General features: G+C 48.4%; 3 protein-coding genes, 1 non-coding gene and 1 pseudogene across 4 annotated transcripts; 4 read left to right on the top strand and 1 right to left on the bottom strand.

The window, feature by feature from the left end:
• Positions 1-5,386: 5,386 nt before the first annotated feature.
• Positions 5,387-46,512, top strand: Epha10 (EPH receptor A10). Its single transcript, XM_042681733.1, has 17 exons — positions 5,387-5,492; positions 7,048-7,112; positions 8,492-9,170; positions 15,937-16,092; positions 16,536-16,886; positions 30,084-30,217; positions 34,182-34,353; positions 38,224-38,332; positions 42,325-42,386; positions 42,475-42,600; positions 43,480-43,665; positions 43,964-44,025; positions 44,246-44,449; positions 44,747-44,896; positions 45,139-45,332; positions 45,864-46,019; positions 46,195-46,512. The coding sequence occupies exons 1-17, from the start codon at positions 5,387-5,389 to the stop codon at positions 46,307-46,309; spliced, it is 3,027 nt and encodes a 1,008-aa protein (XP_042537667.1). The 3' UTR covers positions 46,310-46,512.
• LOC122113220 lies at positions 8,039-8,144 on the top strand. Its single transcript, XR_006148399.1, has one exon. It is a non-coding gene; the product is annotated as a U6 spliceosomal RNA (small nuclear RNA).
• Positions 46,513-50,300: 3,788 nt separating the features above from the next.
• Cdca8 (cell division cycle associated 8) lies at positions 50,301-62,727 on the bottom strand. The gene is made up of 10 exons (XM_042680108.1): positions 62,435-62,727; positions 62,176-62,304; positions 60,257-60,297; positions 58,579-58,651; positions 57,130-57,209; positions 55,081-55,145; positions 54,194-54,289; positions 52,733-52,859; positions 52,049-52,135; positions 50,301-50,836 (listed from the first exon to the last, which is right to left on the bottom strand). The coding sequence occupies exons 1-10, from the start codon at positions 62,526-62,528 to the stop codon at positions 50,792-50,794; spliced, it is 837 nt and encodes a 278-aa protein (XP_042536042.1). The 5' UTR covers positions 62,529-62,727; the 3' UTR covers positions 50,301-50,791.
• LOC122112916 lies at positions 61,879-62,018 on the top strand (annotated as a pseudogene).
• A 182-nt stretch (positions 62,728-62,909) lies between the features above and the next one.
• CUNH1orf109 (chromosome unknown C1orf109 homolog) lies at positions 62,910-68,783 on the top strand. The gene is made up of 5 exons (XM_042680099.1): positions 62,910-63,137; positions 63,276-63,553; positions 66,144-66,323; positions 68,427-68,545; positions 68,647-68,783. Exons 2-5 carry the CDS (start codon positions 63,279-63,281, stop codon positions 68,682-68,684), a joined length of 612 nt encoding a protein of 203 aa, XP_042536033.1. The 5' UTR covers positions 62,910-63,137; positions 63,276-63,278; the 3' UTR covers positions 68,685-68,783.
• Positions 68,784-105,491: the final 36,708 nt, after the last annotated feature.

Here is a 105,491-nt window from a genome sequence, read left to right as displayed (position 1 = left end):
TCTGCCCTCACCCAAGCAGTTCCACAGTGCTATGAAATAAATCTAGGGTCTCAAGAGTGCTAGGTAAGTGTTGTACTACTGAGCTACATGCTCCACCTCCCCCCTCTTTTGTCTTTACTTTACGGTAGTCTTACTATGGAATAGTGACATATGATTTTCTTTGCCACCATGTGTAGCATCCATTAAATATTGAAAATGTCCAGCCTCCTTTCCTCCATTCTCAAAGCTGCCTTCAGCATCCTGAATTGGCTTCCTGCACATATTTTCAATAGGGGAATGCTGTGATGGACATGGTGATGTGTAGGTTCTGGATTCCTTGGTAATTCCATTTCACAGCAGAAATGAATGTAATGGGTCTTTGGCTCAGTTAGAAATGATCAACCTTTGCCAGGCGCTGGTGGCTCATGCCCGTAATCCTAGCTACTCAGGAGGCTGAGATCTGAGGATCGTGGTTCAAAGCCAACCTGGGCAGGAAAGTCCGTGAGACTTTTATCTCCAATAAATCACTTGAAAACCGGAAGTGGCGCTGTGGCTCAAGTGGTAGAGTGCTCACCTTGAGCTGAAGAGCTGAGGAACAGCCCCCAAGCCCAGAGTTCAAGCCCCAGGACAAAAAAAGAAATAGAAAGAAAGAAAAGAAAGAAAGAAAGAAAGAAAGGAAGGAAATGATCAACCTTCCAAACCCCCAGTATATAGATTCTCTGTGAGTGATGCTGGAGTTATATTTGTAGATCTGGACCATGATGATTTCACCAAGGTATAAGTCACCCTTGGTGATTTGCTGGCTGGTGAGCCTACCCTGATAATACTTTTGCCTCTCCAAATACATGTCTTCCAGACCACTGTGCCTGCTAGCCACATTAATCTAAGCCAGCTGTCTCCCTCATTCTATCTTTTCCCCTACAGATCTCTCCATAATTTTCTTTCTGTCTTTTCCTCTACAGATCTCTCCACAATTTTCTCTCCTCCTAACCAACACTAAACATTTTTTCTATTTCATTTTAACTTTGCTTAAACCACAGAGTTGAATAATAAGAGCTACATGTGAAGCATCATACTGGGTCATTTATTAAAACTATATTCTGACCTCACAATTGCTCTGAATAGCTTCTGTTCCTTACTTTGAAGAGGAGGAAATGGTGGTGCATAATAGCTAGGTAGTGTGTTCACACTTTTGAAGATTTTCTATGCCCATTTTTCAGTTAGCAAATCATATGTTTTATGTTTCCTTTACCTGATGAAATGTTAAAGTTTTGTATTTAACCTCCATCTCAGTTGTGCTTGTGAGTCAGTTATCTTGGAAAAGAATCTACCTCAAATATGGTTTTTTCCCTTAGGAAGAACATTTCTTTTCTTAATAAACTTACATTATTAACTGGAGGGGGATTTCACTGTTACATTTTTCACACATATTGACAATATGCTCCAAACAGTCTCACCCCCTATCACTTGTCTTTTCACCTTTCTTTCTTCCTCACTTCCCAAGACAAGTTCAACAGATTTCCCTGTCCACTTTTCATAGCTGCTAACAATCTATTTTGACTGTATACATCATCTTTCAAAATGCAGTTTATAATTGTTCACTCTCTATTATTCCTTTTCCCTTTCCGGTCCCTTCCTAAGTTAGATTTGTGTTCTGTAGTTATCCATAGAAAAGAGCATTTTTATTTTATTTTTTCTTTTCTTGACAGTACTAGAGTTTGAAGTCAAGGCTTTGTGCTTGCTAGGCAACTGCTCTAACACATTAGCAATGCCTTCAGTCATTTACTTTTTATATTAGAGGACAGAACATCCTTCTGAGTGAGACAAGAGGCCAATTGAAGGTGTCTCTTTGAGTAATAATGCACCATATAGCTCTTTTTTGTCTAAGACCAGATTCAGATTCATTGATGCTTTCATTCATTGGCTGGCACTACACCACCTAAGCCATGCTTCCAGTCCCCAAAATATTGGTTACTTTTCCTTACAGCTCTTTGCTGCTCTCTATTCACTTTCCTGAGAGCCTGGGTTGACCTTACCCTGCTTTCTCTGGTGTGATCTTATTGTACACCATGGAGGCCAGTGAGGCCACACACACTTTCAGCACCAGTGAGAATTGAGGAAATTAAAATGTCACCTGGATTTATAACTCTCAGTAACCTGGAGATTGAAATTGAAGTAAAGTTGCATGTGCATCCTGGAAGACCATGTGCTGTTGTTTTGTGTGTTGAATTAGGCTGCACAGCCCCAATATCCCCCAGTGGCACTAGAAGGTAGTGGGGCACCGGTGGCTCATGCCTGTAATCCTAGCTACTCAGAATGCTGAGATCTGAGGATCACAGTTCAAAGCCAGCCTGAGCAGGAAAGTCTGTAAGAGTTTTCTCTCCAATTAACCACCAGAATACTGGAAATGGGCACTGTGGCTCAAGTGGTAGAGTGCTACCCTTTAGCTGAAGAGCTGAAGAACAGCGCTCAGGCCTAGAGTTCAAGGCCCATGACAGACGAAGAAGAAGAAAGAAGGAAGAAGAAGAAGAAGAAGAAGAAGAAGAAGAAGAAGAAGAAGAAGAAGAAGAAGAAGAAGAAGAAGAAGAAGAAGAAGAAGAAGAAAGAAGAAGAAGAAAGAAGAAGAAGAAAGAAGAAGAAGAAGAAGAAAGTTAAATAGATGCAGCATCCATCTTGCTTCAGTAGTAGGTCTGGCAGGACAGTAAAACGGCTGTCTCCCAGTATGTCCTAGGCTCCTCTGATGAGAGGGCTGCAGCACTTCTGGTGACATAGATCTTAGGAACTTGGTTGTACATTTGGTGTAGTCAGTTTGCCCGGGGATGAGGATCACAGGGCTGCAGCAGCGGAGAAGTTTTGGAGGGTCCAAACTCTAGTGGGTTCAGCACCACGGACAGAAGCCAGAGCAGGAGAGCAACTGTGACTCTGAGGTTTCAGCACCATGGCCAGAGGCTCTCACTTTGCTTGCAAATCTTATCCCTCCGTATACCAGAGAGTTACCTAACCCATAAATGATGGCTTCGTTACCTTCTACGGAGCTGTCTGTTCTTACTAAGCTGTAGCCTCCTGATAGAGCGGGGTCCACCTTGGAGCAACTCTAAGAACCGGCTGATTTGCGTATATCTTCATACACTGGGGTTTCTCCACTCTGGTTTTATTATAAATATATTGATCACAGGAAGAAAGAGAAGGATTATATCGCTTCTTTTCATCCTCTTGCCTTACCTCTAATTCCTAAGGTTTCAGTCTGGCTGTTTTCCTCATGTATCTGACTACAATCATATTCCCAAGGGCTAGAGGTTGGGGGGCTGTGGGTATCCTACATAGCTTTCTTCAGTTAATTTACCCCATCTGTTTGGCTTCTGAGGTATTCTTGGCAAGGCTCACAGGTAGTTTTGCATTTTGTTTTCCACCTAAGGTCAGAAGCTTTAGGCTCCCTGGTAAGAAGCCATGGCTGGCACTTTAAAGACAGCTGCAGTGATAGGACCTGGCTTTGAAGAGAGAGGAGTGAGGGGTGGTGAAGTGAGGACTCATTTCGAAATGAAAGGAGTCCTGGGTCTCTAAGCAGCTTCTAAAAATACCATCTCCCAGAGCTGGGAGGAGGGGGAGAGGAAACCAAGCGTGAGCAGAATGAAGATGGGAAGGAGGTGGGGATTCAAGAGCCCTTCTTCAGGTAGATCTCATTTCAGAGGCCCCGCCTGCATCCTGGAACCTGGCAAATGCCACACCTCCTGCTTCCCCTGGGAGCTTGTCTCCAGTGATGTCCCAGACCCAGCCCTTCTGGATGACCTTCCTTTCTAAGAGCAAAGGAGAACACCCCCCTCCCCTCCCCCCCCCACACACTACTCCTCCTATGGCTACCATTCAGCAAGTACATCTGTGAGTGTGTACACAGGCACCGGCACACACAAGTGTGTGTGCACACCCAATGAAATAGTACATGCAAGTGGCTTGTCAATGGTCAGTGATTTATGATGCCACCAATTCTTTTTACACACAGTGCACTAGGAGGTATAGAATGCGGCGGAGATGGAGTGATTCAGAGCACAGCGCCCAGGACGTGTTGGTTGGTAAAGACTGCATAATGTACAGAATGCACAGACACTCAGACCACACAGACCAAGCATATGCAGGACTCACGCTTGCAATCCAAGCAGCTCCCTCTAAGCGTCCAAAGGGAGTAGGGGGTGGGGCAAGACAAGAGCGCTGCAAAGCCAAAAGGTGGGTGTGGTTTTCTCTCCTCAAGTTCAGCCCACATGGTGAAGCTCAGTAGCTGACGCCCTCCTCCTTCCCCCTGGAAGGCCCCAACTCTTCCTACTACCAAACGGTTAAACCTTCAGCTGGTACATAAATGACCTTCACTAAACAGAGGTCGCCTTCCACGTTTTCTTGCGGCTTTCCAGCTCTGCTGAACTCTGCGAGGATTGCTCCGCCTCACTCCCAGATTTCTTGGATTACCCAGCTTCTCACTAGTCTCCTGGGGATGAGAGGATTGGGGTGCTCAGAAGGAACCCCAGCCTGAGCAGACTGAAGGCAGAAGTGTGCTTGTATCTTGAAAGCAAGAGCAAAGATCCGCGGACCCAACCTTTCATCCCAAATGTACCACCGCCCCCAGCCCGGCGTCTGCAGGCTTTCTCAACCTGGGAAGGGATGCTGGTAGGGTGGGACCTTGTCTCTCGCTTGGCTGTCTTTTCTCGAACACCTCCTGGGGTCGGGCTCAGCCCCTCCCGTGTGTGTGTGTGTGTGTGTGTGTGTGTGTGTGTGTGTGTGTGTGTGTGTGTGATGTGGGTGGGGCTAAAAAGAGGAGGGATCAAGCCAAGACACACCAGGAGCCGCAGAGACAGGAAGAGAGCCAAGGGTTGGAAGAGGCAGAAGAGCTCCTCGGGGATTGGGGGTCAAGACATCAAGCTTGGGACCACCCCCCCGCCCCGAAAGTCCAGGAAACGGGAGCTACTGGGCCAGCTGACTGGGAGACTGCAAGTGTCTCTGCTTGCCTGTGGCCGCCCCCTGTAAGCCACGCCCACACCGGCTACTTCTGGAGAAAAATGAGGGGCTAAGGTTTAGCTGGGCCCACCCCCCAAAGCTTGTTCATCTCGCTCCCCAGCAGTCCCCCTAGTGCTTAGGTCTGCCCCACCCCCACGCGTCGAGATCTGCGGGACCCCTTCCATTCCTCCCTCCAGTTGGGTGTTCCGCCCCTGGCTTACAAAACTCCACCCCTCCCATCTTCTGCTGGCGAGGATTGGCGGGCCTCCCGCGGCGCTGCCTAATGATTGGTCCCCGTGGATGATGGTGACCGACGAGACCCCGCCCCCAGCCGGTGTTGGGGTCTGGGGGCGCTGCTCACGGTGCTGGGCTGGCGCGGCTCGAGCCGCCGCCGCCGCCGCCGCACTGACAGCTCGGGCTGCGGACCATGGAGCCTGGCGCCGGTCCACACCCGCTGCGTCCCCTCGCCTGCCTGGTGCCCCTCTGCCTGGCGGTGCTTTGGGGACCCGGGCGACCTGGGACCGCCGAAGAAGGTAAGGAGACGGACTGGTGGCTGAGCTTGCGGCCGGGGATGCCAAAAGACTGGGGGACTAGCGGGAGGGCAGGGGGGTTGGGGCAGGGGGAGAGGTGGCAGTTAATGGAGAGACTGGTCTGTATTGCGTTTTGAAGCCAGCGGGCACGGGAGGCGCAGAACTGGACAGAGAGGGAGAAAGATGGTAAGCGATGGGGAAAAGAGGGGCGTTGGAGAGCTTGGGGGCTAGAGACCCCTCCCCGAGGCTGGGGGAAGAAAGAGACCAGGAACCGCGGGAGCCAGAGGCGGAGGTTCAGGGGCCGGTGAGTGATGGGAGGTGGGAGGTGTGGGGGGCGGGGAGATGAAGGGAGCAGAGGGGGCGAGGAGATGCGGAGGTGAGGTCGGAGATGGGATGGACTGGAACAGTGAGGAGGAGCTGGGGGACCGCTGTGTGGCCAGCAGAACCAGCGGGAGATGGGATGCTGGTGGCCAAGACTGGGTCCAGACTCAGCCCGAAAGTGCTGACCGTGAACTGTCCGCAGTGCTGAATTGTGAGCTCGCCTACCCCGCTCCGTCCGTGTTGCAGGGAGGTTTTGGAAGGTTGTGGGCAACACCAAAGCCTGCGTCTTGCCTCTGATTTTGCAATGGGTGTGTGTGTGTGAGTGAGGTGAGGGGGCCGTATACTCGGTTGAATCCAGAGGTGTCATATCCAGGTACAGAATCCTGAGGCGATGACCACAGGGTTGGTCCAGGAATGGGATGGCAGATGCCTTCCAAATATGCAATTACAGTGTGCTGTCAGTGATGAGAAATCAACACACCGTCAGTGGTCCTGACCACTGTGGCAGTCGCCTCTGAAGCCAGCTTCTCTTAGAGGCCCTCACTTTGGCGGCCCAGACCCTTTCTTAAGATCCAGATGAGTAATCTGCCAAGATAAGATTTGGTGGTGGGGGTTGGGGAAGGGTGCCTGACTTCCTGTCTCCTGGCTGCTGGCACTGCAGTCCAAGCCCGTGCCTTCCTGTGACCAGTGCTGCTGATCTGCCACCTCCCAGAGGAATAGAGACTCCAAGCTTCTTTGGTTTACGTAGGGGCGGGGAGTGTCATGGATTATATATAAAAAGGCCCCCAATGTAAAGGTGTCAGCCCCTGGGAAAGGGGCTGGCTGGGGAGATGAGACATGTTTATATCTCCTGTTGCCAGCAGGATCTTTTCACTTTGTTTTCTCCAGAAGACCTGGGGTCAAACTAAATATTTAAGCCTCCATCCCTGGTGACTGAACATCAGGAGGGTTCCTGAATCTGAGTAGATTTGGGAATGAATGCAGAAATTACTTGATACCCCCCATTTTCTCTCTTGAACTGTCACTCATCTATAATTTGGGGAACCTGGTAAGGCTAGGGTCACTGGCACTCCACCCCCAGGTTGAGAACTGGCCTTCAGGCTGCTGTGGAGTCTGTGGAAGGGCGAATAATCACATTCCATAAACAAACAAAATATGTCCCAGTCTCCAGAGTGAGCCACTGGTGCCTGACTTTCCATTAAAATTTTCTGAGATATCTGTTCTTCCCTCTTCTCAGTTGTCCTCCTGGATTCCAAAGCCTCCCAGGCTGAGCTGGGCTGGACTGCACTGCCAAGTAATGGGGTAGGTGTTGAACTGTCTCTTCCTATCATGGGGATCCTCTAGGAGTCCAAGACTTATACCCTCTTAGTTCACATCAGTTCACAATCCCATGACCACATCAGGTCAAATGCACCTCTTAGTGTGTGGTCTCCAGCAGCCTTGTTGTACAGACTACTAGAAAATGTTGTGTTCAGTTAGACAGTCAAATGTATGTGTGTACAAATGAATGAATAAATAAGTAAAACAAGAAAACAGAAATTTGGCAGCTAGATGGAGCTAATCTGGACAGCACACACAGTAGATCCTACAAACAATGTTGTCCTTTGAATGATAGAGCAAGCAAGATTAGGGGTCCTAAAAGAGGACTGGGAACTTGAGGTGGGAATGGGCTTAAGCAGTGTGGTTTGTAGAAGGGGCACTAGGTAGAGGAAGAGTCAAACGATTCAAGCTATACCACTAACTCAGTGTACACACTGAGTCATCCCCCCTCTGGAACCTCAGGTTCCTCTTCCATAAAAATAAGAATAACTGCTTGTGGATGGGCACCAGTGGTTCAAACCTGTAATCCTAGCTACTCAGGAGCTGAGATCAGATAATTACAGTTCAAAGCCAGCCTAGGAAGGAAAAGTCCATGTGATTCTTATCTCTAGTTAACCATCAAAAAAAAACAAAAAAAACCCAGAAGTAAAGCTGGGCATTGGTGGCCTCCACCTATAATCCTAGCTACTCAGGTGGCTGAAAGCTGAGGATCACAGTTCAAAGCCAGCCTGGGCAGAAAAGTCTGTGAGACTCTTATCTCCAATAAGGTACTCAGAAAAAGCTAAAAGTGGTGCTGTGGTTCAAGTGGCAGAGCAATAGCCTTGAGAGGCTCAGGGACAGCTCCCAGGCCCTAAGTTCAAGCCCCAGGACTGTCCAAACAACAATAACAACACACACACACACACACATTGCTTGTTCTACAGCACATGTACTAAATCTGGAACAATATAGAGAAAATCTGTATGATGCATACTCAAGATTGACAGACAAATTCATAAAGTGTTCCATTTCCTTTTTATTTTCCCATCCCAAACATTCCATATTTTAAAAAGGAGAACCAGGTGTGGTGGCACACTCCTAGAATCCCAGTATATCAGGAGGCTGAGTGAGGATTGACAATCAGAGGCCCCCTGAGTTACCTACAGACCCTTTCTAAAAGAAAAACAAAAAAACCCACAGACTCATTTGTTTCCAGAGTTTCTCCTAGCGCTGCACGTTATCATTTTACGTGCGTGTGTGTGTGTGTGGTGGGAGCAATTAAGGAAAAGGTAAAAGTTGATGGAGCAGGGCTAGCACTTAACCTCTTGGAGTACGTGGGCTCTGAGCTGTCCCCGGCTTCTTTCCCCCTGCTTCTGTCCCAGTGGGAGGAGATCAGCGGGGTGGACGAACACGACCGTCCCATCCGCACATACCAAGTGTGCAACGTGCTGGAGCCCAACCAGGACAACTGGCTGCAGACGGGCTGGATCAGCCGCGGCCGCGGGCAGCGCATCTTCGTGGAGATGCAGTTCACACTGCGTGACTGCAGTAGCATCCCCGGAGCCGCAGGCACCTGCAAGGAGACCTTCAACGTCTACTACCTGGAAACCGAGGCCGACCTGGGTCGGGGGCGACCCCGCCTCGGGGGCAATCGGCCTCGAAAGATTGACACCATAGCCGCGGATGAGAGCTTCACGCAGGGTGACCTGGGTGAGCGCAAGATGAAGCTGAACACCGAGGTGCGTGAGATCGGCCCGCTCAGCCGGCGGGGCTTCCACCTGGCCTTCCAGGACGTGGGCGCGTGCGTGGCTCTGGTCTCGGTGCGCGTCTACTACAAGCAGTGCCGCGCCACGGTGCGGGGCCTGGCGGCCTTCCCCGCCACGGCGGCTGAGAGCGCCTTCTCCACGCTGGTGGAAGTGGCCGGAACGTGCGTGGCGCACTCGGAAGGGGAGTCTGGCAGCCCCCCGCGCATGCACTGCGGTGCCGACGGCGAGTGGCTGGTGCCCGTGGGCCGCTGCAGCTGCAGCGCAGGATTCCAGGAACGTGGTGACATCTGCGAAGGTATCCAGCGGCCAGGGAGGCACGTGTGGGAGTGGAGAACGCAGGAGACACTTGGGAGAGAAGCAGGGGGTGGGGGAGTGGATCATAGAGCTTCTAAGTGGGCCTAGTTAGGACCAGGGAGCAAAGCTCCTCAGACCGTGGAAGGAGGCATTAGGGACTTGTATGGAAGGCAAAATCGTCCGCATCTTACACTGGCTGTGGTGTCTTTCTTTTTATTTAGGAAGGTACTGGGAGTTCAACTCAGGGCCTGCCCACTGTCCTGTAGCTTTTTTTTCTCAAGACTGACACACTGCCACTTGAGCCATAGCTCCACTTCTGGCTTTTTTTTTTTTTTTTTTTTGGTGGTTAATTGGAGGAAAAAGTATCCTGAACTTTCTAGCCTGACCTGGGCTTTTTAACCTAGATCCTCAGATTTCAGACTCCTGAGTAAATAGCTAGGATTACAGGTGTGAGCCATTGGTGCCTGGCTTAAGCTTTCACTTATTTGTGCAGCAGTAAAGTAAGGCTTCGATGTCCCTACTTCATAGAGTGCTCAAAGAGATTAATACAGCAAAGTTAGGCAACTGGGAGCCAGGGCTTAACTCTGAATTTGCCATACTCTCAAGTTCTTTCTATTACACTAGGCTTCTGTCTCTGTATCTAAGAAAGACACCCATTCAACTCAACTCAAGCTTTTAAAGGAAGCCAGCCTCCAATCCCCTATCATAGAATACATACAAGCCCGCAACAGGCAGGGTGCACTTCAGAGGTCAAGAGAGAGCAAGAGGCAGATTGCAGTAGATTTGACTACTGAGATCCCACTCACCTCTCTGAATTAGACTCATCAGGTACCTCAGAGGAGATATCACATGATGGGGTGTTTGCCAGGTCCTGGGGTCTATGGGAGGCATTAGGAAATGGAGGGTAAGGAGGGGGCTAGGAACGTGTGTATTTAATGTAAAAAAAAAACAACTTCAAGGATCCATTTTCTAAACCAAGTCCTTTTCTGGGTGCCAGAGCATCAGAAATGAATCAAACATAATCCCAGCCTTCGCAAAGCTCATGTCTAGATGGAAAACAGCAAAGATTTCTTTTTTTTGGTGTGTGTGGGGGGTCTTTTCTTCTTTTTTCCTTTCTTCCTTCATTCCTCCCTCCCTCCCTTTCTTCCCTCCCTCCATTTCTTCCTTCCCTTTCTTTCTTGCTTTCTTTCTTTCTCTCTTTCTTTCTTCCTTTCTTTCTCTCTTTCTTTCTTTCTTTCTTTCTTCCTTTCTTCCTTCCTTTCTTTTTTTGTCATGTGGGACTTGAACTCAGGGCCTGGGCACTGACCCTGAGCTCTTCTGCTCAAGACTAGCACTCTACCACTTTAAGCCACAGCTCAACTTCTGGCTTTTTCTGTGATGAATTGGATAGAAGAGTTTTATAGTGACTTTTCTGCTTGGGCTGGCTTTGAGCCTCAGATCTCAGCCTCCTGAGTAGCTAGGATTACAGGTATGAGCCACTGGCATCTGGCTCAAAGGTTTTTTTTAAGTCACAAGAAGGTGATATATGTAGAGGGGCATGCTGAATTGTGGAAAGACAGAGGAGGAAGACAGTGGCTACACTTACTGTCATTCCTTTGTTCAATCATCCATTTAATATGAACTGAAAACACACCAGCTGATTTATTTAGGTCTTATTATATGTGTGTAGATGAATGCCACCACCTAGTCTCTGGGGGGAAATTGAGGTTTAGTCTTTCTGGTCTCTGAACAACTCAGTCATGGCTAGGATCTATGTCTGTGCTTTCCAGCACTCACAGCCAACTCTAATACTGCATTTACCCTACAGTATGCAGGAGTCCTCTTATGTGTACTTCCACCACTGGAGTGGCACTTCTTGAGCCCAGGCATTGGGTCTCATTACTCTCAGCAGCTGCAGTGTACACTGCAGGATACAGTATATGGCAGATGCTCAGTGGAAATGCCTTGGACAAGCAAGTAGTTAGTATGGGGGTGATACATGTCAACAGAGCACCGACGAAACATGGAGAAGGGAGAAGCCAATTCTAAGGATGGAGAGAATTTTCTGGAGGAAGTGAGAAGGCATCTCCTCCAGGTAGCAGAGAGAATTCTGAGCTTTGGGACTGGCTGCATGCCAGCAGGAAGGAAGGACCACAGCATGTGTGGTGTTATAAAAGTAATCATGTGTTTAGAGCAAAGGGAATGTGGGATATGAGGAATGATAAGGCTGGAGAGGGGTGGGAAAAATCATGAAAGGGCCTTGATGAGGTGGATTTTAAGGTGTGTGTGTATATGCGCGCGTGCGCTTGAACTCAGGGGCAGAGTGCTGCTCCTTAGTTTTTCTTGCTCAAGGCTGGTGCTCTGTCACTTGAGCCACACCATTTGGCTTCAAGCTGTGATCCTGAGATTTCAACTAGGATAACAGCTGTGAGCCACTAGTATCCAGCTTTAGTGTTTTTGATCAATAAATCATGTTCTGATTTATATCCTCCAAAGATCACCCAAGTGGTAGTAGTATAGCAAGGATGGGAGAAAAACACATTGGACACCAGAAGATGGAGAAGACAATCCAGTAGCCCAGGAGAGAGCACAAGCTCTGAACAGAAGCAATATGGAGATCACAGAGAGTTAATGTGTTTGGGAGACAGCCTCTGAATCGCCTAGTGACCATGTGACACAGGAAGCAAAGGAGCACTCTGGTCTTGTATTCTGCTGTTGACTGAGTGACCAGAGGGATCATCTGCTAGGTATGGAGCACAGGGTGCAGTTGGACAGGTACATTCAAGACAAAGTAGTTAGCTGGAGTCCAGCAGCATAGGTACTACTTGAAGCTCTGTATGTGTAACAAACCAGAAAAAAAAGATGGGGTAAGAAGCAAGAGGAGCTGGACACCGGTGGCTCATGTCTGTAATCCTAGCTACTCAGGAGGCTGAGATCTGAGGATCGTGGTTCAGAGCTAGCCTGGGCAGGAAAGTCCATGAGACTCTTATTTAACTGCCAGAAAACTAGAAGTGGTGCTGTGGCTCAAATGGTAGAGCTCTTGCCTTGAGCTGAAGTGCCCAGGCCCAAAGCTTAAGCCCCATTACCAACAATAACAACAACCAAAAAGAGAAAAAAGAAGAAAAAAAGAAGCAAGCGGACTAAATATGAAGACTCTCATAAAAACAATATATAAGGCAAAAAAAATCAGACTGGGGCTGGGAATGTGGCTTGGTGGTAGAGTCCTTGCCTAGCATGCATGAAGCCCTGGGTTCAATTCCTCAGTACCACATAAACAGAAAAAGCTAGAAGTGGCGCTGTGACCCAAGTGGTAGAGTGCTAGCCTTGAGCAAAAGAAGTTCAGGGAGAGTGCCCAGGCCCTGAGTACAGCACTAGGATTGGAGGAAGAAAGAAAGAAAGAAAGAGAGAGAGAGAAAGAAAAAGTGAGAAAGAGAAAGAGTGAGAAAGAGAGAGAGAGAGAAAGAGAGAGAGAAAGGAAGAAACCAGACTGATGGGAGACCGAGGGATGTAGCTCAGCAGTAGAACACTTGTCTGACATGCGTAAGGCCTGCTGGTTCAACCCCCAGTACTGCCAAACAAATTAAAAGCTGAAAAGAGAGAGTGGTAAGGAACTGGAGGACAGGGAGGAGAAGGTGACATCATGGAAGCCTGGGGGTGGGGGGCTAGTGGAGACTTCTGGGAAGGAGCAGCCTACAGTGTGGTCAGATTAGATGATGTCCTCTTGGTGGGTTTGGTAAGAGCAGTTTCAGCTGCTCTTGTCTGAGTTGCACTGGGCTGAGGGATAGCGGGCACTGAGGGGATGGAGTCAGAGAATCTCACAGCTTGGATGGGAATGGGAAGAAGACAAGAGGGCATTGTCAGGAGAACACTGAGTTGGGAGGATTTCTACTTGGACACAAAGGGGACTTTTACAGTATAAAGGAGACTTGCTTGTATGCTAAAGGGAGAGACCCAGTCGAATGCCCAGTGTGTAGAGCAGTATTCCACTCTAGGAGGAAGGATTATTTTCTTCACTGATGTGGGTTAGAATTACTAATGTATGTTGCTAATAAAGAATCAGGCCAATTTTAAGTCAGTTTTAGGATTATTTAAAAATAGAGTCAGGTACCAGTGGCTCACACTTAAAATCCTAGCTACCTGGGAGGCTGAGATCAGAGGATCACAGTTCAAAGCCAGCTCGAGCAGGAAAGTCTGCAAGACTCTTATCTCCAATGAACCACTAGAAAACCAGAAGTGGTGTTGTGTCTCAAGTGATAGAGCTCTCACCTTGAGCTGAAGAGCTCAGGGACAGCACTCAGGCCTAGAGTTCAAGCCCCATAACTACCACCACCAAAAGCTCAGGATAGCATGAATGAAGTGGCTGGCAAGTGGAGTTTTGGGAGACTTTTAGAAAGGGAAGGGAACTGGTTACTTGTATTTAGCAAGGCCATTCCTTCCAAATTCTTGCAGGATCTTCATACCCCTCTGTAAAAGTAGAGGGCTGTGGAGGAGGGAGGGGATAGAGCAGTCTTCTTTTACTTTTTCTGTCTTTAGTAACCTTGACTTGTTCCCCCTGTCCTAGCCACTAGAGAAATGACAAAGTAGGGTTTCCTTTTAGGGGAAAGATCAGGACATATAGCTTATATCTTCAAACTCATGGGTCATCCCTGGAACCCAGAGACCCAGGAAGATCTACTTTCTGAGGCTCTGCAAGGCATACTGATGCCTCATGATGGGGTAGCCTGGCCAGCATTGCATATAGAAGGGAGAGCGAGGGATAATCAGGCATCTTCCTAAGAAGCACTTTCTAAATGCCTGCACATTAAGAGCTATCTGAGCAAAGACCAGTGTGCTGGGAAAGCTGCCAGAGGACCAAGCCAGTGGGAGTTGAAGCAGATGACCTCTGAAATCCTGATTCTGACCTTGAGGAAGAGAGGGAGATGTTGGCTGCAAGGATTCCTTTCTGAGTCTGCCCTTCAACAAGCATCTCTTCTAGATAGACAGTCTCAGAAAAGAGATGCCCACAGCTGCCTCTGATAGAGCCACACAGATAGCAGCCAAGATGGCAGACATCCGTATACTCTTCCCCCTAATGCCTGCATCCCTGCCCACCACACAGGTGGGCAGGCAATGATCAGCATTCTCATTTACTTGATAGTTTCCTGGGGCTACAGAGGCATGAGTGGCCTGGCTAATATGATAACCCAGGCCCTCTGAGTCCCAGCACTGTGATGGCTGGACTTGGTGCTCTGTGTGAAGAGAGACCCACAGCCGGCTAGGGTGCTGAGACCCTCCCTTAAAGTGTGCTGGTCAGGCTCTGAACCCTTCTAAATCTAAGCCTTCTATACAATGGAGTAACTCAGCATCCCCCACCCCAGTTCTTCCCAAGGAGCAGTTTGCTTACCAGCTACTGCATTGCTTTCTTGGAGTCGAAGAGCTAGAATAGAGGGAAGGGAAGGGATAGGGAACAAGTTCATAACCACCTAGGTTAGAAAGGAGGAGCCAGGAACCACTACTCCTCTCCCTGGCCCATCTGGTGAGACAAAAAAAAAAAAAAAAATAGAGGACAGTGTAAGTTTTCTTTTCAGGCCTGTGAGGAGGAATACTAATCAATTCGATCGCTGTGAAAAAGTCCTGTACGCCGGTCTAATCGGTTTACATGTTTTATCTCAGTTAATCCTCCAGCAACTTTAAAGTAGCTCTTCCACACAAAGCTCAGAGAGGTCAAATGATAATGCTCAAGGCCACTCAGCAAATAAATGGTGCAACTTAGTTACAAACCAGGATGTTCAGACATAAGAGCCTGTGCATGTAGGTAAGTGCTATACTCTTGGTGAGGTGGGAGAAGAGAGAGAAGCAAAGTCACCCTGCAGGTGTCAACGTAAGAAGAGGTTAGCTCAAGGTCCAGGTAACTTTCTGGGTGCTTCTCCTCTTCTCCACAGTTATCATCTTACCAGCTCCACTGGAGTCTAGGATATGAGTTGGGGATTGATGACACTAACTCCAAAGGTGGGAGGATGAGGTTTGACAACAGTGTGTGTGTATGAAGAAGTGGGTGGAATGTGTCTGGCCCAGGGTAACTGAGGCCCAGCCCTGGGGCACACTTCCATTATCTCTCTAGAATCAGGACTCCCTAATTTGGCTCATTTTCTGTCTGGGAGCCTTAGAGCAGCCTGATGAGGTCTCTGAAAGTGATGTGCCTGGGTTGGCATCCCATTAACCTGGACAACTTACATAACTTTCCCAGCTCTTAATTTCCTCTTTTGGGTGTATGTGGGGGGCGGCTGTAAGGGGGGGAGGTGGGCAGTTCTGGGGCTTGAACTCAGGGTCTGGGGGCTGTCCCAGAGCTTTCCTGCTGCTCAAGGCTAATGCTCTACCACTTTTAAGTACAGCTCCAATTTTGGCCTTTTGTTGGTTAACTGAGATAAGAATCTCACAGATGTTGCTGCCCAGGCTGGCTCTGAACCTCCATCTCAGCCTCCTGGGTAGCTAAGATGATATATTATGATGCTTGGCAGTTTCCTCATTTTAATTTTTTTAATGAAGTCATACCTCATAGGTTGGCACTAGGATCAGAAGATTAATATAAGTGAAATATGACAAAGTCCCCCCCCCCTCAATGTTTGCCAAAAACCCTGGGTTGCTCAGGAGCTGCCATGCGCCAGCCACCCTGGTGGTGCGGGGTCCCTCAGTTTCCTTATCACTACTGGACAAGAGGAACCCCAGCCTCATGGGGGGCCAGGCAGGAAGGGGGGGGAAGAGAGGAGCTGTGGAGGAAGTCCCCCTCCTCACTGGCTCCCTCCTTGCAGCCTGCCCCCCAGGGTTTTACAAGGTGTCCCCACGGAGGCCTCTCTGCTCACCGTGCCCGGAGCACAGCCGCGCCCTGGAAAACGCCTCCACCTTCTGCGTGTGCCACGACAGCTACGCGCGCTCGCCCACCGACCCGCCCTCGGCCTCCTGCACCCGTGAGTGTCCTCGCTGCGCGCGCGGCCGAAGGGTAGGGGTAAGAACCCGGGGACCACCCCCCCCCCCCAACAATGGCAAGCCTGGGTGGGGCTGGGGACCAAGCCCGGAGTTGGAAGATCCCAGACCAGAGAGAGTCCGGATGCAGGAGGGATGAGGTTGGGACTCCCGGAGGGTCGCCCTCCCCTCATCCCCGCCCCCTCCAAGGCCTGGAGGGGGCACCGGTCTGTTCTCAGCCCTCACACCCCCATCTCCTCGTGCCCCTGCCCGCTCCTACACCGCCCCCCGCCCAGCCCCGTCTCTCCATCCCCTCCCCGTTCTGGGCCCCCACGTCCGCTCTCGCCACCTCATTGGGGTGAGGAGCGGATCTCCGCCCGCCCCGTCGGTTCCTCCCCTCCCTCCCGCTGAGCCTCCCCCCCCCCCCCCCCCGCCCCGTGCCGCCCAGGGCCGCCGTCGGCGCCGCGGGACCTGCAGTACAGCCTGAGCCGCTCGCCGCTGGCGCTGCGGCTGCGCTGGCTGCCGCCGGCCGACTCGGGCGGCCGCTCCGACGTCACCTACTCGCTGCTGTGCCTGCGCTGCGGCCGCGAGGGCCCGGCCGGCGCCTGCGAGCCGTGCGGGCCGCGCGTGGCCTTCGTGCCGCGCCAGGCCGGGCTGCGGGAGCGCGCCGCCACGCTGCTACACCTGCGGCCCGGAGCGCGCTACACCGTGCGCGTCACCGCGCTCAACGGCGTCTCGGGCCCCGCGGCCGCCGCGGGAGCCACCTACGCACAGGTCACCGTCTCCACCGGGCCCGGGGGTAAGGCCGCGCCGCGCGCCCGCCCGCCCCTCCTCCCGCCGGCATCCCCAAAGCAACCACAGTCCACGTGCATGCACGCCGGCACGCAGCTGGCCTCTCTCCAGGACTCCCAGGCACCCCCAGCCCGGACCCCGCTCCCACCCCCTCCCCGACTCCCCAAGGAGAAACTGAGGATGCAGGCAGGGGATCAGAGAGGATGGGAGGCTCCAGGGGCGGGGATGGCGGACGATGGCGGGGGTCCCCTGCCACCAGCTACGCGGCAGACAGTGCCCCCAGAGAGATGGGAAGTCTTTTTCCTTTTCTTTACAACTATTTCGGCAAAAAGCTCGTAGTACTTTTTCCTCTGTCGCCGAAAGAGGTGGTGGTGGTGGGGTGTCTGCCGTGTCCCCCGCTTCCAGTCACCCTGTCCTGATCACCGGGCGGGCACGGGCGGCGCACGCGGGGGCAGACTGGGCACCGAAAGGACTGGCAAGGCACAGCTCAGTCTGGGATTGAAGGGAACGAATGAATCCGGAAGACATGTTACCTCCGTCTCCTTCTTGACATTTACTTTTGAGCTGTCTCCCTTCTAAAGGGAGGTGGTGGTGGTGGTGTCTTTCAAGTAATCCCTTAAGTGCCCTTTGCAAGAAAGAGTGGTGGTGGTAAGGCTTGGGAGGCGCTGCCTGTCCGGCGGGTATGATTGCTTCCTGACCTCACGGCCTGTCTTCTGCGACCTGCCTCCATCTTCATACAGCAGCATTGGCAGGAGAGAAGTCTGAGTCTAGGGTTATTTTGTTCTGTTGTCAGTAACGTGAGTGTGCATATACATACATACATACACACACACACACACACACACACACACACACACACACACAAACACTGCCTATCTGAATAATTCATTAACCTATTGATAAGAATTAAAATTTAACCAATATGGCTTTCTTTCCATTTGAGTTTGTTTGGAACAGAGTAAACCATTGGATCTGCACACACACACACACACACACACACACACACACACACACATTTAATTCCTAGAAAAGTTGTCTTCAGTTATTGCTTGGACCTAGAACTTCTGATAGCTCCGGTGTATCTTCTAAGACTATCTTCTAAGCCTTAGCTTGTACATCCATTTTCTGATTCTCCAATCTTGTCCATCCCTTTATCATTTTTAGCGCTTAATCCCTTCCCTTCTCTTTGCCTTTTGAGAGTGATTTCCCAGCCTGCCTGGCTTTCTACCACAGCGTTTCTGCTCTTTATTCTCTCTCTTGTGATTTAACATTTGCTATTGTACTTACCTTTTAAAAATTCAAAATTCAAGGGCTAGGGATGTAGCTCAAAGGCAAAACTGCTTGGGTATTACACATGAGATCCTGGGTTTGATCCTCAGTACTGATAAATAAATAAATAACAACTGAAAACTCAGGGCAGAAAGAAAAAGAAGGAAAGAAAGAAAAAGCCCTCAGGATAGAGAAAGGAATAAATAAATAAACAATCCAGCTGGGCACCAGAGGCTCACATTTATAATCCTAGTTATCCAGGAGCCTGAGGTATGGAGGATTGAGCTTCAAGACTAGCCTGGGTAGACAAGTTCACTAGACTTCATCTCAAACCACAACAACAACAACAACAACAAAAAGCAGGGCTAGGTTGTGGATGAAGTGACAGAGTGCCAGCCTAGCAACCCTTGGTACTGGCAATTGATCAACAGCTTTTATTAGGTTCCTTATGCTATCTTAATACATACTTGGAGCATATTTTGAAGTTATTCACTTTCCATCTTTCTTTTTTTTCCTTCTCTGATCACCCTAAACAGTCTCATAGTTAGAATCAGTGAATATGTGTGTGTGTTTCCAGTGTAATTTCCATACATGCGTGAAAAATATATTTGGTTTTTCGAGCTTGGCTTATCTCAATTAACATGGTCTCCAGTTTTACCTTTTCTTGCAAGTGACATGATTTCATTTTTCTTTATGGCAGAGTAATATTCTATGGTCTATATGCACTATTTTTTTTATCCATTTGCTTGTTATTGGATGCCTGGGCTAATTCCAGTTAGGCTCTTGTGAACAGCACTACAATAAACATGGATAAGCAAGTACCTTACTTGTATATTGATGTGTACTCCTTTGGATATATGACCACTAGGGTGGTATGTTAGGGTCGTAAGTTAGGCCTATTTTCAGTCTTCTGAGGAATGTCCTTATTGATTTCCATAGTGATTGCAATAGTTTACATTCTCACCAGTAATGGATGAGAGTTGCCCTACAACCTAACCAGCATCTGTTGTTTGTTTCCTTGATGACTACCATTCCGACTGGGGTGAGTTGGAATGTAAGTGTAGCCTTCATCGGGTGCTGCTATCACATACCTGTCATCCTAGCTACTCAGGAAGCTGAGATTTGAGGATCGTGATTCAAAGTAAGCTGGAGCAGAAAAGTCTGTGAGACTTTTATCTCCAACTAATCACCAGAAAACCAGAAGTGGAGCTATGAATCCAAGAGGTAGAGCACTATCCTTGAGCAAAAAGATCCACTCAGGGGTAGCGCTCAGGCCCTGAGTTCAAGCCCTGAGCCTGAAAAAAAAAGGTTCCTTTGATTTGCATTCCCTTTATAACTAAGGATATTGGACATTTCTTTTTCTTTTTTTTTTTCTTTTTGGCAGTCCTGGGGCTTGAACTCAGGGTCTGGGCACTGTCCCTGAGCTTCTTTTTTTGAGGGGGGAGGGGCCCGGTTGTGGGTCCTGAACTCTGGGCCTGGGCACTGTCCCTCAGCTCTTCAGCTCAAGGCTAGCGCTCTACCACTTGAGCCACAGCGCCACTTCCGGCTTTTTTCTTTTTGCTTATGTGGTGCTGAGAAATCGAACCCAGGGCCTCATGCATGCAAGGCAAGCGCTCTACCACTGAGCCACCTTCCCAGCCCTGGACATTTCTTAACCATTTGTATTTCTTCTTCTCAGAAGTGTCAGGGCTGGTTTCAAACTAATATCCTCAGATCTTAGCCTCCTGAATGGCTAGAATTACAGGTATGAGCCACTGGTGCCCAGTTAATTTTTTAACTAACTTACTAACTAAATATTTAATAGTAATAAAAATTAATTTTTAAATTTTATTTATTATTTATTTATTTATTTTTATTGTGAAAATACCGTACAGAGGGGTTACAATTACATGGGCAAGATAACGAGTACATTTCTTATCAAGCATTGTTGCCTCCTCCTTTGTTTCCCCTTCCCATCCCTTCCCATACTCCCCCCCTTCTGCCCCCCACCCGATCCTCCTCCCCCCCACCAAAGTTGTAAAGTTCGTTTTTCGACATAACGACTTGTACATCTCATTGTTGCAATGGGTCCACCTGTATCCCTAGTTAAACAATTTGTTTTTTCCCTTCCCCTTCACAAATTATACCAACATCAAATACAGTGAAGGCAGGGGTTATACCGTGGGGGAGGGACATGCAAAGAAACAAAGAAATCATCTTATAAATATGTTAGAAACAATTGCATGAAAGAAAAAAAAACATTTGAATACTTATCTTGGGGTTCATTTCCCTAACATCAACTTATCTGACCTTTTCTGCTTGTCTCAGACATACACTGGTTATTGCAAATAAGGGAAACCATGGGACCTATGTTTCTTTGGGCCTGGCTTACTTCACTTAATATAATTTTTTCTAAGTTTTTTCATTTCCTAACAAATGGGCAATATTATTCTTTCTGATGGAGGCATAGAATTCTATTGTGTATACATACCACAATTTTCTTGATCCATTCATCTATTGAGGGACATCTGGTTTGGTTCCATATCTTAGCTATGGTAAATAATGCTGCAATAAATAGCAATTTTTTTCTGGTACTGGGCCTGGGCATTGTCCCTCAGCTTTTGCGCTCAAGTCTAGCCTTCTACCACTTGAACCACAGTTCTGCTTCTGGGTTTTTGATGATTAGATAGAGAGTCTCGTGGGCTTCCAGGTGCTGGTGGTGCACACCTGTAATCCTAGCTACTAAGGAGGTTGAGATCTGAGGATCATGGTTCAAAGCCAGTTTGGGCAGCATAGTTGGTAAGATTCTTATCTCCAAACTACCAGAAAACCAGAAGTGGCACTGTGGTTCAAGTGGTAGAGTGCTAGCCTTGAGCTGAAGAGCTGAGGGTCAGTTCCCAGGCCCAGAGTTCAAGTCCCCCTCCCCCCCCCCCCACAGAGTCTTCTCATGGGCTTTTTCTTGGCCTTGAACCTCCATTCTCAGATCTCAGCCTCCTACATAGCTAGGATTACAAGCATGAGCCACCAGTACCAGGCTTAATTTTTTTTCTAAATTTCTGATCTCTAAATAGTTGTACAAAGGGGTTTCAATTCAATGTCTCAGTTTATGAGTGCCACACATCTTGGTCAGTGTTACCCCTTCCATCATTCTTCTCCTTGCGTCCATCGCAACTTCCAACCCCTCTGCTTACCCATTCATTTATAAATTAGATTAAGTTTTCTTTTGATGGTTAACTTTTTTTTTTTTTTTGCCAGTTCTGGTCTTGAACTCTGGCCTGGGTGCTATCACTAAGCTTTCTCAGCTCAAGGCTATAGTGCTCTACCACAGCGCCACTTCCGGTTTTCTGGTGGTTTTTGGAGATAGAATCTCAAGGACTTTCCTGCTGGGGCTGGCTTTAAACTGTAATCTTCAGATCTCAGCCTCCTGAGTAGCTAGGAATACAGGCATGAGCCACTGGTGCCCGGCTTCAATCCTCTTTTTAAAGAACTTTTTAAACTCTATATATTCTGGATTTTAATCTTTGCCTGTTGAATTATTAGCAAAGATTTTCTTCCGTGAGTTGGCTCTTAGTTCTGAGGATCATTTCTTTGGCTATGCAGAAACTTTTTAACTTGATGAAGTCCCATTTGCCAGTTCTTGTTATTATTTTCTGTGCTATTGGAATCCTATTCAGAAGATAATTATCTGTGTCTATTACTTCCAGAGCTTTCTCTATGTTTTCCTTTAGTAGATTGAAAGTTTCAGGTCATACTTTCAGTTCTTTGATCCGTTTGGACAGGCTGAGAGATAGAGGTCAAGATTCAGTCTCCTGCAGGTAGACAACCTATTTTGCTAGGATGATTTGTTGAAGAGGTTGTTTTTTTTTTCTAATATTTGTTTTTGGTTCCTTTGTTAAAAATTACATGGCTGTGTGGTTTTATTCCCGGATTTTCTATAGTGTTTCATTGTTCTTTGTGTCAGTTTTTGTGACAGTTCCAAGCTGTTTTTGTTACTATGGATCTGTAGTATAATTTGAAGTTTGGGCTTGTGATTGTCTCCAGTGGTGTTCTTTTGACTCAGGATTGCTTTTGTTATTTTGGGTCTTAGGTTTCCATATGAATTTTTGGATTAATTTTTTTATGTCCGTTAAGAATGACATTGGAACTTTGTTATTATTATTATTTTTTGGGGGGTCCAGTCGAGGGGCCTGAACTCTGGGCCTGGGCGCTGTCCCTCAGCTCTTCAGCTCAAGGCTAGCACTCTACCACTTGAGCCACAGCGCCACTTCCGGCTTTTTTCTTTTTGCTTATGTGGTGCTGAGGAATCGAACCCAGGGCCTCAGGCATGCAAGGCAAGTGCTCTACCACTGAGCCACCTTCCCATCCCATTGGGACTTTGATAGGTATTGTATTGCACTTGATCTGTACATACTAGTCCATAAGCATGTCTTCTGGTGTCTTCTTTGATTTCTTTGTTCAAGTTTTATCATTTTAATTGTAATTGGTTAATACCTAGGTATTTTATTGCTTTTGGAGGCTAATGTGAATGAAATTATTTTCCTGATTTCTTTTTCTTTCATTATTGTTGTATAATAAAGCTACTGATTTTAAGTGCTATGTTTCTGAAGGTATTTATTGGTTCTAGAAGTTTTTGATGGCATCTGTAAAGGTCTTTTAAGTATTGGATCATACCATCACCAAATAGGGGTACTTTCACTTCTTTCTTCCCTATTTGAATTTCTTTTCTTTCTCCTGCCTTATTGCTCTGGCTAGAAATTCTAGTATCATATTGAATAACTATCAAAATACCAGACTGGAGATGTGACACAAGTGGTATAGAGCCAGCTGTGAGCAAGAAATCTGAATGAGAGCAAAAGGCTCTAAGTTCAAACCCAATAGTGACACACGCACACATGTGAACATAACTGTTTGTAATGGAGTTTTTTTCTTTTCTTTGTTTCATTGTTTCTCTTCCTTCCTTCCTTTCTTTCTCTTTCTTTCTTTCTTTCTCTCTTTCTCTTTCTTTCTTTCTCTCTTTCTTTCTTTCTTTTCTGTGCTAGTTCTAGGGCTTGAATTTAGGGCCTGGGCTTTTTCTTTTTCTTTTTTTTTTTTTTTTTGTCGGTCATGGGGCTTGAACTCTGGGCCTGGGTGCTGTCCCTCAGCTCTTCAGCTCAAGGCGAGCGCTCTACCACTGGAGCTACAGCGCCACTTCCGGTTTTCTGGTGGTTTATTGGAGATAGGAGTCTCACGATCTCTCCTGCCCGGGCTGGCTTTGAACCGCGATCCTCAGATCTCAGCCTCCTGAGTAGCTAGGATTACAGGCGTGAGCCACCAGCGCCCGGCTAAGGGCCTGGGCTTTTTCAAGACTAGTGCTCTACCTCTTGAGGCACAGCTCTACTTCTGACTTTTTTGTGGGTGACTGGGTAAAAGAGTCTCACAAGCAGGATGCTGGTGGTTCACGCCTGCAATCCTAGCTACTGAGGAGGCTGAGATCTGAGGATCACGTTTCAAAGCCTGCCTGGGCAGAAAAGTCCATGAGACTTTTATCTCCAATTAACCACTAGAAAACAGGAAGTGGTGCTGTGGCTCAAGCTGTAGAGCACTTGCCTTGAGCTGAAGAGCTGAGGGACAGCGCCCAGGCCCAGAGTTCAAGCCCTATGACCAACCAAAAAAAAAAAAAAAGTCTCACAGACTTTCCTTCCCAGTCTGGATTCAAACCATGATCCTCAGATCTCAGTCTCCTGACTGATTAGGTTTACAGATGTGAGCCACCAGCATCCAGTAGGGCTGTTTTTTGTTGGTTGGTTGGTTGGTTGTGGGGATTGAACTCAGGGCCTGGTTGGTTGTGGGGATTGAACTCAGGGTCTGGGTGCTGTTCTAAGCTTTTTTTTTTTTTTTCTGGCCAGTCTTAGGACTTGAACTCAGGGCCTGGGCACTGTCCCTGAACTTCTTTTTGTTCAAGGCTAGCACTCTAACTGGACCCATACCACCATTACTGGCTTTTTCTGTTTATGTGGTACTGAGGAATTGAACCCAGGGCTTCATGCATGCTAGGCAAGCACTCTACATTCCCAACCCTCCCTGAGCCTCTTTGTGCTCAAGACTAGTGCTCTACCACTTGAGCCATAGTGCCACTTCTGATTTTTTAGTGGTTAATTTGATATAAGAGTCTCATGAGACTTTTCTGCCCAGGCTGGCTTTGAACTGCAATCCTCAGATCTCAGCCTCCTTAGTAACTAGGACTACAGGCATGAGCACCCTACTGGGCTGTTTTTTTTGTTTGTTTGTTTGTTTTTTGCCAGTCATGGGGTTTGAACTCTGGGCCTGGGCACTGTCCCTCAGCTCTTCAGCTCAAGAATAGCACTCTACCACTTGAGCCACAGTGCCACTTCTGGCCTTTTCTGTTTATGTGGTGCTGAGGAATCGAACCCAGGGCCTCCTGCATGCAGGGCAAGCACTCTACGACTGAGCCACCTTCCCAGCCCTGTTGTTTGTTTTTGAGACAGGTTCTTGATATGTAGCCCAGGTTGGCCTCAGATTTGCAATTCTTTTGCCTCAGCGTCCTGAGAGCTAGGATTATAGGCATGCACCACCACACTTGGTTCTATTTTCTTTTAAATATTTCGATTTTGCTAATATGTTTTTCATTTCCCATGAGACATTCTTGCCTTGTTTCCTTCTGCTTCTTTCCCTCCTCTAACTGCTTTATCCTCATGGCCTTCTCCACCTACTTGGCAGAGGCTGTGTCATTTTTCTTTTTGACATGCCCGACAGTCTCCTTGCATGTTCCCCTTCCAGTAAATCGCCTGTCGAAATAGACTCCTATCTCTGAAGACAGTCTTCAGTTTGTGTATTCTGACATTTGTTTTCTGCCCAATTTGTTGATGTTTTCCATTTATATATCTCCTTGAGCAGGAGATAGCTGGTGACATGCGTTGGTTATTAATAACTAATGATAATGATGATTGTTAGAGTAAATTAGACTTCACCAGAAACCACTGTGGACATCCAGGTACAAAGAACAAAGAAAAGGCTTATTTCCAGTAAAGGGGCTGGCCAGACCCCTTCTCACAAGGGAGAGGAAGTGAGAAGTGCCGGCTATTGTTTCAAGTGACCTTTATAGCCTCATAGATTTGGGGAATCTTGATGCCTTATATGGTCATAGGTATCCCAAAGGGGTTCTCTCTCAGGGAAAGGGGGGGAGGGGCTAATCTTTTGCTGCCTTTACTATATAGGCCTAGTGTTGCCTAAGGAAAGAGCATGTTAAGCTATGAGGGAAGAGGCTTCTGGGGATAACAATGACAATAATAATAAGCATGATTTCCTCGTGTTGGTTGTGAGGCTTTTGCTTATAGATAACAATAAATCTCAATCTAACTAGCTGAGATTCCAATGAAACCCAAAATGATTTCTTAAGAAGACTCCAGTTAGAGCTTGGTCAATTCAGCAGGTCAACAGTGTCTTCCAGGACATAGGTTCTTTCTGTCTTTCTGCTCTCCCATCCATTGCACCTAGCCTCCTAAGGACGGCAAGTTGGCTATGGCAACTCCAGATCTCATATCCTTACCATCCAGAAGCATAAAAAGAATGCTTTCTTCCATGCAGGCTTTTAAAAAGCAACAGACCTTTCTCAGAATTCTTTTTCCCCTTAGCTGAGTTCTTTTGTTGGCTGGAACTGGATTGCCAACCCAACCCTAAACCAGATGTCTTAGAACAGAGAATCTCTGGGAGATCTGGGAAGACTGTGGACCCTGAATCACAAATGGCTCTCTCAGCAGGGAAAGGGACTGGTTGGCTATAGATAGGTTTTCCTTGGTGGTTACCGAACTTTTGGCCCACCTGGGTACCAGTCGAATTTTATCACAAACCTACAGGTGGACAATAGGGGCCTGGACTCCAAATTTAGTTTTATTATCAGCACTTCCTTTCCATTCTTTGATCGTGATGGTGGTGGTGGTGGTGGTGGTGATGTGGTGTGCTGGTAGTGGGGCTTGAACTCAGGGCCTTGTACTCATGCTTAACTTTTTGCACTCAATGCTGCTGCTCTGTTGCCTGAGCCACACTTCTGCTTCTGCCTTTTGCTAGTTAATTAGAGATAATAGTCTCTCAGATTTGTCTGCTTAGGCTCCTTTTTATCCTCAGGTCTCAACTTCCTGAGAGGTTAGGATTATAGACAGGTACCACCAGCATCCATCTTTATTTTCCATTCTTAAAACTTCGTTGTTGTTGGTGGTGGTGGTCGTGGCCTGAATGCTGGGCCTGGGCGCTGTCCCTCAGCTCTTCAGCTCAAGGCTAGCACTCTACCACTTTCGGCTTTTTGTGCTTATGTGGCGCTGAGGAATCAAACCCAGGGCCTCATGCATGCAAGGCAAGCACTCTGCCACTGAGCCACCTTCCCAGTCCCCTGTTCTTAGGATTTAAAAAAATTGTTATTATAAAGGTGGTATAAAGAGAGGTTACCGTTTCATAAATTAGGCAATGAGTACATTTCCTTTTGGGCAGTATCACCCCTTCCTTTGTTTTCTTGCATTTTTTTTCCTCCTGTTCCCATCTAGAAGTTGTATAGCTCTCTTTGTTCTTTCTTTCTTTCTTTCCTTCTTTCTTTTTTTCTTTCTTTCTTTCTTGCTTTCTTTCTGTCTTTCTGTCTTTCTTTCTTTCTCTTTCTTTCCCCCTTCCTTCCTTTCTTTCGTTCTCCTCCCCCCCTCTTTCTTTCAGTTTTTGGATGGTCCTGGGGCTTGAACTCAAGGCCTGGGCACTGTCTCTGAGCCTTTCTGGGCTCAAAGCTAGTGTTCTACCACCACTTCTGCCTTTTTCTTGAGTAGTTTATTGGAGATGATAGTCTCATAGATTTTCCTGCCTGGGCAGGCTTTGAACTGCAATCCTCAGATCTCAGCCTGCTGAGTAGCTAGGATTACAGGTGTGAGCCCCTGGCACCCAGCTGTAGTTCATTTTTAACATAGTTTCTACTGAATACCACTGCTACATTTGTTCATCCTATGTCCCTCCATTTTTGTGACCCCCTTTACCATTCTTAAAAATTTTTAAATCTAGCAATATCTCTGAGGAGCTGAAATGGAAACACTTCCTACCTCTATATCTAGCCCTCTAAGGCACTGAATGGCCTTTCCCCATGAGACAGAGAAAGACAGGCCTCTACCTGTATCTACAAAGGACAGAGCCACCTCCTAGGAGGCCTCATCACTCCTGTCTTTGTGCCAGATCTTTCTGATGAATTCCTTCCAAGAGGCACTCTTAGGAGCTGGCCATTGTCAGGTAACAAAGACCTCTCTCTCTCTCTCTCTCTCTCTCTCTCTCTCTCTCTCTCTCTGTCACAAGGTCAAGTACTGCGGGAGGAAAAAAGTATTCTCAAGTTATTTTTAGAATGGGAAGCAATGCCACTCTGTGGGCAGCACAGGCTGGGCTTTACCACAATTACACCTTCCAGTCCAGTCCCACGAGCTTTATCTTAGGTAAAAATACACCACTCTACTCTACTCCCTGTCCCCACTGTGGCAATCAGGCATCTGACTGCATTGGAATGCTGCTCTCTCTGAATCCTCAAATCTTCATTGAGTTTGGAGAAGTCTGGAGGTGGGGGCTGCTAGGCTGATACTGTTAAAGACAGAAAGCTACATTCTAGCCATTGCCAAAGTGGGAGTCATGATGCTTTTGTTCCTACTTGCTACTCCACTGCTATGTGACATCTACTTCCCCCAACCCCTGAAGTCCAAGAGCTCCAGGATGTGAAGGCAGGCGAGAATTCTGGATCATCTTATTCTGCCTGTTCTCTGTACATGAAACTGCTGGCCATGAGTTCCTTAATTCACTGAGTACTTGCCCTGGGTCAGGGGTTGTGTAAGTCCTTAATGAGTAGGACTTTGGAAATTCTCACCTCAGGTCTAGCATTTTACATGTGAGAAATCTAAGGCTTAGACAGTGAGATCATCAATGGACACAGGAAGGACCTACTGTGCTGCCGATTGAACCCAGGATCTCACAGGCATGCTAGGAAAGTGCTCTATAGTTGAGCCATATCTTTAGTATGGGGGCTTTCTTCATCATTCTGTTCACTAGATTTCTATAGCTTTGCTTGCCCCCTGCTGTTTTCCTTCTGCTGCTCTGGCTCTTCCTTTTCAGGCTCCTTTGGCTATCTCTTAAATGCTTTATTTCCTGTGGCTTATTTCTCTGTATATATTTTCCCTGGTGGTTTTATCCAGTCATCTCAGTGGCCTGAATTTCCACCCCTACCTCCTATTCCAGACATCTTCTCTGAGCCTGAGCTTCTTTCCAATACCTGCTCTTGGAAATAACCTGACAACACACCCAGGTGAGAGCCTGAGTTCTCCTCCCAGGGATGCCACACATTGGAGTGTGTGTGTGTGTGTGTGTGTGTGTGTGTGTGTGTGTATGTGTGTGTGTGGAGTGTGACTGTTCACTGACATTATCTAGACAAGTCAATCTCAAACTTGCCTGCATGTTGACATCACACACATTATATGTGTAGGAACATGACTGTAAATATATATCATGTTTAAACCTTGTTCCACTTAATTGCTTTGAGATATATATCGAGCATTGGTATTTGTGTGTGTGTGTGTGTGTGTGTGTGTGTGTGAGTTGTGGGGCTTGAACTCTGGGCCTGGGCACTCTCCTTGAGCTCTTCAGCTCAAGGCTAGCACTCTACCTCTTGAGCCACAGCTCCACTTCCGGCTTTTTCTGTTTACATGATGCTGAGGAATCAAACCGAGGGCCTCATGCATGTGAAGCAAGCACTCTACCACTGAGCCACCTTCCCAACCCTTGGTATTTTTTTGTGCTAGGGCTGGAACCCAGGGCCTCATACATGTTAGACAAATGCTCTACCCACTGAGGTGTATTCCTAGTTCTTAAAAAAAAAGTCACAGGCAGAGTCTCACTGTGTAGCCCAGGCTGGCTCCAAACTTCTGTTTATTTAATTAACATTTATTTATTTATTTGTGGCAGCCTTGGGCTTGAACTCAGGGCCTGGGTGCTGTCCCTTAGCTGTTTCACTCAAGGCTGGTACTCTACCACCTGAGCCATAGTTTCACTTCTGCCATCGCCCATTATTGTAAATAAGGTTTACCTGTGTGTGGGGTGGTGGTGGAAGGATGCTGAGGATCAAACTCAGGGCTTTGTGTGTGGTAGGAGCTATGGAGCTACACTCCTAGCTTAATTTCCCTTTTGAATTGTTTGTTGTTAGTGTATAAACATGGAATTTATTTTTTAAATATTGATTTTATGTCCTCTAACTTTGCTGCATTTATCAGTTTTGAAAGTATTAAAAAAGATAAAGAAAAAAATATAAAAAAATAAAAATAAAGAACAACCAAAAAGAAAATCTTTTGTGGACTCTTCGGACTTTTCTGCATAAAAGATCGTGCCATCTGGGGCTTCTACTTTCCAGTTTGGACACTGTTCATTCTTTTCCTTGCCTAGTTTTCCTGGCTAGAACTTCAAGTCTTGCGGTGCATAGACATGATTAGAGCGGGCAGCCTTGACTTTTTCCTAATCTTAGATGGAAACGGTCTAGACTTTCACTATTGGGTATTACCTTCAGTATGACTTTCCATGAATGCCCTTTATCTCGTTGGGGAAATTTCCCTCCAGTTCTAGTTTGTTCCATGTGTTTATTGTTCTAATGACTAGATTATGGGAATAGTTATGTAGCTGGTTTCCATGCTTCTAAATGTTCTCTTACGTCTCCAAGCCATAGAAACTGCAGAAAAGAGCCTGCGGGATTAGAACCATTAGGGATGCTTGAATGTAGAGTAGCAGGCAGCAGGAAGCCTCTAGCTGGCCCTGTAGGAGGTCTCACAAACTCCACCCTGATGCCTCAGCCCCACCCCACCCCATGCCTAGGCCCCGCCCATCCCGCAGACCCCACCCCACCCCATGCCTAGTTCCCGCAGTCCAGACCCCAGGGCAGGAGGTGAACCCCACTCTGCTTAACTTCCAGCGCCCTGGGAGGAGGATGAGATCCGCAGGGACCGAGTGGAACCCCAGAGTGTGTCCCTGTCCTGGCGGGAGCCGGTCCCTGCTGGAACCCCTGGGGCTAATGGCACCGAGTATGAGATCCGGTACTATGAGAAGGTGAGTCTGAGTGGGAGCCCTCAGCAGCCTGCGCCGCACCTGCCGCCCCCTTCTGCCTCTTCCTGCCCCTTCCTCCCTTCCTTTCCAAACACACCAGCCTCCTCAATATCTCTCCCCCCCACCACTGAAGATTCTCCATAGCCCTCCTCACCCTGGACCTGCTGACCCCTGCCTTCCTCCCCCCGCCCCAAGTTGGCCCCATCCCCTCTCCCCCTCCCCCCCCCCCCCGCCTTTGCCCTTCCAGATTTTCTATGGCTAGATCTGTACAAACCATTTTCTCAGCCTTTTTAAAGGGAAAGAACACCGTGCGCGCGCGCGCGCGCGCACACACACACACACACACACACACACACACACAGAGTCTCAAACTTTACAAAATTTTCTGACCATATATACCCACTGTGGTGTACTGGTAATATTTAAAAACAGCTCTCCATGGGGCTGGGAAAGTGGCTCAGTGGTAGAGTGCTTGCCTTGCAAGCATGAGGCCCTGGGTTCGATTCCTCAGCACCACATAAGCAGAAAAAGCTGGAAGTGGCTCTGTGGCTCAAAGTGGTAGAGCGCTAGCCTTGAGCTGAAGAGCTGAGGGACAGCGCCCAGACCCAGAATTCAGGCCCCACGACCGGCAGAAAAAAACAAACAAACAAATAAAAACAGCTCTCCAAAACAATGAGGGTGTGAATTGTTATAATTATACTAATAAAAAGGACACATGCGTAACACATTGTTTATAATATTAAAATACATAAAATACTCGGTATAAATCCCATATATCCAATTGAACCTCATAGGGTATTTTTGCAAATCTTGTATTTGTATTTGATTTGATTTTTGCAGGATTGAACCCTGGACCTCCCTATGTGCTATGCAAGTTCCCAGCTGTGTGTGTGTGTGTGTGTGTGTGTGTGTGTGTGTGGTGTGTGTGTGTGTGTGTGTGTGTGGTGTGTGGTGTGTGTGTGTGGTGTGTGTGTGTGTGTGTGGTGTGTGTGTGTGGTGTGTGGTGTGTGTGGTGTGTGTGTGTGTGTGTGTGTGTGTGTGTGTGTGAACTCAGGGACTCATGCTCTTGCTTGGCTTTTTCATTCAAGACTAGTGCTTTACCATTTGAACCACACCCCATTTCCAACTTTTTGCTAGTTAGTAGAGATAAGAATTTCTCAGATTTGACTACCAGGGTTGGCTTCAAACCTTGAACCTCAGGTTTTAGCCATCTGAGTAAGTAGGGTTACAAGCATGAGCCACCAGCACCCACTTGTAATTTTTTTTGGGGGGGGTCCGGTTGTGGGGCCTGAACTCTGGGCCTGGGCGCTGTCTCCCTCAGCTCTTCAGCTCAAGGCTAGCGCTCTACCACTTGAGCCACAGCGCCACTTCTGGCTGTTTTCTTTTTGCTTATGTGGTGCTGAGGAATTGAACCCAGGGCCTCATGCATGCAAGGCAAGCGCTCTACCACTGAGCCACCTTCCCAGCCCCTGTAATTTTTTTTTGAGATGAAATGTTTCTGTGTTGCCCAGCCCTGGCTCTAACTCCCACCCCGCCCTTTTAAGTAGCCGAAACTCCCTGCTTTCATCACTATGCCAAGATTTTTTTCTTATATGCATTTTTCCCAATTTTTAGCATTTTCTATAACTCAAACAACGTGGCTTTATAGAAATTCACAAAGCTGCTAGAGCTTGCATGCATTTTTCATGTAGAGTTGCAGGTCAGTCTTGATTTGATAAATGGAGTTACACCACAACCACTCTCTCATACATTCCTCCTCCTTCCATCTGAGGTATAATCTGCTGTTAAACAGTTTCTCACCTTAGTACAAATTAAATTCATTAAAGTAAAACCTCTTTCAGCGCCAGCTCTAAATGCAATCAGAATTCTGCTCACTCCTCAGTGACACGCAGGACTTCTTTGCTGAACCAGATAATCGTTTTGTAATATTAGAAGTCTCTTGAGAGCTGGGAGTGTCAAGGGGACGTGGAAGGAGGAGGGAGTCACTGCTGGATGTATGGCCTAGGTGACCCAGAGGACAACACTGTGCCCTGGCTGAGATGGAGACCCGTGGAAGAGGAAGAGCAGGTTGGGGCAAGATAGTGTCAGTTTGCTCATGAAGTATTGAAGGGGCTGCTTTTGGAAATAACCTGACTCAACACACACAGGTGAGAGCCTGAGCTCTCTTCCCAGGGATGCCACACATTGGAGTGTGTGTGTGTGTATGTGTATGTGTGTGAGAGAGAGAGAGAGAGAGAGTGTGTGTGACTGTTCACTGACATTAGACTAGTCAATCTCAAACTTGCCTACATGTTGACATCACACACACATATTATCTGTCTAGGAACGTGACTGTAAATATGTATCATGTTTAAACCTTGTCTCACTTAGTTGCTTTGAGATATATCTGGATTATCATTTTGTTTTGTTTTTGTTTTTGTTTTTGTCAGTCGTGGGGCTTGAATTCTGGGCCTGGGCACTGTCTCTGAGCTCTTCAGCTCAAGGCTAGCACTCTACCACTTGAACCACAGCTCCACTTCCAGCTTTTTCTGTTTATGTGGTGCTGAGGAATCGAACCCAGGGCCTCATGCATGCAAGGTATCCAGGGGAACTTACAGGTATGAAACTCACAGTAGAGCTGCAAGCTGGGGAGAAAAAGAGCAGGGTTCTTGTGTGAGTGACAGCTTTCAGCATAGGGATGGTAGCTAATGTCAGGAAGGGAATGTATGGATTTCTCTTCCTGGGCTGACTTCAAAACTTGATCCCCAGATCTCAGATTCCTGAATAGCTAGGATTACAGGTGTGAGCCACTGGTGCCCAGCTGTACTTTTTTTTTTTTTTTTTTTTTTTATAAAGCCTCTAACTCTGAGTGTATCCAGGAAAGGCTTCTGAGGAGCAGTGTTTAGGAGGCAGCAGTGAAGGATATTGGGAAGGAGCTATGTGCGCAGTCAATGCTTAGAAAAGACTCACTGAACTGACATTTAGAGATGAGAGTGTAGATGAGAGTCCCTTCACAGCTGGCTGGATGCTCACAAGCCCTTAATCAGGGAATGTGGATATGCTGGGAATGAAAACCATCAAAAAGAAGCGTGAGTCTCACAAGGTGCTGTATTTGAAGTATTGTTGGGTCATTAGGTCTGGACAGGTGTCAGGGACCCTTCTCTGGAGCCACAGTGCTTCTCATTTTCCCTTCTCTCTGCACCCCAGCACAGCCTTCTCCACAGAGGGGCTGGCTCCTAGCTCATGAAAGCAGCTGTGGTCTGCAGCTGTGCTGCTCCACGCAGTCCTTCCCAGCCTCCTCCCTGCCTCACTGTCCTGCAGCTGTCTTGTCTTCCCAGGAATTGTTCCAATGAATGCCATAGCCAAAAAAGATATTACAGGGAGTGGGACTACAGGGCGTGGGGTTTGTACAGTCCAGCGCAGTGGTGGGCAGTGAGTAGGCTCCCATCAGTGATGTCCTTCTCTCCAACTGGGGCCTGGGGTGAGTCTTTACCCCCACCTCATCCAAGTGAGCTCAGTGTCCTTATCTGTGAAACAAAACAGCAAATGAGATAATGCCTCCTGTCCCCCACCTTACAAGACTCTCATGAAAATCAGATTCACAGAGATGGCAGCCCCCCAGCAAGAGTGTCTAGGGCAGGATGGGGCAGGATCATTTTTCTCACTCTGCAATGTCAGGCCTGCTCACTTGGGGTCCCTAACCCCATCAGCTCTGAGAGGGAGGCTCTGGCATCTTTTCTTAAGTATGTCTTAGGCAGATGTAGATGATAGTCCTCTTGGTTACAAGAACCCTGAGTATGACTGCTGTGAGGAGATTTCTCCCATGGGAGAAATCTCTGCGACCCTCAAGATGATTGGAGTCCTTCCTCCGCACAACCCACATTCACTGGGAGGTAGTCCTCTGGCCTCTCCATGGCTGTCCTCCCATCCTTCTCCCCGAAGAGTGGTTCTGGCCTTGGATCTGGCCTCACTTCTCCATCTTCTCCAGGGTCGGAGTGAACAGACTTACTCCATGGTGAAGACAGGGGCACCAGCCGTCACCGTCACCAACCTGAAGCCTGCCACCCGCTACGTCTTCCAGATCCGGACAGCTTCCACAGGGCCCTCCTGGGAGGGCCAGAGCTTCAGCCCCAGCATTGAAGTGCAGACCCCTGGGGAAGGTGAGTAGTACATTGCCTTGGTCCAGAAGCCAAACACAGGACACAGGAAAAGGAGACAAATCAGGGAGGGAATTAGGTGTGCTGGGCAGGGAGCCTGCAGAACAGTTGAATTACAATGTAATTACTTAAGCAGTTTTGGGTCTTCCGGCATGAATTTGACTGGTACCTGCCCTGAAGAAGTCCAGCAGGAATGGCCAGAACATTTGTCTCAGAGTGTGCCTCCCTTCTCACAGGGCATGTTCCATGTCCTGTGAAACGTTCTGAGACTCAGACACGGGGTCCACTCTGAAACTCAGCCATTTTCCTGAAAAGTGTTTGAAGTCTCATGACCGCCTGTTACCATGACCACTAAGTCCTTCTTGTTCTTCTTTTTCTCTGCCATGGTAGAGACCTGCCAAGGGGCAATATTTCCTCTTCTAGTAGGCTTAGCCCCTGAACCAGACTTCTCCTAGGGGTAGAGGATGCTCACTTGAAGGGGTTTTGAAGGCAGCAATCAACAAATCCAAATGAGCTTTGCATACTTCAAGTGGACTGAGTGGTATTCGAATGATCTTAGTAAAGCTCTGATAGCAGCAAAACAAAAGCTGAACATTAGACTTCCTGATCTCAAAATAGCTCTGCCTCCTCCATAGTATTGGGTGGGGGCAGAGGGGGGAGCACTGCCCCTTATTTCCCTCCCCATTGCCTCTTCCTCAAACCCACCCCCACGTTCCCTTTCATGATGCCTACAGAAAGCTTTGGCTTCCTCTTTTGTTGTTTTGCCTGATGCTCACAGCCCTCAGGATCTCACCTCTATCTACCCCGAGCAGCTCATGAAAGTATTTTCTTGAACAAAGGCAGTTCCCCTTAAGAGGCATTCTGGCACCAGCTGTCAAGATAATAATTCTTTCCAACCTGCTATACGACTCTAATCCTAGATAGGAAGAGCTCTGGGCCCAAAGGGAGGCGAAGATAAAATACCAGGGAGCCTAGGTTCCGAGAAGGATGACAGCACTTCTGACTTAAATGCCTGTCTGTGTCAGGCCTTGGCCAGGTGCTGGGAAGAGGAGATTAGAGCTGAGGCTTGAAGACTAAGGGGCGTTTGAACAAGTAGAAATGGACAGGGGAGGTATTTAGGTAGCAGAAGCTGTTGAGCAAAGGCTCATGAGTTTGAGGGGCAGGAGCTGGGTTGTCAGCTGACAGCTGATCCTGCCTTCCTTGCTTTGGGTCTGGCTATGGGGGGGAAGTTCCCTACAACTGTAGAACAATTTTTCTAGTGACTTCTGACCCCAAGATAGGGTGCTGATGAGGAATCATGCTTCACCACTATGTTAGTTATTTTTGCTGGGTAAGAGATAAGCCTGTGACTTAGTGACTGAGAACGGCAAGCATTGCTCTCTCATGGTTCTGAGGGTTGGGAACATGGGTGCCACCACTGTCTGTGAGTCTCTCCCAAGGTCGGCATCATCTTACAGTTTGTTCATTTATTAATTTAGTGCTAGTTCTGGGGCTTGAACTCAGGGCTTGGGCACTGTCTCTGAGCTTCTTTGCTCAAAGTTAGTGTTTCTATCACTTGAGCCACAGCTTCACTTCCATGCTTCATTGTAGATAAGAGTCTCAGACTTTCCTGCTTCAACTGGCTTTAAACGGTGATCCTTAGATCTCAGCTTCCTGAGTAGCTATGACTAGGTGCCAGCCACTGGCACCCTGCTCATCTTAGAGTTTAAATGGCTTAACTGGGAGAGAATGAGGCTCTCATGGCTGCTGCTGGGGACTGATAATCTTTGCCCCAGAGGTCTGTCTAGGGACACTCCACTCAACACTAGATTCTTTCAGAGACTGTGAACCAGTGAGAGCACAGAAGACACTCAAGATGGAGCCATCTCTGTCAACCAACCTTGAGAATAGCATCCCATGTTCTGTTCATTAGAAGTGAGTTGCTAGGAGCTGGGCGCCAGTAGCTCACACCTATAATCCTAGCTACTCTGGAGGCTGAGATCTGAGGATCATGATTCAAAGCCAGCCTGGGCAGGAATGTCTGTGAGACTCTTATCTCTAATAAACCACCGGAAAACCAGAAGTGGCGCTGTGGCCCAAGTGGTAGAGCCTTGTGCTGAACAGCTGAGAGACAGCACCTAGGCCCAGAGTTCAAGCCCCATGGCCAACAAAAAGAAGGAGGAGGAGGAGGAGGAGGAGGAAGAAAAAGAGGAGGAGGAGGAGGAGGGAAGAATGAAGAAGAAGTTGTTCAGCCTGTCCTCAAGGTGATGTAGACTAGGAAGCAGGAATCAAGAGGACCATTCCAAAGTCTGCCTCCCATGGTGGCAGTGTCTCCTCTCCACCTCTGTGTCTGCATGGATGCCTCATGCCTCATTTTGAACAGTTTCGGCAACTCCATTCTCCTGCCATTGGCCAGCCCCAGGCCCCATGGCTCTATAACCCTTGGCTTTTTGACCTTGCATTGTTGGTCTCTAACTCTCCGTCCTGTCCCTTCTCCCTTCTTCTGTGGCATCCAAGAGAGAGTTTTCTGTATTCTTCCTCCTCTCCCAGACTCTCAGCATGCCTGGCCTCTTCCACCACTTCCCAGCCCTGGCAGGTAATCACAGGGAAATACTCCTGGCTCTGCCTGCCTCACTCCCTGCATGTCTTGCCACACTTTTCCCATTGCTTCCCAGCTTGGGCCATCTTCTTCTGTTCCACATAGACACTATAAAGACACGGTGTGTGTGTTTCCAGTCTCAGTTCAGTGGTCAGGACTGCCCAGTACCGTCCTTGCTCTGGACAGTTATTCCAGATCTTCCCTTTCTTCAGCACCTCCCTTGTCCCCACTCCTAACTCAGCATGTCACCTCCGGCCCTTAGAACAGTGTTCCTACTCCTCAGCCTGCCTCCAAGATCCTCCAATTCTATCTCCCCTGGGCCCTCCATCCTCCTCCAGTGTCTCTCCTGGCTCCGCAAGTCCTTCCATTCCCCACCTAGCTTCTTTCTTCTTTTCCTTTCTCAATGCATTCTCATCTCTTGCATTTTCCAGACTTGGCATTGCATCTCTGGTTCCACAAAGCAGCATCCAAGCCCTTTCTGTCCCCCATCCACTTTAGACTACCCCTCTTGTGTAAAGCTTCCTCACTGGCTTTAGGAAGGAAAGTGTTGGGCCTCTGCTCATCTCTGTGCATTTCTTTCTTTGGTCATTGTATGGTTAAGGTGTGTGTGTGTGCGTGCGTGTGCATGTGTGTGTGTGTGTGTGTGTGTGTGTGTGTGTGTATTTCTATCTCCCAACCTAGGCCTGTGTACTTCTCCAGATTAGTCATTCTTTCTTGTTGACATATTACAGTAGGTGGAATGGGGTGGGTAGATGGATGGATGCGGTCCTGGGCTTCTGCCCTGGGGGAAATAGTTCCAAGTAGAGGCTTTGGCATCAAGCAGAGGCTTTGGTGTCAAGTTCAAATCTTAGGTTATCATTTTCAGCTGTCAGCTTAGCCAAGTTACATAACTTGTCTTCTCCTTGGATTCCACCACTGTGAAAGAGTCAGAATCACCTCATTGGACTGTTGCAATGATGAAATGAGAGTGGCAGAGTTCAGGAATGAAGCACTGTGTCTGGAAGAGTGTGTATTTAGTACTGGCTCTTGGTGGTGGTGGTGATGGAGGGTCTGCATTGGGTGCAGGGAGCTCCATGCAGAGGCCATGCCCTGGCAGAGCTTCTGAAAGGGAGGCCAGGCTCACCTCTCTCAGCACTGGCTACAGTGGAGGTGCCCTGCCCTGGAGCAGAGAAAGTGCTTGCTTGGGATTCTAGGTGCCACTTAGTCCCTGTGGACTGATGACAGGGGTCTTTGTCTGGGAACCTGTCTGGGAGCCTGGTGCTCTTCCTGCCTCAACCTCCTGCTTTTCCTCCCAGCTGCCTCAGGGTCAAGGGACCAGAGCCCTGCGGTCGTCGTCACTGTGGTAACCATCTCAGCCCTCCTTGTCCTGGGCTCCGTGATGAGCGTGCTGGCCATTTGGAGGAGGTAGGTGCTGGCCCTAGCCTGGGTGACCCCTGCAGGCTTATGTCACTGTGCACATGGACATGGGCTCAAAGACACTGATATCTGTGTCTGCCTTGCACACATGCAGATTTGCACATGCAAGCACACTGTTGCAGAGATATCAGTGTGACCAGTCCAGGACCCCTCCCCCCTGCTCATACAGCAGCCTGCACTGCGGCTAGCTCAGCTTCACTGGGATGAAGGGATTTAGCTCCTTAACTCATTAAATGTCAGAAAGCTTCACTGAGGATGAAATCAAGCTTGGTGTGATTAAGATTCTCCTGAGGCTCTGGGAGGTGCCCAGCCTCTACTGCCAAGGGAGCTGAAGGCAGAGAGAGAAAGGCAGAAACTGTGTGTGTGTGTGTGTGTGTGTGTGTGTAAGTGTAAGCTTGGAAGGCAGGGAAGGGAACTCATAAGCCCCAAACCCTCTACCTCATTGGAGGAAGCTTGAAGGAGAGCAGGCAGAGAAAGGGTGGGAGAGATGTAGAACTAAAGACTGGTTATATCTGGCTGAGAGAAGATTCCAGGCCTTTTGCACATAGCAGAGGCTCCGCTGCCACACCATCTCACCCCCAGGGCCTAATTCTACAGCAGAGGCCCAGGTGGTGATAGGCTGGGGCTGCAGTCAGCAGATGGAATATCTGCCTGTAGTGAACTAGAATGGGGAGCAGAGGCAAAATGGGTAACCAGGGAGCCGTGTCTCACCCACCTCTGCCTCCTGGAACTGCCTTTGGCTGGATGGGTAATGGCTATCCCTTTGGCACTGGTTGTTTTCATGGCCTTGATGGAGGCTCTGATGGTGACTGAGGAGGCAGAGACATGTCCTGCCTGTCTGGAGGCCATTTCTGTCCCTGGTGGGTCAGGAAGGCAGGAGAAGGAGCTTCTTCCTCACAGAACTTAAGGGTGATGGAAAAGCAAAGATGGGTGTAGGGGTTCAGGCGGAAAGGGGAGAAAAGAGGCGGCATCTCATCTACTCAGAGGGCCTACGGGGAAGGAGCAGCAGCCAGGAGTGCTGCAGAGGCAGGTGGACTGGGCAGGCAGAGGTCAGTGATAGACTTCCATGCTTATTCCAGCTGGCCTGCAGGAGGGAGAACCAGGGGTCTGGTGCTGAGGACAGGAAGGCCACATCTCCCAACCATGCAGACTGTGGCTTTCCTCTGTGTCCCTTCTCTCCATGTCACTCAGGCTGCAACCCTCTCCCTCCAGTTCCTTCTCCAGTCCTTCCTGACACACCCACTTTTCCCTGGAGGGCTTAGTCCTCTCAGCCTGCAGCTTCTTAGCCTTCACCACTGTGTGCTTCTCTTTAACCATGTAGCTCCTGCCTGCTTCCTCTCTACCCATCTCTCCTGGATGGATGGATGTTCCTCCTCCTGCATGGAAGTCCCATCCATCACCATCTTGGGTGACTACAGCAGCCATTGGATGGCCTGCCCCACTCCCTGCCCCGCCCTGCTCCCCATGCAAGTTACTAAGTTTTGAACTCAGGGCCTGAAAACTGCCCCTTAGCTTTTTCACTTATGGCTGGTGCTCTACCAACTTGAGCTACACAGCTCTATTTCTGTTTTTTGGCTAGTTAATCAGAGACAAGAGTCTCAGAGGCTTTCCTGCCCAGGCTGGCTTTGAACCGGGATCCTCAGATCTCAGCTTCCTGGGTAGCTAGGGTTATAGGCGTGAGCCATCCATGCCTGGCACCCCTTGCCTCCTGATTCTTTGACTTCTTTATTCCCAAGGACCCTCTAACCTAGCCTCCTGGCTATCAGCCTAGACTGCCCTCTCTCACCACCTCCTACCCCCACCCCATGTCCATGATCCAGTTTTCCTCCTTTGGGCCCTTCCAAAGGCCCTGGCTGGTTCTTTACCTTGTTCTTCACTCTTGTTCTCATTGGCTCCTCGGCTTCTTATCACCAAACCTGCAACCCTGTCTCCTCATACAGCGATCCCTCACCTACCACAGGAGTTACATTCCAGAGACCCCACTATATTGTGGTTTACTTATTGCTACTTTGCAGGTTTTCACCTAGAACATAACTCCTGAGATAGGTAAGGATCACTACTTACATATTAAAAAAAAAAAAAACCCAAAACCCATAATACAGTGGAGCTGCAATAAGTGAGCCATGATATAGCAGGGGATGACTTTATTCCTTACACCCTCCAACGCCCTTTGCTCTAAAAGAGAAGCCTTGCTCCTAGCCAGCATCAGCCCTTTTATCTAGGATATAGTCCCTACTTCTCTTCATCCTGGGGACCCATTATAATGTTCCCTTCTTCCCCACATGAGAGAAAACATATAGTGAGGCTTAGTAAGTGTTTTAGTCAGCTTTCTGGTGCTATGACAACATTCTCTTGAGAAATTTGGCTTATAGGGAGAAAAAGATGACCTTGGTTTGCAGTTTCAGGGGTTCCAGTCCGTCTTGTCCTTTGGACCTGTGGTGGCATAGATCATCATGGTGGGAGGGAAGCAGGGAGATGGCCATGGAAGGGCTGGGGTCCCTTTACCTTCTTCAAGGTCATTCTCCAAGGGACCTGACTTCCTCTTCCCCCCCACCCCAACCCCCGCCAGACATCACCTGCAAAAGCTTCTACATTCTCCCAATAGCACTGTAGTCTAGGGACCAAACCCATAACATGTGGGCCCCTGGGGAGCATTCAAAATACAAATGTAATGGTAAGCTCTTTGAAATGGTGCGGCACAGCTTGGCTGTCTTTATCCCAATTTTATTGAAGAGAAAACTGAGCCTCCTTGGTCCCAATTCAGTGGAGGATCTGAGAGGCAGGAATGTGCAGTTTGATTCCAAAGCCAGGCACCAGCACCTTTCCATGCCGCACATGCTCCTTGTGGTCCAGACATCATCCCACCTCTCTTTTGAAAACTTCCCCCTTCCCTCCTCCTCTAACCTTCACATGCCCTTCCTCACTTTCTCCTTCCCTGGTTCCTATGACATCCCCAGCCCATTTCCCTTCTGTTTTCCATCCACTCCTGTGACTTTCTCCTTTCCTACCCAACCTCTATCTATTGGCTTTCCCAGACTTGTTCCTGGTCATTTCTCCCAGTCTCCCTTCTTTCTTGGGGCCCTTGATTTGTATCTTCAGAGCAGATCTCTCTTTGAGGTACAGAAATACAATCAACAGGGGGGGTACTGGGGGGTTGGGAGATGGGAAGGGATAGGAAGGGGAAACAAAGGAGGAGGCAACAATGCTTGATAAGAAATGTACTCATTACCTTGCCCATGTAATTATAACCCCTCTGTATGGTATTTTCACAATAAAAAAAAAAGAAATACAATCAAATTCCCTGTTCACCAGTCTTCCCTGAGCTGCCTACTGCCATGAGCTCAGATGTCTAAACATGAACTTTTCATGCCCTGTCTTGGTGATGGCACCCCATGGATTCTGCTGGGCCAGTTCTCTCCTTTTCTGCCATCAGCAGTCTTCTCCAAGCCCTGTAGTCCCTGAAGCCTTCTTGTCTCTTGAGCTCCTCAACCTCTGTCTGTCACATGGTTACCCCTCAGTGTCAGCCCTTGTGCTGCCTGTGCAGGGATGGTAGAGCTAGAGCGGCCTGGAATTAGCAGCTGGGAGGATCTTTCTAAAATGAAAATTAAATCATGGCATTGTACCAATCCCCAGGGGTTCTCTGCTCCCAGAATAAAAGCCAGGGTCTTTATCTGGGCCATCATTACCCTGCCTCAGGGGGCCCTTATGCCATCCTTTGTGGCTTAGGTTTGTTGAACTTTGGAGAAGAGAGGCAGGGCACAGGAAAGGAGAAAGGAAAGGAGGAAGGTTGGAAGGAAGAGAGAAAAGGAGGGAGGGAGCGAGAAACTTAGCTACAGAGAAGGCTTCAAAAGAGAACAAGAAGGTCCTTCCCCAGGGTGCACACCCTGCCTTTTTGATGAGACCAAGAGATGCTACCCTGGGCACTGGTCAAGTGAGAAGGGCTGGGATGGCCTGGTACAGGATAACTCTGCACTCCACAGGCCCTGCAGCTATGGCAAAGGAGGCGGGGATGCCCACGATGAAGAGGAGCTGTACTTCCACTGTGAGTTGTCTGTGCCCCGCCTCTCCCCTCTCCTGGTGATGGAGTCCCCTTCCCGCAGCCTCATCTCTTTCCCTGTCTGCATTGTCAGTCAAAGTCCCCACCCGTCGCACGTTCCTGGATCCCCAGAACTGTGGAGACCCACTGCAGGCTGTGCATCTCTTCGCCAAGGAGCTGGATATGAAAAGTGTCACACTGGAGAGGAGCCTGGGAGCAGGCAAGCCAGGCATTCTGGACACCTGATCCCACCTGGAAGCCCCACTCACTAGAGAGGTCCCACCCACTGGGCAGTCTCTGCTCAGAAAGTTCCACCCAGTACTCCCACATCTATTCTAGAAGCCCGCCCCTCCCTAGCTCCACTTTTTTGTCCTCTCAGCCAGCCTCTCTCAAGTCCCTGTCCCATGTCCAGAAGCCCTGCCTTTTTACTGAGCACAGGCTTTACTCAGAAAAATCCCTTGGCACACCAAAGGATTCAAGACTCTGCCTGCCTACCCTCTCAATCCTAGGCCTTCATGGGGGAGAGTAGGGCCAAGCCTTCTCAATGTCTGTTTTATTTTAGTCTTGGCTCTGTAGTGGATGAGCTGCATGACTAGGGGTATGTCCCACTTTTCTCAGAGCCTCAGTTTTTTTTTTTGTCTGGAAAATGGATAAAACATTTACCTTCTGAGGCTGATGTGAGGACCTCCTAGTGCTCACCCCAGTGTCCGGCTTTCTGCCTATCTACCTGGCCTTAGTTCCTGTACTTAAGAGGCCTGGCTGTCTCCACTGGTATTGTTGCCATCACAGAAACCAAAAAGAGTGCTGCAGGGTAGATGCCCTAACCCCCTGTCCTGGGTCATACTGGGTTCCATGGCCCTTGATGGTCTGGCATGCACAAAATCCTTTCATAGAGAAGCAAAGTGAGGCCAAAAGAGAGAAAGAGATGAAGGCCCAGGCCTCATTGCTGGTACTCAGGTTACTGGGAGTTATGCTCAGGGGTTCCCCCAGCAGGCCACAAACAGCCATGACCCAGGGTCACTGTTGCTTCAGCTTAGCCTGCCCCAGCCAGCCAGGTCCTGTCCTCCAGGGAGTAGTCTGAGGTGCGGTTTCCCTGTAGGGCACTTTGGGGACCTGTGCTGTGGCTGTCTGCAGCTGCCGGGCCGCCAGGAGTTGCCGGTGGCTGTGCATACGCTGAGGGATAGCTGCTCTGACTCTCAAAGGCTCAGCTTCCTGGCAGAGGCCCTCACGCTGGGCCAGTTTGACCACAGCCACATCGTGCGGCTGGAAGGCGTGGTCACTCGAGGTAGGACCCATGCTCTTTCTAAAGTGGCCACTGACCCAGAATGACCCTCCTAGCTGCCCACTGGATGGGTCACTTTGGCCCTGGGTGATCTTTTGTAGCTAACTTGCTGCTGCTGCTCCTGACCTCGGCCTCTGGCCTTCTGAAGACACTTCTCTTTTGTTCCTCAGCATAGGGGGTTGAGCAGGGTGGGAGGGTGGTAAGATTAGGCAGCTTGCCTTTATCCTGGCTATCGTGGCTGCAAAGTGGCCCTGTGAGCTGACTGTGGAGTAGATGACTTAGTGTGTGTCCCCTGACCCAGGAAACCCTTTGATGATTGTCACAGAGTATATGAGCCATGGCGCCCTGGACGGCTTCCTCAGGGTGAGTGGCCTGGGTCCCGGGAGGGCACTGTGGACCATGTTACACTTAGTCCTTCACGCTCCTTTTTGGTGGGCTTGGAACTGGCATCATTGCTGCAGTCTTGGCTGACCCAATGGTCACTGGGTAGACTGAAGTCTAGAGAGGGCTAAGGGATATCCCCTGCCACTGTGCCGGGGGATCCCAGTGTACAGCCCTGGCTTCAGTTTTCCCCCATCCACAGCATCATGAGGGCCAGCTGGTGGCTGGGCAGCTGATGGGGTTGCTGCCTGGGCTGGCGTCAGCCATGAAGTATCTGTCGGAGATGGGCTATGTTCACCGGGGCCTGGCGGCCCGCCGCGTGCTGGTTGGCAGTGGCCTCGTCTGTAAGATCTCTGGCTTTGGGAGGGGTCCCCGGGACCGAGCAGAGGCTGTCTACACCACCATGGTGAGGGTTCCCTTCCCCCAGTCCAGCCTGTGCTCTTCCCACACACTGTCCCTTCAGCTGTTGGGGAAGGAGGCTCTATTCCCCCCACCCCTGCTCTTCCCTGCGGTCAGAGTTGCTCCCTGCCCTGTCTATCTACCCCTGTGGTCCTGAAATACTCTGGGGAACCATCCATCCTGTGGTCAGCTCAGGGATAATGACCAGGGGTTGCCTGGGAAGACAAATAGGGCTGGAAGTGGGGTGGGATGGCCTGGGTATGACTTCATTCCTTTCTGACCTAATCTGCCTATGTACCCACAGAGTGGCCGGAGTCCAGCCCTCTGGGCCGCCCCTGAAACACTCCAGTTTGGCCACTTCAGCTCTGCCAGTGACGTGTGGAGCTTCGGTGTTGTCATGTGGGAGGTGATGGCCTTTGGGGAGCGGCCCTACTGGGACATGTCTGGCCAAGACGTGAGTGATGGGTGACTCCAGATTCTTGTCTTCTGATCTTACCCTCTGACCTCAGATTCCAGCTCTCTGACCTCTTCTCATTAACCCTTGACCTAGCTCCAAGTCTGTCTTCTCTGTCATCTGCCTGGACACAATCGGAATCCTCTTTGGGATAGTGTGTTAAGGGGATCTGATCTGAAGCCCTGGCCCCCCCCTTGTACCTGTCCCTCCCCCCTCTATCTTTCCCCATCCCTGTGGCCCAGGTGATCAAGGCTGTGGAGGATGGCTTCCGGCTGCCACCCCCCAGGAACTGCCCCTCCCCTTTGCACCGACTGATGCTTGACTGCTGGCAGAAAGACCCAGGTGAGCGGCCTAGATTCTCCCAGATCCACAGCATCCTGAGCAAGATGGGGCAAGACCCAGAACCCTCGAAAGGTGTCACGACCACCTCTCCCAGGTACATTCTCACCAATCGCCAGTTGTCCCACATAGAGCCACCCTTTCATCTGTCCACTTAATGGCTTTCCCAGTGTCCCTGGCACAACCACCACCTGCTCACTACACCTGCCCACTGCTCAGCGTTATCCCAGCCATCTTTGTCCTGGATTTTGCCCCACATAGCCTGTGTATAATGACCATGGGCTGAAAAAGACGTATTTATCATCATCCTAACAAATCTGTAGTTCCAATAAGTGAGTTCAGTGAAGTGAAGGTTAGTTGTTCTAAATAGGCATCACCTGCCACACCTGTGTCCTAGGCGTGTGGGGCCTGGCTGTCCCAGATACCCTCAGTGTCTTTAATTGATTCAGTTTTCTCCTAACTCATCTCCTCTGGAACGTCACAGTGCTCATGTCAGCTAGGCCTCTCCCAGGGTTTCGATCTCCTTCCTTTCCCCCTTGTGCTTTCTCACAGCTTCTCCTCAGGAGAGTGACCAGGTCTGGGTACCAGACCCTGGCCATTGTCTGACCTCAGCTCCTCTGCTCCCCAGGCCTCCCACCCCTCTGGCAGACCGTGCCTTCTCCTCCTTCCCTTCCTTTGGCTCTGTGGGCGCCTGGCTAGAGGCTTTGGACCTGTGCCGCTACAAGGACAGCTTTGCTGCAGCTGGCTATGGGAGCCTGGAGGCTGTGGCTGAGATGACTGCCCAGTGAGTCTGAAGAGCCAGGGTCAAGACTGGGACGTAGGGAACCCAGGGGCCTGGCCCTGCCTCTCCTGGTACTAGTGCTGCCCTGTGCAGAGAAGGGGAGGGAGGGCCAGGGGACTCCATGGGAGGAGCAGAACAATGGGCTGGGCTAGCTAGGCCTGACCAGCCCTTGTTCCAGGGACCTGGTAAGCCTGGGCATCTCCTCAGCGGAACATCGAGAGGCCCTTCTGAGCGGGATCAGCGCCCTGCGGGCTCGAGTGCTGCAACTGCAGGGCCAGGGGGTGCAGGTGTGAGGCCCCCAACTCTTCCACAGCAGACTTCAACCCTGCCCAACAACCCTGCAGCTGTTCTCCACCTCGGGGGAGGGGAGGGCTTCCTTCCTCCTCTTGGGCTCCTAGCTAGTTTGGGGTCATGAGGTACCTCATTTCATTTTCCCCTCTGAACACCTGGCTAACCTAGTGCCCCTGGAAGAGGTCCAGTCCCTGGAGAGGACCCCCAAGATCATAGCAAAAGGAATGTCAGGGTCTCAGGGACATAGCTGAGCAATGATGGGGAGAGAAGACATTATTTCAACTGCCCGGGCTCATGCCCATCTATCTTCCATACCCACTGGCCTGGATGGATGTTCCCCCTTGCTTCATAGATCTATTGGCAGTCAGACAGCAGGGGTCCCTGAGGGACATCCATTTGACCTGGCAGTGATTGTAGCTGCCTGGTAGCCCAGGTATGGGAGGCTGGGCCAGAGGATCAGGGTCCCAAGGAGCAGGGTCCCTGTGCCTTGGCTGGGGTCTGTTTGGACTAATAACTAAGGCCCTGGCAGGCAGATGTTCTGAGCTCAAGGGCTAGACTTCAAGTCTGACACTCAGGAGTTCCCTCTCTTGGGCTGACAGTTCAGGATGAAGGCCAGCCAGGGTCCTGAGTGGACTATACAAAGCCCTGGTGCTCCTCCCCTAGGGCCCCATGAGAGGTGAACTGACACAGAAGAGTTTGAGGGACTGAGTCTTCTCCGTACGGACCCAAGAGCTTTTCTTTTCAGATTGGGGGGCTAGTAAAGAGGACACTCAGATCTCTCTTTTAACAGGCTGTCTAGCCCCTGCTCCCCAAGGACCCTGGAGAAAACAGAGTCCATGGAGCTCACAGCCAAAGCTGGGGTCAGACCCCAGTCTAGAGAGGAGGCTGGCTCAGCACCCACAATCTTTCCTGGGGCTGCCCAGTGGATTATCTAGAGGTGACTCCTCTGACTAGCTCTGTCCCTGGGCACAATGCATCCTCAGAGCCCCTCCTCCTGTGACTTCTGCAGAGCCCTGGCAGGAGCCGTCATGCTGGACCGACTCTACAAGTGTCCGTCTGGAAGGGCCCTGGCAGTGGCGATCTCAAGGCCAGGGCTTTCATAGGAGGGCAGGCAGGTGGCTGGATCTAGACAGGGCCACAGGAGCCAGGTTTGTTCATGTCACTGGTGACAATGTCTGCTGCTGTTTGGCTTTGTGGGATGAAAAACCCACTTACCCTCAATGGGGAAATGAGCTCAAGTACCAGGAAGTAATATATGGTGCCCTCCTGCTAGCACCCAGGGCCACCCACCCAGGACCACTCAGGGCAGCTGGACACTCACAGTGTGAGGAATCCAGGGATATCCTGAAAGGTTTCTTAGCTGAAAATAATTGACACAGGGTCTGAGATGAGGGTTCTTTGGTGTGGGTCGTTTTCAGCAGGCTAAGGTAGACAGCATATGACAAGAGGATTCCCAGCAGGTGCTAGCTAGAAAAGAACCCAGGGTTGGATGGTGCAGCTCATCTTTGAGGAGCACCCCATAGTGGAGGTGACTCCCAGTGGTGCCTTTGGCTGCACCCTGAGAGCAGCGGCTCCTTCCTCCTAGGAGTCTCCTCTACTCTTGGCTAACCACTCCACTGAACACCTGCCCCAGCTCAGTAACTTTGGGGGTACTGGGACATCACTCCCACCTTTGACAGGTTCCCTCTAGGCTCTTCCTTCAGCACCCCCTCCAGGGATGTCTGGACCAGTGCCCTGTCCTGGGTGGTAGAAACCGCATCCCCATCTTCAGCCTCATCTTGGGTCATTCTCTTAAGGTCAAAGTCCTCTCCTCCCCGAGCTGTTCTGCAGGGAAGTGGCGGGGGGGGGGGGGGGGCACTGGCTATGTGGGCAGAACTTCGGTGTTCAGGGTAGGTCTCTCCTCCAATGAGGAGTGAGGCCCTAGCCCAGCACCGGCACCAGCGGGAGGCAGGGTAATGGGTCTCCGAGAGCCCTTCACAAATTTATTTTTATATGGAACTTGTTCACTGGACCAGAGGTAGCCCACAACCCTCAGCATGACCCATCTGAGCCCACCCAGGGAGGGAGGGAGCTGGTGGGGGAGGTGGGTCCTTTGAGTAATTCGGGAGTTTTTCTATTTCTTGGTTCTATATGGAGGACAAATAAAAACTTGTCTGTGATCTAGTGCTTCTTTGAGTGGCAGTTGTTTAAGCATCAAGCAGCTTGGAGGTAAGGTATGAAAGTGCATCTCAGATCCCTGTGTGGAGGTAGATCAACCCTGCTCTGACCATGAAAAACACTGCCATCTAGGAAAAGATGGCAGTGTGGTCAGGGGGCATAAGTCATGCTGGGTGCCCTAGGTGAGGAAGTGCCTTCCTGAGATTGGAAAGAAATGAGCTGGGTTTTGCACATGCATTTGAGGTGTGTGGGGACATGTAAGCAGAGATGTCCAGGACACAGTTGGACTCAGGGTCTGGAGCTTGGAACACAAACGTACAACAGCTTTACGTACAGGTGGGATCGGAAGTCATGGCCAGCATATAGTGAAGACCCCTGGGGAAACTTCAACATTAGAGGTAGCTGGATGGAGGAGTGCAGGAACCAGAATGCAAGCAGCAGTGGAAGGGAGAGACTAGGAAGGAATTATACCATGCAGCCCAAGAAAATGTGAATTTAGGTGTTAAATACAGAGTAACTGTGGTGGAAGCTGACAAAAGAGGGGCTGTCGGTCTGAATGTGATCAGTGGTTGCATTAGATTGCTAGCGCTACTGTAACAAAGGACCTGAAGTTGGGTGGCTTACCCAATAGGTGTTTATCTTAGCTCTGGACTTGGAAATCCAAGGTAAGGTGTTGGCAGGGTTGGATCCTTCTAAGAGCTGAGGATCTGCTCAGAACTCTTCTCTCAGCTTGTAGCTGCCATCTTCTCCCTGTATCCTTGCAATGTCCAGTCCTGTGACAGTCCAACCCATGCTTAAAGTCCTGGGATGGGGAACTCTTCACCTTCTAAGCCAGTCCATTCTATAGCATGAAGGCCTGCCCCATCTCAGTCACAGGCATCAGTTAAGCGCTTGCTGTATACTATGCTTTCCTACAACTGGTTTACTTAGGCAGTGGTGTGAATGGAAGGCTGGAAGACTCTGGATAAAGCGGGTGGGTCCTAAGTGTTGCCTTGATGTCAGGGTGTTCTCAACACTGCCCAAAGGAGGAAGGGGAAGGCGGGAGCTCAGGTATGTGGCAACCACAGGTCAGGTGACCGCCTTGTAGTAAGAAACCTTTCTTCAGGTGACCGCCTTGTAGTAAGAAACCTTTCTTCCAGCTGTCCCTGGGCTAAGGGATTGCCAAAGAGCCTCTCCTGGAGAAGCTGTCATGACCTCGGGCTGTCTTCTTTGAAGAGTTTCATGTGGGTCATTTTGTAGTAGTAGTAGTTCTAGGAGGCAGAGATCTGGGCCTAGAGACTGGAAAAGTGTGACTGCCGAGAAATCCTCTACGCTTGGCTTTGTCTTGAGATTTCACTCTACAGGTTTACTATAGCTATTGGAGACTGTCCCCTCCCATGTAAATTCTAGATCCTGAATAAAGTGTGGGGGAGCTGGGTGACGGTGGCTCACGCCAGTAATACTAGCTACTCAGGAGGCTGAGATCTGAGGATTGTGGTTCTAAGTTAACCCTGGGCAGAAAAGTCCCCAATTAACCACTCAAAAACCAAAAGTGGTGCTGTGGCTCAAGTGGCAGAGTGCTAGCCTTCAGCACAAAGAGGGTCAAGGACAGTGCCCAGTTCAAGACCCATAATGGACCAAAAACAAAAAAGTGTGTGGGAATCTGCTTAGGGCTGAGGTTACTGATGTTAAGACACATTTTAGATGTCAGAGATTTTGCCTGTAGAAAAGGTTATACACTTCCCAAGGATAGTAGCTGTCCAATGACCCCCCCACTCCAATAGATTCAGCATCAAAACAGCCCCCCCCCCTCCCATAGCACATAGCACAACCAGAGATGTGGGGACAGTCAGAATATTGATTTAAAAACAAACCAAGATTTATTTGAAATAGATATCTTTCAGTATACAACATTACTCAGAAAAACTATGTATAAAAGTCTCACAAAGATAGAACTTGAAAACAACTCAAATTCTACAGGACTGAATTAAAAATACAGAACTGAGATCACCAGGCCCAGTGTTTCCCAAGGAGAAGTGCTCCCCACAAGAGAGGTGCTCTGCAGTCCACAGGCCTGGGAGGGGCCGCCACACCAGACAACTCAGTCACTAAGACCCTAGACTACAGACAGAGGCGCAGGCAGGAAAGCTGCCTCCAGGGCAATTTTTGCTCATTGCCAAGGAGGGATAAAAATGAAGCACTTCCAGAGCAACTTGACAGAACTACTGGGCAAAGCAGGTGAAAGAGCCCAAGACTCATTTCGAACTTTCTCAGTGGGAGGAGGAAGGGGAGATCTGCACGTGCTGCTGCTGGGGTGTCACTTTGCACCCTCCGGCTCTGCTGTCTTCTCATCGGTGGGTCCCCAGGTTGTTGCAGATTTGGTAGAGACGGTTCTGAAAAGGGGACATTTGGGTCATTCAAGGGAAAGGGCACCTGGCATGCTTTTCGTCAACCCAAGCATGAGTCCATGTGAACCATATCCTCTATTCATTGTATTACACATTAACTAATCCTTCTGAAAATCAGTTTTTCATCTGAACAAAGGAGAAAAATCATGAATGAGACAGTGGAAGTATCAAGAATATTAAGAACAGTAGTGCAAACAACTGTTACCAGGAGAGAAGGGGAAGAGAAAGTGGAGAGGAGGAGGGAGATGGGGAGAGAGAGAGAGAGGGAGAGAGAGATCTGAGTGTTTTAGAATCTAGCTTCACCCATATCTCTTTAGAGTGTACCTTTCACAGACTGTGGGGTCATAGGGCAGGCTATGCACTATGCCTATAAAGAGTACTCTTCTCCATACCTAAGACTGACTGGATCAGGGAGGTTTATCACATCAGAGCTGAGCCAATTAAACTCTTCCTCTCAAGAATTTAAGGCAGGAAACCAAACAATATTGGAGCTGGACAATATAGTTCAGGCTGGAGTGAGGCTTCCCAAATGACATACAAATCAATGAAAATAGAAGAGAACCAAGAGCTAAAAGATTATGTGCTAGGAGGGAGGACTGAGATGTGCAAGAGAAGTGAGTGCTGAGCTGCAGAGCCAGGGAGTGCTGTAGTGAGTCCCTAACTCCTGCTGCTGCTAGCTTCACTGGCTGCAGCCTGGTTGTCCTACTCTTTCCTGGACTCTTCAGCATGACTGCCTCACTGAGGCAGAGCTCAGACTCAACAGCAGTGGCAAGTACTGGTCCATACGTAAATCACAGAACTAAAGAAAGTTAAGCTAGGTACCAGTGGCTCACACATGTAATCCTAGCTACTCAGAAATCTAGAGGACTACAGTTTGAGGCCATGCAGGCAAAAAAAGTTCACTAAATCCCATCTCCAAAATAAAAAGCAGTAACATGGTATATACCTAACATTGATAATGTATTTTTTCAAACTGGCTGGATTTTATATTGTTTCATTAAAATCTGCTTAAAGATAAAATAAAAAATAAAAAGCAAGCAGTAGTAGAGTAAAAGCTTAAGTAGTAGAGCGCAAGCCTAGCAAATGGCAAGGTCCAAACCCCATTACCACAAAAAAGGAAAAAAAGGAAAAGAGATACTAAACCAAGAAAGATCCTGAAGATTCTGATATGTAGAGGTAAATAACTATGAGACTTACTGAGAGCTTCTTAATGTTTCCTATGGCCTCTGGATCCAGCTCTGTAATATCCATCTTTTGCAAGTCACTGGCCAATAACCGCATACTCTGTATGGAGGAGAGAATGGGTTGAATGGCACGTCCTTCAGGGTAGAGAAGTCGTGAGGCAGGCAGGAGAGGCGTTTGCACCATCAGTGCTATCTTTGTACTGGATCACCAGTTAGAGCGCTATGCAGATCACAGCCCTGATCCCCTCATGGAAACATAGCTCAGCAATTTCTCGCTCTTCACAGTGCACAGAAACCACGCTCAACCTGCTCAGAGTCCCTCAGCTTTGCAGAGCTTCTGCTGCCCTTTTTGGACCAAGTGCACACCTCACAGTTCTTTCTTCTGGCTCTCTTTACTGTTGCTGTTTTTGCACTGTGTCATAGAGGTTACCACTGGGGCCTGCTGTCCTCAGTGGTAGCTGGTGAACAGAGGCAGATCTGGGCAAGTGTCCTCCCAGCCTGGGACAGGAAATGGAGTTGAGTCCTGTGGATATGTGGAGATCAGGCCCCACCCCACCGAAGGGACTGTTGAGTGAGAGTGGGACAATGCCCCCCTCACTGAAAGGACTGTGAGGGAGAGAGTGGGATGATAGCCCAGGGAAGAGAAACGCTTCACTGGGCAGTGTGCTGTGGCCTGGCTCCCTGGAACAAGACTTACCGCACCACCAGCCACTGGCACAGTGAGGGAGATTTCTTTGCTGTCAGCAAGAGGGCTGCCATTGGCCGAGATGTGGTAAATCTGTTCTCTGGCTGCTGGAGTGCGGAGGCCCGGGGTCTTGAAGACCCTGCGAAGTGGAAAATCTCTGTGAAGATGGCTTGGCAGACTCAGTGACACCAACCATGATGAGCCCTTCCACCCCCCATCTGGTCTCAAGCTGTAATTTTCAAATCCCACATTTCTAAATGGCAAATTTTAAATGTAGGGAAAACATTTTTAAAGCAGTAATGACTAAACACAGCTGGAGAAAGATTATAATGATCAAACATACATCTAGCAAATATTCATGCATGCTAGTTTTAGGACCAAAACTGTACGGATGCCAGTCACCCACCCATCCAGAACCAGAAATAAACTAGTTAATGTGCCTCCAATAGTGGCTCAATGCTTCCACTAAGAGACGTTTCCCAGGTCAAAGGAGGATGATTCAGAGATTACACCATTGTGTAATTCCCAACTAACCTCTATACAGTGAAAATGCTGCTACTTGTATTCCCAGAAATGTCTTTTGCTACATGTTTACCCAAAAATTAGTAGGAAATAAAAGTGGAAAGTAAGTTTTCCTTACTATATAACTACTTCTTGCGCCACTACCCCCAAGGTAACCACTCTTAATCCCTTATCTATTTCCCCAAACTTTCCACATGTATAAAGCAAATGGGATAAAAGAGTACATGCAGCTCTGGAACCTGCTGGAGATGTTCTTTTTTTTTTTTTTTGCCGGTCCTGGAGCCTGAACTCGGTCTGGGCACTGTTCCTCAGCTCTTCAGCTCAAGGCTAGTGCTCTACCACTGGAGCCACAGCGCCACTTCCGGCTTTTTCTGTTTATGTGGTGCTGAGGAATCGAACACAGGGCCTCATGCTTGCAAGGCATGCACTCTACTGCTGAGCTACCTTCCCAGCCCTGGAGATGTTCTTTTTAAGGGCTACACAGTGTTTCCTATTTAGTCAGCCAGCCTCATGAAGGCATTAACTTATGCTGTAATCATACTTGTTCACGTTGCTCTCAAAAAAGGTACCAGCAAATTTCCTCCTACACAGTTTCAAAAAAAAGAGCAGACCAAGGGAGTCATGTAGAGGCCTCCAAGGTGTTAGATGCAGAATATTCTCTTAGGAGATAAACCACCATTTGCAAAAGCCACAAGTGGTAGAGCACCATCCATGGATGGAAAAAGCTGAATGAGTGTGCCAGTCTGGAGTACAAGCTCCAGTACCAGCGAGTGTGTGCCTAATTTGCACTTGTGCCCACACCTATCATTTTGCTGTTGAAAATGGGTGAACAGCCACTCGGAGAAGAGGCAAGCACTGGAAAGCCCAGACAGCTGCCATGTTCCGAGGCTTCCCTGACCAAGGACTTGAGAGCATTTCCTACACACTCTTGAGTGCTGGGACAGAACTCACCTAGAGTCAAACCTGGGTGTCATGAGTGGGGTTGGTTTCACCATAGATAACTCTAGTCTGCCCCCAGCTGGGGTTACAGTGTTGTTATAGCTTGACCTGTAGGTAAGAACAGCCACAGAGTATGTCAACTCACACGTCCCATGCTACTCTGGATAACCTGTGCCCAGTCATGCAACTCTCCTTGCCATCCCAGAAGAACGTGACTATTATACTATCCTCCCAGATGCAGAAATTCATGCATGTGGCATTTAAAGAACTTGTCCAAGATCACACAGCCCAAAAGAGGAACCTGACTTGAACCCAGGTAGCATGCTTCCTGTACCACCTCAGTACCTTCTTGACAATGCAAAAACTCCCTGGCTGGCATCTCAGTCCTCTCCCAGGGCAGCTGGTTAACATCCTGTTGCCTCTGCTCAGGGGTGGGAGGACTTCCCTCCTCTACAGACTTGCACCTCCAAGCCTACTCTACCAAGTGGTTCCCCCTTCTCCTAATGATTTACGGTGGAGTCTTAACAGGACCAGCAAGAACATGTCAAGAAACTAATTATGGGCAGGTAATAGCCTTTGTAACTGATTCTGGGGCTCTTAACAATACTGTCAGGCAACTAAGCATAATATGCAGCTAACTGTATGTTCTGAGCCCCCCTCTTCCTGTTGGTATTTTAAAAATACAATGGAGGAGGAAGATAGAGAATGTCAGCAGAACTGGAAAAGATTTTAGTTTAACCCATTTCTAGAGACCCCTCTAGCTTGGATACTTGATTCCATGTAAACTCCACACGTACATCAGCCATCAAAGCCCCTTTGACTTGATTTCTGCCATGATGAACAGAGTTCTCCAATTAAACCAAGTAACATAACACATCTGACTTTGGAAAAACCATTACCTTTTGCTTCTGCCTATTCCTTGTATGGACTGGGTTCTCTTCTTGGATGGTGGGCACTTCTTGACCTAAAGTCACAATCAAACTGAGATCACACAAAGCCCAGCAAGGGGGAAAGGTAAGGAGGATTAGAGAGAACTGGGAAGGGATGGCAGCCTTAAAAAGGGAAATTAATATTGAACAGAAGGTCCATCTTAGCGAGGCATAGTGGAACACACCGGGAATCCCAGCATTTGGGACACTGAGGTAGGAGGATGGGCTACATAGCAAGACTCTGTCTCAACAAGAAAGGTCCTTCAATCAACTAGGATCTTATACAAGGCTGTTTCTTCTAAATAGAGGATTTAGGCCAAGATTAATGGAAAATCTCTCTTGAACTGATTGCAGCCTGGCTTGTTTCTATGACTTTGCTGCTGTGGAGGTCACTCAGGGCACCCCAGGTGCCCAAGCCAACAAACTCTCTGTAGTCCTCACCTTTTTGATTCCTGAAAATATCTGAAAAGAATCACTCATCTCTTGGTAATTCTCTCTTCCCTTGCTTCCCAAGCCTAATCCAGCTGGAAGTCCCTTGGCAGTCTGCCTCCAGAGCCCTTTTCCCTTCCCTCCAGAGCCCATTGCAGACTCCCTTCCTTCTCCTAGCAGAGCCTTTTCCTGCTCTCATCCCTGGACAAGCACCTATAGACCTGGAGGTCAGTGTATGTTTTAATCTCTTCCTTCTTCCTAAGTTCCATGCAGTAATTCTGTCTAGCACAGATGTCCTAGAAAGGTGCTTTAACCTAGCAGGTCAAGGAATTGACATCTGTTCTCCCTTACCCTACACAGCCACTCTGCCTCCTAGGCCCTATGTTTCACTGGATGGCAGCTGCTTAACCTAGAAACCATCTTATTCCTCCTTCTTATACTGATGACACTCTTTTTATAAAACTTATTTCAAATGAACACTTCAGTTCTACCTAACTGGTGCTCTTGTCTTGTTTTCCTCTCTTCCATTTATCCTGAATACTGCTTTGAAATATCTATCGGATATCCTTACCATTACCTATCCAATAGAAAAGAAACTTCCAAGCCTGGCACTCGGGCCTTGTGCTCTTGTTTGGCTTTTTCCCACAAGGCTGGTGCTACTACTTGAGTCACACCTCTACCTCTGGCTTTTTTGTGTATGTCAGCTGTGGGGCTTAAACTCTGGGCTTGGGTACTGTCCCTCAGCTCTTCAGCTCAGGGCAAGTGCTCTACGACTGGAGCTATAACACCACTTCCTGTTTTCTGGTGGTTTATGGGAGATAAGAGGCATGAATTTTCCTGCCCGGGCTGGCTTTGACCCATGATCCTCAGATTTCAGCCTCCTAAGTAGCTAGGATTACAGGTGTGAGCCACTGGTGTCCGGCCTGGCTTTTTTTTTTTGATGGTCAACTGGAGATAAAGAGTCTTGTGGACTTTTCTGCCCATGTTTGGTTTTAAACTGTGGTTCTCAGATCTCAGCCTCCAGAGTAGATAGGATTACAGGCATGAGCCACAACCATCCAGAGTCTTCCTATTGTTTTACTGGACACCTTTCTAGATTGTTCTGAACTTTTGCCCTTTCTTTTTGGTGGTCATGGGGACTGAACTCAGGGCCTGAGCAATGTCCCTGAGCTCCTCTGCTCAAGACTAACACTCTACCACTTTGAACCATGGGGTCACTTCTGGTTTTCTGGTGGCTAAATGGAGATAAGAGACTCAGAGTTTTCTGCCTGGGCTGGCTTTGAACCAAGATCCTCAATTCTCAGCCTCATGGGTAGCTAGGATTATTAGGCATGAGCCATCGAGCCTGGCCTCTTGCCTTTTATTTAGTCTCACACTGTGAAAGGACTGGCTATATCCTATTGGGGAGGGAAGGCTAGCTAGCTTCCTCTTCTGTGTTCCACACATTCTGCACCATGTCAAATGGTTTCTTGCACTCACAGTGCAAACTTCCCAAGCTGTAAGCTCTGGGAAGGCAGCACTGTGTTCCACATGTTTTTGTATTTGCTTGTCTCCTGCCAGCCCGCATACCTAATCTGAACTCCTACTTACCCTGCTAGTTTGAAGATTTTTATGTTTATTTTCATCTTCTTCCTCCGCTATCATTTCATCCACTTGTACTACTTTCTGTTCTATAAGAAACAGTTTTAACAGCATGTTATTTCTGATGAGAATAAACTCTCAGGCATTCACATTTCTCATAAGGACTTGAATTCACATAATCTTAGGCTACAATCAAATAGACTCAGGGGCTTGCAGATGTGGCTCAAGTGTTAAAGCATCAGCCATGAGGAAAAAAGCTAAGAAACATCTTGAGGCCCTAAGTACAAGACCTAGTACATCAAGGAGTACATCGTAGGCTCAGGCCTAAGAACCTGAGTTTACCATATAGCTGAAGTCTACTGATCAATGAGGTACAAAAATAATTTTAATCATTTGTTAATATTGGCCCTGATGTGTTCGGTTCCAAAGAGTGACATTAAAAGATCTTTTCCCTACTATGAAGTAAGCAAAACTGATGAACCAGAAGAGAAACAAATATTATCAAAATACAGAAATGTTTCCAAGTGACCCAACAGATTGTAAGTATATGGCTGAGGAACTCTAGTTCCATTCTATTGCCACGTCAGGGAGCAGGACACTAAGAAAGCAAAACCCCCACCATGTTTTCTTCACTCTATAGCGCAACACTGATGAAGGGCGAATCAGAACTAGAGGTGGACAGTGTTTCTAGCCCTGATCAGAGAAGATGGTACCCTGAAGGACAGCCCTCATATCCAGGCCATTGGTCAGGGCTGTCCTGACCCATCTGTCAGATGCATGGAGCAATGTATTCACAGCGGTGTTCCGTCTATATCTCATTTATCTTGGCCTGATTCCGTTCTCATCAGTTACAACCTGGCTTCCTATACAACTTTCCTGTAAGTATTTCTCAGAGTGTGGTACACATTAGATTTACATATATGATAGTAAATACTATATATATAATTACTGCTCTGAGTCACATGGATTATATGCTGAGAAAGTTCTCTGATGATATCAGGGAGTTTCAGTTGGCATGAACTGTACTTTAATACCTCTCTGAAACTTGCTAACCATTTTTACTTGAAGGAAAGTAAGCAGGCAATAATGCTAGCTCTTTTCCTATCCTTTAGCCCACATATCTGTCTTAGAAGTTTGGTTAGCATCAGCCTTACATATAATTAACTGAATGTAGTGACCAAAATCACATTTTTTGGATTTATAAGCTTAAGACAGACATTCTTGGAAGAGACAATGCACCAAATAAGGCCCTGCCTGAGGAGTTTTAAAAACTCCCAGGACCTTAGCTCTCTCTGTTCAATAAGGGGTTTTGAAGAGTACTCACAAAAGCTGTGTGATGCCTGTCACTTACTTGGGAGGCAGAGATAGGAAAATTACAAGTTGGAGACCAGTCTAGGCTGCATGACTAGACCATGAAAAAAACCATGAAAAACAAAACAAAAAGTAACCAGTACTTACTTCTAGAAGATTTCAGAGGTGTCTGAATAGCTTCTGCTGTTAGTTTGTTTATTTCTGTGATATCCACATCAGCCTGTGTAAAATACAGCCACAAAGTACAAAGCTCATCAAAGAATTTATCAAGATGAAATACAAATTGAAAACCACATCATATATGTGACAAAAAGTTGAATGTTAATAACACAAAATAGTGAACTTTCCATAAACCTAGCACAGTCCAAGATCTAGAACAGTGGCAATAACTTGTATCTAGCTACTCCTTCTCCACTTTGTCTCCCCTAAAGATGACTGGTCATTCCTCAGCAGTAACCACTATCATTCCACTACCTCAAAAGAAAGTTTACATAAATATGAAATGTGTTCACATATACCTACATATGTGTATGTGTATGTGCATGGTCTTTCCAGTACTGGGTTCTGAATTAAGGTCTTCATGTTTGTTAGGCAGGTGCTCTACTGCTGAAGCCACCATGTATCCAGCCCTTTTTGCTTTTGGTATTTTCAAGTTATAATCTTATTTTCACCTGGACCATTATACTCCTATCCTGCTTCCTACCGTAGCTGGGATGGAAGGTGTATGCCACTTTGCCCAGCTTTTTCTGTTAAAATGGTGTTTCATGAACGTTTTTTTTTTTTTTTTTGCCAGGGCTACCCTGAACTGTGAACCTCCTGGTCTTAGCCTTCTACATAGCCTCCTACATAGTATGACCCACTGTGCTTGGGTTTGTTTTCCTTTTTTTTTTTTTTTGCCAGTCCGGGGGCTTGAACTCAGGGCCTGGGCACTATCTTTGAGCCTCTCTGTGCTCAAGGCTAGCATTCTACCACTTGAGCCACAACACCACTTCTGGTCTTTCGTTGTTTATGTGGTACTAAAGAATCAAACCCAGGACTTCATGCATGCTAGGCAAGCATTCTACCACTAAACCAGCCTTTTTCCCCCCTTTGTTGAGATAGGATCTCACTATGGAACCCAGTCTGGCCTCAAACCTATCACATAGCCCAGTTTTTTCTCAAGTTCAAGATGCTTCTGGCTCAAATTACAACCACGTGCTGGCTGTCTGGTCCTTATTTCTGATTGCAGTTAATTTGTTTTCTATTATATGCCACTGTGTGATATCACAATGAATTTGTCCATTCTTTCATCAGTACTTTTTTGCTATTGCAAAACAGAGTCTTTACATGTGTCTCATCCAGTAGTTACCCAGAGACTTTCCAGAAGTTACCTTATCAACATAAACTTGGGCAAGGTTGGAAGGGCTTTGTTATAAACAGGAATAGACTTGGACTCATTTGGACTTCATGTCCTCAGTGTTTGACATAATCATATTTTTCAGCTGACACAAAAAATGTCCCGATGAAACTTTTTTTTTTTTTTGTCAGTCTTGGGGCTTAACTTAGCCCTGTCCTTGAGCCTCTTTGTGTTCAAGGCTAGCTCTCTGCCAGTTGAGCCACAGCTCTACTTCCATTTTTTTGAATGGTTAATTGGAGTAAGAGTCTCATGAGTACTTTTCTGCCCTGGCTGGCTTCTAACCATGATCTTCATATCTCAGCCTCCTATGTAGCTAGGATTACAGGAGTGAAGCCACTGGAGCTTGGCATGATGAAACTTCTTCTACAGCATACAGCCCAATGGATGGATTTTATGACTAAACTCAAAAATTAAAGAAAAGTAACTTACTGTTGCTGCCTCTTCCAGGGCCTGCTTGTTTCCTCCAAGGGCTTAAAAAAAAAATTAGTTACTATCAGATTTGAATAATAAACCTTTTTTGTGTGCCAGTACTGGGGCTTGAATTCAGGGCCTCACACTCTTGGCTTTTTCACTCAAAGTGCTACCACTTGAGCCATACCTCCACTTCTGCTTTTGGGGTTTTTTTTATTTGTTTTTGGCTGGTTAACTGGACCTAAGAGTCTTTTCTGCTCAAGCTGGCTTTGAACCACAGTCCTTAGATCTCAGCCTCCCAAGAAACTAGGATAATAGGTTACCTTTCTAAAGCTGGATAGGATTAAGCCCTAGGTCTAACAATGAAAGAATGTCACAATTTAATCTCTTTCCAAGCTTGATTCCTCCCCCTCTTAAAGGAAAAGTGCTCTGTGAGATTTAAATGTAGGATAAAACCTTAGATCAGATCTTGCTAGAAACCCTCATGGTATCCTTTATGACAGAGTTAAGATCTCAAGCTTTACAAACAGAATGCCTAGAGCTCATGAATCCTCTGCTACTAAGTAGCTTATGAGACCAAGAGCGCAGTAACCTCTATGCCTTATTCTTGTCATTCTAAAACAAGTACATTAACTTGTTAAAGATAAAATTAATGCTAATGCAAAACATTTGGTGGCATGCCCATCTGGCATAAGAAACTCACTGAGGCAGTACTCCAGTCTATCTCTTTTGTAATGCTTACAAGTCTAAATACATACCTGTAATTGTATATGTAATTAATTCCAGAAATAACACTGTCACTGACACATGTTCAACTGTTTTAGAAATGAGCACATAGATTTGTCTTGTATACTTGAGCCCCTGAGTTTGTTTGCTAGTACCAATAAAAAGGAACCATTAAACTGGTGGCTCACACCTATAATCCTAGCTACCCAGAAGGGGAGATCAAAGCCTGCTAGCCTGAAAGCCAATTAACTACCAAAAAAAAAAAAATCCAGACCTGGAGCTGTAGGTCAGGTGGTAGAGTACTAGCCTTGAGCAAAAAAGCTCAGGCCCTGAGTTCAAGCCCCGGGACGGGAATGTGAGCCCACGCACACACGCACGCACGCGCACACACACAAAACTTAAATTCTTTGTAAGCGGAATTTGCATTGCTATCTAGGAAGAAAAGCAACACACAGGACCATTACTAATCAGGAAAATGAGAAATTAAGGGTAACAGTAGACAGTATCTGCATTTCCTTGAATATTTTAACAAGTCATTCGTGAACAAACCATTTATTCAGTCATTTGTAAATGGATGAACATAATACACACACAAATAGTAGTTCCTGGGAATGGCGCTGTAGCTCAAGTGGTAGAGTGCTTGCCTTGAGCTGAAGAGCTGAGGGACAGCACCTAGGCCCAGAGTTCAAGCCCCACGACCGACAAAAACAAAAAACAAAACAACAAATAGTTCCTAACCTGTGGAAATGAACATTTCAGAGTGTCCGTACATAAAATTTTATTGGAAGGACACTCCATTCACTGTACTTGTTTTGGAACTGTAACAGCAAAGATGAGCAGAGAACCCTCTGACTCAATGAAAAGGGGAGAGGGCTGGAGCAGCAGGTGGTCCCTAAGTGAGCTTAGCCCTCATTTATCTTCTTGCTGCTTACCACAGGTGCTAACGATCAGTTCCTACAGGGACCGTATAGAAAGAGGAGACAAAGAAAAACCACCCTCTATGCGCCTCAGCCAGGCTCTGGGCCTGGTGAGTATTGTGAATGGGGAGACAGGCGGAGGAGAAGGGGACATCAGAGCGAGTCCTTTCTGAAGGCAAACTACAAGGGAACTACAGTTGGGCTACACGCCGAAGTAGGCGAGGTGGTGTGCGTGCGTGCGTGCGTGCGTGCGTGTGTGCCGGGTGAAGGAGCGGGGCCTCGAGCAGCTCTTACCGAAGTACTCGAGCCAGTTCATGTCGCGCAGCGCCCGGGGGAGCCGCAGGATCTCGATGTTGTAGAGGTTGTCCACCTCCTTGAGGAGGTTCTGCCGGTCGGCCTCGATCTGCTTCATTCGTACTTGCACTGCCAGAGAGACACAGGCCCCGGGGGGCGGGGAGGGCGTGTGAGTCGGCCTCGCCGGCGCGCCCCACCCGCTGCGCCCCGCTCGGCCCCGGGGAGCCGCGGCGGCCAGGAGCCCGCGCCCGCTCCTCACCTTCACGATCGAAGTCCTTGAGGAAGGAGGCGAGTTTTCGGCTCCGCAACGAGTTGGTCTTGGTCGCCCGACTGTTACGCTTCCGGGGAGCCATGGCGGTCGGGCGGAGGCCCAGCTTCAAGGATCAACGGCGGAGGCAGGGAGGAGAAAACCAAGGAGCTGCGCGGGACGGAGAGGGAAGACGGCAGTCGTCCGTGGGAGTCTTGGCTTTTTCCTGACCCAAAGCTCTGGAAGAACCGACTCTCACCGACGCCGCAGCAAAGCAGCGGCTCCGCGGTTAACCGCCGTCCGATTCAAACTTCATTGCTACCAGTTGGCGAATGAGAACTCGCTGTCTTAGGACAGCACCCAATCACAAGGAAGCTCCTCCCTTTCTCCTCAGGCAGCCAATCCTTGAGGAGGACTACAGCGCCCAGACGCCTTTGCGGCTTTACGACGTATTTCCCCCCCCCCTTGCCCTACCCCGACCCCCCAGCCTGGTAGTCGCTTTTGAGCTTGCGCCTAGGAGAGCGTGCCAGGCTGTGTGCTGTTTCTGGTGGCTTCCTTGGCTTCTTAGATTTTCTGAGGGAGCGCGACTGGGCAACTTTCAGGAAAGGAGACGAGACCCGGGCCCTGAGGAAAACCAGGCTGGGCCTCTGAAAATCCGCAGTGAGAAGCGATCGCAGAGGATCTGCCTTGGAAGGCCCGCGGCTCGGTTCCTGAGGTGGGCCGCCCCAGACGACGCCCAGCCGGGGTTCCCGGCTGGCGGGTCTGGAGACCCTCCCACGGGGTGGGAATGGGTACCTCCCCTACCGCCTTGGCCCCCCGACCCTATTTGTTGTTGTTTTACTTTTTCCAACAGAAGATGCCTCAAGGGCAGCCTTTGCTTGCTGTGCAGGAGGCCCTGAGGAAGTGCTTCCCCGCGGTGGAGGAGCAGCAGGGCTTGTGGCAGGGCACCGTGCAGGACTGCCAGCCCCTGCTGATCTCGCTCAGCAACCTGGCGGAGCAGATGCAGGCCGCGCACCGCCTGCGCTTCGAGGATGTGCCGGCGCTTCGGGCCTTCCCGAACGTGCAGGAGCGCCTCCGGCAACAGCAGCTGGCCTCTGGGGACATCGTCCTGGACCAGCTAGCCCAAAGACTGTAAGGTTCCTGGGCGCTTCCTCTTGAAGGAAAGATCTTAAACCTAACTGTCTTATAAGTAGTTCGCCTGATCAGAAGGGTGGCTTTCTCCTTCCTTAAGAGCTTGATATTTGGATGTGTAGCCCATTCCCCGCCTATCCTTACGTTGCTGTGCGACCTCTTGTCAAAAGCTATCAGCTAGGTGGGCGGCTGGTGGCTAACGCATGTAATACTAGCCACACAGAAAGCTGAGGTCTGAGGATCGCGTTTCATAGCCAGCCCGAGCAGGCTAAAAAACCTGAAGTGGTACTGTGGCTCAAAGTGGTAGAGCACTAGAATAGGAGCTCAGGGACAGCACCAAGTCCCTGAGTTCAAGCTCCATGACCGACCCCTGCCGCCCCCGCCCCCCCAAAAAAAGCCATCAGCTACCATTCTCTTGTCAGAAGCCAAGCATGGTAGTCAGGGGTGGGGTAGGGGATTAAGGTAAGTTGCAAAAGCAGAGAAGGATTAGTCCGCCTCTATAGCTTTCTTTGGTAGAAGATTAAAAAAAAATAGATGGTAAGTTCATACAAAGAAATATGTTACTAAGTTATTAAAAAAATTAAATACTGATATATGCCACCACATATATAAAACTTGAAAACATGCTATGCAAAAGAAACCAGACACCCACATTTTGTATTATTCTATTTCTATGAAAAACTCAGCATAGACCAATCCATAGAGATAAAAAGGAAGTAAATTGAGAGCATTGTGGTACACACTTATAATCCCAGCTTTGGGGAGGCTGAAGCAAGAGGATTATGTGCTTGAGATTAGCCTGATCTGTGTAAGGGAGACCCTGTATCAAAAGGATAAGAGTCTAGAGTCATGGTTCAAGTGGTAGAGCACCTGCTTAGCAAGTGTGAGATCCTGAGTTCAGATCCTAGAACACACACACGCACAACAAAGAATTTAAAAAAATAGGTGCTTAGGGGAAGAGGAGAATGGCAGAATGAATACTATTGAGTGAATGCAGGATTTCTTTGGGGGAAGATGGAAATGTTCTGGAATTATATGGCAGTGATGGTTCATGATTTTGTTGAAATGTGGAGATCCACTAATTGTATACTTTTTTTTTTTTTTTTTTGCCAGTTTGGGTGCTGTCCATGGCCTCCTTTTTTGCATATTGGTTTGTTGCTTCAGTTTTCTTGGCATAAGTGAGCATTTCCTCTCGCTTCACAGTTTAATGGCAGCCCCAGATAGCTTCCTTGATCCTTACTTTCTTTGGCAACTGGGCTTTATCTTTGAGAATCACCACTTTTTTAGCTTCTCCATCTTCCTTTTCCTTCCTTCCTTCTTTTCTTCCTTCCTTCTTTCCTTTCTTTCTTTATTTCTTTTTGTTGTTGTTTTTTTTTTTGGTCCGGTCGTGGGGCCTGAACTCTGAGCCTGGGCGCTGTCCCTCAGCTTTTCAGCTCAAGGCTAGCACTCTACCACTTGAGCCACAGCGCCACTTCTGGCTTTTTTCTTTTTGTTTATGTGGTGCTGAGGAATCGAACCCAGGGCCTCATGCATGCAAATTCAAGCGCTCTACCACTGAGCCACCTTCCCAGCCCCTTCCCTCCCTCCCTCCCTCCTTATCCCCTTCCCCCCTCTCTTTCTTTCTTTCTTTCTTTCTTTTTCTGTTTTGTTGTTGATCCTGGGGCTTGAATTCAGGGTCTATGTGTTTTCCCTTAGGCTGAACTCTTTTTGCTTAAGGCTGGTGCTCTACCACTTTAAGGCACAGCTCTACTTCTGGTTTTCTGGTGATAAATTGGAGATAAGAGTCTCAGACTTTCTTGCTCCAGCTGGCTTCAAAGTGCAATCCTAAGATCTTAGCTTCCTGAGTAACTAGGGTTATGATGTGAGCCACCAGGGCCCAGCTAGCTTCTCTATCTTTAAATTAGTTCTTCTTTTTTAAAATTCATTTTTATTTTGTTTTGCTGGTCCTGGGGCTTGAACCCCCGGGTCCGGATGCTGTCCCTGAGCTTCTCTGTGCACAAAGCTAGGGCTCTACCACTTGAGCCACAGAGCCACTTCTGGCTTTTTCTGAGTTCTCTTTCTTTCTTTCTTTCTTTCTTTTTTCTTTATCGTGGGGCCTGAACTCTGGGCCCGGGCGCTATCCCTCAGCTCTTCAGCTCTAGGTGAGCGCTCTACCACTTGAGCCACAGTGCCACTTCTGGCTTTTTTTTTTGCTTATGTGGTGCTGAGGAATCAAACCCAGGGCCTCAGGCATGCAAGGCAAGCACTCTACCACTAAGCCTCATTCCCAGCCCTCAATTGTCAATTCTTGAGCTACCTCTACCTCCAAGGTACTACTACCTATCTCTTTAGAGCATGGTCTCAGTTGGGAGTGATTTTTCTGTGATGGGCATGTGGTCATGATATGGACATTATTATCATAATTTGAAGAGGACATGGCTTACTCCTGCCACCTAGTAGGTTGAAGCTGGGTATTCTATTAAACATCCTGCAGTGCACAGGATAGCCCGCCACAACACAGCTATCCTATCCCAAATACCGGTAGTGCCAGGGTGAAGAAACTCACCTACCTCTGCCATGATACTGCTTAATGTTGTAATCTCTCCCCCAGAGCCACCCTTCTTAAGGTGCGTGACACTGTCAGCAACCATGTGGAGCAAGTGTTCCAGACTTATGAGCAACACGCACACACAGTGGGTATTGATGCTGTCCTGCAGCCTTCAGCTGTGAGCCCTTCTGTGGCTGACATGTTGGAACGGCTGCAAGATATCGAGAGACATTATCGGAATTCATATCCTTTATGTCCATTTCAGGTAGTGCCCAGAGCTGTTCTAAGAAGTCCTTTTTTACTTTCAGTTTCACAAGATAGAAAACTTAATGATTTCAGTCTCTTTTGTTCCTGAACTTGGATTCCTTCTGCATTCTTTTTTTTAAAAATAATAATCTGGCCTCAAAGTTTACCTGTTAGGCATTGATAAAGATGTTGAGAGATGGACATTAAGAAAAAGAAAATAGGGCTGGGATGGTGGCTCAGTGGTAGAGTGCTTGCCTTGCATGCCTGAGGCCCTGGATTCAATTCCTCTGCACCACATAAACAGAAAAAGCTGAAAGTGGTGCTGTGGCTCAATTGGTATAGCACTCTCCTTGAGCTGAAGAGCTGAGGGACAGCACCCAGGCCCAGAGTTCAAGTGCCACACCGACAAAACAAAAAACGTGTTTGGTAGCAATATGTTCTATGGAAAAAAGTATAGTGGGGATGTAATGTTGAGTTTAAAATAGAATGGTAAGAGCAGGTATTGGGAGGAAGTGACATTGGAGCAAAGATTATTTTTGTGAGTCTTGTGAACTTTTCTTTTTTTTTTTTTTTTTTTGGTCGGTTGTGGGGCTTGAACTCTGGGCCTGGGCGCTGTCCCTCAGCTTTTCAGCTCAAGGCGAGCGCTCTACCACTTGAGCTACAGCGCCACTTCTGGTTTTTGTGGTGGTTTATTGGAGATAGGAGTCTCACGGTCTCTCCTGCCCGGGCTGGCTTTGAACCGTGATCCTCAGATCTCAGCCTCCTGAGTAGCTAGGATTACAGGCCTGAGCCACCAGCGCCCGGCTTCTTGTGAACTTTTCTGCCCTGACTGGCCTTGAACTGCAACCCTGCTGCTCTCAGCCTTCCAAGTAATATTTCCCCAAAAGTATAACAGGAGTGAGCCACTGGTACCTGGCTTCACATGGATTCTTAATCATGGGTAGCTTCTCAACAATATCTTTGTGTGTTTCCAACTAATGACAGTTGTTCAAGTGTCTTCAGAAAGTCCAGTAGTGACCAGGCACTTCGTACAGAATTATCAGTGGCTTCTGTCACTAGTCGGCAAAGGCTCAGAATTCTTATCTTGGTCTTGTGTGTGCTCTGTGTTCTGGCTCACACACCTTTTTTACATGTCAGTTGCCCTGGAAGGCTTGCTTTGTCTATCCTCCCATGCTTCCCCGCTCCCAATGCCTTTGCTTCTGTGTCTCCTACCAGCTGGAATGTTTTGCTCTCTTCGAAAATGAATGTATTCATCTTTGAACCACCACTGAGTTTTATCTTTTACCTCACCTTTCTTTTCAGTTTCTGGTTCTATAGGTTTCACGGAAGGGCTGGGTTTTTCTTCCCTAGTAGCATAGAACTGTGTCACTAGAGCTGCTCAGGAAATACTTGTGGTCCAGGTCGATCTTGTCACATGGTAAAGTATAATGGTGATCACACTTTAACTTTGCAGCTTCCCATTGCTCTCACCAGGGTACTTCCTTCCTGCAATAGATTTTCTTTTCTTCTTTTTTTTCCCCCAGTGCCAGTCTTGGGGCTTGAACTCAAGGACTTGGTGCTGTCCTTAAGCTTTTTTGCTCAAGGCAAAAGCTGATCCACAGCTCCACTTCTAGCTTTTTAGTGATTAATAAGAGATGAATCTCACAGAATTTCCTGCCACGGCTCACTTCGAACTGTGATGCTCAGATCTCAGACTCCTGAAGTATCTAGTAGTACAGGTGTGAGCCACTGACACCTGGCTCTTCATTTTCCTTTTCTTCCTCTTCCTCCTCTTCCCCCCTCCCCCTCCCTTTCCCCCTCCCCCCCTCCTCCTCTTCCTCCTCTTCCTCCTCCTCCTCCTCTTCTTTTCACTGTGGGGCTTGAATTCTGGGCCTAGGCGCTGTCCCTCAGTTCTTCAGCTCAAGGCTAGCTCTCTACCACAGCACCATTTCCAGTTTTTTGGTGGTTTATTGGAGAGAAGAGTCTCATGGACTTTCTTGCCCAGGCTGGCTTTGAACCGTGATCCTCAGATCTCAGCCTCCTGAGTAGCTAGGATTACAGGTGTGAGTCACTGGCACCTGGCTTCATTTTCTTTTTGAGCAGTCCTTAACTTCCCAAAAAGTACTTGAAGAGAAAGAACCTCCTCTCCTCAATCCATTGGGAAGACTTGGCAGGCATCCAAGCATTGCCCAAGGCCTGGGACCAAATTTCAGAACACGAGCACCAGGACCTTGTACAAGGTACCAGTTTTGTTCATTCCTTCCTATCTCCTTTCCTTAAGTCTGATGTTTTGTGTTCTCTGGCAAGGTGACCTGTTAATTTTTTTTTCTTTCTATTACAGATACCCTATTGACTGTTTCCTTCTTCCTGAAGGAGTAAGGAAACTGTATGTTTATCTGGCAGCCTGGAGCCCCACAAATGAAGGCTGGTGTTGCCACATTCTTCTAAAGAAACAGTGTAACAGCTTGGTGTGTTAAAAATATCAATGCTGCTGGGAATGTGGCTTAGTGGTAGAGTGCTTGCCTAGCATGCATGAAGCCCTGGGTTCGATTTCTCAGTACCATATAAACACAAGAGCCTGTAGGGGCGCTGTGGCTCAAGTGATAGAGAGCTAGCCTTGAGCAAAAGAAGCTCAAGAACAGTGTCCAGTCCTTGAGTTCAAGCCTCAGGACTGGCCAAAAAAAAAAAAAAAATCAATTCTAAAAAGCCCAGGACTGGGTCTTGGGGACAGTTACTGGTAGATGTCTCTGAAGCTTCTCCCTGCCAGGTCATGGATGAGGGTTACATAGCCACTGTGTCCTCTTCTGAGGGGCAGGGAAGATGATGGAAGAAAACAGGAAAGGCTGTGCTGGTTAGCACAGTGTCTGTCTCCTATAAGGCCCAAAATGGTAGGGAGCCCCTCGCATCATCTGAAACATTGTGTCTAGTTGATACCAGGTCCTAGTTTTGTTTTTGACAGTATCTGACTTCATGATGATTGAAATGAGGATGGCGTTCAGTTGAAGAGTGCACATTTGGCTTGTATGAGACCCTAAGTTCATTCCTCACGTACAAATGAAAGGAGAAAGTGATGTTGGTGGAAAATGTTTTAAAATGTTTGAGCAATCTCAAGACTTTATGAAGTCAATGTCTGTTTCCAGAACCTGCCACCAGGGGGAGATCGTGCAGCATGAATCCTTATGAAAACTATCTTAGGGAGCTGTTAGTAAGGGCTAGTAACTGGGAATGAGACTCCCAGAATAAGGATAGTTTTCAAAATAAAAATGGCTTTGTGTTTTTCTTATGTTTAAAAAGTATAGGAAAAATGTAAATGTAGAACAATATAATATTCCATCAGAGTCATCTTGATATCCTTTCAAAGTTCATTCCCAAAAGAAAAATAAATAGGTTATGGTTAAATTGTCTTTTTTGAAATTTTATGTATAGCGTGGCCATCTTTCATATCCACAAATACACTCAACACAACTATATGCCATTAATACAATTTTGTGAATTATTATGCCTTTTGTATCTTACATTTTATTTGTTATTTTACATTTTACACATACTTTCCAAGGTCTTCATATTGTCTGTCTATAAAGATAACACATTCAGATTGTAAAAAATTGAAATATTACAAGAAATGCACCATTGTCCACTTTTTAGGTAAGATGCAATATATTCTTTCAGGAATTAGGAAAATTATCATAAACTTAACTCAGAAGATATTTGAATATGGAGGATAGTACCCAGGGCCTTGTGTATATTAAGTAAGTTCTCTGCCACTGAGCTACTTCCCATACCCATGGATTTTTGAGACATGGTTTCAGTGTGGCCCAGGCTACATACTATGTGTACACACACACACACACACACAAGTGTAGCATTTCAGTCAATGAAGGACCAGTATATGAGGCTGGCCTCTTAAGGTGACTTTACTGAGCAACATTCTAGCCATCTGTATGTGTATAAATACACTACATGAAGTGCACACGACAAAATCACCTCATGATGCATTTCTCCGTTTGTGTTTGTATAATTAAGACTTCTTAAGCCTTCCTCTTTAAAACAGGTAGTGATTAAAGAGAAACAAATATGTTGATATAGTGCTTAGTAGTAACTATAATTTTTATTTAGTTCCCTCATAATTTTCTGCTATTAAAATGCCATCTATTTAGCAGGGCATCAATGGCTCACACCTGTAATCCTAGCTATTCAGGAGAGCTGAAGATCTTAGTTTGAAGCCAGTGTAGGCAGGAAAGGTCCCTGAGACTTATCTCCAGTTTGCCAAGAAAAAGCCAAAAGTGGAGCTGTGGCTCAAGTGGTACAGTGCCAATCTTGAGTGAAAAAGCTGAAGGATACCACCCAGGCCCTGAGTTCAAGCTCCAGTACTGGCTCCAAAATTAAAAAAACAAAAACACAAAAAACCCAGAACACTAATTTAGTACAATCACCATACTGAGAATAGTTCTCATTAGGTAATGTCTCTCAATCATGGAGCAAGACTTCTGTTTCCCTTGGTTGGGTCAGAGGCCCCCCTCCGTCACTGTGAGATATAGTGGACTGGGACTAAACAAAAGGATTTTGGCCTCTCTCCTATACCTATCCTGACCATATTCACAAGTTGGTTTTGATGTTCTGCTCTCAGAGTAAGAGCTGTCCCAAGCCGGTGGGCCGCTTGGGCTCTAAAGAAAAGGACTCCTGCCCGCCCAAAGCCTTATGGTGACTGTGCTTTGTCTGCCAATAATAAGGATGAGAAGCCAGGTACTTTCCCAAGTTGTACAAACACGGGCTCCTTTATGCAGCCTTTTTCCTATGAAAAGGGAGGGCCAATACACATTTGAGGGCAGATGTAGGAAGGAGAACATTCATAATTGACTCAGGAAAGTGTGTTGCATTGCTTCTCACCTAGATCTCAGATGGGGTCTCAGGCTCTAGGAAGTTACTTCTGGGGAGTAACTTACCTCAGACTGCTCAGTTTCCCTGTCTGTAGAATGGAAAGGATTATATGTGTATATAGGGCTGTAAGGTTCATGTGAGAAAAGTGAGGATTTTGCATACATTTGAGGAATCAGAATTCACAGAAGAGCTATTAGTCATCTACTCAATGCATAGCTCTGGGCCATACTCTTGTTGGATGTGTGTGTGTGTGTGTGTGTGTGTGTGTGTATGACTGGACTTGAACTCAGGGCTTGGCACTCTTGCTTAGCTTTATCACTCAAGGCTGATGTACCAATACTTAAGCTACAACGTCAGCTTCTGGCTTTTTGCTGGTTTATTGGAGGTTAAGAATCTCAAAGCTGGGGCTGGGAAGGTAGCTCAGTGGTAGAGCACTTGCCTTGCATGCCTGAGGCCCTGGGTTCGATTCCTCAGCACCACATAAACAAAAAGAAAAAAGCTGGAAGTGGCACTGTGGCTCAAGTGGTAGAGTGCTAGCCTTGAGCTGAAGAGCTGAGGGACAGCACCCAGGCCCAGAGTTCAGGCTCCATGACCGGACCCCTCCCCCCCCAAAAAACTCAAAGTTTTGTTTGCCTGGATTGCTTGCTTCAGACCACAGTCCTCAGATCTCAGCCTCCTGAGTAGCTAGGATAACAGGCATGAGCCACTACACCCAGCCCATACTCCAATATCCCTTCTCTTCCATTGTTGCGTTTTACTTGCCTCTATAAGCAGGTGGGAAGCCTGAGACATGAGTTTTCTCTGTTCCCATAACTTTTCAAAGATGCCACCAGGATTTGTACCTGGCTCTTTCCCCCATACCATTGCCCTGCACAGGTTATGGGTCCAGCACAGAGCTACCCCCATTTGGCTCATAAAGTGTCCCAATCCCTTTCTGGGGCAGCTGCAACCTTACTAGTTACTCTTCCTTCTGATCCCATGGCCAAAGGGGTTGGAATGATTCCTGGAGTTGTCTGCCAGTCTTACACTTTGTCCTGTATGCCTGGGCCTGAAAAAAAGGAAAATCAGTCCTTAAAAAATTGGCAGAGGGCCGGCACCAGTGGCTCACACCTGTAATCCTAGCTACTCAAGAGGCTGAGATCTGAAGATCATGATTCAAAGCCAGCCCAGGCAGGAAAGTCCGTGAGACTCTTATCTCCAATAAACTACTCAGAAAACCAGAAGTGGTGCTGTGGTTGAAGTGGTAGAGCGCTTGCCTTGAGCTGAAGAGCTCAAGGGCAGCACCCAGACCCAGAGTTAAAGTCCATGACCAACGAAAACAAAAAATGGACAAGGCTGTCCCCTTCCAGGCACTCTCCTCCCCATCTTTCTGGAAACACTCCCTAGCCTCTGCATAGTGCAAAGGAAAGTCATTTTTCTGAGACTGGTACTTGGTAGAGAACATTAGAGCTGAGCTCTGGGTATCTGATTTACACACGTAGGAAAGAGTGCACTATCTGCCTTCTTAACTAGTTCCCTTCAGACAGCTACAGGATTGCTCTTTTTTTTTTTTTTTGCTCTTTAATCCCGAGGAAAAGGGACCAAGCAGGGGAGGCATGGGGGATGGCCGAGAACAGCAGCTCCAAATATTGTCTGAGAGAGAAACTGGCCTCATCCCTTCCTCATTGTACCTCCTCTTTCTCCATCCCCTTGCAGCACGTGGCTAAAACTCAGCATTGCTCTCCTAGAAACTCTATGCATGCTGTTTGGAGTGGGATAGTAGGAACATAAATCTGCCACATCCATCCTGAAGTCTCCCTGAGTCCCAGCACAGCACTGACCACTGGCAATACAAAGGTAAATAAGAGAAGTAGAAGCTAGACACTGGTGGCTCATGCCTGTAATCCTAGCTACTAAAGCTGAAATCTGAGGATTACAGTTCAAAGCCAGCCCCAGCAGGAAAGTCTGCGAGACTCATCTCCAGTAAACCACCAGAAAACCAGAAGTTGTGCTGTGGCTCAAGTGGTAGAACGCTAGCCTTGAGCTGAAGAGCTGAGGGACAGGGTGCAGGCCCAGAGTTCAAGTCCCACAACTGACAAAAAAAAAAAAAAAAAAAAGTAGATTCACAGTGTAGATGCACGCCTGTTGGGAATTGTACTGTCATGAAGAATGCAGTGAGTGTATAGGCCATTATGGCTGATTCTTTCCATGAGAGGCAAGAATAAGAAATTGGAGACTACATCCCTGAGCAAACACCATTCCCTTGGTCTCCAGTGGAGTAAATCACAGGGACAGAAGCAACATGGCCCCTCTGCCATCCTGTAAGCAGGCAACAATGTGCTCTGCCCCCAGCCTCTCCTGATTCAAACTCTTGAGGTAGTTCTTAATTTGCTCAGAGAGCCCAGACTAATAAATAAATCCACCACTCACTTGCAGCCCCCATGGCATTTATAGGCAGCAGCTGACTTTTATCAGCTAGTTTGTTCTTTCATAGGAGCAGAGTTTTATGAGGGTCTCCTGAGCTGGCTTGTAAAGTGATGAACCGTCTACAAAACTCAACCATAAATCCCCGGCACCTGCCAAACAGAAAGATGCTAGTTTTCAGGCACATTTTGTCCAGCTGGCGGCTCTGTCCCCTTGCCCAGTTTGCATTTTTGCACTTGTCTCTTTAAAAAAAAACCTTGGGTTTGTTTTTCAGTTCTCTGCGGTCTCTTTAAAAGCAACTGAAAAATGAGGGGTAGGAAAAAAGGAACTAGAAAGTTACATCTGGGCTAAAAATTACCTCCTGGCTTATGTCGCTCGGAAAGATGGTTTTGATCCTATTGCTAAAACAGAAACATCAGGCTTCTCAGTCACATGAACCCCAGGGCGGGGATCCTGGGGGACAAGGCCAACTGAGCCCATTATTACTACTTTGATTCTTTTCTGGGCCATCACCCTTTGTACTTGCCAATATCCCCTATTCTTGATTGTCAGTTCTGTAAATTGAAGAGATAGCTCCTGAGGCCTCTTCCCCAGCTAGTCTCCAAGTGTGACATCCTTTCCCCATCATCGTAGCTTCCTCAACACCAAGATGGAATCAACCCACACTCTCTCTTCCCAAACAGGCAAGACCTGGAAGCTGGAATTGAGACTGGGCACCTGTGAGGTCCTCCAGAGTCTTCGAGGACCATGCTGTCAGACTCAGAAAAAGGTTGACTGTGGCTGTATTATCCGCCTTTGTGTTGGTGGGTTCTCTTCATGTAGGTCAGAAGACCACTGAGGGAAAAGGCTCCTTTGGCTGTCCCCCTTGTGGCCTCCTGCCTCTGGCTGGCTTTATGGATGTGTGGCCCAGACTTAGAAGGGTCACTAAGCTTGCTTTTCAATTCTGTGCCATCGGCCTCTTGAAAGTCACCATCTGATTTTTAAACAAGGAGCCAGATTGTTCATTTTGTCGTGGGTCATATAAGCAATGTCACCAGCCTAGCCTTGCCTCCCTCTGGCCCTGCTGCTCCCAGCTACCTGCCCAAGAGCTCTGAGCAGACCTTTGCTCTTCCAAATCCAAGTCTAAACAGAGCAGGTTGCTGAACTGTCAGTGCTGTCAAGGAGGAATCTGACTCGCCCCCTCTCAAAAGCTCCCTGCCACCCAAGTCTCTGGTTACAACCAATCTCTACTATGTGACAAGCTCTATTATCTCTCCGGGCCCCACAGAGATGCCTGCCAGCCCAACTCATCATCGTCAGCTGCTCCTGGCCTCTTACCACCTCCCAGAAAAGATGTCTATTTAGTGCACTCTGCTTTGAAGAAGTTCCTAAGGGGGGACTCAAGTCTCTATTAGAGAAAATAGTTCTTTACCTCCAAGCCAGGAATTGTTCCCTGGTATAGGAAAGGACGCTCATTCTTTCCAAGCCAAACTCAAATACCATCTGAGGTTTTTTTTTCCTCCTAGTCAAATGAACCCTTTCTCAGCCTATTACTTGTATGTCTCTATCTCTTTATAGTTTCATGCCCATCCTTATATCTCTGCCAGCTCAGTGAAGAGCTCAGCCTACCTGGAAGTTGAATCAAGTGGTTCAATGGCAGAGGTCCTTGCCATTACCTGGTATGGGGGGAATTAGGCCCTGCTCTACCTGATAGGGGTGAGTAGGGGTTAGCCATGGGCTCCAGTTGTGGAGCCTCCAGTAAAGCAATGATGTTCTGGAAAGATCTCAAGCTTTGGCTAATCCTGGCTCTTCCCTCCAGGACTGTCAGCCTTGGGCTTCATTTCTCTGACCTATAAAGTGAGGATAGTAATACCTGGCTTATTGGGCTATTGTAAAAATCAAAAGAGTTTAGCTAATCCACTCAAAGCACGAGGATAAGGCCCAGCACCCAGTAGGTTATTAATTAATTGTAGGTTTTATCCTCTCCCAGGAGGAAGACTTGGAGGCTGAGCCTCTTCTTGTCCTCTGACAGGTCCCTGCTGGGCTGAAGAGTATGATCTCTGACTACCTGTGCCTAGGAGTTGGGTCGGATGATGGAAGTGAAACAAGACAGGAGACCCCACCCCACTCCCCATTCCAAAGGCAAAGAGCCCCAGGCCAGGCTGGGTAGAGCATCCTACTTACCCCAGCCTTACACACTCGCAGACCCAGATCCACCCAGCATTGCCACACTGGCGGAAGTGGTGGCTGCTGTCCCAGCCAAATCCCAGGACTGTGGCGACAGCCCTGCCTGGACCCAGCCACCACATCAAGGACCAACTCCACCCTCCACTCAGCACCCCTCCCACTTCAAGCTTCCCACCTCCCCTCCCAGAGAAGCCCAGGCAGGCTCTCTTGGTGCTGGGTAGCCACAGCCCTCTGTGGCTACTGCTGTGTGGCAGAGAAAGTCCTAGTCAGGGAGACATCTGGGTTCCTGACCCAGCTCTGCTCTTCAGCCCTGTGGGGCCCATGCACATGACTTGATGTCTGTGGATCCAAGCACTTCATCAGAAAGAGTGCATGGAAAGGGGGCTGGCAGGCAAGTTTCAGCTTCCTAGGCTGCTGTGGAGAAGATGAGTTTAATGCATGTAACAGAACTTTAGACAATACTGGTTCTATGCTACAGAAAGAAGGGTTGCCCAATTGTGGACTAGAAAATCAAGAGTGGAATTTCTGAAGTTTTGAGTTTGATCTCTAGCACAAGGAGGGAAGGAAAGAAGGAAGGAAGGAAGGAACGAAGGAAGGAAGGAAGGAAGGAAGGAAGGAAGGAAGGAAGGAAGGAAGGAAGGAAGGAAGGAAGGAAGGAAGGGAGGGAGGGAGGGAGGAAGGTAGGGAGGGGAGGGAGAGGGAGGGAGGAAGGAAACTTGGGCTACAGATATAGCTCTATTCTAGGGCAGTTACCTCATGCGCAAGTCCTGGGCACTGCAGGAGGAGGAGGGGGAGGGGGAGGGGGAAGGGGAGGAGGAGGAGGTGGCAAGACTTTCTAGAACTTTAAATCAGATTATATAAATAAAATGATTTAAGGAACAAATAAAAAGAGTAATACAAGCCAGATGCCAGTGGCTCACGCCTGTAATCCTAGCTACTCAGGAGGCTGAGTTCTGAGGATCGCAGTTCAAAGCCAGCCCAGGCAGGAAAGTCCGTGAGACTCTTATCTCCAATAAACCACTAGAAAACCGGAAGTGGCGCATTGGCTTAAGCGGTAGAGCACTCGCCTTGAGCTGAAGAGCGCAGAGACAGCGCTCAAGCCTAGAGTTCAAGCCCCATGACTGCCAAAAAAAAAAAAAAAAAAGCAATACAACTTTCAGATATCAAGTGGTTTCTCTGTGGTTTCAAGCCATGTATAGAGCTTTTGTAACCATTACATGAACCCTGTGAGGCATCCAGCCCCCTCCCCACTATGGCAGAGATGAAGGTGCTACTTGGGGAAGGTCAACTGACTTCTGACTTCTCCAAGGTCACAACGCCAATCAGATTATAATTCTGGGTGGCCTCCATGCAAATCTCCTGACTTCTCTGCACCTTAGTTTACTCCACCTGTGCCCTGGGGAGGGTGGTGTCAGCACCCTCTTTCAGAAGCACTGGGATGGAGGAAGTCCACGTGTGGAAAGCACCTGTGCAGTCCTGGGCACATTCTTTTCTCTCCTCATTGGAGCCAGCAGCCTGTTAAGTGCCCTGGCATGGACAGTTACTTTGGAGCCAATGGTGACTGACTGCAGCCTTCCCAGGGACCAGCTGTTCCCAGTTGTGGTTTCCTGAAGCAGGCTCATTTCAGGAAGCACTCCCCAGGTAGGAGCATAGGTGTGTCATGTCCTGGTAACCCCTCAGAAGTGAGGCCGGTAGGCAGCGTGAAGCTCCCCCTCTACCCAGGGCAATCTGGAGACAGGCCTTTGTCTAACTCTGTCCACTGAAACCACCATGCCCCAAGGCTTGCCAAAGCACCAGAATCCCACATTCCAGCATGGAGAAATGTCCCCGGGCAATGAGCCCCGTTGGCATGTCTGTAACCCTAGCCAATGCCACCTGTAAAGCTGCCAGTCCTCTCCTTTGATCCACTCCTGGCACCAAGGAGGGTGGTTCCCCACTGAGGACAGCAGGAAAGCTTCCTACACCTAGATGCCCTCAGGTCTAGTTACCTAGTCCAACAGGAGACAGGTGAGACTTGGAGATGTCACTATTTCTATCCTGAGGAACCCTGACTAGATGAGGAATAGACAGTCTCTTCCTTAATAAAAATTAGAGAACCCAGACCATAGGTATTTATTTATGTATTTGTTTATGTATTTATTTCATTTTTGTATTGCCAGTTCTCAGGCTAGAACTAAGACCTGGGCACTGTCCTTGAGCTTTTGTGCTCAAGGCTAATGTTCTACCACTTTGAAACACAGCACCATGTCTGGCATTTTGGTAGTTAATTGGAGTTAAGAGTCTCGTGGACTTTCTTGCCCCAGCTGGCTTTGAACGTGATCCTCAGAGCTTAGTCTCCCAAGTAGCTAGGATTGCAGGTATGAACCATCAATGTCTGGCTTTTTGTTTTTTGTTTTTTGGTACTGGTCTTGGGCTTGAACCCAGGACCTAGGCACTGTCCTCAAGCTTCTTTTGCTCAAGGATAGCACTCTACCACTTGAACCACAGCTCCACTTTTAAGTTTTGGCATATTACTTGGAGATAAGAGTCTCAGAAACTTTCCTGCCTCAGTTGGCTTTGGACCATGATCCTAAAATCTTAGCCTCCTGAGTAGCTAGGATAACAGGTGTGAGCCACTGGCATCCACCTTTATTGGGAGAACTTTATAAAACTCAGCAGACTGAGAACCAAGGGGGTCATTGTATGAGATCAGCCTGGGAAGAAAAATATGTGAGACTCTTATCTACAAGATAATCAGAAAAAAGCGGGGCTGGAGGTGTGGCTCAAGTGGTAGGATACCAGCTGAACAAGCAAGCCAAGCAAGCTCAAGGCCCTGAGTTCAAACCAAAACACCACCAAAATAAAGCAAATTAAAAAAAAGAAAACAGATCACTTGAGAGGGTAATAAGTGCTATGAAGAACATGGAAGAGGGACTGGGAATGTGGCTCAGTGGTAGAGTGCTTATCTAGAATGCATGAGGCTCTGGGTTTGATTCCACAGTATCATATGAACAAAATAAATATAATAAAATTATATTTTTAAAATTATTTTTAAAAGCTGGGCACCAATGGCTCATGCCTGTAATCTTAGGTACTCAAGAGGCTGAGATCTAAGGATCACGGTTCAAAACCAGCCTGGGCAGGAAAGTCCATGAGACTCTTATCTCCAATAAACCACTAGAAAACCAGAAGTGGCGCTGTGGCTCAAGCGGTAGAGCGCTCGCCTTAAGCTGAAAAGCGCAGGGACAGTGCCCAAGCCCAGAGTTCAAGCCCCAGGACCAACAACAACAACAACAACAAAAAAGAACATGGAAGAGCCTGGCGTGGTGGTGCATGCCTGTAGTCTCAGCGTATAGGAGGCTGCAGCAGGATCTCAAGTTTCAAGCCATAAGGAGCTATTAAAGAGACTGTCTATAATAACAAAAGCAAATAAACAAAATATGGAAATGGTAGAATGGTGAGAGGGAATAAGAGAGGCAGCAAAGGCTCTCTGCCGAAGTGACATTTGACTCAGACATAAGTGAGTAAGTGGGATGTGAACTTGTCTGGGTTCTCCATGAGCCTGGCAGGATCTGCGAAGGAACACTATAACACTGAGACCATGACTGCCTTTTCCACACCCACTGGCTCATGCATGAACAAGAGCTTTCAGATGCCTTATCACTCTGACAGCTAATGAGACGTGTACTTGTGTGTTCTCATATTTAAAAAACCTATCTGGAGCTGGTGGCTCACATTGCTAATCCTAGCTACTCAGGAGGCTGTGATCTGAGGATTGAGGTTTGAAGCCAACCTAAGTAAGAAAGGTCATGACACTCTTATCTCCAATGAACCATTTTTCAAAAATGGAAAAGCTAAAAGTCGAGGTATGGCTCAAGTAGTAGAGTACCAGACTTGATTGAAAAGGCTAAGGGACCATGCCCAAGCCCAGAGTTCAAGCCCCAGTACTCCTCCTACACACACACACACACACACACACACACACGCACACACACACACACACACACACACACACACACAATCTTTTGAGATGGAAAAGAAGTAGGTGACAGAGTGAACAGCATATACAAAGGGGTATTTCAAGATGAAGGAGATGATTATGAGACAGGGTGTCTGGCTGGCAAGTAGGAGACAAGGTCATTTCCTGAAATGGCTGGGATGGCACAGTCTGGAGAATAAAGGGGAAGTACTAATGAGCCACTGCGGCTGCCAGGTGAGCCAGTGACAAGCCTGGGTTTGGGATTTTCTGTTCCTGCCCTATGGAGAACTAGACTTAGAAAACACCAGTATACCAACTTTAAACTGGGGTTCCCCTCAAAAAAACCCTCCGTAAGCCAGGCGTCAGTGGCTCACGCCTGTAATCCTAGCTACTCAGGAGGTTGAGATCTGAGGATCGAGGTTCAAAGTCAGCCTGGGAAGGAAAGTTCATGAGACTCTTATCTCCAATTAACCACCAGAAAACTGGAAGTGGGGCTGTGGCTCAAGTGGTAGAGCACTTGCCTTGAGCTGAAGAACTCAGGAACAGTGGCCAGGCCCAGAGTTCAAGCCCCATGACCAAAAACAAAACAAAATAACACCACCACCAACAACAAAAAAACCTTGGGGCTGGGAAGGTGGCTCAGTGGTAGAGCGCTTGCCTTGCATGCTCGAGACCCTGGGTTCGATTCCTCAGCACCACATGGCCTCACTACCGGACCCCCCCCAAAAAAAAAAAAAAAACCAAAAACTTCTTTGGCCAGGTGCTGGTGGCTCAAGCCTGTAATCCTAGCAGGAGGCTGAGATCTGAGGATCATGGTTTGAAGCCAGCCTGGACAGGAAAGTCTACCAGACTTTTATCTCCAATAAACTACTCAGAAAAAGCTAGAAGTTGGTCTATAGCTAAATGATAAAGCACTAGCCTTGAGCAAAAAGCTCAGAGAGAGAGAGCCTAGGCCCTGAGTTCAAGCTCCAGGACCAGCAAACAACAAAAACCGCTCCTTGGGGCTGGGAAGGTGGCTCAGGGGTAGAGCGCTTGCCTTGCATGCATGAGGCCCTGGGTTCGATTCCTCAGCATCACATAAGCAAAAAGAAAAAAGCCGGAAGTGGCGCTGTGGCTCCAGTGGTAGAGTGCTAGCCTTGAGCTGAAGAGCTGAAGGACAGTGCCCAGGCCCAGAGTTCAGGCCCCATGACCGGACCTCCCCCCCCCCCAAAAAAAACCTCCTTTCCTTCCTCCAGTGTTCCCCATACTGGGAAGACAGAGACAGACAGAGTGAGAATGAATATCCCAACTTAGTGTAGAGAATAGAATACTGAGAGAAGAACAGCTCTCTGGAAACTTCTGGAAGTAGTGAAGACTGACCCCAGACTGACCACTGGACCACCACATCTGAGCAACCTGCTGCTCCTCTTGCCGCCACAGGCTTCCATTGACCCACTGCTCCCCTGATTTCTGGCCACAACAGTCCCCAAGCTCATTAGTTTCCTAGAGGGTGACAACTGTCCAAACCTCTCCTATTTCTTCCTTTCCCACTAACGGGTAGCTGCTGGACTCGTCTTCCTCCTTCCAGTCCGCCCCTGGCTCACAGGATTACTCTAATCTGAGTCTAGCCTTGTTGTCATCCTTTCAAAGTCTGCAGAAAGTCTTCGGCATGGTGTTCCAGACTCCCGCTGAGCCCACCAACTCCTCTTTATCTCCCAGAAGTCCTCAGGTCCTCCCTGCCCAGGTACAAAATGCTCTCCTCTGTGCTCTTGCCATGTCATAGGGGACCTTCGATGGGACACCTTGATTACCCAGAGAAGTTCTGCTTGCCTTTCATGGCTCAGATTCCCTATCTCCTGTTCCAGGAAGTCTTCTTTGACCACTCAAGCCAGACATCTCCCTCATCTGAGTCTCCCTGAGTTCAAGCCCCAGTGCAGAGAAACTGGCCACCTGCACTTCTCTCCTCCTTTGCTTGGACACTGCATTCCTCCAGGACAGGGCCAGAGTTGATCCTCAGAAACAGAGCTTGGAGCTCCATGGATGCTGGAATGAATGAATGAGTGAATGAATAAATGAACCCAGTTAACCAATCAATGTTCTCATGGATCCTATGTTTTCAAAGTGAGAACCATTCCTGTAGCTATCTTCTTTAAGTTTTTTTTTTAAAGTGTAACCTGTTTTTGTTTTTGTTCCAGTTCTGGGCTTGAACTCAGGACCTGCGTGCTATTCCTGAACTTTTGTGCTCAAGGTTGGTGCTCTACCACTTGAACTACACACAGCTCCACTTCTAGATTTTTTGGTGCTTAATTGGAAATAAAGACTCTCATAGACTTTCCTGCCCAGGCTAGATTCAAACCAAGATCTTTAGATCTCAGTCTCCTAAGTGGTTAGCATTACAGGCGTGAGCAATGGGTGCCTGGCTGGTTTTCTTGTTTTATATAATTAAAAAATGCATAAAGATCCAAAGGTCCATAGAGGAGGGCTTTTTTTTTAAAAGGAGGACTTGGCCCCATGGAGTATGCACAAAGGGCCACTGGCATCTCGCTTCCCTGGGTATCCCTGCCAAATTCAGTACCCATGACCCTTACAGAATCTCACCCTGCAGTTGGGCCTCTAGACAAACCAAACCCAAGAAACATGGATGACCAGGAGGCCCAAGAGAGGTAGCAATCATTCCTCAGCCCAGACTGGCACAAGGCTTCCCTGCCCACAGGCAGGGGGCTGCATGAAACAAACCCCCCTCTAAGAGGCCCTGGCTCCCCCACCCTCATGACAGCCTGGAAGATTCACAGTGGTGGTGCCCAGTCACATCTGCAGGTAATTTCTTCATCCCTCTGCCTGGGAGTGGATCTTACTCAAGTCCTCAGAACACCCTCTGTCCCAGTGCCATCTCTCAGGCAGAAGGGGCCACTGTGTCCCCTAGAGAGCACATTGCTCAGGCTCTGTGCTGAACCCTTCTGTCTCCCTGCTGGCTCTCATGGCAATAGAAGTAACCATGAGATCAGCAGGCATGCTTGTTACGCCTGCCTGGCCTCCAGCCGCCTGGGTGCGTGCGCAAGGAGTTCCTAGGCCGTGCTGCCTGACATTTGCAATCGTTTAATGTGAATAAGTTCCATCTTTGTGCTCTTTCAGCCTTTCATAACAACTGCCAAACTGTCCACCCTGGATAGGACATAAATCCTGCTGGCCAGTCACCAGGCCAGCTCTTCCTGGAGCTGCTTCCTTCCCAGATCTCAGCAGGGTGCATCTGATGACCCCCTAGTTGGGAATAGGTCCCAGGAAACTGATGAGTGCAATGGAGAGAAAACATAGGAATGACAGGCAAATCCCCAAAGAGCAGATTCCAGGCTGGGCAGGTTCCTTACCTCTGAGTTGTGTTTTTGTCATTTGTAAAAGAGGGTGCTTGATACCTGCTTCTTTCAATGATCTTAAGAATTACAGGGTTGAGCTGGCTGTCAGGTACCTCACGCCTGTCATCCTAACAACTCAGAAAGCTGAGATCTGAGGATCACAGTTCAACACCAGCCTGGATAGTATAGTCCATGAAACTCTTAACCAGCATAAAGCCAGAAGTGGAGCTGTGGCTCAATTGGTAGAGCGTTAGCCTTGAGCAAAAACCTAAAGGACAGTGCCCAATATCTGAGTTCAAGCCCCAGTACTGGCACAAAATAAATAAGAAGATTACAAACCTCTATGTTTGGCACCCCATAGATAGAAAATGTTTCTTTCCACTACCCAGGAACTAGCTGTGTGGCCTTGGATTAGAAGCATCACTTCCCTGTGCTCCCATTTCCTCATGTGTAAAATGAGATCACGGTAGGGCGAATCTCACGTGGCAGTTGGAGCTCTAAGTGAAGTAACACGTGTGGAAGTAAAAACAGAGCCCGGCACACAGCAAGCACTGCGGACACACGAGTTATCCCTCTCCTTCTCCTGTGGACCCAGCTTGAAAGGCCTGGTAAGTATGAGACTTGGAGTGACTGGGGTAATATGGGAGGAGAAGGAGGGCCAGTGGCAGTACTGAATGCTTAAATACCTCACTCACTCTACAAATACTTGCTGTCATCCTACTGTGTGTATAGTTGCTAGGGATTTCTACCGAGACTCCTGTTCATTCGTACAACCTACTGGCTTTATGTTTTTCCCTTCATTGGCTTATCCATTAAAAATTAAATTATCTTTAGCTGTATAAAGTTGTTTCCATTCAATGTATTCATTTATGAGCACAATGTACATCTTGATCAATGTTACCCCTTCCATTGTTCTCTCCCATCTTCCCAATTGCACTCATTGCTTTACATTACCTAGGGGTTTTTGTTTGTTTGTTTTTCTGTGTGTGTGTGTTTTTTTAATCATCAATGAAAAGAAGACCACCCAAGCTAGGCTTTGGGTGACATCTTCTTCTAGAACCTTCCTCTGGTCATCATTTCCTGCTTTGTGTGTGTGTGTGTTGAGGGGCTTGAACTAAGGACCTGGGCACTGTTCCTGAACTCTTTTTGCTCAAGGCTAATGCTCAACCACTTTGAGCTACAGTCCCACTTCTGGTTTTCTGGTGGTTAGTTGGAAATAAGAATCTCACAGACTTTCCTACCTGGGCTGGCTTTGAACTGTGATTGTCAGATCTCAGCCTCCTGAGTAGCTAGGATTACAGGCATAAGCCACCAGAGCCCAGGCTCAGTTGATTCTTTCTAATTCATTGTCTTAAAATTTTCCAGCTACTTGTCCATGACTGAGGATGGACTGATACTGAGTCTCTTGTTCCCTGCCTTTCTCTCCAAACTAGCAGGTGCCAGGCTCTGAGTGGATATTCTACAAACAGTTCTCAAAGGGGTGATACCTGTGGCCAGGCTTATGACTCAGGCTCTAAAACATGACCTAACTTCTCCTCAAGCCTTATCCCACACTGAATCCCATAGACCATCTCCAGAGTCAAATAGGTATCTTTCTTCCTCCAAGGTCTTGATCAGAAGTTCTTCCCCATATCTGCCTTAGTCTCCAGAAATAGCCAAAGCCTGTTGTCTTAGAGACAGGCATCATGGAGGTGATCTCTCCAAGGAAAAGGCTACATGAGGGACCAGAGCAGAGGAGAGAGGAGGGAGGTGTGGGCACGGGGGTGTGGGATGGGAATGGAGTTGACATTTTCCCTGGGGAATCTAATGTCACTGTAATGAGTGGAACTTGGCAAAGGTGGGCCTGAGTCTGATCTGAATCTTAAGAGCCCTACAGCCATGGGAACCCAGGCCCACCCCAGGGGTGGTGGTGCAGGCTGGGTGTAGGCATACAGCTCCCTGAATCTTGTAATGCCTACCAAACATGATGGAAGGGTCTTAAAAGGCACCCTAACCCTAATCCCTAAGTGTGATACACACTGCCAGAAGGCAGGAGATGGATGTGACATCTTCACAGGGACCAGAGCCTTGGGGTGGAGGGAAAGCAGGAGGAGCTAGGTGAGGAGAAGAGCTCTGAGTGTGGAAGTGACCTCAATCCATTGGCCCAGCCTCCATCTCTCCAGGGGCATCTGAAGTGGAGGGCACCAGGCCTGGCTCCCAGCCTGTGCTCTGGAAACCCCTCATTGCATAGCGTCTGCTTAATCCCTGTTAACAGCAGGCTGACCTCGCCTCCCCCAGGTCCTCGCAGACCTCCTTTGAAAAATAAATAAATACTTTCTCCATTATCCCATTAGCAGCTTCACAGGTTTTCCCTGCTATTAGCTCCCAGCTCCAGTGAAAGTGGAAACACGTGTCCACAGAGCCTCTGTTTGCCCACCAGCTACCACAGGGTTGGGCTGCACTCAAAGTCCACCTGCTGAGGCCCACTGGGGACAGGAGGGCTCAGAATCGATTTGGCTTCCCCCGAGACAGATAGCATAGGCTGCACCAGGAGCTGGGAGATGTTGTTTCTCTGTATTGCCCATGCCTCACTGCATGTCTTCAGGCAAAATCCTATGCCTTCCTGGGCTTCAGGTACTTCTTTAAATTTTTGTTTGTGCTGGTATTGGGGTTTGAACTCTGGGCCTGGATGCAGTCCCTGAGCTCTTTTGCTTAAGGCTGGTATTCTATCATCTTGAATCATAGCTCCACTTCTGGCTTTTTTGTTTGTTTGTTTGTTTATTTGTTAACTGGATATGAGTCTCATAGACTTTCCTGTCAGGGTTAGTCTTAAATCAAGACCCCCAAGGCAGCTGGGCACCAATGGCTCATGCCTATAATCCTAGCTACTCAGGAGGTTGAGATCTGAAGATGGCGGTTCAAAGCCAGCCCGGGCAGGAAAGTCTGTGAGATTCTGTGGCTCAAGTGGTAGAGTGCTCGCCTTGAGCCCAGGACCACAGTTCAAGCCCCAGGACAAAAAAAAAAAAATCCTTAATGCAGCTCTCAGATCTCAACCTTCTGAGTAGCTAGAATTACACAGCCATCAGCACCTAGTTCTTTTTAATTTTTTTTAAAAACAGATCATTCATTTCTTGAAGCATTGAGATAATGTGGGAGAATGAGAATGGGTCTTAAATGGCACCGTATGTTTGTCAGTGGGGGTGAGGAGGATTTTTCCATTTTTCTGGCCTTTCTTGCTTATCTGTTCTCCTGTTGCTCGAGAAGAAGTAGCAGGCAACGTTTTCTCCTACTGCAACGTTTTCTGCAATAGGATGCATTCTATGTCCCAGCACCACTGTTTTCTGAGAAGTTTCTAGGATGCCAGCCCATTGGTTCCTCAATGTGGTGAAGCTGCCCAGGTGCTTGGTCTTACACTCCCATAGTGCCCAGCCAGAGCAGAGTCCAGCTGGGAGCTGGGATTGTTTGTCCCAGGTTCCATCTCTTGGTCCCTTCTTTCTTCTTCTGCCCACAGCCCCAGGCAATGAAGGAGGGGAGCAGGACTCCAGTGGGCAAGCAGGCAGCTCTGTTAGTCTGATCAGAACCTGTTAGCTGCTGGGGTCTGTTAGCAGTACCTTTGAGGTCTCCCTTTGCCTTTCCATTTCTCATGAAATCCTAGTTCAAGCCGTTGCTAGGAACACTGGTCCCTTGGCACTGACCTTTGTTCCTGCCTCCTCTGCCCTTCTCTTGTCTGTGAGCTTCTTTCTGACAGACAGAAAGGGGCCTTATCTGTGGGTGAGCCTTGGGGTCTGCCATGTGCTCTGTTCCATACTGTGGATATTTGGCAGGGATGGGGAGCACAAAGACTGCCCACCATTCCTCACCCCTAGCAGGCTGTAAAGGCCTGGGAAACCACTTGGTACATAATGTGATAGACACGTATGCTTTTTATTGGCTACCCATGGCCGTTTGCCTAGACTGACAATTTTGTTATGACACACAAAGGATGTTATAAATACCTAAATGGCCCTTGGCAGAAAAAAAAGTCTCCAACCCTTTGTCAGGCTGCACAACCTCAACGGCATGACCTAAGTTTTCTGTGCCTCTGCTTTGCTCATCTTTAAGGTACAGATGGCTCACAACATTGCCCTGAGGGTTTTAGGATTGCATTAACCCAGAATCAATACTGTGTAAGCTCTCCAAACTAGCTTCTTTCTTTCCCTCCCTCCCTCCCTCCCTTCCTTCCTTCCTTCCTCCCTTCCTTCCTTCCTTCCGTCCTTCCTTCCTTTGTTTTCTAGTATTGGAGCTGAATTCTGGGCCGGGGCTCTGGCCTGAGTCTCTTTGTACTCAAGGCTAGAGCTCTACCACTTGAGGCACAGCGCCACTTCTGGCTTTTTCAGAGTTGTTTATTGGAGGTAAGAGTCTCACAGACTTTCCTGCCTGGGCTGGCTTTGAACCTCCATCCTCAGATCTCAGACTCCTGAGCAGCTTAGGGATTATAGGTGTGAGCCACCAGTGCCTGGCTTCAAACTAGTTCTTGTGATCGCTTGCCTTAGATTCCTGAAACTCAGCACCAGGCCTCTAGAGAGCATGGCACGCTCTAGATAACTGTGTGTGAACATGCTCAGTTCCAGCCTCTCCCTCTGGTGCCCTGCTAGGTGGAAGATGCTGCCCAACCCTTGCAGAATGTGGTTTTTCCCAGCATGGGAAAGGGTGTCCAGATACCTGGGAGCAGAGGACGACTGTGCCCAGGCAGCCTCAGGGCCCACAGCCTCCCTGGCGGGGGGGGGGGGGGGGGGGGTTGGGTCAGCGGGAGCCCAGAGCATATTCTGGGTGAAGAGTTAGTTGGCCTTGCTCACCTGTACCATAGACTTGGCCTCAAAGTTCAGTCTGCATTGGCTCTGTGGTTCTGACTCCTCGCTCTGGCTGCAGGTCCACTTCAGCTGCTCTACAGTGGTTGCCTTCCTCACCCTGCCCCCTAGGAAGCCTCTCTCATCTAGCAATCATCTCCCCAGGGGCCCCAAAGGTTGCACGAGGAGGGCACACTAGGGCATTCTCACACTCTGGCCTGCCACAGGCCCTCTCTTGGAGGCTGAGGTGAATTTGGGGGACCAGCTGAGGGGCATTATACGCTGCTATCTTCATCTCACTCAGTGCTGGCCTTCAAGGAGCCTGGGCTGAACCTCCTGGGCGCCTGGGCTCTCTCAGGTGCTTTACGGGCCAGGACAGGGGTGGCTAGACTGAACCCCCTCCACAGATAGCCTCCTGGGGAGCTGTCCTGGACGTGGCAGGGAAGGGCACAGCATCACCTGACCTCCAGTGAGTCCAGAGCCTACAGCGCTGTGCTTGATTCTCTCCTGGGAAAGCGAAGGTCTGGGTAAGAGGAGGGGTCTGCAGGGCCCATATTCAGGGGAGGATTAGCTGGGGGAAACTGCTCCCACCAGCAGGGAGGGGAGAGATAAAGCCTGTGAGCTGGAGAAGGGGGCCCAGCACAGAGACATTCCCTCCCCCGACCCCAGGCCTGTGCAGCTCGTGTCTGTGGTGGGGGAGGGGACTGCCCCCTTTCCCAGGGTACCGGCCAGCCTTGGAGCCCAGCACTTTCTCAGGCCCTTTATTAAATTTCTCAGGAGCTAGAGGGGAGGTTATCCCTCCCCCTCATCCCCGGACTCCCCTCCTTTTGTCTCCCTCCCCAGGAGGGTCGGGAAAGAGCTTTTCTCATTATTGTAGTTATTAAAAATAAATGAGCCAGAGACAGAGACACAGGGAGAGAGACAGAGGCTGAGAGACAGAGGCAAGCAATGAGACAAAGAAAGACAGACAGAAGAGGGAGCTGGGAAGATAGAGACAGAGGAGGTAGATATGGAGACCCTCAGAGACTGAGAGACTGGGCAGAGGCTGCCTGCTTTGGAGTTGTCAGGCCTTGAGCAGCGCATTTCATCTCCCTGGGCTCGAGTTTCAGGCAAAATAGAAATCCCTGTCCTTGCTTTGTAGTTTCACTATAAAGCATAGAAAAAATGTCTCAACAGTCTTTGTGTATGTGTACACGTGTGTGTGTGTGTGTGTGTGTGTGTGTGTGTGTGTGTGTGTGTGTGTGCGCGCGCGCGCGCGCGCGCGCGCGCATGCGCGCTAACCCACACACGCTAGCTCTGGGGCTTGAACTCAGGGCCTGGATTCTATGAGCTTTTATGCTCAAGGCTGGCATTCTACCACTTGAGCTACAGTTCCACTTCTGGCTTTTTGGTGGTTAATTGGAGATAAGAGTTTCATGGAGGGGCTGGGAAGGTGGCTCAGGGGTAGAGCGCTTGCCTTGCATGCCTGAGGCCCTGGGTTCAATTCCTCAGCACCACATAAGCAAAAAAGAAAAAAAGCCGGAAGTGGCGCTGTGGCTCAAGTGGTAGAGCACTAGCCTTGAGCTGAAGAGCTGAGGGACAGCGCCCAGGCCCAGAGTTCAGGCCCCAAGACCGGACCCACCCCCAGAAAACAAGAAAGTCTCATGGACTTTCCTGCTTGGGTTGGCTTCAAACCAAGCTCCTCCTCAGATCTCAGCTTCCTGAGTAGCTAAGATTATAGGTGTGAGCCACTGGCACCTGGCATCTGTACAATCTCCAGTACTTAGTAGGTGTTTGAGACAGGGCTTTCTTTATATATACATATATATGTATATATTTGATATTTCATATCAAACATATATATATATTTGATATGAAATCATATATAATTTTTAAGGAACTTGAGCATGAACTCTGTTTAAAGGCAAACAAACTTGACATTGAAATTTGCTATGAATACTTAAAAGCAGAATGTCTAAAGTTTATCTCACAGGGTTTTGTTCTGTTCTGTTTATTCGCAATGCTGGGGATGGAACCTAGGACCTTGTACTTGTTAAGCAAGTACTCTACCCCTGAAGGATGTTGAACCTAACATGTCACCCATGCTAGGCAGGCACTCTTATCTCTTGAAGCACACTCCCAAGTCATTTTTGTTGTTGGTGGTGGAGCTTGAACTCAAAGCCTGGGTGCCATCCCCGAGCTCTTTTGCTTAAGGCTAGTGCTCCACCACTTTGAGCCACAGCTTCACTCCCAGTTTTCTGGTGGTTAATTGGGAGATGAGTCTCACAGACTTTCCTGCTTTTGCTAGTTTTGAATGTGATCCTAAGATCTCAGACTCCTGAGTAGCTAGAATTACAGGTGTGAGCCACCACTACCCAGCTGCCCAAATTCCTTTGTTTGTGTTTTGTTTCTGAGGGTCTTGCTAACTTTTCCTGGGCTTGAACTCAGGATCCTCCTGCCTTCATTTCCCAAGTAGCTGGGATTATAGGTGTGAGCCACCATATTCAGCTCTTAAACAGATTTCTTGAGGCACAAAATTTACTTATAAAATTTACCAGCTAGCCGGGCGCCGGTGTCTCACGCCTGTAATCCTAGCTACTCAGGAGGCTGAGATCTGAGGATTGTGGTTCAAAGGCAGCCCAGGCAGGAAAATCCGTGAAACTCTTATCTTCAATAAACCACTCCAAAAAACTGGAAGTGGCACTGTGGCTCAAGTGGTAGAGTGCCTGCCTTGAGCTGAAGAGCTGAGGGACAGTGCCCAAGCCCAGAGTTCAAGCCCCACGACCGACAAAAAAAAAAAAAAAAAATACCAGCTTTAAGTTATAGTTCTGCAATCTTTGGGATATATCCAGTTATGCGACCATCACCATAGTCTAACTTGGGAATATCCTCATCTCCCCTAACATCCCTCCCACCCACCCATTTGCAACCTCCTCCCATTCTCACCCTGTTTTCTGTCTATAGAGACCTGCTTTTCCTGGATATTTCACGTAAATGGAAACCATGCAGTATACACATAGAGCGTGAATATACCTCATTCCTTTGCCTTACATTGGGTGTAGCTCACCACACAGTTGGATCACTTATGGAGGTACTCTAAGGGTTAAATAGAATAGAATAGAATACTCAGTGATTAGATCAGTAAACATCAGGTCATCTTAAATAGATTAGGGAGAGAGCAGTGGGGGGGGGGGAAGAGAGAGAAAGAGAAGTGGGGGGGATTTTCCAGGCTTGCTTGTACCAGGCACAGTTGGAAGTACTTTAGATGGCTCACGCCACCACTCTGGAGTGGGTAGCATTATTCTCCTCTTCATTCTGCAGAAAGGGCAGCCATGGCTCGCAAGGGGATTGGCTTGTCAAAGTCACACCCAACGAGTGTGGAGCCGGAGCTGAGCCCAGCTGTGGGCCTCAGCCCTGCAGCTTCTCCTCGCCTCCCCAAGCCCAGTACAGGGAAAGGCCTGATTTCATGGTGGAGAATAGTGGCAGGCCGGGCTTGCCCATGGGTCCAGGGAGGTTTAGGGGAAGACTGGGATTCCACAGGCATCCTGCCACCCGGCCCTGGGCTCTGACCTCCAGCTGCAGGGCCTGCTGCATTTGCTGTCTCTCCTTCTCCCCACCCTCCTATGTGCCAGGCACTATTTCACAAGGATGGTACCAATGACTTACTCTACTCCTCCAGTAAGCCTTGGGTGCGGGGGCAGTGATACAAAGGCCCAGAAAGGTTGATAAAGTTGTCCAGCATCACACCGCACATTCTCCCATCTACATCTGTTTGATTCCAAAGGCTACTCTCCCTCTCTCTCCCTCTGCTCCCCTCCCTTCTAGAGGCTACAGCTCTACATCTGGGTCCCAAATGACCCCCCCCACTCCCCAGAAGGGAAGGCAGAGCCTGGGAACATTGTTGTAGGGAAGAGTGTACAGGGGGCTAGGGGTGGGGTGGGCAGAGGGGCTGCTGGCCTTCTTCCCTCCACTAGTGCTCGCGGGGAGCCCTCCCCAGGGAGGCGGGGTGCTGGAGCTGCCCTCATCTCCAGTCCTGCTGGGAGACAATGTGCTTCTCATTAGGCTGGCGTTGGGTTTTGCAAACCACAGGTCTAATTGGGAAGGGTTGGGGGGTGTGAGTAACTGCGGGCAGCATCTCATGCGAGGGGGAGCAGCCATTCCCCTCCCAACTCCCCAGGGTGGCTTCTGGCACACTGGAGACAGCTGTGCTCTCAGTCCTTGTCCAGTGCCAGCCTGGAGCAGGGCATTGAGGAGCCAGCTTCCACAGAGAGTACTGGGGGGGGGGGGGGGGAAGAAGCAGGGTGGGGCTGAGATCAGGTCCAGAGGGGCCTTTATCTGCTTCCTCGGGCCAACCAGCCATCCAGCAGTGGGCTCTTCTAGGTCCTTCCCCTCTGATGAAGTTCCTGGGGGTAGGGGTGGGCAGTTGGGGGCCTCATACTTGTGTTCCAGGATGGGCACACCCAGCAAGAACAAACCACACGCCCTGCAGGCTCACACGGCACCCGCCTGCTCCAGCAGCCCGAGGCGGACAGCAGAGGAGCTGGGTAATGAGCGTGTAACTGAGTTAGGCCCACGGGAGCCTCACAAAGCTCCGATTTCCTCCCCACCCAGTGGGGCTGTCTGGGTGACTGCGAAAAGGCCAGGATGCCGCCCTCTCAAACGTTCTGAAATCCTCGGAGAATCGGAGCCAGGACAGGGACAGGCAGGGTGTGAATGTCAGGCCGAAGGGGCTCCACGTCACTGCACACAAACACGCCCACCACAGCCATGCAGGCCCACAGAGACCTCGTGAGGCGCTGACATCGGCTGCTGACTTGTATACCCAGCTACACACGCACACATGTGCTGCCGGCACAGATGTCTGTACACTAATCACATACACACATGCATACAAGTGCCTATTCGTGTGGATGAGCACAGTCACCCTACAGGCACTGAGAGTTCCTGACACACTTGAGCAGTCTCCGTGGGCACACACTCAGGCACGCCCATGTCAATATGCATGCTTCCAGACTTGCATGCTGACAACCTGGCTGTGTCTCATCCCCAGACAGCGTTACTTGTGAAGGGCTCTGAGTTTCTAGCCCTAGAAGGGAGCACTTTGTCCCTCCCCCATTCAGCAGGCTCTCCCCAGCTGCTGTGACCTTACCCAGGGACGGACCAAGTTGGCTTTGCCCATGTACCTTGTTGATCTGGGCCTTCCACAGGTTCTGGAGCCCCAGGCTGGCTCTCACAGGGAAAGGGGGCATGGGAGAGGGGGGGAGAGCAGAAAGATTCACTGGGGGCCCTTGCCAAAGGGAGGACACCTCATCCCATCCAAGCTGAGAACATTTGGTTTATTTGTTTGCTTCAACAAAAGAAGGAGGAGCAAGAGGCCCAGGCCGTCTGTCCCCACAGTGCCCTCAGCAAACTGGGAAGGGACCAAGGCAGTAGCAGGTCAGAAAACTTGAGCCTGAGTAGGGGCTGATCTGCCTCCCATAGGCTGGGCAGGCTAGGTAGGGTGGGATGGCATCCTGAGTGCTAAAGGACAGGATAGGGGCCAGAGGATCCATCCTGACTGTGGCTAGGTGGACCACAGGGACCCCGGAGAGTGAGCTAGAGCAGGACTAGCTTCTGATGGGGGCTGACGCCTCAGTGCTAAGCCACAAGGACTTTATGAGTCTACTCCTCTCATTCATTCCAAGGTAGAGCCTTCCTCAGGCTCCCCAAGGCTTTTGGGCTGCCATTTGTCTCTCTCTGTATTGTAACAGTTACCTGTCTCCCTTATTAGGCAATAGCACGTGGGTGCTCTCTCTCTCTCTCTCTCTCTCTCTCTCTCATTTCTCATTCCTTCATTTGTTAACAGCTGCATAACCTGGGGCAAATAATTATCTTCTCTCAACTATGGTGTACAGGATCTTCCTTATAGGATTGTCAAGACTGAATGAGTTATTACGTGTAAAGCTCACAGAATACCACCTTGCACAAAATAAACTCCACATGTTACCTTTAAAAAAGTGACAGCCAAATGCCAGACACTGACAAGCAGAGAACACAGAGACTAAGGTACATGCAAAGACTAAGATACACTCAAAGCCTGTCTTCAATGAGTGCAAAATCTTGGATGCCTGGAAAGGGGTGTCATCCTCAATCAGAGGATGAGAGGAGGCCGGGTTTTTAGGGGAGCACAAAGGAGGGGCTCCAAGCCTAGGTCTGCAGAACGCAGGGACGATCTGAAGAAGAGGAGGAGTGTTGCTGGCTGATAGCAGGATGTCACTGTTTTCAACTCAAGGCCTGGTCTACACTCAACTCCCTCAGGCAAGATTTGTCGAATGGAGCACTGACTCTTTACCAGCTTCTGTAGCTGACTCAAAAATCTCGTAGCATTGGACCTTGGTGTCAACCTTTGTGAGGTCAGAGTCGGGTGGGGAAGGGGTACTGATGTACACTAATTTTCTGAGCATCACGGAGGCCCAAGCTGCTTACATAGATGGCCAAGGTCACATAGCTAGTTGGTGGAGGAGTCAGGACCCTCCTCATACTCTCTCACACTTTTTTTTTTTGCTGGTTCTGGGACTTGAACTTAGGACCTGGAAACTGTCCCTGAGCTTTATTGCTCAAGGCTAGTACTCTACCATTTTGAGCCACAGTACTACTTCTGGTTTGGGAGAGGGGGAGATAATTGGAGATAAGAATCTCACAGACTTTTCTGCCCAGGCTGGCTTCAAACCACCATCCTCAAATATCAGTCTCCTGCGTGGCCAGGATTACAGGCATGAGCCACCAGCACTGGGCTTCTCCTGGCACACTTAATCTGGATCTTGGGGCACTTTGCTGCTACTCTAGAGACCAGGTGACACTGGCATACTGGGACAGGCTCCTTTCAGAGACAACCCTTGGGATCTCAGAGATCAAAACCCCTGGAAGCTCAAATTTCTAGAAGGCCCTTGTCCCTCCTGAGCCTTGGGGGTTGACCTCTCACACCCAGCTTCTTGAGGGCCTAGGCTAATTGACCTAGTTCCCTGGGTCCTCTTCTGCCTCTCTTCCCCTCTCTGGGGTCCCTGGGTACAGCATCTGGCTGCTCCAAGGAGGCCTCTGGGCCTGCCTTCCCCAGGGAGTTCTTTGGAATGTGTTTCCGCAGCTGTGGCAGTTGAGGGTCTGGGACCAGGCGGAGATGAAGACTGGGGCAAGGCTGCCAGGATGCCCTGTCCAGGGCCTCCCTGAGCTCTCTTCTCCAGGTCCCTCTGATACTGGGGCAGGAAGATGCTTTCACATAATCACACTGAAGAGACCAGGAGTTATTTGGGGGGGGGGGGGGGGGGAAGAGGAGAGCGAGGGGGCAGGGAGGGTCCCAGGGCCAGGCCCAGGGAAAGGCTGGGATGAGGACAAGAGGCTGGCTTAGGCTCCCAATCCCTTTGTCTGGTCAACTGTCAGTCTATGGCCACAGGGAAAATGCTGCTTCTTTTGGGTGCCAAGTCTCAGGCCCCAGAATGAACACCAACACTACTACACGGACAGGAAAACCAAAGCCCATGGATGCTCAGAGAGGCTGGGGGCAGCTCTATCTTCCTGCCTTCCCAAGCCAGTCTGTCTGTCCTTCCATTCACCCATCTTTGGGCCGCTTTGAACCTCCCAGCCCCGCTAAATGCTCCCTGGAGCAGGGGTCCCTGGCGACCCCCTTCCAGGGAACGCGATGAAAGGTCTATTTATTATACTTCAGCTCGGACAGTTGTTTCAGATGTTTCCAATTCGTCAGCCTGTTCAGACATCTGTTCCTGGTTGAAGTCAGAGAAGAGAAAGAAAAAAAGAACTTGATGTATTTCACACAGCCTCACTCAGATGCAACCGACTCACATTTGCCCTTCTCCCCCCCCCCAGACCTGCGCATGCGCACACGCACGCCTTTCATCCTGCTCTATCATTTAACACCAGCCTTCCCAGCCACCTTCCCCACCTGATCCGCCAGAGCTACACTCATCCTCACCCACACAGCCTGGAAGGCACACTCTCAGGCCCATCTGTCCTCACGGGGACCTCACAGCTGGAGTCCCAGCCCCAGGGGGCCTGGGTCAAGTCCTGGGTCCAGTCTAGACATGCAGGTTGCTGCCTCTCTTACCCCATAGGTCACGTGCTGGATAAGACTGTGGCTGTGGGATGTGGCCTGGCAGTGAGCTGGTATGCTGGCAACACTGGCAACCGTTCATATTGCCATGTCCACCTTTGCCTGTACACGCCCACATATGTACATGTTCCTATATATACAGGCAGAAAGATCTCCAGGGGCCCTAGGGACCTGGAGGTCCTGGGATTCTTCATCTCCCCACACCCCCAGATATACACAGATGCACATGGGTGTGTGCTCAGCAACACAGGCAAACAAATCCACTGGTATCCTCCCTCTTGCACACACCCCTACATGTGCACACACCCCTACATGTGAATACACCCCTTCATGTGCACACATACAAACCTGGCCACAAGGCCATTTTACGTGCTCTTCCTCTCAGCTCACTCACACATTCCCGCTAAGGAGGCTGGGGAAGAAAGGGGTTAAGGAAGTCTAAAGGGTTAGGAACTCAGCTTCATGGGCTAGGCTGGCTGTGCTGGGGTGGTTGGGAGAGGAACTACTCTCCAGCTTCTGGGCATGCTGGGAGCATTACTATAGGGATGACCAACACGACTGGACTCTGGAGGTGCAGGGGAGCCTGAGCATGACAACCCCCTCCTAATACCTGGCTGTGTCCACTCTGGCCACCCCATTGGAGGCCCTTAGAACTGAGTGAAAGCTTCAGGTGCAAGGGGAGGCTCTGGGGGGATCAGTGAGGTGCAGGATGGTGACTTCTCTGCCCAGAGAGCTCATTGGTTAGAGACTCTGAGTTGCCCATTCCAGTCTATGGACATAAAAACAAAAGTGGCTTCCATCATGGCTCCAGCAGCCCAGACCAGGATCTCTCCAGCTTAGGGCTCTCCGCTGATCTCTTCACCAGAGCCCCTCCACACCCTCAAACTCCAAAGGGGATGGTAGTGGATAGCTGTGGGGCTGAGACGTTTTGAAAACCAGACAGCAAGGAGACTGGGCTGAGAGCCCTGTCTGTGAGCCCAGATCCCTAAAGCTGGTGGGAGAATGGATTGTCCTTCTGCTAGCTCTCAATGACCCAGGAAGCCAGGGAGCCCACAAGCCTGCTCAGCATACATGTGTTGGGGAGGCTGAGCTGGAGCCCTGCCTTCAGAGGCTTCCTCAGAAATTCCTCCCTCCCATTGAGTTAGGGCCCTTTGGCAAAGGAGGGCCCTCCTTCCTCGCATTTCTTGGGGCATACCCTGGTGGTGGAGTCAGATGGAACAGACTCATATTGACTCTTCTGTGATTGAGGGGAATGCATTTCACCTCTCCTAGTGTCCCTTTGCTTCCTTATGCCTTTGTAGACTCTCATGGGGACAATGGCCACCAATAGGCCTGACAGTGAGTTCTCAAGGGAAGCTTGTTTCCTCCTCCAGCAAACCTCAGGGGGAGGAGCTCCTGCATGTCTGAGGAGGGACAGCATTTTCTGCAAGGCCAGAGACTACCTGGGCTCCTCCAATTTTCCTAGCAAATCCCTGCAACCCCAGATTCATAGATCCCTCTGGAAAGGGAGAATGTGGCTGAGTGACAGGTGGTGACTGGCAATGGCTGGGTCTGTCCAGTGCCTTCCCATGGAGCTCTTCCCTTCTGACCACAAGGCAAGCAGGCCGGACAGAAACCTTCCTCCCTCCTTACTCCAAGGCCAAAGGCAGCAGTGGCTAGTGCTGAGCTTCTAATTATTGCACATCTGCAGAGTCTGCAGCCAGACACATCTGTAGAGCATTGAGGTGATGTTTGTGAACTGTGAGGGCAGGGCATCAGTTGGCTTCTCACCTAGGAAAATGTTCTCAGTAAGGAGAGGGTAAGTGGGGAACATATACTAAGTACCACCTAGAGGCCTGGAGTCACACTGGGTCAATGCACAGGGCAATGTACACATACTAGAATGTAAACTCCACAAGGGCAGACAGTTTTCCATTTTGCTCACTGTTGGAACCCCAGTGGTGACACTTGGTAGGCACTCAGAAATACATGTTGGGTACATAAATTTATGCCTGTCATTCTCATTGTAATTCCATGAGGCGCGGGTTGAGTGATGTGCCCAAAGGCAGTAAGCCAGGGAAGTGGCACAACTAACCCTGTCTGATTATAAAGCCATTGCTCTGTCTACTGTACTCCTGAGCTGACCCGAATGACCCGTTGGAATTAGCGCGCACAGGACATGGGTGAGAGTGCAGAGTACAGATCACAGGGTAGTCATTAGCCTCTATGGGGTACACAATGCCCTAGTCAGCTCTTTCTAAGACTCCCAGGCTGGTGCTCAAGTGGGCATAGTTACACTCATGCATGGTATGCATATATATGTATACATACCCTTGTTAGTGTCTGTGTCTATGTGTGCGTGTGTGTGTGTGTGTTGTGTGCGTGTGCATGCACATGCGAGCACGCAGGTGACCCTTGGTTGCCTCTACCTTAGGGTTGCCCCTCAAGGTTCAATTATTTTTCTTTTCTTTCTTGCTTTCCTTTCTTTTTTTCTTTTTTTGTGTGCTGGTTTTGTGGCCTGGGTACTGTCCCTGAGTTTCTCACTTGAGCCACAGCTCCACTTTGGGCTTTTTTTTTAGTAGTTAGTTGGAGATAAGAGTCTAAGGGACTTTCCTGCTCTGGTTCACTTTGAACCATGATCCTCAATCTCAGCCCTCAGAGTAGCTAGGTTCAACAGGGTTCAAGTCTTCACAGACAAAATAGGGTCTCAAGAAGACTGGAAAAAGTGGCTAGAAGAAATCAGCCATCAGCCTGTTGCACTGGGGGGGACAGCTAAGGGAACTGTCCAGGCAACTCCCCTGCAAACAAGAGGTTCCCACACAGACTCAGAACTGACCACTGCACGCAGCCTCAGGCCCCTTCCACCTCCCTGCTCTTCTGGCTCTATCTCTCGTCACTCCCCCAGCCCAGTGTACACCCCATCATCTCCTCCTGCTTGGGACCTCTGATGGCAGTTGATCTTTCACCTCAGGACTTCCCATGCACTCTTGCTCTCCATGTGGCCCAACCACCTTGTGCAGTCACATTCCAGATGAAGGTCACTTCTCTGGAAATCTCCATAACTTGTCTATCTGCTCAGGCTCCCACCACCAATTCATCTTCTCTTGAGTTCTACTGTTGCCCTGCTGTTCCTCCTCAAGCTGTCCCCAGGGAAGGGACCAAGGCTGTTTTTCTCCTTTGTGCCAGTGCTGGGTCTTGAACCCAGGGTTTGGGTGCTGTCCCGTAACTTTTTTTTTTTTTTTTTTTAATCAAGGCTAGCACTCTACCACATGAGCCACTGATCCACTTCCAGATTTTTTTTTTTTTTTTTGCTGGTTAATTGGAGATAAGTGTCTCACAGACTTTCCTGCCTGGATTGGCTTAGAACTATAATGTTCAGATCACAGCCTCCTGAGTAGGTAGGATTACAGGTGTGAGCCACCAGTGTCGCTACCTAGTCTGTCTTTTTGGTCATTGTTTTCTAGTTTCTTTTTTGCTTTAATTTTTGAATATATAGTTAGATCAGTAGAACTACATGCTGCGGATGCTTCATTCCCTTAGAAAGAATGCAAGTATAATCTGTGCCTGTTTACTTAAATCATCTGTACATTACTCACAATGCCTGATACAATGTAAATACTGTGTAAATGGTTGTTATGCTATATTTTAAAGGAAATAATACCAAGGAAAAGATCTGAATATATTCAGCACAGGTACAACTTGGAAAAAAAGTGTGTGTGTGTGTGTGTGTGTGTGTGTGTGTGTGTCTGTATGTGTGTGTGTATGTGTATATATGTAGAGAGAGAGCGAGCAAATGCTTAATAAATATTTATAGATAAATGAAATGAGTGAGTGAATGAATAAGAACTTTGGCTTGACCTCCTAGCAGCTATCTGGTGTGCTTAACAGACTGGCCAAACATGTGGGAAGGGTTTCAGATAGGAGGGGCTTCCACTGGTAGCTGGACACCAAGGTTCTAATCCCTAGGTTGCAGGGTAGCGCTAGGTATGTCACACACACATACACACTCTCTCTCTCTCTCTCTCCCTGGACACATTTCCTCCTCTGTGAGATCAACAAGAGCTGTCACTGGATGCTTCCTGGGGTCCCTGCAGCTCTGCCGCCTCCTAGCAGGTGTCCAGCTGTGGGCCCCACACAAGAGTACCATTAGTCCTAGATTTCTGAGTGGGGAAACAGGTATAGTGGAGAAACTGAACATGCTTCATTCTAAAGGATGGAGTCTGAAGCTGCTGCTGGTGCTGGTGGCTCACACCTGTAATTTTAGCTACTCAGGAGGCTGAGATCCAAGGATCATGGTTCAAAGCCAGCCTGGGCAGGAAAGTCTGTAAGACTCTTATCTCCAGTTAACCCTCCTCCAAAAAACAAAACTGGCAGTGGAGCCCTGGCTCAAAGTGGTAGATCACTAGCTTTGAGTAAAATGAGCTTAGACAGTGCCCAGGATTTGAGCTCAAGCCCCATAACCAGAAGGAAAAAAAAAAAAAAGGGATGGAGTCTGACTCTGGCTTAGTATTCAAGGTCTTCTCCAAAACAATTCCTTCCTCGTTTCACTCCATTCCCTTGCCCAGGCAATGTGTGTACACATGCACCTTCATCCACACACACCCGTACACACAACATCAACAAACTATAGCTCAGCCAAGGCTATCAAGACTAGTGTAGTGAGAAACTGGTATCAGAACTAGTACAAGCTGCCAGTTACTGACTTCAGCTTTTCCCCCAAGTAATGTCAATGGAGGAAGCACAAGCTATGGAATCAGACAATTGGATTCGAATCCAGACTTGGCAACATACAGCTAGTGCGCTCGTGGGCAAGGCTCCTAGTTTTTCTTGCCTCAGTTTCCTCAGCAGCAAAATGGAAATGGTGATATTTTCCCAGTGGGAGTCTCAGCTAAAAAGTAGAGAAAATGTCTGTGAAAAAAACATTATCTGTTGTGTGACCCTGGAAAACAATTCACTGGAAGGATCTGAGAGAGACAAGAAAAGTCTGACTTGGGTATGCCCTGCTTTAGCATTTATGGTCTAGCTAGGGGAATGGCTGCAAGTACAAGAACCCTGTGGACCAAATCATGTGACCTGGCTGGGAGAAGTAGCTATAATGGATGTGTCAGATGAATAATTAATATCCTTCCCATATTACAATCTTGTACATCTTAAGGGGGAAAACACAGACTCTACAGAGACTAGTAGGTTAATGAGGTCTCATTGTAGAAACAATAAGGACAAATGATACAAATACAGAATTCACAGGAGAGAAATGATAAATGTTCAGTGGCAGCCATTCATGGCTTTTGTTTTGAGGAGTGTTTTCGCAGCGCTGGAGATTGAACTCAGGGCCTTCCATGTGTTAGGAAAGTGTTGTACCCACTTGAGCAATGCCCCCAGTCCTCTTTGTGCTTGTAGTTTATTTTACAGAAAAGGTCTGGAGAAGCAGGCTCCGGTGGCTCATGCCTGTAATCCTAGCTCCTCAGGAGGCTGAGATCTGAGGATCGAGGTTCACAGCCAGCTCGGGCAGGAAAGTGCGTGAAACTCTGATCTCCAATAAACCATCAGAAAACCAGAAGTGGCGCTGTGGCTCAAGTGGTAGAGCGCTAGCCTTGAGCTGAAGAGCTGAGGGACAGGACCCAGGCCCAGAGTTCAAGCCCCATGACTGTCAAAAAAAGAAAAAGAAAGAAAGAAAGAAAGAAAGAAAGAAAGAAAGAAAGAAAGAAAGAAAGAAAGAAAGAAAGAAAGAAAGAAAGAAAGAAAGAAAGAAAGAAAGAAAGAAGAAGAAAGAAGGAAAGAAAGAGAGAGAGGAGAGGTCTGGTGATCTTGTCTTAGCTGGCTTTGTTAGATTATGATCTCCAGTCTCTGCCACTTGAGTAACTGGGTTCACAGGGGTAGACTACCACACCTGACTCTATTTTCCTTTTTTAAAGGCAGAGTCTTACCATGTAATTCAAGCTAGCTTGGAACTTATCATCTTTCTCCTATACCACCTAAGTTCTGTGATCACAGACATGCATCACAATGTCTGGTTCAGTAGCAGACTTTGATAAAACGTATCCTACCTTATTAATAACCAAAGAATGCAGATTATAGCAATGATAATTTTTCTGCCAAATTCATTAGCGAAGTATTTCTTCTGTAATGAGCATACATAACATAGGTACTAGGATGGCAAAGACCTCCACATAGCTCTTTTTCATTCCTCAAATTGATTACTTATTTTGCAGTATATGAGTGCTGTCCAGGGGCTAGAAGGCAAACTGGCAATATGAATAAGAAACCATCAAAACATAACACACAGGGGGTTGGAAACATGGCTCAGTTGGTAGAGTGCTAGCTATTGAGTGAAAGTGTCAGGTACTGAGTCTTGGACTTAAAAAAAAAAAGAAAAAGAAAAACATACATCATGCTGGGCATCAGTTGCTCATGCCCAATAATTCTAAACACTGAGGAGGCTGAGATCTGAGGATTGTACTTCAAAGTCAGCCTGGGCAGGAAAGTCTGTAAGACTCTTGTCTCCAATTAACTACCAAAATGCAGAAAATGGTGCTATGGCTCAAAGTGGTAGAGCACTAGCCTTAAGCACATAAGCTCAGGGACAGTGGGCCACCCCTGAGCTTAAGCCCCAGGACTGGCACAAAACAACAACAGCACACAGCAGCAGTGCCAGGGAGAGCCCACTACACAGCACAGCCACAGTTGAGCTGTGACGGTTCCCACAGAAGTGGTTGGGAAGGGGCCCCCTTGGGGAGCTGGTCAGCCCTCAATCTCCTCATCTAAACAGTGGGGTCACTAATAGCAGACCACAGCATAACTGTGGGTAGAAAGGAAACCACAGGTATAAGACCAGGTCAGAAATGAGCGAGTATTCTTCAGCATCAGCGGCAAAGCCTTTGGAGGAATGATGCTTACCAAGCATTATTTATCACTGGGAGGAAGCTCACCCAGGTCTTTAACAGTGGAAGAGCCTATAACATGTGCCCTGCCTTCACCTCCAACCACCTAACCACAGAAACCATCGAGAATAGTCCTTCAAAGGAACATCTTTAATGTAGCTGAACACTTACAAAATACCTCAGATTTGTCTGACTACAGAAGCCTAGGCTGTGAAGATCTGGGCCCCGTGGTTCACACCATAATCCTAGCTATTCAGGAGGCCGAGATCTAGGGCTTCCAGGAAGCCAGCCAGGGCAGGAAAGTTTTTGAGACTCTTAGCTCTAATTAACCACTAGAAAGGCAGATGTAGAGCTGTGCCTCAAAGTGGTAGAGTGCTAGCCTTGAGCAGAAGAGCTCAGGGGCAGCAACCAGGCCCTAAATTCAAGCCCTGGGTCTGCCAAACACACACACACACAAATACTATTAGATATAGTATATGCGTGTATCATAATCGTGCAAATCAGCCTACCTGGAAGGGATGACATCTTCCAAATGGGGGGATTAGAGGTGATTCTAATCCTCCTCCAAATAACAGTACCTTGCTCTGGCAATTAGAAACTAGTTATATATAATTACATCTTGTACATAATGTAATTATACATAATTCATATTATATGATATAATTAACCACTCATTATAATAAGGTATTGCCGAGGGCACTTGTAAGGAGTACAAGGACTATTATGGTTATTACATATTGTATACTTGTATCAAATTATCACCACATATGCAATAAGTATGTGTAAATAAAGTAGTAATTATCATTTTTAAAAAGAGCTATTAGAGGCTGGAAGCATGGCTCAAGCAGTCAAGTACCTGCTTCACAAGCATGAAGCCCTGAATTCAAACACCAGTACTACCAAAAAAAGATAAAAATCCTGTTGTGCCAGGCATAGTGGTCCATGCCTGTAGTTCCAGCCCTCAAGAGGCAGGAGGCAGGAGGATCAAGAGTTTGAGGCCAGCCTGGGCTTCATAGTGAAACTCTGTCTTGGAGGGGAAAAAAGTAATATTATAATAAGTGACATAGATTTTTCAAGTTCAGGTACTGTCTTCTGACATCTTGCTTGACTAATCAGTTATGAAGAATGTGCATTTGCATGCTGTGCCATATCTGTTCCCAAAACATCCTAACAGGCAGGAAGTATAACATCTTCATTTCACCCATGAGGAGATGGAGTATATCAAGTTAGAGGCCACAGGGTACAAGGCAGGGCTAGGATTTGATCTCAGGTTTTCCTGACTGCAGAAGTCCAGGCCAGCTTGCTCTGCTGCATGCTGAGTGAGCATGCCCACTGCCTCTTTGGTGATGGAAACTGAGGTAAGGTGGGGGAGGACAGGGAGGCTGGGGCCTCTTTTCCAAGGCCCAGAGATGGTGATGGGACATGCAGGGGTTTGGAGTGAGCTACCCAGAAGAGCCACATTGTGTCTGAGACAGAAAAGCTCAGATGAGCAGAGTTGGAGGAACCATTCCAGCTTTCCTGTGGTTGAGTTGGAAGCGGGCAGGGTGCACACATTGGGAAGGTGCTGCAGGCAGCTTGAAGTATTGACAGGTGTGAAAATAGAGATCCAGCCCATCTGTGCATACAGCATGTATCAGGGGCACTGACAACCCCTGCACAAGTAGAATGGAAAGGTGGTTGGAAAAGAAGAAACTGCCATTTGTTGTGATCATACTGTGTGCCTCAGAGTAGACAGAGTATTGCTTGTGACTGCAAACCTGTTTTAGGGTCCTTATCCACAACCCCTCCTGATGTCATGGCCCAGGCAGCCACAGGTGTCCAGGACCTCATCATCTTACCCACACTGACATACGAAGGCTCAACAGGGCACATAGATGCCTGTTTCTCCGAGTGGGATGTAGAAGCCTGAGTGACCATGGATGTTCATAAGGTCACAGAGTATTGAGGCAACATGGCTACATGTAGAAGCAGCCAGTCTTCAGGGGGAAAGCCTGGCTTCACAGAGAGACGTGGTGGTGAGGAAGATCCTGTGGACAGTGGTGACTTGGCACCTGCACGATGTCCAGGGAACAGCCTGTCTCTCCTGCACTGTGTCCTTCTTGCGTGCCAGCTACATTGTGCAGTGTAACCTTGCAAGGAGCTTCCTTTTCCTTGAACGGACTGGAGGGAGTTTCTTAGGGATTTTTTTTCTGTTTCCTTTACACTGTGAGTCACTCTGTAGCTCAAGCTGGCCTCGACCTTTCAACTTTCCAGCCTCAGCTCTCTCTCCCCACTCCCTGAGTGAACTACTACACTTGGCTTTGAGAAGGTTTTTGTTGCTTGCAAACAAATGTACCTTGAACTAAGCCATGAACAACACTCTGTGTGTGTGTGTGTGTGTGTGTGTGTGTGTGTGTGTGTGTGTGTGTGTGTGTGTATTGAAGTCAGGGCCTGGACTCTATTCCTTAGCTTTTTTATTGAAGGCTAGCATTCTACCACAGGTCCACTTCCAGCTTTTTGCTGCTTAATTGGCAATAAGAGTTTCACAGGCTTTCTTGTCTGGGCTGACTTCAAATCTGGATCCTCAGATCTCAGCCTCCTGAATAGCTAGGATTTCAAGCATAAGCCACAGGCACCTGATTAACACCTCAGGTATGAAGTCCCTGATCTAGTGCATGGCTCGTTATTGGTACCTAAAGCTTTCAGCTCACATTTTCTCATTCGCTTC

The sequence above is a fragment of the Dipodomys spectabilis genome, unplaced genomic scaffold (assembly GCF_019054845.1).
Source record: "Dipodomys spectabilis isolate Male_0828 unplaced genomic scaffold, ASM1905484v1 ptg000002l, whole genome shotgun sequence".
Lineage (NCBI taxonomy): Eukaryota > Metazoa > Chordata > Mammalia > Rodentia > Heteromyidae > Dipodomys > Dipodomys spectabilis.
The sequence above is the reverse complement of the archived record's forward strand: the minus strand, read 5'-3'. Positions and strand labels throughout refer to the sequence as shown.

Coding starts and splice junctions, on each gene's coding strand:
- Cdca8 (XM_042680108.1), bottom strand. CDS start 62,528: ATGGCTCCCCGGAAGCGTAACAGTCGGGCGACCAAGACCAACTCGTTG. Junction 57,210..58,578: donor ACCTCTGAAATCTTCTAGAA/GTAAGTACTGGT, acceptor TGTTTCTTATAG/AACAGAAAGTAGTACAAGTG. Junction 50,837..52,048: donor GAAACATTAAGAAGCTCTCA/GTAAGTCTCATA, acceptor TCCCCTTTTCAG/AACCGTCTCTACCAAATCTG.
- CUNH1orf109 (XM_042680099.1), top strand. CDS start 63,279: ATGCCTCAAGGGCAGCCTTTGCTTGCTGTGCAGGAGGCCCTGAGGAAG. Junction 63,554..66,143: donor GACCAGCTAGCCCAAAGACT/GTAAGGTTCCTG, acceptor TCTCTCCCCCAG/AGCCACCCTTCTTAAGGTGC. Junction 68,546..68,646: donor GCACCAGGACCTTGTACAAG/GTACCAGTTTTG, acceptor TTTCTATTACAG/ATACCCTATTGACTGTTTCC.
- Epha10 (XM_042681733.1), top strand. CDS start 5,387: ATGGAGCCTGGCGCCGGTCCACACCCGCTGCGTCCCCTCGCCTGCCTG. Junction 9,171..15,936: donor ACGTGGTGACATCTGCGAAG/GTATCCAGCGGC, acceptor CCCTCCTTGCAG/CCTGCCCCCCAGGGTTTTAC. Junction 45,333..45,863: donor GTCACGACCACCTCTCCCAG/GTACATTCTCAC, acceptor TCTGCTCCCCAG/GCCTCCCACCCCTCTGGCAG.